The sequence below is a fragment of the Lithobates pipiens genome, unplaced genomic scaffold (assembly GCF_037356315.1).
Source record: "Lithobates pipiens isolate NorthernLeopardFrog02 unplaced genomic scaffold, aLitPip1_a1.2 Scaffold_25, whole genome shotgun sequence".
Taxonomy (NCBI): Eukaryota; Metazoa; Chordata; class Amphibia; order Anura; family Ranidae; genus Lithobates; species Lithobates pipiens.
The window spans coordinates 164,905,940-165,023,413 of NW_027507787.1; the positions used below are offsets into that span (position 1 = coordinate 164,905,940).

The following is a 117,474-nucleotide window of genomic DNA, read 5'->3' on the forward strand; positions in this document are numbered from 1 at the left end:
GTCCCTCGGCTCTCGGGTCCCAGCGCTGCCATTCCAACTAAGGGAAACAGGCAGTGGAGCCTTGCGGCTTCACTGCCCGTTTCTTACTGTGCATGCGCGAGTCGCGCGGCGCTTTGTGAATGGGATGCGCTTAGGGTTGCCACCTGTCCGGTTTTGACCCGGACAGTCCGGGTTTGGACACATGTGCCCGGGTTTCCACCCGTCGGAAACCCGGGCTCACATATCAACCATCCTGTGGCAGCCGGATCTCTGGCTCCAGCCACAACAAACATCTGGGGTGCATGATCATCCTGTCCCATGTCTGCTATCAATATTTACAACTTCACACACTGCCTAAACATCGGTGCACTCAGAGTCTGAGCCCAGCTCAGCAAAGGGCAGCGGCATGTGCTCTGTGATTGGCCGAGCAGGCTGCAGGTGACAGGTCATGTGCGGGACGGACCGGATGGTGGACATGAAGGTCAGTGAAAAATTTGCCTGAGAGCCGTAGCTGCTGGTCATATGTGCATGCAGGGCTGCACTGTGTCTGGACGATCGCGCTAGCCCTGCATGCTCCGGAGTGCTAACTCGCGCTGTGTGTCACACACCTGACGTCCATCTCTCTCTCTCTCTCATCTGCCGACCCCCCTTCTCCTCTCTGTCAGACCCCCCCTTCTCCTCCTGTGAAACGCCCCCTCTTCTCTATCAGACCCCCCTTCTCCTCCTGTGAGACGCCCCCCTCTTCTCTATCATACCTGCCCCCTTCTCTCTGTCAGACCCCCCTCTCTCTCTCTCTCTCTGTCAGACCCCCCTCTCTCTTTCTCTCTCTCTCTCTGTCAGGCCCCCCTCTCTCTCTCTCTGTCAGGCCCCCCTCTCTCTCTCTCTCTCTGTCAGACCCCCCTCTCTCTCTCTGTCAGGCCCCCCTCTCTCTCTCTCAGGCCCCCCTCTCTCTCAGGCCCCCCTCTCTCTCTCTCTGTCAGACTCCCCTCTCTCTCTCTCTCTCTCTCTCTCTATCAGACCCCCCTCTCTCTCTCTCTGTCAGACACCCCTCTCTCTCTCGCTGTCAGACCCCTCTCTCTCTCTGTCAGACCCCCCTCTCTCTTTCTCTCTCAGACCCCCTTCTCTCTCTCTATCTCTCGCTCTCTGTCAGACCCCCCTCTCGCTCTCTCTTTCTCTCTGTCAGACCCCGTTCTCTCTCTTTCTCTCTGTCAGACCCCTCTCTCTCTCTCTCTCTCAGACCCCCCTCTCCCTCTCTCAGACCCCCTCTCTCTTCCTCTCTCTCTGTCAACCCCCCCTCTCTGTCTCTCTCTTTCTCTCTGTCTCTCTCTGTCAGACCCCTCTCTCTCTGTCTCTCTCTGTCAGACCCCCCCTCTCTCTCTCTGTCAGCCCCCCCTCTCTCTCTCTCTCTGTCAGCCCCCCCTCTCTCTCTCTCTGTCAGCCCCCCCCCTCTCTCTCTCTGTTTCTCTCTCTGTTTCTCTCTCTGTCTCTCTCTCTCTCTCTCTCTCTCTCAGACCTTTCTCTCTCTCTCCCTTCCCCTCTCTCTCTGTCAGACCCCCCCTCGTCTCCTGTCTCTCTTTCACCCCCCTCCCAATCCCTCTTTCCCTACTCAGGTGATTGGGGCCCCAATCATTTCTAACAACAGCCCTGTGAGTGAATGCTCCGACTCCCACACTCCCTGGCTCAAAGCAGCTCTTGGTAAGGCAGTCTATTGGGGGTCTTTCAGGTCAGGGGACACTGATGAAGGGTCCCTGATCTAATCAAGTGGGGGGGGGGGGCAATATAAGGGAAGGGGAATGTGAACTAATGGAGTCTGTGGGGAGGGGGGTTCTCACTGCTGTTAACCACTTAGAGACCCCCATTGTATCAGCACCCCCCTACTTAGAGACCTCTATTAGATAAGGGAAACTCTCTTTATATAAGCACCCCCTTTGGAGACCCACATTATGATATAAGGATCAGTGTTTCCTTATATCACCCCTCTCTTTAGACACACCCATTATTTCACAGTCCCCTTACATCAACACCCCCCCCCCCCCCCCCCCCCAAGAGACTGGTCTCTTAAGAGAATCTGATATAGGGGACTCTGATTTAAAAGAATAAAATAAAAAAAGCCTAATTTTTTTTTTTTTTAAACACGCAGTGCAACCTCCACATAAATTATATTAATTCAAATGTGACATTTTTTTATTGTGAATAATGGTGGAAACCCCCAAGGATAATCCAAGTATTAATACACTCCAATCTTATTTAAACATACATATTGTTCAATTTCACACATACAATAGTGTATGAATAGTGGTGTAAATCCATTCCACAAGGTGCTGTGCTAATATCCAACATATCTAACTCAAAAGGTGTTTATAAATTGGATATTAGCACAACACATTTTGAAATGGATTTACACCACTATTCATACACTATTGTATGTGTGTGGAAATTGAACAATATGTATGTTTAAATAAGACTGGGGTGTATTAATACTTGGATTATCCTTGGGGGTTTCCATCATCATTCACAATTAAGGTTGTGCTGCATTTTTTCAATTTAAATTTTTGGGGATTTTTAAGGGGAGGACTGATATAAGGGGATTCTGATCTAATGGGTTCCTCTATGGGGGTCCCTGTATTATGGAGGGTGTAATACTGACCCCTATATTAAGTGGGTGACACCAACCCTGTGTTATGGGGGATGGGGGTAACATTGACCCTTATATTACAAAGGGGGGGGGGTGATACTGACCCCTGTATTATGACGCCTAGGATTGCCACCTGTGCGGGGTCCACCGGAAATAGCTCAGGTTTTGAATCATGTGTCTGGATTTCAGTCTGCTTAAAACCCAGACACATTATTCAGACCAGACTGTGGCTTCCCATTGGCCACTCCAACTGTTTGCCGTGGTTTGCTAAGTGTGACACATTATTGCTCTCCTCCAGGTCTTTAAAATCCTATAGCACAAAAAAATTTGCCATGCAGCGCTAAAGTGTTCGGGTTTGGCTTGAAGAAAAGGTGGCAACCCTAGACGTGCTGTGTTAGAGACGGTTCACACAGGGGCAACACGACTTTCAACACGACCTTTGGAGGCAACTTGGACACGACTTGAACATGACTTAGACACGACCTGAGGCGACTTACAACACAACTTTAAGTCGCCCAAGGCCAGGCGACTTTTGTCGTGGCCAATCAGAGAATGAGCTCTCAAGGGGGAACTCCACGCCAAATTTAAAAAAAAACGGCATGGGTTCCCCCTCCGAGAGCATACCAGGCCCTTAGGTCTGGTATGGATTTTAAGGGGAACCCCCTACGCCCCAGAGGATGCTGGGACTGTGACATCATAATAGGTGGCGATGTCCTTATATAAGTCGCCACACGCCGCGTGTCCTGTCATAGTGAACGGAGACAGCGATGAGGCAACATCTCCTGAAGAGAAGAACAGAAGACATTGGCAGCGGCAACAGAAGACCGGAAGAGAGGGACAAGAACCCCGAAGTCGGAAGAAGAGGTCAGCGGCGGCGAAGAAGAATGCCGGGCTCCTCCGCTAGTAAAAGAGCTAGCAGAAGATAGCGGAGGAGTCCAGCGAGAAGACCCCAGAAGACCACCGGAGCTGTGCAATAAACTATTTTAACCCTTGTGTGTTGTGTTATTTTTTTACATTTTTTTCACAGGTGAATGGGTAGGGGTACATTGTACCCCATACTCATTCACATAGGGTGGGGGGCCGGGATCCGGGGGCCCCGTTATTAAAGGGGGCTCCCGGATTCCGATAAGCTCCCCGCCCGCAGACCCCGACAACCAATGGCCAGGGTTGTCGGGAAGAGGCCCTTGTCCTCAACATGGGGACAAGGTGCTTTGGGGTGGGGGACGCTCGCTCATCCCCACCCCCTTTCCTGGCCGGCCGGGTAGCGTGCTCGGATAAGGGTCTGGTATGGATCTGGGGGGACCCCCACGCCATTGTTTCGGCGTAGGGGGTTCCCCTTAAAATCCATACCAGACCTAAGGTCTCGGAGGGGGAACCCACGCCAAATTTTTTTCATAAATTTGGCATGGAGTTCCCTCTTGAGAGCTGATAATTCTGTGAGAGTCGCCTCCGTATAGACGGAGATCCGACTTGGAGCCAACCTCCATTGAAATCAATGGGTGCCAGTCGCCTACAAGTCGGATTGAAGTAGTACAAGAACCTTTTCTGAAGTCGGAGCGACTTCAGTAGTGTGCATTAAGACGGCTCTCATTCACTTACATTGATTTTTACATGTTGTCCGACCTGAGGCGACTAGGGGCGACCTGGAGTCGGATCTGAGTCGCCCCTGTGTGAACCGGCTCTTAGGGAACACACAGTTCCCAGAACACAGCGCGCCCCATTACCCAGAAGGCAGCGTGGAGGAGGAGAAGACCGAAGATCACCGAGGAGCAGGAAGAAGGCAGATTAGGAAGACTGCCTAGCAACAGGGATTTCTGGACAGGTAAAAAAAATAAAAATTCACATTTTTTTTAAATCTTTTTTTAAGAATATTAATGCTTTTTTTTTTTAGGGTGGCCCTCCACTTTAAGGGCTTTTGCTGGCAGTGATGACAGATAACACTGGACAGTCACTGCAAGAATAGAAGAATGTAGGACAAACTCACCGCTGTGCGACCGACAGAACAATAGCCCCTTGCAGGTTGGCGGTGCTTGCTGCTGGCTCCTGGCAGCCAATCCTCCAATGAAGAAACATCAAGCAGCACTTGCACTGCAGATTGTAAATGCTCTGTATTGTGTCACTGATAAAAGTTACAGATTAGGTCCCAAATCATACGTGTTTCAGCCCTGTATGGGTCCATATTTTTATATTTATTTAGGTTACCACATTGAAGAATAGAATGATGCTGATTCAGGGCACCATTCTGGATTTTTCTTCTGACCTCTTGTCTCGAAAAAATAAAGTTTCACTGGGCTCACTCTAAGATATTTTTTTATTTAAAGGTGTTTGTCCTATGAAACTGCATGTACATTTGTTCTGTGCGAATGTTTTTCATTCCTACCGAATTCAGCGAATCAGAAAAATACTGCATTATAGTAACTGGATGAAGCTACTGATCATAGGATAATATTTAATGGACAGCTCCATCTAGTGGCCATAATGTAGTATTTTCCTGATTTACTCCATGGAAAATGTTCAACCTGTAGAGAATAACATTTGTTGTTGACTCCATTTGCACAGTTTCATAGGCTGAAAAGATCTGCACATTTTATATAAATACACCCTTGAGTCTGGTGGTGCTGATTTCCTTTGCAAAGACTAACCCAGGGATCCTCAAGGATACCCCAGTTGACATTGATGTTATACACACAAGTTAACCAAGCTTTCTGCATTCTACTACACAAGAGCACAACACATTCATTACAATCTGACTATACAATCTTTATGGTGGCTACAGGCTCTTCAATTTTTTTATCCAATTGAAACAAAATAATCAAATCCACAAACAATCGATTAGCCATAACGTCCTTTCTGAGCAATTTCATCTCAATTTTTACCCTATTTGGTCAAACCAAGTTGATCGGCCAGAGCAGAATAATATCAATTATTTTGCATTAGTCGGCAGCACTGAGATACTCTGGTTATGAATATGAATACATTTCAATCAATGAGATTATATGGTGGAAGCAATGATGTAATCTATAATTTACAATAATTTCTTGAATGTCAATTGAAATCCACTTTCCCCTGTATGGCATATCGATCAAATGGGCTGTTGACTAAAAATGAATTATTTCTCTGATGGGGGGACTCCTGATATGATGGGGGGCTTCTGATGTGAAGGAAGGACTTCTACTGTGGTGGCGGCTTCTGATATGATGGGGCTTGTGATGCAAAGGGATCACTTCTGATGTGAAGGGAGGATTTCTAATGGGAAGGGAGGACTTCTGATATGATAGGGGCTTCTGATGTGATGGAGATGATTCTGATTTGATGGGGGGCATCTGATGCAAAGACAGGACTTCTGATGTGATGGGGGCTTCACATATGATGGGGGGCTTCTGATGCAAAGGGAGGACTTCTGATGTGAAAGGAGGACTTCTGATGCAATGGGGGATTATAATATGATGGGGGCTTCGGATGCAAAGGGAGGACTTCTTATGTGATGGGTGCTTCAAACATAATGGGGGGCTTCTGATGAGAAGGGAGTATTTCTGATATGATACGGGCTGCTGATGTGATGGAGATGCTTCTAATATGATGGGGGGCTTTGGATGCAAAAGGAGGACTTCTAATGTGATGGGGAACTTCTGATGCAAAAGGAGGACTTCTGGTGTGATGGAGATGCTTCTGATATGATTGTGGGCTTCTGATGCAAAGGGAGGACCTCTGATGTGATGGGGGCTTCACATATGATGGGGGGTTTCTAATGTGATGGGGGGATTCTGATGCAATGGTGGATTCTAATATGATGGGGGCTTTGGATGCAAAGGGAGGACTTCTTATGTGATGGGGGCTTTCATTTATAATGGGGGGCTTCTGATGAGAAGGGAGTATTTCTGATATGATACAGGCTAGTGATGTGATGGAGATGCTTCTAATATGATGGGAGGCTTTGGATGCAAAAGGAGGACTACTAATGTGATGGGGGCCTCTAATATGATGGGGAACTTCTGATTCAAAAGGAGGACTTCTGGTGTGATGGAGATGCTTCTGATATGATGGTGGGCTTCTGATGCAAAGGGAGGACTTCTGATGTGATGGGGGATTCTAATTTGATGGGGACTTTTGATGTGAAGGGGGGCTTCTGATACGAACAGAGGACTTCTGATGCAAAGAGAGGACTTCTGATGCGAAAGGGGTGTCTAATGTGATGGGGGATTCTAATATGATGTAGGTTTCTGATGTGATGAGAAGTTTCTGATGCAAAGGGAAGACTTCTGATGTGATGGGGACTTCTAATATGATGGGGGGATTCTGATATGATGGTGGCTTGTGATGTGAAGGGAGGACTTCTGAGATGAAGGGAGGACTTCTGATGTGATGGGGGCTTCTGATGTGAAGGGAGGACTTCTGATGCAAAGGTAGGATTTCTGATGCAAAGTGAGGACTTTTGATGCGAAAGAAGGACTTCTGATGTGATTGGGGCTTCTTATATGATGGTGGACTTCTGATGTGATTGGGGCTTCTTATATGATGGTGGACTTCTGATGTGATGGGGGGTTTCTGATGCAAAGGGAGGACTTCTGATGTGATGGGGGGTTTCTGATGCAAAGGGAGGACTTCTGATGTGATGGGGGGTTTCTGATGCAAAGGGAGGACTTCTGATGTGATGGGGGCTTCTGATATGAAGGGAGAACTTCTGATGTGAACAGAGGACACATATCTAAATCTACCCTTATAAAACTTTTTTTTTTGGCTGACAAATATTTGCAAAATATTCAACATGGCCCACATATTGAAATGTTTGGAGATGTTTGGAGACCCCTAATGTAATGCAAGGTCCTGCCTAGTCGTATATAAATTGATTGGATGATTTAGGTAGTCCATCATATTACATTGTTGGTAAATCTAACACTGATTGCATAAAGTTTGTATGGTGAGATTGCAGTGTGTATGGTGCACTGATCTTTTATTACCTGATGTTATATAAACAGCCTTTTTCTACAAGAGCTTGTCTACAACAGCTTTTCTACACATCTGCTTTTAAAACATTATTAGTATGCAAAGGGTTACGTCACACAGTCACCTTACTTTCCAATTACGCAAATTGAGTTTTATATAATTATATATTTATACCAACTTATATAACTAACCTCAGGTTGCTTTGTATCAACATCCAAAAATACTTCTATAAAGTCTGACTTCCCCGGCTAATAAAAACAGTCTGACGCATTCAGTATATGAAGTTATATCGCTTTATCATGATGAGTGCAAGAAATCACTCGTATTGTAGGTATAGAAGCTGCTGACTTGTTTAACCACTTGCTTACTGGGCACTTAAACCCCCCTCCTGTCCAGACCAATTTTCAGCTTTCAGTGCTGTTGCACTTTGAATGACAATTGCGCGGTCGTACAACACTGTACCCAAATTACATTTTTATAATTTTTTCCCCAAATAGAGCTTTCTTTTGGTGGTATTTGATCACCTCTGCGGTTTTTATTATTTGTTAAAAATATTGAAAAAGCCCGAATTTTTTAACAATTTTTTTTATATTTTTTTATATTTTGTTATAAAATTTTGTAAACGGGTAATTTTTCTCCTTCATTGATGTATGCTGATGAGGTGGCAGTGATGGGCACCGGTAGGTGGCAGTGATGGGCACTGATGAGTGGCATTGATGGGCACCGATTGCTTACACTGATAGGCAGCAATGCTAAGTGGCACTGATTGGCACCACTGGTGGGCATTGATAGGTGGCATTTGTGGGCATTGATAGGTGTCACTCATGGGCATTGATAGGTGGCACTGGTGGGCACAATGGGCACAATGACAGGTGGCATTGGCAGGGGGTACTAAATGACACAGAGGAGGCAGATGTGCCTCCTTCCTCTTCAGGACTGATGTCCCTTTACCATAAGCCGGTAATCGGCTTCTTTTTCTCCTCACGCTGTCAGCGTGAGGAGAAAAAAAAAACGATCACCGAGCTTTTGTTTACATCATGTGATCAGCTGGCATTGGCTGACAGCTGATCATATGGTAAGGGGTCGGGACCGGCCCCTTACTAGGATCAGTGATCAGCCGAGTCTCCGTGACTCGGTGATCACAGCGTGCTCCCCGCGCGCTCTGCAGGGAGCGTGCTCCCCGCGCGCTCTGCAGGGAGCGTGCACAGGAGAGGACGTCCTATGACGGCCTACCATAAATTGAGGTCCGCGCTGTAGCCATCATTCAGCTATGGCCCAGACCTCAAGTGGTTAAAGGGAACACACAAGAACAGAGATGGTGTACAAAAGAGAAGAAACCCATAACAGCCAATCCCTAGACTCGGTTCACACTGGGGGACTTGTCAGGCGACTTAGCCACCTGACAAGTCGTGTTCCATTCTGCACAATGGAACCATTCTAATAGGAGCGACTCAAGTCACTCCGACTTAGAAAAAGGTTCCTGTACCACTTTGGGAGCTACTTAAGGCGACCTGCATTGACTTCTATTCAGAAGTCATTTTGCAAGTCACCGCTGCTGTCGTGTGCAGGTCGCCTGAGGTAGTCACGCTGAAAGTTGTGCTGCCCCAGTGTGAACCGGCTCTTACCTTCTTCCGTTTTGGAGACAGAACCAGGAAAATGATTCTAACTGATTAATACGGGTACCGGCACTCTGCACACCCACCAATAAACAATATTTTAGTTTTGTGTGGGATGAAGTCAACCTCATAAATCCAAACTCTAGAGAAGAATATGGGACTTTGAAGACGCTACACACTTTGCAGGAAAAAGAAATACAAACAAATCAAAGTTATTTAGTTAGTTCATTACTAAGGTCACGAAAATTCTCGTACAACAGAAAAATAATCGGAAGTGATGTCTTGTGTTGTAATGTATTTGTATTGTATTTTCAGACGACAACTTTACTGACTAAATTAAAATCGCACGATCTGATATCGTACCAGGAAAATTTTTGTGCTTGTCCAATCGAATAATATCAGATTAATTGTTTTGATTGGCTCTCGAAAAGCTCTGTACTAACGATCCGATTATCGCACGATCGCGTCGAAAGCGGTATTTTTCATCCGATTTTCGGCCCATAAGGCTCCGTTCACATATATGCGAATTGGAAGCATTTTGAACTGCATCCAATTCGCTTGACATGTGAACAAAATTGACCGGGGCATGCTAAGTCAGTGACATCACAGGGGGCGGGGTCATCCAGTGATTTACCCCATGCTCATTCACATGGGGGAGCGGGATCTTGTTAAAGGGGGCTTTAAGGTTCGGATAAGCCTCCTGCCCGTAGAACCCCACAACCACTGACCAGGGTTTTGGGGAGGAGGCCTTTGTCCCCATTAACATGGGGACAAGGTGCTTCGTGGTTGGGGAGGGCATGTGGCCTGGTATGGTGCAGGGGGGGCGCCCACTTGATCCCCCCTTTCCTGGCCTGCCAGGCTACATGATCTGATAAGATTTCGGTATGGATTTTTGGGGAACCCCGCGCCATTTGTTTTTAATTTTGGCATGGGAGTTCCCCTCAAAATCCATACCAGACCCAAGGGTCTAGTATGCCCCTGATGATGCACTTTGAAGTGACGAAACGTTGGGCAGAGCCTGGCTTAACGTGGGACCTGGACAGACTGCACTACAGCGACTATCACTGAAGCGCTGGACGCTTCAGTTGTTTTGCCTATTTTAATCAACTTAAATGTGAGTGGAATTGTTTTTTCTTAATAAATTGGGCATCGTTTTTTAAGATATCTGCGCAATGAGCATTGTTATTTTTCTATATCCACATGACTGCTGAACTGCATGGGAATCTTAATACCTGTTCATGATTGGAGATATTTCTGGTTCCAGTGTACTGCTTGTGAGGAGTAGTGGAGCAAAGTGGCTTTTCTATTTTGTGCATTATCGTTGCACTGATGGTAAGGATCTGTCGTGTTGGGTGATGGTGATGGGACCCCTACTATCCTTATCTCTGCTGAATGAGGTGGAGGGAGATCTGTTGTGGATTCACTGAACTTTCAGTACCTGTTTTGGACTTTTACACATGAATGCGTTACTTTAAATGCGTTTATATTTTTTTTCTTGTGTGCGCCGCATTTTCTTTGTTTATCTAGTATGCATTTGGAAGGGAAAGGACCCCACGCCGTTTAAAAAGAAAAAAATTGGAGTGGGGTTCCCCTTAAAATCTGCGCCAGACCCGGAAGGGCCTAGTATGGATTAAGGGGGGGGGGCACGCCATTTTTTTTTTACAATTTGTTTACATTTAGCTGTCATCTGTTAAGTATGCAGTGGCCGGCTTCCTGTCCCAATCTTTAACAACCAGCTAATGTTAAACTCTCTGGTGGCTTCAAAAATTTTCATCTGGGCTACTTCTAAAGCACAGCTGAACCGCTAAACAGCTGCTTTGGAAATTCACAGTGAAAACTGAGGGGAAATTAGCACTGGACACGTGTGAACCTAGTTTTATGCCCTGTACACACGGTCGCACTTTCCGATGGAAAATGTGAGATCGGATTGCGTTGTTGGAAAATCAGATCGTGTGTGGGCTCCATCTGACTTTTTCCGTTGGAATTTCCGACACACAAAGTTTGAGAGCTGGATCTAAAATTTTCCGACAACAAAATCCAATTGTTTAAATTCCGATCGTGTGTAGACAATTCCGACGGACAAAGTGCCACGCATGCTCAGAATAAATTACGAGACTAAAGCTATTGGCTACGGCCCCCTTTATAGTCCAGTTGTACGTGTTGTAACTGACCTCGTTCTGAACGATCTGATTTTCCGACAACTTTGTGCGACCGTGTTTATGCAAGACAAGTTTCGGCCAAAATCCGTCTGGAAAAAATCAGACAGATTTTTTCGTCGGAATGTGCAACCTTGTGTACAAGGCATAGGAGTGGAATCATCTTCACACAGCATTTACTTCCAAATGATAGAAATATTATATAATGATTGACTTATTGCTTCTTTAAAAAAAATTTTTTTGTAAGTTGTATTTATTATGTAGGGGTCCATATACATAAATGTACTATTCAAAGGAGTTCTATAGTCACAGCATACACTTTTTTATACTATCAGCATTGTAATAACAATACAAACAATAGTTATTACTGAGGATCCAATATAAGATTATTTAAAAAAAATCTCTGTTCATTTGTTAAGTGCTGCCTGTCTGCTGGCCGTATCTTTCCACAACTTCCTGGATTATCAGCTTGCTTTGCACCATATGCATTTCTAAGGACTACATATGCCATGGTACCTTGCTGCCTGCAGTCAGTGATTCCTATACTGACTCTGGCTCCTGAAACTCCTCCTCTCAGCAAAACTGTAGATCAAAAGGCAAGCTCTTTGAAATGTGTGACACAGCAGTGCCTCTTCACAGGACATATTGACTAGGGGTCACAGAATTCCAGGAAGTCAATGCGTGGGGATCTTCACAAAGTAAGTACAAACTTCAAGATCATTCAGAGTAATAGTAGTGGGTGAGAAATAATAGAAATACAATGTGATAATGAAGATAGATTTTATATTTTGAACATAGATACATTTTGACTAAGTAACCTCTTCAGCCCTGGAAGGTTTTACCCCTTCATGACCAGGCCATTTTTTGCAATACGGTACTGTGTTTCTTTAACTGAAGTTGCGTGGTCGTGCGATGTTGTACCCAAATAAAACTGATGTCCCTTTTTTTTCCACAAATAGAGCTTTCTTTTTACGTGCTATTTTTTGACCTCTGCGGTTTTTATTTTTTGCTCTATAAACAAAAAAAATGTAAATTTTGAGAAAAAATATTTTTTACTTTCTGCTATAAAACATATCTAATACAAAGATATAAAAAAATCAAGTTTCTTCATCAATTTAGGCCAATATGTATTCTGCTACATATTTTGGTTAAAAAAAAATACCAATAGGTGGGGGGGGGGGGGGGGGGGGCGTGTCCTGGCCGCTACTGAAGATGGCCGCTCGGCTATGAAGCTCCAGCTCTCCACAGCGGCTTGCAGCACTACAGCCATCTGCAAATGCCCAATAAGGCAGTTTGCAGTACGGGGACACGAACGGGCTATGTCCTGTAAGAATAACAATGCTCTGGGGCCACCTCACGGACATTCTTTTGCATGAAGTCAGCGGGCAGACGCACACAAGATGGCGCTGAGGAGAGTGGCCGCTCTCCTCCCCCACCTTCCTCACAGATAGAAGAAGCACTGGAAAATCTCTCTGACATGGAGGAATCCTCTCACCAGCCCTCCTTGGCCACACCAGCAGATCGTTGTAAGAGAGTTGCAGATTCCTCTGCCAAAAAGCACTACTGGGCTGTCACCTCAGGCACACATGCAGAGCTGCAGGCAGATCACACTGCAGCCCTAGCAGCTTGCCATGGTGTCCATGCCTCTGAGAACACTTTGAAAGCCATGCTTCTCTCCCTTCAAATAGTATTGCAAAATGAGCTGCACTCCTCCATATCCCACCTCACTAATAGAATTGATAATATTGATGACCGCACGGAATATCTAGAAAATCAGATAACTGAAGTGGTCAAAGCTCATGATGAGATGATCAATGTGCATGAGGAACAAGCTGAACAAATTAGTAAACTCCGATTAAAAGTAGCGGACCTCGAAGACCACTCGTGACAAAATAACCTTAAGATAAGAGGGGTCCCTGAAGCACTTAAAGTGGAGGGCCACCCTGAAAACAAAAAAATATTAAAAATTACAAAAAAATATAAAAAAAAAATGAAAAAAAATTTTTTTTTTACTTACCAGAAATGCCTGTTGCTAGGCACTTTCTCCTAATCTTCCTCTTCCTCCTCCGCGGAGATCTTCTGTCTTCTGTCTTCGTCGCGGCGTCTTCTGGGTAATGAGTCGCGCTGTGTTCTGGGAACTGTGTGTTCCAGAACACAGCGCGTCCCATTCAGAAAGCGCTGCGGGACTCGCGCATGCGCAGTAGCTGCGGGACTCGCGCATGCGCAGTAGGAAACGGGCAGTGAAGCCGTAAGACTCCACTGCCTGTTTCTCTTACATGGAATGGCAGCACCGGGACCCGAGAGCCGAGGGACGGGTCGGCCTCGGGCGGCCGACATCGCGGCCACCCTGGACAGGTGAGTGTGTTGATTAAGTCAGCAGCTGCAGTGTTTGACTTTTTTTTTTTTTTTTTGTATAACCGGCCCTCCTCTTTAAGCCAAAAGACCTGATTCCCTATCTGCAAAAACTTTTTCTGAAGTTAATACCGGAGCTGACCCCCAGAGATCTCCTCATGGATAGGGAACACGGGATCCCAAAACCTGCTCATCTCCTAGACACAGTCCCTAGAGATGTCCTGACGAGGATCTATTTGTCATCAAGGAGCTGCTCCTCTGTGCGGCTAAAACAGCTCACAATCTCCCTCATCTACAGTGTCTCACATAAGTGAGTACACCCCTCACATTTTTGTAAATGTTTTATTACATCTTTTCATGTGACAACACTGAAGAAAGGACACTTTGCTACATTGTAAAGTAGTGAGTGTATAGTTTGCATAACAGTGTAAATTTGCTGTCCCCTCAAAATAACTCAACACACAGCCATTAATGTCTAAACCACTGGCAACAAAAGTGAGTACACCCCTAAGTGAACATGTTCAAATTGGGCCCAATTAGCCATTTTCCCTCCCCGGTGTCATGTGACTCGTAAGTGTTACAAGGTCTCGGGTGTGAATGGGGAGCAGGTGTGTTACATTAAGTGTTATCGCTCTCACTCTCTCATACTGGTCACTGGATGTTCAACATGGCACCTCATGGCAAAGAACTCTCTGAGGATCTGAAAAAAAGAATTGTTGCTCTACATAACGAGGATCTAGGCTACAGGAAGATTCTCAAGATCCTGAAACAGAGCCGAAGCACTGTGGCCAAGACTATACAGCAGTTTAACAGGACAAGTTCCACTCAGAACAGGCCTTGCCATGGTCAATCAAAAAAGTTGAGTGCACATGCTCAGCGTCATATCCAGAGGTTGTCTTTGGGAAATAGATATATGAGTGGTGCCAGCATTGCTGCAGAGGTTGAAGGGGTGGAGGGGGGGTCAGCCTGTCAGTGCTCAGACCATACGCCACACACTGCATCAGATTGGTCTGCATGGCTGTCATCCCAGAAGGAAGCCTCTTCTAAAGCTGATGCACAAGAAAGCCTGCAAACAGTTTGCTGAAGACAAGCAGACTAAGGACATGGATTACTGGAACCATGTCCTGTGGTCTGATGAGAACAAGATAAACTTATTTGGTTCAGATGGTGTCAAGCGTGTGTGGCAGAAAACCAGATGAGGAGTACAAAGACAAGTGTGTCTTGCTTACAGTCAAGCATGGTGGTGGGAGTGTCATGGTCTGGGGCTGCATTAAAGCTGCCGACACTGGGGAGCTACAATTCATTGAGGGAATCATGAATGCCAACATGTACTGTGACATACTGAAGCAGAGAAAGATCTCCTCCCTTCAGAGACTGGGCCGCAGGGCAGTATTCCAACATGATAATGATCCCAAACACACCTCCAAGACGACCACTGCCTTGCTAAAGAAGCTGAGGGTAAAGTTGATGGACTGGCCAAGCATGTCTCCAGGCCTAAACCATATTGAGTATCTGTGGGGCATCTTCAAATGGAAGATGGAGGAGTGCAAGGTCTCTAACATCCACCAGCTCCATGATGTCGTCATGGAGGAGTGGAAGAGGACTCCAGTGGCAACCTGTGAAGCTCTGGGGAACTCCATGCCCAAGAAGGTTAAGGCAGTGCTGTAAAATAATGGTGGCCACAAAAAATATTGATACTTTGGGTCCAATTTGGACATTTTCACTTAGAGGTGTACTCACTTTTGTTACCAGCGGTTTAGACATTAATGGCTGTGTGAGGGGACAGCAAATTTACACTGTTATACAAGCTGTACACTCACTACTTTACATTGTAGCAAAGTGTCATTTCTTCAGTGTTGTCACAAGAAAAGATATAATAAAATATTTACAAAAATGTGAGGGGTGTACTCACTTTTGTGAGATACTGTAGGTATCTACATCGGTTGCATTAAAAAAAACAATAACTTTTGATGATGTATGTAATGTATACAGAGCTGGTGTCTTTTATATACAGTATGTCTGGAATTCAGTGTTAAAGTATATTTTGCATTATTCTTTTTTTTTTTTTTTGCTCTTGTTGACTTTTGTCAATGCATAAAATGCGTCTTTAGCGTGTGAATTCCTGTGTCATTCTTTCTGATTTGAAAAAAAGGAAAGTATGCAGAGAACTCCAGGCAGATATACAAGACACACAGCAATCTTTAAAACCACTAAATGTATTGTTTAAACACAAGCAGTGTAAGTACCTGAACTTCACCTGGTATCAGTCTCTTGCAGACCCTGTACAGCAAGGCCGGAGTGTGAGAGAATGAAGCAGCACAAGGAGCCCATGAGTTCATTTGTTGGCAAGAAGGATGCTGATAGGAGGGAAGAGCAGAGTGGCAGACAAGCTCCTCACTGTGCTGCATCTCATCTCACTGTCCAAGATGACCTAGGTTTATAGGAAGTGGGTTGAATGGTGCTGGCTATTGGACTAAGGGCATCTAGTGGTAGAAACAAGTAATGCAATCAAAATATCTACACTGAAGCTGAATAGGGCAGCAAAAGCCAGTTTTGTTATTTTATTGCATTCACTATATCTGGTCTCCCACAGTACACAGAACATGGAAATGCAATTAGTTTAGTAAATACAATCATCCTCCCCTGACTGTCCTATGAAGCTGTATGACCCATGACCCTCTGTCTGGACAGTGCTGATTGGACATGCACTCTCCAGAGAAAAGAAAACTCTCTAGCAATACACACCAAACTGAACATGTGCTGAGTGACTCCAAAGGCTCTGTCTTATCAGGAGATGGATTGGGGACAGGGAAAGAATGGTAGGATCAGAGAAGACAGGATCAAACATCCCTTTTACACAATGCAGAGGATTAACCCCTTAGGTTCCACAGTGAGTATGACAAGCATGCTTTACTGCACATATAGACTGATTTTACTGTTATGGGTTTAGTAACACTAAGAAGTTCAAGTAAGGCATTTGTAGTAGTATCTGAGCACTTGTAACAAAACAGGAGGGAAGGACAGAGGAGGATACCAAGCTACTTAAAGCGTTATTAAACCCACAATCAAAAATTTTATATTTTGCAGCTTACCAATCCTTAGATGTGGTGGCTGCAATTCTTTTCTTTTCTTTGGCTTTTCCCCCTCTGTTTTCACCTGGTGATCTAGCCAGTAACACACCTCCTGTATTAGTGAGACACAACTATGGATGAAGGAGAACAGAGGGCACAGTAGGCAGCAGCATTGTCAGTCCTGGGGGGAAGGGAGTGTTAGATGGACTTGCAGATTTAGATACACTAACAAATTAAAGCCAAACTCCAACTCGCACTTTATAATCAGTTACAGCAAACATTTTATTTTTTTTCCTTTTGGGATAAGGGGTTTACATGAAAAAATAAAAGGTAATCATTGTAAGCACTCCTCTCAGTGGTAAATGATTTGTCTCACCCCTGTAAACTGATCAATTCTACTGGAGAGCTTGAGCTTTTGAAAAACAGATTTGCTGGATGGATCACCAGAAGAAAGTAGAAGAAACAAAGCCTAAAAAAGAAAACAAATGCAGCCAACACATATAAGAATATATAAGCTGCAATATAAAAAATGTTTGCTTTTGGATTTAATGCTGTTTTAGGTACACATGCGGTAGTGGCCTTACACCACCACTAGATGTCAGCATACAAGAGAACAATAGTAACCTAATACAGTTCAATACAGCAACAGAGAAATTACATATAGATGGGACATAACTTCTGAATATGAAATCCAGCATAACCATTGTTCAGAGATGCAGACAGTGGAGGCCGGTGCTCCAAATTCTGAAAAAAAAACATCAGCTGCAGACTCACTGTACCATCAATCGCAGCCACTGTGCCCATAAATTGCCGCCACTGTGCCCCTCAATTACTCCCACTGTGCCCATCAATCGCAGCCACTGTGCCCTAAAACGCAGCCACTGTGCCATCAAATACAGCCACTGTGCCCCATAAAATGAAGCCACTGGGCCTCATAAAATGCAGCCACTGTGCCCATCAATTGCTGCCACTGTGCCATCAAACGCAGCCACTGTGCCCATCAATTGCCCCCACTGTCCCATCAAATGCAGCCACTGTGCCATCAAACACAGCCACTGTGCCCCATAAAATGTAGCCACTGTGCCCATCAATTGCGCCACTGTGCCATCAAACGCAGCTACTGTGTCTATCAATTGCCACTGTGCCATCAAATGCAGCCACTGTGCCCCATAAAATGCAGCCAGTGGGCCCATCAATTGCCGCCACTGTGCCCATCAATTGCCGCCACTGTTCCATCAAATGCAGACACTGTGCCCATCAATTGCCGCCACTGTGCCCATCAATTGCCGTCATTGTGCCCATCAATTGCAGCCACTGTGCCCATCAATTGCAGCCTCACTGTACCATCAATCGCAGCCACTGTGCCCATCAATTGCTCCTACTGTACCCTATCAAATGCTGCCAGTGTCTCCCCACCTGCCCGCCGTCTGCGCTTACCTGTCTCGGTAGGACAGCTCCTCGATGTCTTCTCCCGTCCTCTGCTATGATTGGCTGAAACGACAGGCACTGTGATTGGATGCCAATCAGGTGACAGGTAACATATCTGAGCACCTGATTGGCGCAGAGGCAGTTTAGTGTTAGAAAAGTGAATGAATAGTCGCTTTTCTAACACATCTGAGTGACCCACGAGTGCCCAGCATGGCACTCGCAGGTCACCTTTTTTTATGCCTATTAGAGCCTATGGCCCTAATCAGGTGTTTCAAAAAAAAAACCTTGCCGCTGTAATTCAGGCGCCCTGTGCCCAAAAAGGGGCCGGGCACCCGAATAGGGCATGGCAGCAGCGGCCAAAGATAGATTCATGCATTGTATGAATCTATCTATCTATTGGTGATAGAGGGGGTGGCTGGAGAGAGGGGGCGGTGCCCGTGTGCCCTTATGCATGCATCGCTACTGGATGCAGATAAAGATTCAGCTTGTACAATGTTATGAACCTAGAAGACCTCTGATGTGAAGGTCACGATAGGACTGCTTCACCCCCAAGGTGCCATCACATGCCTGCAGGAGATTTCACTCACTTTTTTCCCCTTTACTATTTACTAATTGTGGCAGCAGAGCCAGAAAAAGAGTTAATTTTTGGTTGGTAAATGGAATTAAAGAAAAGAAAAGATTAGACCTGTTTTTAGACTAAGAATAGATGTGCGGAACTTTTATAAATAGTAACTATTGTTCTACTGATTGTTCTCAAGACAAGTCTTCACCACTCCCTGCCAATGTGGAGCAGTACAAATGTCACTGAATTTGTAAATCACTTTTTTATTACATTTTATATTTACTTGTCTGGTAAAGGATTGAAGAGGGTATGTAACTGCCAATTTCCCAACAGAGCAATGTATATTTTATATATTATTTGTTTTTAGGGTCAGAATTACACACAGGGTGAAATGAGAGCCACATATTATCAGAGAGACTAGGACAGGCAAATATTTTCCATCAGGGTGCTAGAAGACCCAATTTTACTAGAGAGAGTGCTATTAGATCCAAATATTATGGGGAGAGTGCTATGTGAAGCACGTGTTATTAAAGAGAGTGCTATGAGATCCACATAATGTCAGAGAGAGTGCTATGAGAGCCACATATACAGTTGTGCTTATAAGTTTACATACCCTGGCAGAATTTATGATTTCTTGGCCATTTTTAAGAGAACATGAATGATAACACAAAAACTTTTCTTTCACTCAAGGTTAGTGTTTGGCTGAGGCCAGTTATTATCAGTCAACTGTCTTTACTCTTTTTAGATCATAATTACAACAGAAACTACCCAATGACCCTGATCAAAAGTTTACATACCCCGTGTATTGCCCCCTTTAACATCAATGATGGCTTGAAGTCTTTTGGGGTATTTGTGGATGAGGCTCTTTATCTTCTCATATGGTAAAGCTGCCCATTCCTCTTGGCAAAAAGCCTCCAGTTCCTGTATATCAGAGGGAGTGCTATGAGAGCCATATTTTAACAAAGAGACTAATAGGAGCGGCAATTCTTTTTCACCAAGGTGCTACGAGAGCCCATAGTTACTAGAGAGAGTGCTACGTGATCCAGATACTATTGGAGGAGTGTGCTATGAGAAGCATGTTATTAGACACAATGCTATGTGATAAAACATGTTATTAGAGAGAGTGCTATGAGATACACATAATGTCAGAGAGTGTGCTGAGATCCACAGAATGTCAGAGAGAGTGCTATGAGAGCCGCATATTATCAGAGAGACTACTGGGAGAGGCAGATATTTTCCAACATGGTGCTACGGGAGCCCAATGTTACTAGAGAGAGTGCTATGAGAGCTACATAGTATCAAAGAGTGTGCTTACAGAGCCACATGTTATCAGAGAGAGTGCTATGAGATTCAAATCTTATCAGAGAGAGTACTATTGATAGCCACATATTATCAGAGAGAGTGCTATAATATTCTGCATGTTATCATAAAAAGTGCTTTGAGAACCCCATGTTATCAAAGAGAGTATTATGAGAGCCATACATCATTCAAGTGAGTGCTGTAAAAGCCAAATATTATCACAGAGCGTGCCACGAGAGTCACACATTATCAGAGAGAGTGCTATGACACTGCATATTGTCAGAGAGAGTGCCCCAAGAGACATAATATTAAGCCTGGGTTCACAGACATTGCATGTGATTGGCACTGCATTGCTGTGCAGATCATATGCAATGTCTGTGCAGGAAAATTCTGCAGGAACCTTTTTTTTACCGAAACTGGAATCCGATCGCATCACATGGGTGTTCACACTGCGACCTGTGAACCAATCTGGGGTGTCAGTAACTTTGTATTGACGGGGGGGAGTGGCTTGAGGTTTATGAGAGCGGCTGCTTAGATCCACAGCTCCGGCTCTATCTTTTCATCCTGCAGGCATCCTGAGTCCAAAATTCTCCCAAGTGGCAACGAACCCTTCCTAAAGACGGCGGGCATCCGTTCCAGGTATGATGATGAATAAATATGGTTCAGGAGGCAAGAACACGCCAATCCCTCAGCCATGCGTGAAGCCACGGTGCAGCCCTCTCCTACCTCAACTCAGCCTTTTGCACAAGGGGTTAGTGAATCTCTGCCTGCAGTCTTCCACACCCAGGCTGACCACCTAACACCCCTAGACTCCCCTACAGGCTCCTTAAACCACTGTAAGGCCACCACACTGTTCAAATGGAAAGAATCCATATTGATTTTTGCCTACTGAAGCAGGACGTACAAAACCTGTGGGAAAGGGGGGGGGCGGAATATGTATCAGCTCCCTAGAAGACACAGTGCACCCTTCCTAGCTGCGCCAGTATGCACGGCTACAGATAAGATAGTGACCCTCAGAGCCAAGTTGGATGATTTAGAGAACCGTTCTCAAAGGAACAATCTCCTTTTTGCGGGGTTCCAGGAACACTCTGAAGGATCGCATTCTGAATGATTCCTCCATTCATGGCTGTGGAGTGTTTTTGGGTCAGAGGTGCTCTCCCATGCCTTTGTGATTGAACGTGCACACCATCAACCCCCCCCCCCGTGTCTCCCTCCCTCAGGGCCCCCCCCCCCCCCCAGGTCCCTGATTGCAGAAGTCCTCCTGCGCCTCCCCTATGCAATGCTCTTCCCTGCAAAACCGAGAATCATCTATGAAGGTTGTTGTGATTAAAATGGTATTTCTATATACCTGACAAAGACCAGCTAGGTGTAACTAACGCAATTACAATACTCACAAAACCCTTTACTTAATACTGCAGTATTAAGGAGACAACATCTTGACAAACACAACAAGAGACGAGTCAAGACCAAAGTTCAGGAGTTGTCTAATATATTGTGGGAGGGACTGCATTTTATATGCACCCTTATCAGCCAATCATTGCATAGAACATGGGTGTGGTTAATACATAGGCGTACATTACACATCATCATTACATATCATTACATATCATCTGCTTCTGAATCACAGTCATGGGATATGTGGCTCAGACATATTGTGACACAATCTCTTTATTTAGACAGCATAGAACGAGACTACCTATGGAAGCTATATTTCCTTATGTGCATGTCTACATAAAAACTGCTACAGTCTGCAGATACAGAATCTAAGCACAATCCCATATGAACTTACAAAGATGGAGTCACTCTGGTTCAGCCATATTACTACAATCCCCTCTAAGTCATGACAAACCACGAACATGACTTACTTCTTCTCACTGTGACATACTCATCCCGGTGGCTATAGTAAAAGTTAAGATATATTCTATTAGCTGCAGCTGGGTTGGAAGGTCAAGTACCCCGGAAACCATGCACATAATAAACCTGAAGCAGGCATATAAAAGTAATACCATAAGCAAAATCAGTACAACACAGATTGCAATATCCCCAATCCAGGATTAATCCAGGACTCAGCATTGAGACCAAACCCCCCCCCATGTTACCCAGGGGGCTCCCAATCAATTATTTTGCTTTTTCATCATGTCAATACCCCCTCAGGCTCCTGAGAGGAACCATGCCCAGGTCATGTTCTTTTCCAGAAACAATGACCTAGCATAACGGTGTTTGAGGGGGCATCCAGGACGAACACTAGCCTTGAGCAAGTGACATTCCTCACTGTCCCTGAGAATAACCACTATCAGATCCAATGAGGCTAAGTAACAGCATCCCCTGGAATCATTCGGAATCCATGGATGGCATGGTCTTCCACAACAAATGTATGTGCTGTTGCTCACTTCTGCTCCTGTCCTAAAAAAGCCATGGCCTGGCTAGACGCTCACTTTGGAATACAACTCAGAGAACACCACAATTGAGACCACTTGCTGCTGTCCTTTTAGTTCTCCCTACCTCTCTACTTATCCTACCTGACGTCTGTTGGAACACCCACAGGATTTCTTAATCCTCTGATTAATACCTACATCTCTGATGATGAGAATAATCTGTGGACTGTACTTGTACTGCCCCATTTCACTAGCTGCCCTGCACTACGCCTGTGGCAGGCCCGGCAGAGGTCTTAGCCAGTGTAAGAGTCCGCGGCTTACTACGCATGCACCCATGGCGCGTTGCTGCAAGAGGAAATTCGTGCCAACTGAGCATGCGCAAAAGACAACTCAGGGCGCCAACCCGCTTCTGCGCAGAAGACTTGATGCAAAAGGGCAGGAAAATGCCCAGGACACACACAGGAAGGGACCTCAACCTGATGGAAAAGGTGGGAAAATACCCAGGAGGCGCACAGGAAGTGACGTCAACCTGATGGAAAAAGGCGGGAAAATGCCCAGGAGGCACGCAGGAAGTGACCTCAAACTTCCCTATATAAGCCCAGCCCAGACACTGCCAAATTGCTGGATTATCTTCAGTCTAAGAGAGAGTGCTACAAGAGACATACAGTAACAAACAAATGCCCACACCCTTAACTGGCCTTCACAGTAAGGAGCACATGGAGGGGCATATACATGTAAGACAAAGACAATTGCATAGCTCAACTCACCAACCAGTCTGCTGACCAAATTAACCTGTCTAACCGTCTGTTAAAAGCAGGGATTTAGTTAGCACACATTTGCAAATGCATGTGAAAGCTGCAAGGCCTCATCACGGCAACCTGTAGTGTTGCTTGGAGTCCTAACACTACAAATTTATAAGTGTCTCCACAATGGAAGCACATGCATGGAATGGATAGATGTTGGACAGGTGAGCCTAGAGGCTGCCCAAGCCCCCTTAAAGGAACAGGAGCACGCTGAACACCCAACAAGGGCACAATGGCAGCAAAGGTGCCCAGTGTGTCCCCGGACCATATAAACGAACAGTAACAAAAAACTGGCCACTGCCCACACCCATAACTGGCCTTCACAGTAAGGAGCACATGGAGGGGCATATACATGTAAGACAAAGACAATGTTACAACCAAAAACATAACTTAATTTTATTGGGTTTTTATGTGATAGACCAACACAAAGTGGCACATAATTGTGAAGTGGAAGAACCTCCACCCCAGTCTCAAGTCTTTTGCAGACTCTTATGCCGCATACAGACGATCGGAATTTCCGACAACCAAACCGTGGATTTATTTCCAACGGATGTTGTCTCAAACTTGTCTTGCATACACACGGCCGCACGAATGTTTTCGGAAATTCTGATCGGCAAGAACACTCTGGCGTATAACACGTACGACGGGACTAGAAAAGGGAAGTTCAATAACCAGTGCGGCTCTTCTGCTTGATTCCGAGCATGCGTGGAGTTTTGTGCGTTGGAATTGTGTACACACGATCGGAATTTCCGACATCGGATTTTGTTGTTGGAAAAATTTGAGATCCAGCTCTCAAATTTTTGTTGTCGGAAATTCTGACAGAAAATGTCAGATGGAGCCTATGCACTCTCGGAATTTCCGACAATAAGCTCACATCGAACATTTGTTGTTGGAAATTCCGATCGTGTGTACAGGGCATTAGTGTTATTAAACCCACAACAGTAAAGTCTGTCTGTATATGCAGCACAGCATGCCCTGTATATGGCTCCATCCATTTTCCCATCAACTCTGACCAGCTTCCCAGTCCCTGCTGAAGAAAAGCATCCCCACAACGTGATGCTGCCACCAACATATTTCACGGTAGGGATGGTGTGTTCAGGATGATGTGCAGTGTTAGATTTCCACCACACATAGCGTTTTGCGTTCAGACCAAAAAGTAAAATTTTGGTCTCATTTGACCAGAGCACCTTCTTCCACATGTTTGCTGTGTCCCCCATATGGCTTCTCATGAACTGCAAACGGGACGTCTTATGGCTTTCTTTCAACAATGGCTTTCTTCTTGCCACTCTTCCATAAAGGCCAGATTTGTGGAGTGCACAACCAATAGTTGTCCTGTGGACAGATTCTCCCAACTGAGCTGTGGATCTTTGCAGCTCCTCCAGAGAGTTACCATGGACCGCTTGGCTGATTCTCTGATTAATGATCTCCTTGCCCGGCCTGTCAGTTTAGGTGGATGGCCATGTCTTGGTAGGTTTACAGTTGTGCCATACTCTTTCCATTTTCAGATGATAGATTTTACAGTGCTCCGTGAGATGTTCAAAGCTTGGGATATTTTTTATAACCTAACCCTGCTTTAAATTTCTCCACAACTTTATCCCTGACCTGTCTGGTGTGTTCCTTGGCCTCCATGATACTGTTTGTTTCTCTAAGGTTCTCTAACAAACCTCTGAGGACTTCATAGAACAGCTGTATTTATGATGAGATTAAATTACACATAGGTGGACTCTATTTACTAATTAGGTGACCTATGGTTGCACTTAGTTCCACTAGATTCTAGTTAGGGGTATCAGAGTAAAGGGGACTGAATACAAATGCATGTCACACTTTTCAGATATTTATTTGTAAAAAATGTTGAAAACCATTTATCACTTTCCTTCCACTTCACAATTATGTACCACTTTGTGTTGGTCTATGTCAGAAACATGAATCAGACTGAGACAGATGTACAGTTAAATCACACTTGTTTAATAATAAAAGTAAATAGAACAAACGTAGTCAAAACATAGCCCAAGTTCAGTAACCGGAACGGATAGTCAGACAAGCCAGAAAGTCAGAAAGCCAGAGATCAGCGTAGTGGAACAGCAAGCAGGGTCTGGAGCCAGAAGGAATGTCAGTCAAGCAAGTCTTTAACAGGAACGTAGGAGATAGTCTCTGTGATGTTGACCAAGGCGAAGGCAGAGGTCATCTGGGCTGGGTGGCTTACGTAGGCAGGACTCACGAGCAGGAAATCATCAACAGGTGAGTCACTATGGAGAGATAGGAGCTGACAATTAGCCACCAGCTGAGTGGCCAGCTCAGAGGAAGGAAGGGCTGAGCCCAGCCCTGACAGTCTATGACATAAAATCCCAATAAAATACATTTACTTTTTGGTGAGAACTTGACAAAATGTGAAACATTTCAAGGGGTATGAATACTTTTTCAATGCACTGTATATTAGTGGAGAGAGTGCTGCTGTGAAATCTTCAACACAGAAAGGAATACAAGAGACACATTTTCATGGCGAATGGTATTAAAGCCGCACTTCATCATGGAGACTGATATGTTGCCATGTTCCCAGGGGTGCTGAAATGTTACATATGGGTGACTGACAAGGTCAGATTGCCTGGGGCACTGCCATGGCACGGGTATTGCAATGTTGTATTGGGGAGAGTGTTGTATTGGGGGGGGGGGGGCTAGGGTTCAGTCATGTCATTCTGAAGTCGCAATAGAGCTGAGCAGGGAAATCCTTCCTAAGTCGATTGATGAATGACCTACTTTCCTGCCTCAGATTCTTATTTGGTAACAGATATGCAGCAAATGTATGTGATGGTGGGCTTCTGAAAGAGAGAATATTGGGTCCTCCAGAAGAGTCAATGAATAAGTCAGTGACTCCGGGCTCAACACAAGGTTTTGGAGCTTCTTTGGGGTTGGTTGTAGGGCAGGCCATTCAGGTGCATGGGCTGCCTTTTGTGCAACAAGCGGAAATGCTCGAAAATACGATGAGGAGGTGACATAGGCTGGCTGTTAAAGCAGAGCTCCACCCAAGAGGGGAAGCTCCGCTTGTCTGAATCTCCCCCCCCCCCCCCCCCCCATAGCCGGCTCATTCACAGAGTGCAGCACGATTTGTGCATGAGCAGTAGGAAACCGGCATTGAAGGCTTTCCTGTAACCAAGATGGTGGTGCCAGCACCTGAGAGACAATTCAAGAATTGGTTCAGGTGAGGACACTGTATACTGGACAGGTAAGTACCCTAATAGTAAACGTCAGCAGCTACAGTATTTGTAGCTGCTGACTTTTCATTTTTGCAGGGGGGGGCGGAACTCTGCTTTAATTGCTCTCTAAAAAATGATCCACAGTGGATCACTTTTTAGAAGGGAAGTGAAAACTGCAGTAAGTGTAGATGAGCCCTAAGACATGCCTCAAGTGTGGTGGCACTGTGAATTATGGTGGTGGCTCTATGAATTATGGGACATGTAATCCTAGAAAGGGAGATCAGATTATTGTGAATGAAGCTATGAGAGTTCACCCTCCCCTGCCTGAAAGTGCAGGGAAGTGTAACGGTACCCTCGTGAGGGCTGCTGAGTATTGTAGTCTACCTGTCACCTGCCCAGCCAAGCACGCGATTTCCAGTCACTCTTTAGACAGAAAACAGTCCATGCGCTTTGTTTTGTATTTTTATTTGAGGGGAATTAACTTGGATAGGGTGAGGGTATATGGGATGCCCAGTTGATTGAAGAAAATTTACATGGGGCAAACTATAGACCCTCTCTGTATATTCACTCCAGCACAACACTTGCTTGCAGACTATTACTCCTCAATACCTCCAGTACTTCACTTGCATATATTTTCAGGACCAGCTAGCACTGATTTGTAGGCCAGAACTGGCTCAACCAGGCCTAAGGTAGATGCTCTTTGCAGGTAGTGACCACTGGCCCCTTTTTAGTGTAGCAACAAAAATAAGGTAGTTCTTTAGGGCTAGCAGTACCACATCTTCAGGCCCTGTCAGCCCTCATGGCTGCAGCTGCCTCTCTCTCCACTGCCCATGATTCCAGAGTTCTTTTACCTGGTTCTGCACCCACCTCAGACTGCAATCTCCCAGTCCTCTCTGGCGTGTCTCCCCAGTCCTCTCTTCTGGTTCTACACCTATCCCAGACGGCCCTCTATCAGCCCTCTCAGGCATGTCTTCCCAGTCCTCTTAACTGTGCTTCACTCTCCAGCCCTCCTGGCTGTGACCTGTTGTTCCTCCTTGGAGACTTGCTTATCAGTGCTCTCTGCCACTATCCTCTCCTTGCTCCTCTTGGCTAGGACACCTCTGTGTGTTGTATGCCATCCGCACCTGAGCCCAGGCCCAAGGCCCTCCAGACTGAGGAGCTCCCTCAAAGGCCACCGACAGCCTAGCACTCCATCTTCAACTTCCACCCGAACAACTCTTCCCCAACTGCGCTGACCCCAGATATTTAAGGAGGCCTGCCCCCTGCCAATCCAGATTGAGGATTGGTCGGGGCTCCTCAGAAGACCCCAGGTAGCGCCACCTCCCATCTCCACCTCTCTTTCCAGAAAACACCAGAATGCTTTGGAAAGAAGAAGTAGATCCTGGTGATGCTGCCTGTGAATCACCCAGCACTACAATACCCTAGCAACCTACAGGGTGCTACAGAAGCAATGCAGATGAACCCAGGGACCGCAACTGTAATAAAACACGCACATGTCTGGAAACTGTTTGGGAACAAAAATGTTATTGCATTATTATTTGATGTATTTTTGGGCAAATAAAACAACAAGTTTACTTGGTAAGGAGAAAGATGAATTCCAACTGTAACCAGAAGGTGGTGCCATTGTCACACAAATAACTACAAAACGCAGCAATCTGTTTTCTTTGTAGCTGTCAGTAGAAAATGTCAAATATTTTATGTTCATGATAGATGTTTGTGTAAACTGTAAAGTGTGCCTAGTCAAAACTTTCTTGTTGGTGTTTTGGATAGAGAAGGGATTGGGTAAACCCCTGTTATTTTTTAAGTGTTATTTTTTTCTGCTGTTTTTCTGCTGTTTCCCATTGGGGAGATTTGCCCTCACTTCCTGTCTTGGAGACACAATAGTACAGTTGCCATTAGAACAGGTGTCCCCATTGCAGACTTCCCTTTCCTGCACTGTGCATTAGAGGGGTGATGGGCCACTCACAACCCAGAAGAGAACACTGAAAGCCTGTTAGAGCAAGGAATTACAGCCTATTCTTCTACTGCTGCTCCGTAAGAAGTGTATTTTTATTTTTTAAATCAAAAGCAGTTCATCCAGTGAAAGTGCATGTACATTTGTTCTGTGCGAATGGTGGCAAAAAATAAATGCTTTTAGACCCCTTTCACACCAGGGCGTTTTGCAGGCGCTATAGCGTTAGAAATAGCGCCTGCAAAACGCCCTAAAGAAGCTGCAGCATTGTGTGTAGTGTGAAAGCCCCGAGGGCTTTCACACTACAGCGGTGCGCTGGCAGGACGTCAGAAAAAATTACTGCCAGCAGCTTCTTTGGAGCGGTGAAGGAGCGGTGTGTTTACCGCTCCTCCACCGCTGCTCCCCATTGAAATCAATGGGGCAGCGCTGTAATACCGCCGGCAAAACCCTGGCGTATTGCCAGCGGTTTTAACCCTTTTGCGGCCGCTAGCGGGGGGTAAAAGCGCCCCGCTAGCGGCCGAAATGCGCTGCAAATCCGCCGCAAATCCAGCGGTAAAACGCTGCTAAAAATAGCGGCGTTGTACCGCCCACGCTGTCGGCGGTGTGGTGTGAAAGGGGTCTTAGGCTTTCTTGTTCATACATCACAGGACACAGAGGCTTAGTAATTACTTAGTGGGTTAGGTAGTACCTTCAGGTGATTGGACACTGGTAACCCTAATTGCAGTCCGAAGGGGGTGTTTTTGCATTGAAATAAGTGGGAAACGTTTAATTTGCAATCATTGTTTTAGGTGTCATATCCCTAAACAAAATTAACACAATTCTACGCACACAATAAAGTTTGATTGAAAAAAAAAATTATTTTCCAATAACTAAAAAAAAAATTTGGTAGAATTTCCAACCCCTCCCCGCTTTGCCCAAAAATAAAGTTTTATTTGCCTGGAGCGCCTGCATTGTGATTTTGGCAGAGAAGGCGTTCTAATCGGAATTCCCCGTGCATGGAGGATCTCAGGCACATTGTTCCACAATGACAAGCGAATGCATACAAGTTCATACAAGTCATAGAAGAAGAGATTCCTCCTTAATCAGACCAAGCCGGGGAATAAGCTGTGTGGTGACAACCATAAACACCTCCTTCCACCAAACACACCGCATCCCATCATACATCTCAACATGGTGGACATGGATCTTTCTGTTTCATCAGAATGCTATGTTTGCCAAAAAAAAGTATTTTTTTATTTAAATTTTTTTAACTTCTTGCCTACTGGGCACTTACACCCCCTTCCTGCCCAGGCCGATTATCAGCTTTTAGTGCTGTCGCACTTTGAATGACCATTGCGCGGTCATGCAACACTGTACTGATGTGGAATTTTTATCATTTTTTTCACACAAATAGAGCTTTCTTTTGGTGGTATTTAACCACCACTAGTATTTTTATTTTTGTGATAAACAAGCAAAAAAGACCAAAAATTTAATGTAATAAAATTTTGCAAACTTAATTTTTCTCCTTCACTGATGTGTGCTGAGGCTGCACTGATATACGGCACTAATGGACACTGATAAGCAGCACTGATGAGGTGGCACTGATTGATAGCACTGATGTGGTGGCACTGATGATGTGGCACTGATAGGCAGCACTGATGGGCATTCATAGAAAGCACCGATTAACAACGCTGATTGGCACTGATGGGCACTGTTGGGGCTGTGCTGATGATCAGTGACCTGATTATCAGTGTAGATGTCCCCTTTCGCAATAGACGGTTACCGGCTCTCTCCCCTCCTCATGCGCTGTATCCCACGGATGAATGGAAGGACATCATAGGACATCATATGATGGCCCCCCAGAACTAGTGTGGTCCCGCCTGGCCGTCATTCGACTATACGGCGAGCAGAAACTGGTTAAAAGAAAAACCTTTTGGGAATTCCAGGAAGGCCCAAAAAATGAAATCTGATCTCCGGCCTTCCCTTCAGTCTTGCACATCTTACTCTGATTTCACTGCACACTGTAAGCTTGTCACAACGTGCATTAGAAGATGCAGCAAGTCAGATAGAGCCCACCTCATTTCCTGCAAGGAGGGGGTCAAGCATCATCTAGCCCAGGGGTCTCCTAAACTATGGCCTGCGGGCGCCAGGAGGCACCACCTATGAGGGGCCACCCTGCAAACTGCAAGCCAGAAGCTTGGCTGACTTAATTAGTCCCATTGTAAATTGGCAAAAAAAAACTGCAAAAAAAAAGAAAACAGGCAATCCAGAGGCAGCAGGCACATTTCTTAAATGCCTGACAGTGGCTGCTTAGCTGCACTCTGAAAAGTGATGCACCATGGATCACTTTTCAGAGAATGGTCAAATGTAAATTCAGCCTTACAGAATTGGAAAATATTTAAATGTTTTTGGGAAGTATGTCACCCTTTTTTTTGTGCTGCACCGCTGCCTAGGTGAGAATTACGTTGGGGTGCCTTTCTGCCTATTTGCCATATTCCATGAGGCAGTATGTTAGGCGTGGTCCACCAAGCGCGGGTATGTATCTGCACGCTCTCTCGTTTAGGCGACGTTTTAAAAGTCTTTACTGGTTACCACTTCAGATTTACAAAGGAGGTCTAGTGCTAGAATCACTGCCCATGATCTGAGGTTCGTGGTGATAACTCACACGTGTGGTGCAATTCGCTGTTTACACACCGACATGGGTCCGATGCGTGCAATTTGCCTTTGCACATGAGCACGGGCATGCTTTAATTTTTTTACTCTTTTTGCTAATTTTTTACACTGTTGCTTTAATCTTTTTTTTAATCACTTTTATTGCTGTCACAAAGAAATATAGACATCCTTGTAAGCTCTTGTACACACAGTTGGAGATTCCGATGGAATGTTTCCTATCGGACCGTTTTGTCAGATATTCCGACTGTGTGTGGTCTGCATCGGACTGTTTCCGTCGGGAAATATCCAACGGACCAAGTTTTCCAACTTGCCGGTAAAATTTTCCGACAAAATGCTTCTATCGGACATACTCCGATCATGTGTAGCCTACTCCGACGGACAAAGTGCGAAGCATACTCAGATCAAATTCCTAGACCAAAGCTATTGGCTACTAGCCTGAACGTAGTCCCGTAGTAACGAAATAACGTCATCACGTTATGTACAATCGGATTTTCCGACAACTTAGGCCGCGTACACACGCGCGGACTGTTCGCCCAACCTTGTTCGTCAAACAGTTTGACAAACAGTCCGCTCAAAATTAGCATGAACGGACTTGACCACACACGATGAATGAACAGTCCGCTGAAACCGTGCGCGATGACGTGAACGGCACGTACGACGGGACTAGAAAACGACGTCCTATACACTGCAATGCAACCTTCGGCGTGTAAATCCTTTCTGAGTATGCGCGGAACTTAGTTTGACGAACAAGCCTACACACGAGCGGACTGTCCGCTCAAACCAAGTTTCAGCGGACAGTTTTACGGAAATTCCGAAAAACTTTGTTCGTCAGACTGTCCGCTGAAACTGTCCGCTGAAGCCCACACACGAGCGGACTGTCCACTGAAACACTGTTCAGCGGACAAAGTTGGGCGAACAGTCCGCCCGTGTGTACGCGGCCTTAGTCAGACCGTGTGTATGCAACATCACTTTCGGACCTCTTCCGGAATTAATCCGTCGGAATTACTCCGACGGATTTGGTTGTCGGAATCTCCGACCGTGTGTACAAGGGCTAACAGCAATAGGCATGTTGATATATATGTAGCCATGCTAACTTCAATATAAATCAAATCCTGTGAAATATACTGTATTTATTGGTGTATAACACGCACCCTTTCACCATGCAAATCGGGTGCAAATAGCATTTGCATGTTATACGCCAATACTTAAATTTTAGTTGGAGGAGGGGACAGGGGGGGGGATGGGACGAGGGCTGTTAGATTACATACAGTGAGAATCTCCTGTTTACTTTGTCGGTTTCTGTAATAGGAAGTCCCGTCTCCTGGGTCACTATTGGACCACTGTTCTGTCTATCATAAGAGATTCTCATTGTAAGTAATCTGTCGGCGCTTGTCCCGCCCCCTCCCTGTCCCCTCTAGGCTGCAGATGGGCATCGATCAGGCTGCATTGAAGGTACTGGTGAAGCTGCTGCATTGAAGGGAATGGTGAGGCTGCTGCATTGAATGTCAGTGTTGAGGCTGCTGCGTTGAAAGTCAATGGTGAGGCTGCAGCATTGAAGGCAATGGTGAGGCTGCAGCATTGAAGGCACTGGTGAGGCTGCTGTATTGATGGCAATGGTGAGGCTGCTGCATTGAAGGGCAATGGTGAGGCTGCTGCATTGAAGGGCAATGGTGAGGCTGCTGCATTGAAGGGCAATGGTGAGGCTACGGCATTGAAGGCAATGGTGAGGCTGCTGCATTGAAGGCAATGGGGAGGCTGCGGCATTGAAGGCAATGGTGAGGCTGTGGCATTGAAGGCACTGGTGAGGCTGCTGCATTAAAGCAATGGTGAGGCTACTGCATTGATGGCAATGGTGAGGCTGCTGCATTCATGGCAATGGTGAAGCTGCTGCATCGATATGGACTGATGAGGCTACATTGATGTGGACTGATGAGGCTACATTGATGTGGACTGATGAGGCTGCATTGATGGCACTTGCGAGGCTGCAGATGGGCATTGATCTGACTGCATTGATGGCAATGGTGAGGCTGAAGATGGGCACTTCCCCTTATTTTGCTTCAAAGTTCCTTATTTAAAATGTAATTTTTTTCCTGAAACTTCCCTCTTAACATGAATGTGCATGTTTTACGCTGATAAATACAGTAAATGTAAAAAGTACAAATAAAAAAAATATACTGTATAAAAAAAATCACATATGAACCAACACCACTGTCTGCTAGGGCCCAAGTATTTAGACATACGATATTGAAATCAAATTATCACACAATGGCCATAAAAAGTGAATGGTGATACTAATTCACTCTCCTCAAGTTATTATTAGTGTCCAAATCCAGTGGCGGCCACTCCATTGGGTGCACCGCCCCCCTAATCCATGTGCCTGGCCCCTAATCTACAGGGCACGCATGGACTTCAATGTTTTTTCTTTTTTTTTTTAAGCACATGATTAGAGCCAGAGGCTCTAATTGGCTTCAAAAAAGGGTGGGCTTGGGGCGCAGACCACTGCGCCCTGAGCCCACCCAGTTGTCTCACAATAGTGAATTGATATTTCTAATGTCTTCCTACTTTTCTTCCCGGCCAATCAGGAAGTGGGTCCTGAGATCTGATTGGACAGGGAGTCTTAGGACTCCCATATTCCAGCAGGAAGTATGTTAAGCATGATTCACCAAGTGCGGGTGTGTTTCTGCCCCACTTCAGATTTGCAAAGGTGGTCTAGTGCTAGAATCACTACCAATGATCTGATGTTTGTGGTGATAACTTACATGTGTGGTGCAATTCACTGTTTACACACCAATATGGGTCAGATGCGTGCATACGCCTTTGTACATGAGCATGGGGGCGCTTTCATTTTCTTACCCTTTTTACTTTTTTAAAAAAATGTATTTTTTACACTGTTGCTTTAATTTTTTTACAGGGCATCGGACGCATGTATTTCAGTGAGGTTTTTTTTATTTATTTTTGAAGCACATGATTAGAGCCAAAGGCTCTAATTGGCTTTAAAAAAGTGTGGGCTCGTGGCGCAGAGCACTGCGCCCTCATCCCACATGATTAGAGCCAAAGGCTCTAATTGGCTTTAATAAAGTGTGGGCTCGGGGCGCATAGCACTGCGCCCTGGTCCCACCCAGTTGTGTGACAATAGGGAATTAATATTCGCTAATGTCTTCCTGCTTCTCTTCCCAGCCAATCAGGAAGCAGCTCCTGAGACCCGATTGGCCAGGGAGTCTTAGGATTCCTGGCCAATCGGGTATCAGGACCCACTTCCTGTTTGTCCGGGATTAGAAGCAACGACCCAGAACTTCCCACAACAAGCTGGAGCGAGCTGGAGCAAGGAGCAGCCTAAGGTAAGGCCACCCGGTAGTGGTAATGCAAGTGAGGGGGCCAGGTTTGTTTGCCCCCCCCCAAATTATTGAGCACCGGCCTCCACTGTCCAGTTCTGTGCTGTGCATGTTGTTCACCACAAATCCTGTGCATAATCCTCCACCATCCAAATTTCTTACTTACCAAATTGCAATTTAATGTGAGCGTGATTATTCAATCCACCAGGGATCCTGTGTCCACTCAAATGGGTCTCCCCTCTCACTCATTTAGGAAATAAGAGAAATGCTATCATATTTATTGACTTTTGCATAAAACACCCAATATAAAATTGCCAACTCACAGAGTCTATCCAGCGATCCGGATCTATGGCATGCAAGCTGTTTCGTACATACAGTGCCTTGCGAAAGTATTCGGCCCCCTTGAACTTTTCAACCTTTTGCCACATTTCAGGCTTCAAACATAAAGATATAAAATTTTTATTTTTTGTGAAGAATCACCAACAAGTGGGACACAATTGTGAAGTGGAACGAAATCTATTGGATTTTTGAAACTTTTTTAACTAATAAAAAATGAAAAGTGGGGCGTGCAAAATTATTCGGCCCCCTTGCGTTAATACTTTGTAGAGCCACCTTTTGCTGCGATTACAGCTGCAAGTCGCTTGGGGTATGTCTCTATCAGTTTTGCACATCGAGAGACTGAAATTCTTGCCCATTCTTCCTTGCAAAACAGCTCGAGCTCAGTGAGGTTGGATGGAGAGCGTTTGTGAACAGCAGTTTTCAGCTCTTTCCACAGATTCTCGATTGGATTCAGGTCTGGACTTTGACTTGGCCATTCTAACACCTGGATACGTTTATTTGTGAACCATTCCTTTGTAGATTTTGCTGTATGTTTGGGATCATTTTCTTGTTGGAAGATAAATCTCCGTCCCAGTTTCAGGTCTTTTGCAGACTCCAACAGGTTTTCATCCAGAATGGTCCTGTATTTGGCTGCATCCATCTCCCCCTCAATTTTAACCATCTTCCCTGTCCCTGCTGAAGAAAAGCAGGCCCAAACCATGATGCTGCCACCACCATGTTTGACAGTGGGGATGGTGTGTTGAGGGTGATGAGCTGTGTTGCTTTTACGCCAAACATATCGTTTTGCATTGTGGGCCAAAAGTTGGATTTTGGTTTCATCTGACCAGAGCACCTTCTTCCACATGTTGGGTGTGTCTCCCACGTGGCTTGTGGCAAACTTTAGACGAGACTTTTTATGGATATCTTTGAGAAATGGCTTTCTTATTGCCACTCTTCCATAAAGGCCAGATTTGTGCAGTGTACGACTGATTGTTGTCCTATGGACAGACTCTCCCACCTCAGCTGTAGTTCTCTGCAGTTCATCCAGAGTGATCATGGGCCTCTTGGCTGCATCTCTGATCAGTCTTCTCCTTGTCTGAGCTGAAAGTTTAGAGGGACGGCCAGGTCTTGGTAGATTTGCAGTGGTCGGATACTCCTTCCATTTCAAAATGATCGCTTGCACAGTGCTCCTTGGGATGTTTAAAGCTTGGGAAATCTTTTTGTATCCAAATCCGGCTTTAAACTTCTCCACAACAGTATTACGGACCTGCCTGGTGTGTTCCTTGGTCTTCATGATGCTCTCTGCGCTTTCAACAGAACCCTGAGACTATCACAGAGCAGGTGCATTTATACAGAGACTTGATTACACACAGGTGGATTCTATTTATCACCATCAGTCATTTAGGACAACATTGGATCATTCAGAGATCCTCGCTGAACTTCTGGAGTGAGTTTGCTGCACTGAAAGTAAAGGGGCCGAATAATTTTGCACGCACCACTTTTCAGTTTTTTATTTGCTAAAAAAGTTTAAAATATCCAATAGATTTCGTTCCACTTCACAATTGTGTCCCACTTGTTGGTGATTCTTCACAAAAAATTTAAATGTTATATCTTTATGTTTGAAGCCTGAAATGTGGCAAAAGGTTGAAAAGTTCAAGGGGGCAGAATACTTTCGCAAGGCACTGTAGGAATGGACGTGCGTCTCAAGTCTTGCATATGATGTTAACCAAGGGCAGGAAGTGACATATGCGTCGCGCCACTATGCCTCAACACATTTCGCATGAATAATGTGTCATCAGGAAGCTTCCCTGGTGGATTGAATAATCATGCTCATATTACATGGCGATTTGGTGAGAAATTAGTATCACCATTCACTTTTGATGGATAATTTGTTTGATAATTTGATTTCAATATCGTATGTCTAAATACTTGGGCCCTAGCACACAGTGGTGATGGTCCATATATGATTTTTTATTTGTACTTTTTACTTGCATTTATATTTCACAGGATTACATTTATATTGAAGTTAGTGCGGTTGCTTATACATCATCATTATTGAGCACATTTCACTTCGTGAAGGTACTATAGCTGCAGCAGACTACACAGACTTTTGTATTTTGCGCCGGTGACAATTTTTTATTAGCAAAAGGCATGTGACAGGTCCTCTTTATGGAGAGCTATGGGGTCTATAAGAACCTCAAATCTCTCCTCTGCCCTTAAAATCATTAAAAACATCAAGATCTGTGTTTATGAATGTTTTAGATTTTTTTTTTAAATGGTGTTTTTCGGGTTATTCGTTATGATTCGTAAATTTCGAAATTCGTAAATTCAAAACAAAAATATGGAAATTCTAAAGAATAACTAACTAATAATAACTAACTATTAAATTACAGGTATTGGAATTTCATTTTAAATTTCACTGTTAGTGAACGTAACGAATATGAATTTATTCTCAACTAGCATTTAAATACCTGCAGCTCTGTCACGCACTTAGAGCCCAGTTACCAGTCTTGGATGTAAGGATGGAGCCCCCCGCGCGGAGTATAGTTTTGGGAGATGACCCTCCAAGCTTATATCATACCTGTATTACACAATTAGACAATGAGGTGCATCTGCTGTGTCACACAAGGCCAAGACGGTATGGGAACAGGACGTAGGACCCATAGATGACACTTACTGGAATGCAATGTTAGAGGGAAGCAAGACAGTATCTCCCAAGCTGTCCAATAGACTGACACGACTGTATATAGTACACAAAGCCTACCTCACGCCGATGAGATTGGCAAAGCTCCAGCACACGCCGGATCCGACGTGTCGCTTGTGCAGGGCTGACCCAATATGGAGCTGCCTCATGTTCAGACGTATTGGACGCAGGTTGTCCGGTTCCTCCATGATAATATGGGATCCCTGTGGTACTGGACCCTAAGTTATGTATTTTGGGGCTACTGCCAGACGTAGAGGTGGACAAGTATCACACAATATTCATTTTTGAAACATTATCTCTAGCACTTAAATTGATAGCTCAGAGATGGATGCAAAATGTGCCCCCCATGCTACAGTTATAGAAAAAAGCAGTTAATGACACCCTGCCATTCAACAAACTGACCTACGCACACAGGGGATCTACACAAAAATATTACAAGATCTGAGATAGATGGTTGAAGGATGGAGAAACTTGTGTATAATTGTTTCATACCCAGTGCAATGTTCCCCTGCACCTATGGCACACATGTTTATAGGTTGCATTAAATTTCCAACTGATTTACTGCACCTGCAAATATGTGTATACACACCCTGTAATAGTTATGCATATTTGATTTTGCTGTCATAATATGTAACTGACCTTCTATGGCTACATTTACCCGAATGGCTTGTAAAATGTGCTTCATATCAATAAAGTTGTTTTTTTCTAAGTAAAAAAAAGAAGAGAGAGAAGAAAGAGAGAGGAGAAAGAGAGAAGAGGGGGAAAGAGAGACAGAAGAAAGAGAGGGAGAGAGGAAAGAGAAAGCGAGAAAAGAAAGATAGAAGAAGAAAGAGAAAGAAAGAATTAAGAGAGTGAATAGAGAAAAGAGAGGAGCGAGAGAAAGAGGAGAGAAGAGAGGCAAGAGAAGAGAGAGAATAGAGAGAGAGAGAATAGAAAAGAGAGAGCGGGAGACGAAAGAGAGAAGAGGGGAAAGAGAGAGAGAGAAGAAAGAGGGAGAGAGAAGAGCGAGAGAAGAAAGAGAGAGCTAGAAGAGAGAGAGAGAGAAGAAAGAGAGAGAGAGAGAGAATATAGAGAATAGAGTGGAGAGAGAGTAGAGAATGGGAATAGAGAGGAGAGAGAGGGAATAGAGAGGAGGGAGAGAGAGAAGAAACAGAGAATAGAGAGGGGAGAGAGAGAGAATATAGAGAATAGAGAGGGGAGAGAGAGAGAGAATAGAGCGAAAAGAGAAAAGAGTGCAGAGAGAGAGAGAGAGAAGAAAGAGAGAGCGAGAATAGAAAGACTAGAGAGGAGAGAGAGAGAGAGAGAATAGAGAGGAAAGAGAGAGAGAGCAAGAATAGAGGGGAGAGAGAAGAAAGAGAGAGAATAGAGAGGGGAGAGAGAATAGAGAAGAGAGAGCGAGAGAGATAAGAGAGACTGTGAGAGAGAATAGAGAGGAGAAAAAGAGAGAAAGAAGAGAGAGAGAAAGAAGAGAGAGAGAAGAAAGAGAGAGAGAGAGAGAGAGAGAGAGAGAGAGAGAATATAAAGAATAGAGAGGAGAGGGAGAGAGAGAATAGAGAATGGAGAGGAGAGAGAGAGAATAGAAAGAGAGAGAATAGAGGGGGGAGAGAGACAGAGAGTAGAGAGGAGAGAGAGAGAAAATAGAAAGAGAGAGAATAGAGGGGAGAGAGAGGAGAGAGAATAGAGAGGGGAGAGAGAGAGAATAGAGAGAAAAGAGAAGAGAGAGAGCGAGAGAGAGAAAAGAGAAGAGAGAGAGAATAGAGAGGAGAGAGAGAAAAAGAGGGAGATAGAAGAGAGAGAGAAGAAAGAGAGAGGGAGAGCGAGAATAGAGAGTGATTCGACAAAAATACAAACAGATAAAAATGTATAATTACAATATTTTTACATATATAGACATTATATAAAATAATCTATATTAAACTTTGTTTTGCATGGCTTTGAAGTTACAAATTATTCGAAATAACAAGTGCCGGATCTAAACTAATGGAACGGAATGAATTAATAATAAATAATAATAAAATGTTTTTTATTATTATTACTTCAATTCGTTTCATTCGTTTAGATACGACATTTGGTATTTCGCATTATTCGTAAGTTCAGATAAATTTGTATTCGTTATGTTCACTAACAGCCAAATTTGAAAGGCAATTCCAATACCTATAATTTAATAAAGCTCCAATGCAAAAACACATTAAAATTACCATCAGCAACCATACAGCTTGCACCAAAAACATACCTCCCCATTGAAATTCATGGAAAATGCATCAAAACCACACTGCGGATGCATTTTTGGTGCGTTTTATGAGTCACATGTCCAAGTTTCAGAGCCTGTTCACACCACAGAAACGCAGTTCGGATGTTTTCCAGATGCATTCCTACAGATGCATTTTGCGTTTTGGTGTGTTTTTGATACATTATTAAAACATTCCAGTGCATTTCTTCCCCTCTTTCTATCTTTATCTTAAGGGCCAGTTCACACAATAGAAACACAGTCCGGATGCTTTTCTGCGTGTGTATTTTTGATGCCTTCTGATGCATTCCCCCCTTTTTTCTTCAGCTTAAAAAAGGACATGTGTTCCAGTGTGTTTAGGAGCATTATGTGTGTGTTTTTATGTGCTTTATCATGTTCCAGTACAGTTCAGTGCAGATAAAAATGCAGCATGTTCTAAGTTTTTTTGGGCATTAGAACTGCTTCCATGCGTTTTTGATGCAGAAAAAAAAACGCACTGGACTGCATGTGGTGTGAACTGGCCCTAAACAGGGATATGTGCGTTCCAGTGTGCTTCTGATGCGTTTTACCAGGTTCCAGTACAGTCCAGTGCAGAAAAAATGCAGCATGTTCTAATTCTTTTTCTGGAACTAGAACGCACTGGAATTGACCGCACTGGTGTGAACTATGCCATTGTAAACCATATAACCTACTTTCCGTGCCTCTTTGATGCAGAAAAATACGCACTGGACTACATGTGGTGTGAACTGGCCCCCATACATGCTGGGTAATAAGCACCCAGAAAATGCACTGAAACGCGACATAAACACATATGCGTTTTTACTGCGCTTTTGCAGCAGAGCACTACGAAGGCAGCCTTAGGCCTGAAATCACACTGACTTGCAATAAAATGCATAGCTTATTTTTAGCGGCGTTTTACCGCCGGATTTGCGGCACATTTCGGCCACTAGCGGGGAGCTTTTACCCCCGCTAGCAGCCGAGAAAGGGTTAAAACCTTTACTAAAAATAGCGGCGTTTTGCCTGCGGTATTACAGCGCTGTCCCATTGATTTCAATGGGGAGCAGTAAACACACCGCTCCAAAGAAGCTGCTGGCAGGACTTTTCCCTGACGTTCTGCCAGCGCACCTCGGGCTTTCACACTACAGACAATGGTGCAGCTTTTTTTAGGGCGGATTGCAGGCGCTATTTTTTTCTAACGATATAGCGCCTGCAAAACGCCCTGGTGTGAAAGGGGTCTAATTGTCCTTGCATTACCAGCATTTTACAGCTGAGCAAAAAATATGCACTAGTGCAAATTAGCCCTGAAACGCACCACACCTACAGCGCATTGGTGTGAAGCGTTCTATATGATTAATAGGCTCCATTCGCACCAATGCGTTTTTTCATGCTTTTTGCAGAAACGCCGGACATTATTTTAACATGGGTCCCTACGGAATACGTTCACATCAATGCATTTTTGTGCCTCTACATTTTTGGAACAAGTAAGGGACTTTTTTAACCTCTGTTCACATCAGCGCGATATGACAGGTCAAAATGCATGTCAAATCGCAGCCAATTTCCGGCAATGGGAACGTCCCAATCAGTGCGCCACCGACTTTGTAGCGCTGCACCGATTTCCAAAAGTAGTTCCTGCACTACTTTTGGCGACTTTAATAGACATCTGTGCATAAACCCGCACAGTTGCCCCCAAAGTTGAACTGAAATGCGGAATTGAAATTGTGTGAGTTCAGAGGAAGTCGCACAATTTGAAAGCCACGTTCAATGTCAACAAGAGCTTTAATGCAAACTGGTGCTTTTTTTTCGTGTTTTTTGGTTCAATAGACTTCAATGGAGAAGATGCAGGAAAGAATGTAGTGTGTTTTTACTAAAATTTCGCCACAATTTGCATTTTTCAATCCGCCCAAAAAAAAAAAAAACAAACAAAAAAAAAGCAGAAAACACAAATGTGGCAAAATCGCGGCCAACTCACGGTAAAAAAAAAAAAAAAAAAAAAAGCAGAAAGCACAGCAACAAGCACTGCAGAAACGCTCAAAAGCAACATGCCTTGATGTAAATCGAGCCTAAAGGGATATGTTTTTCATGCCCGTTTATTTTACTTTTTAAACACCAAAGTGCATGAAAAACTGATCAGTGTGACCGGGGGGCTAAATTGTGCGAATTATTCTCTTTTCCTGGGTCAGTTGGAAAGGGCCGTGCTTCTGTCTATGGTGTGCAGCCTCATGCATTGTGCAGGGACAGGCCTAGCTTGTTCCTGGCAACCCCCCTGTCCTGCCTGTCCCAGCCTGCCTTGTGAGTGACGTGTGAGCCGAGTAGGTGTGTCCTCACCTGCCTCCCCTCCTCCACCTGTCTCTCCCATTCTGCTCGTGTCTTCCTGAATGTACTCTGCCCCTCTCCTCTCTCACCTGGCCTGATCCACTTACAGGAAATTCCTGCCTCCCTCCTGGGGATCACACTGCGACTGTCAAATCCCATCGCTGACTTTTGTCCCCTCCACCGAAAAGGATGAGACCGGCGGACCCCCCTCTAAATCTCTGCAGCAAACAGGTAAATAAAAAAGCTGCCATGTGGCCGAATCTTACCTGAGAGCCCCTCACTCCAAAGCTGAGATCCCCTCACTCCAAAGCTGAGATCCCCTCACGCCAAAAGCTGAGATCCCCTCACGCCAAAAGCTGAGATCCCCTCACGCCAAAAGCTGAGATCCCCTCACGCCAAAAGCTGAGATCCCCTCACGCCAAAAGCTGAGATCCCCTCACGCCAAAAGCTGAGATCCCATCACGCCAAAAGCTGAGATCCCCTCACGCCAAAAGCTGAGATCCCCTCACGCCAAAAGCTGAGATCCCCTCACGCCAAAAGCTGAGATCCCCTCACGCCAAAGCTGAGACCCCCCTCACTCCAAAGCTGAGACCCCCCTCACTCCAAAGCTGAGACCCCCCTCACTCCAAAGCTGAGACCCCCCTCACTCCAAAGCTGCGTCCTCCCAACCGGCAGCCTTCTCACACGGGACACCCAACAACTTCCAAAAATCTCAGTTTGATCGGTGACATTTTTACATTTTTTATTTGCATACTTTGTAGAGCAGGTCAGCCCCGGGGGGGAGAGAGCTACGCCTTCCTGAGTCCAAACACAAACAACTCATGAGACATAAAGTTGATCGATAACTTTGCTATAATGTTTAACAACGTGTCGCGGTCTGCAGGTTGGGAATCTGCTGGGGTAGGCGCAAGGGGTGCTGGTTTATTGTCGCCACGTTAAAATGTGGGGGAGAAAAATCAGTTTTGTGCGTCCTGTTTGGAATTAGGATTCAGAGTGACTGATGGTTAGACCGGAAACCTGGATCGTAGAGTAAAGGGTTAACCTGCGCAATAGGATGCGGGAACATGGCTTTGATCTTGGCAGAGTTCAGGTGTGCCACAAAAAGTTCTTTAAGTACCTTTTTTATCATATGGCTAATCCTGCATGTCCATCCATTTTGATGTGCTAAATATATATATTTTTTTTGTTATATAATATATATATATATATATATATATATATATAATGTATGTGTATATAATAAAAACTTTTTTAGTTATAGTTAATATTTTGTTATATTTACAGTGTGTTTTATGTTTTTGTTTATGTTTTGTTTAATTGTTTTTTTTATATATATATATATTGATCTTTTGTTATTTTGGGTTATTTACAGCATGTTTTTTGTTATTTTCTTTTTTATATTTAAAGTTCTTTTATAGGTTAATCTTTGTTTATTTTTTGTTATTTATTTGGGGTACTTGTATAGCGCTGTCAATTTACGCAGCGCTTTACATATACATTTGCATCGGTTCCTAACTCACATTCATATACTAGGGCCAATTAACCTACCAGCATGTCTTTGGGGTGTAGGAGGAAACCAGAGTACCCAGAGGAAACCCACTCAGGCACAGGGAGAACATGCAAACTCCTGGGAAGTGGCAGTGTCATGGTTGGTATTGGAACCAGCGGCCCTTTTTACTGCTATGTGAAAGTGCTACAACCACTACACCACTGTGCTGCCCTGATACAGTGTTTTTTTTTATTAGTGTGTGTGTGTGTGTGTGTGTGTATGTGTATATATATATATATATATATGTGTGTCAAATTTATGTTAGATTTATATATATGTATTGGTTGATCTTTGCTATATTGAAAAAATTTAGTTATTTACAGTATGGTTTGTTATTTTTTTTGTTGCACCTTTTCTGTTTTTATATTTAATTGTTACAAAGCGTTTTGTGTCTAGCTGGCAGTGGTTCTGCTGAACGTTCATCTTGCCAAGTTGGCATGATTCAGGCCCTTGTCTGAAACTTCTAAGGGTGTGGGAGATGGTGGAACGTTACCTGTGAATTGGATGATTAACTTTGTGCTGTAATTCGTTTCCTCTGAATTCTCTAGATTGGCCTGTTCAGAGGGTTATGCCCCAGAATAGGAGATGCCCCCCATGGCTTTGATGTAGGTGTAGATCAGGTGGGCCCAGTCTTCAGGTTCCGTTTTGTCATGGGAATCCTGTTTGGCCAAGTGTTGCTGTGCTATTTTTACTTTGTTGTTTCTCTTTTATATTTTTAAGGTTATTGTTACAAAGTATTTGTGTCTAGGAGTTGTGGGAGTTTTGCTGCTTGATGATCTTGACAAGTTGGCATGATGAAAGCCTTTGTCTGTAGCTCTTCGGGCCAGTTCATAGCAGAATGGGAAACCAGAGTTCCATCAGAGTTTCCTGCATCACGTTGAAAATGCACTTCAGTTGCGCTCTGCAGCGGGTGTCAATGTTAAGTTGATGTCATAAATGGCTAGTGGTTGTTGTCGTGGGGGGGTTGAAGAAGCATTCCCCGCCGTTGTTGTCGTGGGAGAAGCATGCCCTGCTGTTGTTGTCGTGGGGGGGGGAGAAGCATGCCCTGCCGTTGTTGTCGTGGGGGGGGGGAGAAGCATGCCCTGCCGTTGTTGTCGTGGGGGGGGGGAGAAGCATGCCCTGCCGTTGTTGTCGTGGGGGGGGGGGAGAAGCATGCCCTGCCGTTGTTGTCGTGGGGGGGGGGAGAAGCATGCCCTGCCGTTGTTGTCGTGGGGGGGGGGAAAGCATGCCCTGCCGTTGTCGTGGGGGGGGAAGCATGCCCCGCCGTTGTTGTCGTGGGGGGGGGAAGCATGCCCCGCCGTTGTTGTCGTGGGGGGGGGAAGCATGCCCCGCCGTTGTTGTCATGGGGGGGGGGAGCATGCCCCGCCGTTGTTGTCGTGGGGGGGGGGAGAAGCATGCCCTGCCGTTGTTGTCGTGGGGGGGGGGAGAAGCATGCCCTGCCGTTGTTGTCGTGGGGGGGGGAGAAGCATGCCCTGCCGTTGTTGTCGTGGGGGGGGGAGAAGCATGCCCTGCCGTTGTTGTCGTGGGGGGGGGGAGAAGCATGCAGTGCTGTTGTTGTCGTGGGGGGGGGGGGGGGAGAAGCATGCCCTGCCGTTGTTGTCGTGGGGGGGGGGAGAAGCATGCCCTGCCGTTGTTGTCGTGGGGGGGGGGAGAAGCATGCCCCGCCGTTGTTGTCGTGGGGGGGGGGGGAGAAGCATGCCCCGCCGTTGTTGTCGTGGGGGGGGAGGAGAAGCATGCCCCGCCGTTGTTGTCGTGGGGGGTGGAGGAAGCATGCCCCGCCGTTGTTGTCGTGGGGGGTGGAGGAAGTATGCCCCGCCGTTGTTGTCGTGGGGGGTGGAGGAAGCATGCCTCGCCGTTGTTGTCGTGGGGGGTGGAGGAAGCATGCCCCGCCGTTGTTGTCGTGGGGGGTGGAGGAAGCATGCCCCGCCGTTGTTGTCGTGGGGGGTGGAGGAAGCATGCCCCGCCGTTGTTGACGTGGGGGGTGGAGGAAGCATGCCCCGCCGTTGTTGTCGTGGGGGGTGGAGGAAGCATGCCCCGCCGTTGTTGACGTGGGGGGTGGAGGAAGCATGCCCCGCCGTTGTTGACGTGGGGGGTGGAGGAAGCATGCCCCGCCGTTGTTGACGTGGGGGGTGGAGGAAGCATGCCCCGCCGTTGTTGTCGTGGGGGGTGGAGGAAGCATGCCCCACCGTTGTTGTCGTGGGGGGGGAGGAATCATGCCCCGCCGGTGTCGGGACTAGTCTGATCATAGGAGAACACACTGAGTTCCCAGCATGGCTAGAGAACTGACTACTAAGTACTCTCGTGCTTAGTGTGGTCAGTTTTTATGGGGAACCAGATTGACTGGCAGGAACACCAGGGATTTCACATAAAGTAAGCAATAAAAAGAGAACAAGAGACATTCACATAAAAGTACATGGTACAGCAGGCACATATCAGCAATGTGAAGTGTTAGGGTAACAAACGCTCGTTTCTGCTTGCGCTTCTACTACGCCCAAGTGTAAACAGGGCCTGAGAGCGGTTCAGACCGAAAAAAAAAAAAAAAATGTAGGCGCTCATTCACGGCATAATGTTCCCACAACACATGGAGGGTGATTTACTAAAGCTGATGCACACAGAAGCTGCAGTTAAGAGCTGATTGGCTTCCCTACACAGCTGCACCAGGTCCTTTGCACTCCAGCATTGGTAAATCACCAACTTGCCAAGATAACCTCAGACATGAAATAAGAACAAAGCATATCCCTCTATAGTGTGTACTTGTCTCAGTCCAGAGCACTAAATGTAATGTCTGTCTGCTGCCTCCTTCCTCTGCTATCAGCATGAGTCACTTCTGACAAGTTTTCCTGACACCAAGAGACAAAGGTGACAGGGGAGGGATCTCCAGCACACAACCTGTGACTGGGTATCTAGAGGAGAACAATAAATTGGTGAATTGATAGCTCTGTTCCAGGGTGCTGTGTGAAGGGGGTGTGTCCCTTCCCTCCAATCAGCTCTCGGAGCTCTCCTCACTGAGCTCTGCAGAGTGTAAATTCAGCTCTCAGCTCCTGGTTTTCTGATGGCTCAGAGAAGACTACTGATAATCGGGTACAACTTATGTAGGAGGATTGGTTTAGTCTCTGTGTATTACTGAAGCCAGTCACTTCACTGGGTATATGGAAGAATTTACAAGCACTTTAATTGCACCACAAAACACGCATTTACAGCTCCATATGCTCTGTGTGTTGCTAAAAAAAAAAAAAAAAAAGTTGTGCTGGAGTTTTTTTTTTTTGGTACATGTGCGGCTCAATGATTTTAAAGAGTCTACCCAGCGCATCACACAAAAATGCCTAGGACAGCGCACTGCGTTATGAAGTTAAAGGGCTCCTTTCCTGGGTGAACATGTACATGTCGCAGTACGGGGGGGCCGGGACACAGACCTGGAGAGAGCGTTCTGTAAATGAGTGTCAGGATTCCTTATCGCTTCCCTCGTTGTGGGTCATCAGAGCTCAGAGTACATTACAAACAAAGCAAAGACTGACAGCCGGGCAACAAACATTCTCATAGTCAACAGAACAGACGTAGAGAGTAAAGCTAGCAGGGGAGACTCGTGTTCCTGTGATAAGTGCCTAAATCTGGACATATGCTATCACTTTAAGACCAGGCCTTCTACTGGCACTTGTTGCTCACAATCGGTATTTTTTGCTAGAAAACTACAACGAACCCATAAACTATTATATATATATATATATATATATATATATATATATATATATATATATATATATATATATTATATAATTTTTTTTTTTTTATTATTATTATTTTTAGCAGAGACCCTAGGGCAGTGATGGCGAATCTTGGCACCCCAGATGTTTTGGAACTACATTTCCCATGATGCTCCAATATGCTGCAGAGTGCGTGAGCATCACTGCCCTAGGGAATAAAATGGTCATTGCAGTTTTTTTTATCTCACACGGTATGTGGGCAGCAGCTTTTCAAACTCAATTTTTGGGGGAAAAATACACTTTAATTAATTTTATTGCAAAAAAACTCAATATAATACCCGATTTTTTGGTAAAATATAACACAATATACACATTTGGGCCCCTTTCACACAGGCTGACCGATTGGGTCCGCCTGTCGATTTTTTTTTTATTTTTTTAGGCGGACCTGATCAAACCCTGCATTGTCCTTCCTATGAAGCAGTGGATGCCAGCGGTGACATGTCCACTGACATCCATCGACATCCACCTCTATACGATCCTGTTCGCCAAATCTCGATGGATGGTGACCCTGTTTTCCATTCCTCTGGCGGATCGGCTGAAAGTGGATAGGCGGTGTGTTTTCATCCGATTTTCCAAGAGAGGAGCGCGGGACCTGTCATCCGTTGGCTCAGCGGAGTCCGTCAAACAAATCTGGCCCGCGTAAAAGGGGCCTTTTTGGGGAATTATTTTTTTATTTTTAATTAAAAACATGTAGTAAAATACATTGTGGCCAAAATTTATGTAGAAATTTCGATTTTTTTTTTTTTTTTTTTTTTTAATTTAACATTTTTTTTATTGGATATGTTTTATTGCAGAGTAAAAAATATTGTATTTATTATTTTTTTTTAAATTTTGATCTTTTTTTTGTTTATATCACAAAAAATAAAAAACACGGAGGTGATCAAAAATCACCAAAGAAAGCTCTATTTGTGGGGGGAAAAAAATGATATAAATTTTATTTGGGTACAGTGTTCCATGACCACGCAATAACCAGTTATGAAGGGGGGTAAATCTTCTGGAGCTGAAGTGGTTATACAAAAACGGTACAATCAGGTTGTATATTTTAAGCTGGCCATACACTAGAAGAATTTAATGCTAATGCCGCGTACACACGACCCGAACTTTCCGGCAGAAAAGGTCCGACAGAATCCTTTCGTCGGATATTGCGATCGTGTGTGGGCTTCATCAGACTTTTTTCTTCAAAAATTCAGACGGACTTAGAAATAGATCAAATCTCTCCAACGGACTCAATTTCTATCGGGAAAACCGTTCATCTGTATGCTGGTCCGACGGACCAAATACGAGGCAAGGGCAGCTATTGGCTACTGGCTATTGAACTTCCTTTTCTAGTCCCGTCGTACCTCATCACATTAAAAACAAATGGACTTTGGTCCGTTCGTGTGTGGGAAAGTCCATTCATTCGGAAGTCCATCGTAACTCAGTTGAAAGTCCGTCGGGAAGACCGTCTGACCTTTTCTGCCGGAAAGTCCAGTCGTGTGTACGCGGCATTAATGTTTGTTTCAGGAATGTTTGTTCAGTTTTCAAACTGTTAGTTGGGTCAGATGGTCATTCACTGTTATATTGCATAGTAGTGATACAAGCGGGTTTAGCCTGCATAGTTTTCTTGGGGCGGAGAGGCTCTCGGCCCTCCAAGCCAGCCAGCTAACCAAAGCCCCCCCCACGGTGCTCGCTTGATCAATCGCTGCTTACCCCCCGTTGCTTGATCACCGCATTGTTTGCTTACCTGACCCCCTGCCAGACCTGCACTTAGCCCATCCAGGCTGTGGCTTCGGTAGCTCTGCTCGCCCGAGTTTTGGCGGTCGCTTCTCCTCTCGGCCAATCAGGACTTGGGACTTGCAACCTATCGGATATTAGGACTCCTGGTCAATCGGGTCTCAGGACCCGCTTCCTGATTGGCCGGGAGGAGAAACCTGAAGACATAGCGAATATTAATACAGAAATCACAGGACTCCCCCCTGACAATTCCTCCATCTGTTGTTCTCTCTAAAAGGATGGCACCATCATCAAATTGCCACATAAAATGTTATGTAAATGTAACACTATAGAAAGTTGTCAGAGACTGCAGACATAATACGGGAGATGGTCAGAGACTGCAGACATAGTACAGGAGATGGTCAGAGACTGCAGACATAGTACGGGAGATGGTCAGAGACTGCAGACATAGTACAGGAGATGGTCAGAGACTGCAGACATAGTACAGGAGATGGTCAGAGACTGCAGACATAGTACAGGAGATGGTCAGAGACTGCAGACATAGTACAGGAGATGGTCAGAGACTGCAGACATAGTACAGGAGATGGTCAGAGACTGCAGACATAGTACAGGAGATGGTCAGAGACTGCAGACATAGTACAGGAGATGGTCAGAGACTGCAGACATAGTACAGGAGATGGTCAGAGACTGCAGACATAGTACAGGAGATGGTCAGAGACTGCAGACATAGTACAGGAGATGGTCAGAGACTGCAGACATAGTACAGGAGATGGTCAGAGACTGCAGACATAGTACAGGAGATGGTCAGAGACTGCAGACATAGTAGAGGAGATGGTCAGAGACTGCAGACATGCTACGGGAGATGGTCAGACTCTGCAGACATGCTACGGGAGATGGTCAGACTCTGCTGACATGCTACGGGAGATGGTCAGACTCTGCAGACATGCTACGGGAGATGGTCAGACTCTGCAGACATGCTACGGGAGATGGTCAGAGACTGCAGACATGCTACGGGAGATGGTCAGAGACTGCAGACATGCTACGGGAGATGGTCAGAGACTGCAGACATGCTACGGGAGATGGTCAGAGACTGCAGACATGCTACGGGAGATGGTCAGAGACTGCAGACATGCTACGGGAGATGGTCAGAGACTGCAGACATAGTACATGATAAGGCTGCACAATAAGTGCCAAAGGCCGCATGTGTCCACAGGGACAGAGATTGGGCATCAGGGCTTTAATAAACACTGAGAGCGAGTTCCCTTCCCCCGTTTTGTACTTTTTTTGTTTGATTGATGGGTCACCTGAGGTGCCTTCCCTTTTTTTTAAAAAAATGTTCTCATCATTATCAGTTGGTTCTCCTCCAGCTTATCACAGTTATGATTGTTTGCAATGTTACCAACAACTAAATCTGATGAAGGTAAACACACCATTTTTATAACTCTTCTGCTTCCAGGGAGCACATGGCTTTCATTATTATATTGGTCCTAAAGTGGAACTTCAATCGCTCCATTTACTATATTTAATCCTTAGCTGCTAGCATCAGTATATAGATAGAAAGGTGTATTATATTTACTTGTCTTAAGCTTTTTTTTTTTTTTTTTTTTTTTACATTTCTTCAGTTACTTCCTGGTTTCAGGCCTAGACAAATTTCATACATCCCAGGAGTCTCAGCTAAGCACACCCTCCTGCCTGTATGCCTGGGATAGATTTCAGGAAGTAAATGCTACATGAATCATCTGCCCTTACTCAAGATGGCCGCAACCAGAAATGCTAGGGAGGTGTTTTTCAAATTTGATTTCTCAGAAAAATAAAGGATGGATGGGGGAGTTTGCTTTGGTTATTAAATATAATTTTTGGTTTGTAGTGCTCATTATAGTTCCAGTGTGACTTTGTGTCTCATAGTCAAAACAGGAAGTGAGAGGAACCATAGCTCCCAACTGTCCTTGATTTCGAGGGACTGTCCCTTATGTGGGAGAAAGTCCCTCTTTCCGCCTCATTTGTCCCTCATTTTGGTCGGATCTATATAGTTGTATATAAAATGCACTTCTTATCTTTCAAAAAGTGTTTCCCAGTGCTAAACCTTTCTTCCAAATTGTTGCATTTGTAAATTTCAAAAGTCAGTGTAAATCAATAGTAGTGGTAAAAAAAAAAAAAGCATTTGTGGGTTTAACTAATATTTTTATTTATTTTTTGTATAATTCTCCTTTAACCACTTCAGCCCCGGAAGATTTTACCCCCTTCATGACCAGGTCATTTTTTGCGATACGGCACTGCATTGCTTTAGCTGACAATTGGGCGGTCGTGTGGCACTGTACCCAAACAAAATGTATGTCCTTTTTTTTTCCCCCCACAAAAAGAGCTTTCTTTTGGTGGTATTTGATCACCTTTTGCAGTTTTTATTTTTTGTGCTATCAGCAAAAAAATATCGACAACTTTGAAAAAAAAAATATATATTTTTTACTTTTTGCTATAAAACATATATCCAATAAAGAAATGTAAAAAATATAATTTCTTCATCAATTTACAGTTGTTTTCATAAGTTTGTATACCCTGGCAGAATTTATGATTTCTTGGCCATTTTTTTAGAATGATGAATGATAACACAAAAACATTTCTTTCACTCGTGGTTAGTGTTTGGCTGAAGCCATTTATTATTTATATTTATATTATTATATATTTATTATTTATATTTTTAAATCTTAATGGCAACAGAAACTACCTAAATGACCCTGATAAAAAGTTTACATACCCTGGTGATTTTTGGCCTGATAACATGCATGCAAGTTGACACAAAGGGGTTTGAATGGCTATTAAAGGTAACCATCCTCACCTGTTATCTGTTTGCTTGTAATTCGTGTGTGTGCATAAAAGGTCAATGAGTTTCTGGACTCCTGACAGACCCTTGCATGTTTCATCCAGTGCTGCACTGACGTTTCTGGATTCTGAGTCATGGGGAAAGCAAAAGAATTGTCAATGGATCTGCAGGAAAAAGGTAGTTGAACTGTATAAAACAGGAAAGGGATAGAAAAAGATATCCAAGGAATTGAGAATGCCAATCAGCAGTGTTCAAACTCTAATCAAGAAGTGGAAAATGAGGGGTTCTGTTAAAACCAAACCACGGTCAGGTAGACCAACTAAAATTTCAGCCACAACTGCCAGGAAAATTGTTCAGAATGCAAAGAAAAACCCACAAATAACTTCAGGTGAAATACAGGATTCTCTGAAAATGTGGTGTGGCTGTTTCAAGGTGCACAATAAGGAGGCACTTGAAGAAAGATGGGCTGCATGGTTGAGTCGCCAGAAGAAAGCCATTACTACACAAATACCACAAAGTATCCCACTTACAATACGCCAAACAGCACAGAGACAAGCCTCAAACCTTCTGGCACAAAGTCATTTGGAGTGATAAGACCAAATTTAGCTTTTTAGCCACAACCATAAACGCTACATTTGGAGAGGAGTCAACAAGGCCTATGATGAAAGGTACACCATTCCTACTGAGAAACATGGAGGTGGATCGCTGATGTTTTGGAGATGTGTGAGCTACAAAGCCACAGGAAATTTGGTCAAAATTGTTGGCAAGATGATTGCAGTAAGTTGTCAAAAATACTGGAGGAATATTTGCATTCATCAGCCAGGAAGCTGCCCATGGGACGTACTTGGATAATCCAACATGACAATGATCCAAAACACAAGGCCAAGTCGATCTGTCATTGGCTACAGCAGAATAAAGTTTCTGGAGTGGCCATCTCAGTCTCCTGACCTCAATATCATTGAGCCACTCTGGGGAGATCTCAAAACGTGCAGTTCATGCAAGACAGCCCAAGAATTTACAGAAACTGGAGGCTTTTTGCCAAGAGGAATGGGCATTTTTACCATCTGAGAAGATAAAGAGCATCATCCACAAATACCATAAAAGACTTCAAGCTGTCATTGATGTTAAAGGGAGCAATACACAGTATTAGGAACTGGGGTATGTAAACTTTTGATCAGGGTAATTTAGGTGGTTATTGTTGCCATTATGATTTAAAAAGGGTAAACAGAGTTGATAATAAATGGCTTCAGCCAAACACTAACCACGAGAGAAAGAAAAGTTTTTCGTGTTGTCGTTCATATTCTCTGAAAAATGGCCAAGAAATCATAAATTCTGACAGGTGGTCAAAGGGTTAAGTGTTTCCCCTTGGGAGTGCTTTCTAACTGTGGGGGGGGGCTTAACTGGAGGAAGAGAGAGATCTGTGTTCCTGATTAGCAGGAAAACAAGATCTCTCTCTTCCTCTCTGCCTTGTTTACCTAGACAGACCGCTATTCTGCCTCTTCAGCGAAGGATCGTCGGGTGCCGGCGGCCATCGTGTGCGCACCTGGGACCCCAATTAGAAAACAACATACAGGTACGTTGTTTTGCACAGCCAGGCTTCCCTGCCACAGTAAATGTGCAGTGGGTGCTCTGGAAGCAATTAAGGGGGCGAGGCAGGGTGTGCGCCCTTTGCCTACGTACTTTTGCTAATAGGTGTCCTTCGTTTCCATCTCAAAAAGTTGGGGGGTATGGGAAATACCTCCAAAGTGAGCAGATTCTTTGCTGTAACCATAACTAGTGTCCCTATTGGAAAAGTTCCCCTCTATGCCTGTACTGGGGTCAACCCAAAATTTTGGATTTTCTTTCACTCTCTGTGATAATGGTAAACAGGACAAATAGCGAGGCTGAATCTCCCTAATGGGCACACACAAACCGCAATAAAATCCTGACAGGGGATCTGATCCCTTTCCATTCTATCAAAAGTAAAAAACAGGGGCGTACATAAGGAGGGAGATATGGGGGTCCAAATTCCACTCCCAGACTGTGCTGGCTGGCAGCTGCTTTAGGGAATTGCAGTGGCATAGCCTGGGTGATATCCTGTGTCTCCTTGCGGCAATGTCATGTAGCACCTGTATGCTGTTCACAGGTTTAATAAGTACCTGCATATAGCTGTATATGTTACCGGCCTCAAAATGTGAATTAAGAGAGCCGATGATTGTAGACGCGATGAGATAAGGTGATCAGCTTGGCGTGGACTGCAAAGAATCACACAAACAGCATGAGATATGACCACTGACTTTATGGCTGGAAGTAGTTTAATTTTTACATAACAATACATCTTTTACATTTTTATAGTCACATGTTTATAACCATTAACAATATATATAATACCGATTTTAACTAAAGTATTTTAAAACGTAGTTACAACAATGATCATTACTAAATTTAATAACATATATATCCCTGTTATTCAGTGTTATAGATAATTATCTTTATCTCTCTGGTACATTTTAAGTGTGCAATAATCATACTATGCATCGCTTTAATACAAATATTATCATGGTGGTACTCTTTTTTAACCACTAGATGGTGCACATTGCATGTTTGTATGATGCAATACATAAGTTTTACATACAATAGTTTTTTTCTATATTAAATAACAGAAAACATGTGCTTCTATAAATCTATGCCATTTTCAAGAAATCAGGTTTAAATATACCTATTTAGAAAGGTTTAGTGTTTATCATAGACATTTGTTCTGACTAATGCAGTATTTTCATGTTCTTATGCACTTTTCACTTGTTTCTGACACATGCTGTTCTAAACTTCTAATTACAGCAAAACTATAGCATAAAATCTGCTGAGACTTTTTCTGCATCTGCTCAAGATGTTTAGGAATCTTTCTATCACAGGTTAATACAGATTAGGAACAATTTAGAGTACATACCTGTAAAGAATCACACAAACAGCATGAGATATGACCACTGACTTTATGGCTGGAAGTAGTTTAATTTCCAGTCACATGGTGTGTGGCCTTATATAGACTCTGTTTGTGTACCTTCTCTGCCATCTACTGGTTATTAATAGAATAGAAGGGACATGTTTAGAAATATAAAAAAAAAATGAATATGTACTTTGCTTTGGGGTGTCTGTTTTGTGACCATATAAACCCCAGTCCGTCACACTTATCCATGCCCTAGGCACAGAAATATGCCTATATTTTTGTCCTACATGGCCACATACACCTGTGTGCATGAGGCCTTTGGGTGCAATGACTGTGACATATGTTACTGTGTAAGCTCAGGTTTTATGTCCCTCTCACTGTTAATACATTTTTGCCACACCTATAATTCACTACCTTTTTGTTCTCCTCTGAATACCCAATCGCAGGCTGTGTGCTGAAGCTTCCTCCCCCGTAACCATTTTTCTTTTGGTGTCAAGAAAATCTTGTCAGAAGTGACTCATGCTGATGGCAGAGGAAGAAAGTAGCAGACAGAAATGACACACGGGCTGCATTGACATTCTCACTTGGGTGCATTGAAATGCAGACAGGATTGAAATCCTCGCAATGTTCATATATCACCCAGAGGGGAATATTGTTTTCTCAACAAAAGTGGAGTTACTCTTTAAACTGCTGGCAAAGCGCTCTGTCCCCATGATAAGGGCCTCATCCCCACAACCCTTTCCCAGTGGTTGTGGGGGTCTTATCGGTATCCTTAAGCCCCCTTCTAATATAGGGGCCCCCATATTACCCCCCCAACACAAATAAGTTTGAGGTACAGTGTATTTTCTTCTCCAAAAAAAAAAAAAAGTAACCTAGCTCCCTAAGCTGTCATTGGGTATGTAAACAAAGGGTAATGGAGGATAGTGGTGACATCATTGCCCAAATCTGCATATATGGCCATATTTAGACAATGATGTAAGTCTCCATTCCTTGTCCAACTGCTTATTGTATGTAAACCGGGGATTCCCATGTAGGGGAATAAGCCGGGTGATGTCAGTGGTTGGTAAGGACTCAGAAGGAGCAAGCAGCCACTGCTTTGTTAACCCCTTCCTGCCTGCACTATAGTGAAATGACAGCTACAGCGCAGACTTACTCTGTCGGGAGGGAGTCTATTGATGTCCTCCCATTATCGCACTTCCCGCGGCATGCGGGCAGGGTGCTCTGTGATTTCAGAGTCCTCTCAATCAATCCAATCACATTAGCCCTTTACCACGTGTACAGCTGTGTCCAATGACAGCTGATCATGGATGTTATCGCAAGCCGGTTATTTGCTTTTCTTTCCTCATGCTGACAGTGTGAGGAGAGGAGAGCCGATAACCGGTTTGTGTTAAAGGGACATCTACACTGATAATCAGGGCACTAATTATATATGCCTTGACTATTAGTGCAGTCCCAACAGTGCCCACCAGCGCTGCCAATCTGCGCCAGCTCATCGGTGCGACCTATCAGTACTGCCTCATCAGTGAAAATGAAAAATTACCTGTTTTCAAAATTTTATAACAAACTATTAACATTTTTTTTGTTTGTTTGTTTCGCAAAAAATAAAAATACCACCAAAAGAAAGCTCTATTTGTGTGAAAAAAATGATAAAATATTAATTTGAGTACAGTGTTGCATGGCAACACAATTATCATTCAAAGTGTGACAGCACTGAAAGCTGAAAATTGGCCTGGGCAGGAAGGGGGTAAAAGTGCCCGGTATTTGAAGTGGTTAACAACCAGTGACATCATTGCCCAAATATGTCCACATGGGCATATTTGGGCAATGATCTAACCCATTCCATTCTCCGCCGTTTTGCCTATGTGGCTGATGATTCCTGGCCATGTAAGTGAATGGATGATGTCAGGGGTTGGCTGCAGTAGGTGCAAGCAGACCATACTTCCTTAAAGCGGAGTTCCACCCAAAAATGCAACTTCTGCTTTAAGCACTCCTCGTCCCCTTACATGGCACATTTGACATGTAATTTTTTTTTTGGGGGGGGGGGGAGTGGGGGCTTCAATAGGAGGGGGACTTCCTGTCCCACTTCCTCCTTCCGCCCAGGGACCGCCTAGGCGACTCCTCCTTTCGCCTTAGGTGGCCCCTCCCCCTAAGCGATCTCCTGGGACACGAGACAGGTCCCAGGAGATCGCCTGTCCACTCCGGGAGCGCAGCGCGACTCGCACATGCGCCGTGCGTGCCCGGCCGTTAAGGGCGAAAGCTGTCACGGCCGGGTGCCCAGAGTGGCAATGGAGGTGCCGGCGGAGAGGAAGGGGAGAGGAGTGACACCCCGTTTGGCCACATCGCTGGACCGTGGAACAGGTAAGTGTCTGTTTATTAAAAGTCAGCAACTATACTTTTTGTAGCTGCTGACTTTTAATAAACATAGCCTGGAACTCCCCTTTAACAGCTATTGACAGCTTGGATAGTGGTGACATTGTTGCTCAAATATGACCGTCGGGATATATTACGACAACGATATAACCCTTTCCATTCCCCCCATTTGCTTATTTAACCAGAGATTCCCAGCCATGTAAGTGAATGGGCCGGGTGACATCTGTGGTTGGTAAGGGCACATCGGGTGCAAGTAGCCGCTTCTTCCTTAGCAACCATTGTCAGCCAGAAGTAGTCACATTCACAGTAAACGGGCTGAACACTAATGCCCCGTACACAAGATGCACCTTTTTCTGCGGCCCACAGAGAAATCGCATGGTCAATTTGACCATATGATTTTACTGCAGTTCCTGCACTCGCACACGGACTGTGATTTTTAAACGCGTGTGGGGTGGCATTCAGAATGAATGGCAGCCCCACCCGCTTCGTAGATCAGCACGTTTTCACTGCAGGTGATTGCGGGTACAGGATTCGCTGCGATTGTGTCTACCAAGCCTAAGGCCCTGTTCACATATGAGTTCTGGGACTGCACGCAGAAATGTGCGAAAAGCACGCCTTATTTCTTTTGCCCCATACACACGGTTGGACATTCCTACGACAAAATCCGGCTGATTTTATTCCAACGGATTTTGGCCCAAACTTGTCTTGCATACACACGGTCGCACAAAGTTGGAAAATCCAATCCTTCAGAACGAGGTTATGTACAACCCGTAAGACGTGATGATAAAGAGGCCAGTAGCCAATAGCTTTTGTATTGTAATTATTCTGAGCATGTGCGTCGGAATTGTCTACACACGATCACAATTTAAAGCCCCATACACGCTATCAGATTTTCTGCTGATTTTTTTCCTTCAGATTTACCAAAACCATATAATATGAGGTCACACCTTAGGAGTTTCAATGTTTATGCAATCAGGCAGGCCCTTGCACTACATGGTTTTGGTAAATCTGAAGACAAAAATCAGCAGAAAATCTGATAGTGTGTATGGGGCTTTAGTGATCGGAAAATTTTAGAACAAGATCTCAAACTTTGTATGTCGGAAATTCCGACGGAAAAAGTCAGATGGAGCCCACACACGATCGGAATTTCCGGCAACACAGTCCGATCGCACGTTTTCCGTCGGAAAGGCCGACCGTGTGTACATGGCATTAATGGCACCCCAACCAGCGGCTAACAGATGCCCAGGGATCACCGCACAAAAAAGGTGCAAGAGCTACTTTGCCACGTTTGTAGTGTGTAGGTCAGTCGATTCAAGTGAACAAGCTGCCCTGCGCTTTTTGTGCGACAAGTGCGCAAAAAAAATATATAACGCACAGGTGTAAAGGGGGGCCTAAGCTCATCTCTAATAAAGGAGGAGACATGCAAGTGGAAATAAAATTGCAGCAGAGAAAGATCAGGTCCCCTTCGTTGCTAGACAGGTCTGTGCTGTGTGGCAGAGCTGTGTAGATCTCAGGCATGGATGGACAGCAATACAAATCCTTTGGCAGATAAAAATCTTCTGTATATTTCTTCATTGTTAGCCATTCAGCTTAATTTATGTTGCTGTATTACATGCATTGAGCTCTTTGTAATGTAAGAAGCTGAGCTTTATGCTGTGCTGCCTCTAATGAATGCAGATGTCATTCAGCCGTCCTCTCCTATCCGGCTATAGAAAGAGTCCAAACATGTCAACATGCCGAGCACAGGAACAGGGCGTGTGGTCTCAGGACGGGAGGAGGATTGCTAATCATAGCTTAACAATGCACGCCGCTACTTGGGCGGACGGAATCCCGGCTGCTCAGGTGCTGAACGAGTTAACCTTGAATTCTCGCTCCGAGACTTCCTGCGCTCCTTCAGATTATTCGCTCCGACAGATGTAACTTTGCACCGACTTTGTTTCTTCGCAGCCGAGTGTCGGAGCGAGAATCGTCGGGCCTGATATAGCGGTCGTCACTTTAAAATAATTTCCAGGGACACCCCTCCGCCGACACAGTGCTCCATAGCCATGATGTCTTAACGCACTGCAGTCCTATACTGGGTATGCTGGCTACACTGAAATTTTGCATTTTAAACATGATTTATTAAGCTTTTTTTTTTTTTTTTATTTATTTTGTATTCCTTGGTTCCTCCTTCCCTTTCTGTTAGACATGTGCAAAATGAAAAAAATAGTTTCAATTCGATTTGTTATTTACATAAATTTGTTTCGTTAAAGTCCTTTAATTCGCTTTCGGAATTCGTTTCGTATATTAGTTTTTGAATCAATTCGAATTTTTCAAATTTGAATCGAATTCTATTCAAAATTCAAATTTTGGAAGATGATTATATTTCTTCTATTCCATTCTATTCTATTTTTTTTTCTATTCTGTTCTTTTCTATTATAGTCTACTCTATTCTATATTCTGCTCCTTGCTATTCAAATATGAATTTTTTCCTTTTCCTTTTCTATTCTATTTTGTTCTGTTTTACTTTTTTTTTTTTTTATATTCGGTCCTTTTTTTATTTTCTTTTATTACATTTTTTTCTATTCTTTTATTTTTTATTCTGTTCTGTTTTATTCTTCTCTATTCTATTCCTTTATTTTCTATTCTATTTTTTTAGAATAAAATAGAATATTAAATTCGATTAGACAAGTATTTGAATTTCGTCTGAAATTTTGAATCATTATTTCAGATTTGTTTAAATTCATCACTATTGTAATTCGGATACATCTGAATTTCCTAATAGCGAAAAATTTCAATTTTGGAACGAAACAAACCACATCTACTTTCTCAGCTTCTCTATGCAATGCAGGCAGATCATGGCCGGTGGGAGGAGCCGGCAGGGTGCTGTACATAGCTCTGAAAACATCATAGCCCCCTGTCTCTGTACTCCTCTGAAGAATCCTGATGCAGGTAATGGGAGGAGTTATGCAAATATCAAAATGCCTTGATGGGTGGGTATCGGTCTACAGGATTAGGCGTTTCCTAGGTGGGCAGCTTTTGCATGTAGGACAGTTTAGGTAACGCCCACTTGTGATGCTGAGCCTCCATGATTGCAAGAACTGAAATTCAATGAATGAAAGGGGTCAGTTGGGGAGGAAAGAGCTAGTTAATGCTGGATGTTCTCCAGGTGGTCTCTGTCTGCACATTATGAGAAGCTTACAGTGTGCAGTAAAATCAGACTAATGCATTTCAGTCCAGGAGAGGAGTCGGTACAGCTGTGCAAGACTGAAGGAAAGTTGGAAATTTGTATCCATATCGGAAATTATTTTTGTGTTGGTTTTGGATAAAATGGGGAACAGTTAGAACCCCTGTCATGTTCTACCATTTCTTTTTTTGGCTTTCTGTGTCTTGTTGGGGAAGATTTACCTTCACTTCCTGTCCTGGTGACAACATTGTGACTCAATAATGTTAGGATTAAACTCCAATGGGAACACAGACTTATGAAGGGTCTATCCATCCCCATCCTAAGAATATAAAGTATATTAAATGGCCATTGTGTCCCTGTTAGATTTCTTTTCTTGTGTCCCTGTTAGATTTCTTTTCTTGTGTCCCTGTTAGATTTCTTTTCTTGTGTCCCTGTTGGATTTCTTTTCTTGTGTCCCTGTTAGATTTCTTTTCTTGTGTCCCTGTTAGATTTCTTTCCTTTTGTCCCTGTTAGATTTCTTTCCTTGTGTCCGTGTTAGATAGATTTCTTGCCCTGATAACATCAATGTGACAGGAAGACTAGAAAAACCTCCATTGGCGACACAGATGACAATTTAAAAAAACAAAAATGGTGCTTGTAGTCTTCCGCAGTCTACAACTAAGTGTTTTATTGTCAATGTGTCCTCTTAGAGGGGTCTCCACTACTTCCTGTCCTAGTGACAATGTTGTCACTAGGACAGGATTAAGGAAACATCTGCAGAATGGAGTCAAAGACTAAGAAAAAGGGGGAAAAAAAAGATTAAAAATTTGGCTAGAAATACACTTTAGTTAAGTTACAAAGTATTAGGTTAGGTTCACATCTTTGCATGTCAAAAATGCGTGCAAAATCATGTGCTTTCCAGACAACGCACAGAAATGCACTGCTGTTTAGGGATACACAGCGGTGCCATTCATTTGTTTTAAATAAAAAATAATTTAATTGTATTAAATGTTAACCTCTTCGCTCCACGCCTCCCAGCTCTTTAAGAGGTTTAAGATGTCGGGAAGCGGGGCGTGGCTTAAGATCATGTGATTGGCTGTCACAGTGGTCACATGATCCTAAAACTCCCTGCGCCAATGCGCCTGCACTCGGTTGGAGCACCTTAATGGTGCAGAGATTGGGAACTTTCAGTCAGACTCTGGTCACTGTCGGGAGCATGCTCTCGGCGCAGTGCTATTGATCGCACTTGATGCAAATATGTGGCCTTCCTGCATGCCCAAGCTAAGGGCACGCAGGCAGTAAATGCCATGTAAATCATCTGCCCTTACTCAAGATGGCCGCAGCTAGAAATGGAGGGGGGGGTCATTTTTTTTTGAAGACATGGATGGATGGGGGAGTTTGCTTTGAATATTAAAAATGAATTGTGTTTTTGGTGCTCAGATACAGTGAAGATCCACTTTAATGATGTCTTACAAGGCTGCTAATACTTCAATAGCAAACGTTTTTCCCTTATGGCACAGTGTGTTAGCGCGTCATGTTTAAGGGAAACCATGTAAACAGAATGGGCTGCCAATGCACACTAGCAAGTCCAAAATCACACAAAATCTTTTATTTTTATTTTTTTTGGGTGTGTGTATGTTATGCAACGCATGTATGGTGGTTTTGTGCATTGGGGTGCCATCCTGAATGACTAGCAAATGCAATGCAGCAAAGCATGTTACATGTATTCCCGCAACGCGTAAATGCATATGGACCCTTGGTATGTTGAACTTTTGATGAGTAGCATCTCTTGCTATGGTTTATCTTCCTGTCCAAATAAAGATTCAATTAGAACTAAAGGCAAAACTTTCTTTCATTTTGAATAGAGTGCGGAAGGGTTATATCCCCGGTCAGATTTCATTTTTATTTTTTTGCCATATGTGTCCCATTGGAGAGATTTTCCTTTCACTTCCTATCCCATAGCCAAACAGGAAGTGTGAGGAAGTCTCTGCAAATTAAGGGAGTTCCTTGGGGGCCACCCAGGTCACCAAAACTAGTGTCCCCATTGGCAGTTTCCCCCTCTATTACTTTTATTCCCTGCGTTGCGGGGGTGAGAAAATCCATTATGACCCAGCTGAAAGGACAGAGCTCTGCCTTGTTTACATAGGCCGGGCTCTGTCCTGTGTGAATTCCTGACGATCGGTGGGTGCTGGCGTTAATCCATTGGCTAGCACTCGCTGATTGACATCTGCTGTGTTTAATCGCAGTATAGTCATGTCGCAAACGCTCCTCCTACCCAGAAGTGTTGGATCACGTACCTAGTATGAGATCTGGCACAGGAGAGCCACCTTGCCACAGTATATGTATGTTATACTGTCAGCAAGCGGTTAAAGAGTACTCCATTCCCCTCTGGGTGATCTATGTACATTGCAGGAATTTTAAAAAACTTTGTTGCAGATTCCTATCTTTTGCTATGCTGAGCAAATAGCTGTTTGTCTGTGTCCATCTGCAGTGTGAATGGAAGTGACTTTAGAATTATCAGTCATCTGCTGCACCTGCAGGGCTCTAATGGGGAAAGTGGCAGAGTCTGCATCCCTTTAGACGTGATTTCCCTTTGGGAGTAGCTGACCAAAAAATGAAATTTTTGTTGCCGGGATGCCAAAAATCTGATTTGTATCTTAGTGCAGACTTCTGGGAAAACCAGTGAGCCAATCACACAAACAGGAAATTACATTTCTGGGGGGGCAGCGTTCTGTACACATTTTGTGCACAGAATTCCTCCAGGTTGCCATATTGCATTTTACAGAATAATACAGAGCTTCAGATTTGAAAAGGAAAGGTAATTTTTAATAACATTTATTAACAATATGACTTTTGTAGCATTTGCATATGCCTTGTTATTTTAATTTTATTTTTGCTATTTTTCCCATGAAAGGGGCGTTACCCTTTAAAGTAGAACTAAAGTCAAAACCTCTCTGTAAGATTTCTCCTCTGTCTCTGTTTTCTGGTAACAACTTCCTTTACCTTGGGATTTATTGTTGAATCTCGTTCCTCATCCACTGAAGTTTTTTGTCGCCAACAGTTGTCTTACTTAATCCTCATGAAATCACGTCCACTATTAGGTTCTTCTGAATGCTACATGAGATAAAGAGACTGTTCATAAAACAGCAATAGACACAAATGACGCCTGTTGACATTTCCTGGCGACATTTTATTTTTTTTATATTGTTTTATTGTTTTCTGATTGTATATCTGTTTTTTTTTTTTTTGCTTGTAGATGGAGTGACCATGGAAACGTCCAACGAGGGGGAAGGGTACAGCCTCGCAAGGTCCACAACAGTCTCCGAGCAAATAACAGAAGGGCCGCAGGCCAGAGACGGTGATAATAATGACTCACAGTTTAAGGAGGACACCTTGCAGCAAATGCTGACTTGTGAAACTGGAAATACTGGGACTGAAGCCAGCACACCGCCTTGCGATAAAGGAACAACTGGTCAAGGGTTACATGGCACGTCACCAGCCAATGATAACCTAGATAAAGTGCTGGATTCCATTCACTTGATTGGGCTAGACGAGGTGGCTAAGACAGACAAACTACAGAGACCTACAGAGCTGGAGGTCACATCTAGTGATGATGAGAGCGGGGAATGGGAGACTGCGAGCGAGGCGAGCATTGCTAATGAGGAGATCACTGATGGTAAAGGAGAAAAGAAAAATGAAAATCTGGATCCTGATGGAAGAATGGATGCTACCAGTCAAGAGGAGACTGGAGAAAATGTAAAAATAAGGACATCTAGCGGGCCTCTTGAGAAAAATGGAAGTGAAGGGACTGGGGAAACCCCAGAGGTGATAGAGCAATGTTGTGAAAGGACTTCTAGTGAGGGTCTTCAGAGTGAGCAGGCCTTCACTCATGAAACCAGACCTGATGATGCGGTTAGTGAGGAATCCTTGTGTGATGTTGGCAAGACTACAAGTAAAGAGAGACCACCTCATGCTGCTGAAGAATTAAAAGAGACAGGGAATGAAGAACCCGAATTTAATGTTGAAGAGATGGCCACTGAGGAGACCATGACTTATGTTTCTACAGAGCCTCATACTGAAAAGTTAAATGATGAGTCTGTTGGGGAGCATGACCCCCATGTTGAAGAGATGGTCATTGAGGCCATGTCTTATGTTTCTAATACAGAGTTAAATGATGAGGAGTCTGTTGAGGAGCCTGGCCCTGGAGGGTCTTTGACCCATGTTGAAAAAAGTAGGCTTCACACTGAAAAGGCAGTCAGTGAATGGATTAGATCTCCTGAGGACAGTGGTTCTCATAATGAAGAGCCAGTTATTAAGGACATTGAGACTCAAATGGAAGAGACAGCCAACGATAGCATAGAACCTCAGAAGAATGATACCGCAAGTGAAGAGGCCCTGTCTCAGTTGAGGGAGGAAGTCTATGAGGTGAGAGAACCTAATGTTGACGTGACTCTTCATCACAATGAAGAGACAGTCCAATTATGCAGAGATTCTTTGGAGGTGGCAGATAGTGGAAGCATAGTTCCTTCTAGTATTGAGCTAGTCTTGCTTGAGACTGTGCCTTATAGCGTAGAGATACTTAGTGAGCAATATAATCCTCAAATGGAAGAGGCAGTTGGTGATGGAACAGGGCATCACGTTGAAGAGGCAGTTCTTGACCATCCTAAGTCTCATGCCGAAGAGTCTGCTAATGAGGTGTTTCCTCCTACCACAAAAGAGCCTTACATTGAAGATACACCAAGTGGGGAGTCAAGGCCTTATGAAGATGAGAGAGACCGTGAGGGGACAGTAACTCATGATGGGATATCTGTCCATTGTGAAACTGGACCTTTTGTTGGTGAGACAGTCCATGATAAAACTTTACATGACACTGACTACAGGAGTAGTGGGGAAAGCGAGACTCACACTATTGACAACAATAGCGAAGAAGCAAAGTCTATGTCTGACCACACATTGAGGGTAAAGTTAGAAGAAAACGCTGACACAAAAGTTATTGAGGAAAATCAGAACTCGCACTACGTCACTGACAAAGAACAAGGTCCGCTTGATACAAACACCTCTAAAGAGGATGCAGATAGCAAAACTGAGATGCTCAATAACAAGGGAGTGGTTGATAATCAATTGGCTATTAACAAAGACTCCAGTGTTAACCAGAAAGAGATTACTGAAGACGAGATTGGGAATGACGTTTTTGAGAGTGTCAAAGAGGAGACTGCTAGTAAAGTGACAGCACGTGACCACAAAGAGGGTGTAAGTCAGCTACTCGATGGAGACACCAAGGGCACAGTCTGTAAAGAGACAGAGTATTTTAGCATAGAGACAGTCTGCCAGGAAATAAGTGGCGCAAATGAAGAGACAGTCAGCGCAGAGACTGAGTTTGTCTACCCTGAGACTGCCGATGTTCAGACTGAGGGTGGCCATAAAGAAAATGTTACCCAAGTGACTTCTACAGAGACTGTAATTACAGATACATTAGGAGCTTACACAGAAGGTGACTGCAAAAAGTTAAATGATTTCAGAAGTATAGAGATGTTTAGTGTAGAGACACCTTTTGTCCAGAAAGAGACATGCATTGAATACAGGGAGTCCATAACTGAAGATGATCATACTGATCATAGGGATACTCTTAAGTATAAGACAGATGTGGATGGTATATGGACTACTGAATATAAAGAAAGTGTAGATCAAATCCCATCTGTTGACCATAGAGAGATCCTTCATACAATGAGAGAAACACTTGAGTCTTTAGATATAGAGAAACAAAATGAGGAGGAAACTGCCAGCTTTATAGAGACAACTGAACAGGAGAGAGAGAGCGAGGACAATATCTTCATAGAGAGAATCCTGATTGAGCCTTCCAGTGAAGAAAGAGAGTTGGAAAAACTTAGAACAAATGAGGAGAGTGCTGGGCTGAACATGTTGCTTGATTTCAAAGAACTGTATGGAGAGAGTTCGGAAATCCCTTCAAATATTCAGTATATTGCAAAAGAAAGCACCACTAAGGAAAATGATTCTGATCCTAATGAAGATGAGAATAGCTGGTATGCCGAGGAGGCAGGGTTGCAAGTACCAAAAGAGGATATAGAAACTATGAGGCTGGAGGGTAAAAGTTCAAATACAACTTCTGGTGAAATAAAGGCAAAAACAAGCAATTTAAAGGCCAACAAAGCATTTTCTGAGGACCTTCTAGAGGCAATAAGCCAAACAAGATCACTTGAAATTGATGTTGACCAAGCAGTCTCCATTAATGATGGCAACTTATATATGGATGTATTCACTGATACAGAAACTAAGATTGGCACTGTGGGGCAGGTGCCTTTGGATGAAACCATGGGCAAAGAAATTGAGCAAGCTGATTTAGACAAAGTCATGAGTCTGTGTGGCACGGAGACCAACCTTAATCCTAATATGCTGATACAACCTATACCTATGAGGCCTCTGGTTTTCTCAAATGTTTCATTTCAGAATTTGAATGTAGTCCAAGTCCATCAACAAGAGGAACCAAACATGCAAAATTTTGATGTGGCATATGGCGATTTCCATCATAAGGACACTGACTCGGCATCTAGAGAACTAAATTCCTCACTGGAAGAAACGTTGAGCACTAGCTTCCAAATTGAAACAACAGAAGACCAAGAACAAATTCAGGGTGTTATACAAGCAGCAAAAATCGTGGGGCCTCAAATCGGCATACAGGTTTCACCATTTTTAGAAGACCATAAAGAACCTGCAGAGGATGAGCCAGACTGTTTTAACCAAGGAATAATTTTTGATAGGGGATTCAAAATTGGCACCTTCTCCCCCAAAACTGAACTTTTTACCAAACCAGAAACTGATACTTTCTTTGTACCGGAAGCAAATTTGACCATTGCAGCTGAACACATTTTACCAGAAAGAACTTTGTCGCCTGGAGGACCAGAGACTGATGATCCGGGTAAAGTAGATTTATGTATAAATACTGGTGCAGTAGAGGACACTGGGGGTGATAATCCACCTTTACTGTTAACAAGGCAGCGTAGTAACACTGACCCTGGCTTTGGCTATGATCAAAAGGAAATAGACCAGCAGGATGACCCACATGAGGAGAAACCTAGGCCTAGATTGCGAAGTGCGACTCCTCCACTGGACAACTTTACTGCATCTTTCACAGCTAATCGAGAAAACAAACCTCTGGAGAAAGTACAGACCTCCATAGTGTACCCATCAGTAGACTACAACATGAGTGATGAACAAAAGGCAGAAAAAGCTACACCAAAGCAGGATTCTACAACACGGATACAGATATTCAATCCACTCTTTTTCATTCAAGAAAGTACAGAAGAATCCGGATTCTACCAATCAAGTCCCCTGATATCGCATGGGAAAGAAAATTTAAATAAGAGAAGGATGCCTTCTCCACCTCGGGATACAGAGGTCCTTTTGAAAGGTAACCAGCCTCCCACCATACTCGGATCTCTTGTGTCTTCTGTGGCAAACGTGAAGACCACGACCACTGATCCACCATCTACTCGCCCAATTGCCCCTGTGTGGCTTCCTCCCCGCCCCATGCATCATTCTGAAAGTCCCTTGGTAAGACGGCCTACTGTAAGAATCAAGAAAAATACTGCTGCTGTTCCACCTTTCAAGCGCTTTAGTGCCACGAACCTGTCCACAAACCCCCATCTTTATTCAGGATATACAAGCTCATTGGAAAAGACACCACGGCCTTCTGGTACCAAGGTCCTGCCCACCATCCCACAAGAGGTTCCTTCAGGAGAAACAAGCTCTTTGGAAAAGGGCTCAAGGCCTGCTGGTATCAAGGCCCATATCTCCACCACAAGACAGAGACTTTTGCCTAGACAGCCGAAAATCAATGAACAAGACATTAGTCAAAAAATGAACAAGTCTCCAAGGGAAATATTGGCAGGTAAGAAAGAGTGAATCTCAAGATGGTCATACATCCTACTATGATTTTCTACAATCCAAAGATCCCATGTTTTGAGTGTTAGAAACAATCCAATACAAATGGAAAGAAACATGGGGGGGAGGGGGTGGTTTACTAAAACTGGAGAGTGCAAAATCTGGTACAGCTCTACATAGAATCAGCTTCCAGGTATTATTGTCAAAGCTTAACTCAACAAGCTGAAGTTAGAGGCTGATAGGCTTCCTTGAACAGCTGCACCAGATTGTGAGTGCTCCACTTTTAGTAAATTTCTCCCATAATGTACATTCTGATGATAACTGTTGGTAAAAATTGTAGCATTATCTCCCCCACACACAGATTTTAATTGCACCAGCCTACTGACAGCCATAGACAACATTATGTTCATCTAATGAACAATTTGTCAGCTCTTCTATATTTTCATCCAATTTGTATGTCTGGATCTGACTTTATGGTAACCCGTAAAACAATCTAATTAGACCCTGTTCACACCTGAGCGATTTTCTCCTTGAAACTAGAAGCTCTAAGGCCCCTTTCACACGACAGATCAGTAATGATCCGCCAAGTGATGATCCGCTTGCTCAGTGGGGATCGCTCCGTTGTCCCCGCTGAGCCGGCGGATAACAGAGCGGTGCCTGCACACTGTGCAGGGACCGCCCTATCAGCTCTCCACTCTCCTCTATGGGGGATCGGACGAACACGGACCGCTTGTCCGTGCTCATCCGATACGCTCTGCAGACTGATAGAAAAATAGGATTTTCCTCCGTGTTGCAGAATCGGACAATTGCGGAGGCGGACGATATCGGGTGTCTGCGGATGTTCATCCGCAGACACCCGCTATCCCATAGGAATGCATGTATGTCCGTATTTCATCCGCAAACGGATGTATGAAATACGGACATAATGTCCGCATGTGTGAAAGGGGCTTTAAAGATTTAACAAGCAAAATCCCATTTATTTCATGGCCCCTGTTCACATATGGGGATTCTGTCCCCTGAAGAAAAGCGCCTGTCACTCAAAAAAGTACATGACAGATTACAAGCAGTTTTGGCCTATAGACTTCAATAGAAATGCCTGAAAACTTGATTTGAGCATTTTTACAATGGTTTTGTCGCTCATTTTCTGCTCGCATAGCAGCTCTCCACCCCTAATTAGACATGCGCAGAACAGAAAAATGTGTTTTTGTTTTCATAAAATTTTGTTCTGTTTATTATTTTCTAATGAACTCGCTTTCGGATCGGTTGAAAAATGATTGACCAATTTGAATTCTGTGTGAAGAATAGCTGGTTGTTAAGCAGCGGGCCGGAAAGCCGCCCACCGGATCCTTAACCAATGAGTCATCAGCTGTCGGCAGGCGTTCCCGATGAGAGCTGAAATATAAACAAAGGAATGCCGCCAATTGAAAAGTTAGGAAATAAAACAGCGTGGGGCCCATTCCAAGCAATACCAGGTCAAATTTTTTTTTTTTTTTAAATGGTGTGGGGTCCCCCACAAAATCCATACCAGACTCTTATCCAAGCATACAGCCTGGCAGGCCAGGAAAGGGGGGAGGGGATGAGAGAGCACCCCCTTCTGAACCATACCAGGCCACATGCCCTCAACATAAGAGGTGGATGCTTTGGGGCAGGGGGGGCTCTGCCAAAGCACCTTGTCCCCATGTTGGTGGGGACAAGGGCCTCTTCCCGACAACCCTGGGAGGTCATTGTGGGAATTTGCGGGCAGGGGGCTTATCGGAATCTGGAAGCTCCCTTTAACATGCTGGCCCCCCATCCTATGTGAATGAGTATGGGGTACATTGTACCCCTACTCATTCTCTCAAAGTGTCAAAAATAAATAAACCGTAAACCGGTTTTCTTTTCTTACATCAGGGAACACAGAGCCATAGTACTTACTATGTGGGTTATAGGGCCACTGATAGGTGATGAACACTGGCATGCCATAAGGTAAGAAGTGTACTCCCCATATAACCCCTCCCACTACTGGGAGGAGTCAGTTTTTTCGCCAGTGTCTAAGGTGGTGTTCAAGAGTAAAGGTGTGGTGTGCTGAGCTCCACTGGAAGCTTCCCTGCTGGGACTAGCCATGCTGACCGGATCCGTTCTGATGTCCTTTCATGGGCTAAAGGAATGGTACCCAGGCCTTGTGTCTGAAGAAACTAGGTTTTGCTTGCAAAGGCTTCTCTTTTTAGAGAGCTAGAACCTGGGATCCAGTACTTTTTGGTAGTAAGGCCATAAAGTTTTTTTACTGGCAGGGTGCTGTTGCTGGTCTAGGATTGTGGGTAGCCTGAGGTTCCCCTGTTCCTGAAGGTTTCGGAGCCCACCGTGAAGGGTGAAGATTGGGTTTATCTCAGGTAACCCTGCTGCGAGGAAAGGATTTCTCCTTTTGTGTATAATGTTGTCATGCCTATGAGTCACCACTGGGGGCTGTATTAAGCGCTTACCACCTGATGCTGGAAACAGCGCTGTATCAGAAGCCTTCATTTCTCCTCCAGCCACAAGCAGATCTTCCGGTAAGAAGGGGGGTCTGGTTCTCCTCCTGTGCCCCCATGTTGTTTTTTTCCCCTTCAGGGGACTTATATGCCAAAAGCATTCTTTAAAAAAAAAAAAAAGACAGCCCCCGTGGCCCGCTCAGCGGTGGAATTACCCCCCCACCGTGTCAACTGTTCGCAAGGTGCCACTCACGCGGGAAGACGCATTCTTTTGAAAGAAAGGGAGGTTGTAATTAGCACAGGGGGCGTGGCTAATGGCGCTAGACGCCAGCCACACGTGGAGGAAGTTGTTAAATGTCAGAAACCATGAAACAGACTGAGACAGAAGTACAATCAAATCACACTTGTTTATTAATAAAAATAAAAAGATAAATAGGAAAAAGCATAGTCAAGCAAGCCAGAGTCCAGTAGCCAGATCGGGTAGTCAGCCAGTCCAAAGTTCATAAACCAGATCGGGTAATCGGCCAGTCCAGACGTCAGGGATCCACTGAGAGCAACTGCAAGCAGGATGGAAGCCAGGAGGGATGTTAGCAAGCCAGTCTTGAAACAACAGCAGGAGATGGTTCCTATTGATGTGACCAAACGTGAAGGCAAAGGAGAAATGAGCTGGAAGACTTTATATAGGCAGGCCAGACGAGCATCATCGGGAACAGCTGGTAACTGAAGAGAGAGAAGAGAGCTGGCAATTAGCCGACAGCTGAGTGGCCAGCCCAGATGAGGAAGGGCTAAGCCAGCCCTGACATTAAAGCACGGTATGTGTGTAGCTGCTGCTGGCTGTAGAGGAACAGAGCAGGAGGATGGCTTGTTTCAGGCTAGTGACAGAGGCATCCCCTTTGACACATTATACTTTACCAGGCTTGTTTGTAATAGCAGCTTATAGCGCTTGACTATAGCCTAACAGTATACATTCTTTTGCTGGTAGTGCCTCTGCTTCGTGCTTCAGGCTATGAGTGGTAATGGGACCAGGAACTCCTCTAAGGGTTCTAAAGTGTCAATGGTTTCACAACAAACTAAATCCATTTAAAAAAGAATGCCATCCTCCTCTGAGAGGGATGCGGCTGGTCAGATTGAGCTGTCAGGGGAAAAGGTTGTTGCAGCTGTGCTAGACACTTCAGTCCCTGTATATATCACACTAGAGGTTTTTTCTTCTACCATTTGTAATTTGGAAAGAATATTGATGCTATGATATCTCTCCTTAGTAGGGCCAAACATAGCAGATTTCCATCTAGTGCTCAGGACCCTCTTATTGAGGTGCAGGAGGCTGGGGATCAGGTAGATCTTCCCAAAGATTTGGAAGATACTTATTTATCCTCTTCGGAGGATCCTAATATAGAAGGAGTAGCAACAAGACAGTTTACTTGTGCACTCCCTTACTAAATTGGTTAGTTCAACCTTTTTGCTGCCTGCAGCTCAGGCTCTTGAGGAACACACCTCTAATTTGGGATCATTAGAACCTCCCCCATCTGGGGATGTTTTTCCTATTCGTGCATGGCTAAAAAAGCTTTTGTATTCTGAATGGGAACATGCGGATAAACAATATTATCCTCCTAGGAAAACACTTTATCCTATGGAAGAGAATTTCTATAAAAATTGATGCTGCAATCGCCTCGGTGAACAAGAATCTCACATGTCCAGTGGATAATGCGCTGATGTTAAAGGATCCAACAGATAAAAAGTTGGAACTTCTTTCTAAAAGCAATATGTCTTTAGCAAGTTCAGTAGCGCAGCTGTTTCTTGCTGCAATTGGTGTATCCCAGTCCATTAACAGTTTGTGGAGTTACTTAAAATTTTGCCTGATCTGTAGGCCCAGCAATGGGCTGGCGTATCAGACTCACTATGTTTCACAGTAGATGCTATGAAAGAGGCTATAATTTAAGCCTCAGAGCTTATGCTTGGACTAGTGCATTCTCACAGAGTTCTATGACTGAAAAATTGGTCAGCCGAAGCACCCTGTAAAAAGCTCCTAGCCAGTTTCCCCTTTTTCATGGTGAACGGCTAGTTGAAGACGATCTGGATAAAATACATCCAAAGGATCACTAATGGGAAAAGCTCTCTTTTACCAGTAAAGAAGAAGTTAAAATATTTCTCCTTTAAAGCGTGCTGCCTCTCCTGTGCCAGGGTCATCAGCCTCTAGGCAATCTCGACGGCACCAGGGTAGAGAAGAGATCTTGGGGCAGAAAGCCCACCAAGCAGAATGCTAAAGCCTCCTCATGAAGGGGCTCACTCGGGTGGGGGGAAGGCTCCTGCACTTCTCAAAGATCTGGCAGGAACAATGTCAAGACAGATGGGTGGCTTCTGCAGTTTTCTCTAGGTTACAACTTGAATTCTGAGAGAAATGTTCCTAAGGATCCAGAGAAAAAGAAGTCTCTCTTTCTGGCTCTGGATCATCTATTATCCCAGTTGATGATATCAGAGGTTCCCTTAGTGGAACAGGGAGAGGTGAGACCCATTTTAGATCTCAAAGATCTAAATCGTCACTTAAATATCTGATCCTTTTTCATGGAATCAATCCGATTGGTTGTGTCCATCCTGCAAGGAGGGGAGTTTTTGGCTTCAATCGATATCAAAGATACATATCTCCATGTGCCAATATTTCCCGCTCACCAGAAATTTCTGTGCTTTGAAATACAAAATCATCATTTTCAGTTGTGGCTCTGCCATTCGGTTTAGCCACAGCACCACGGGTGTTCTGAAAGATTCTGGCACCTCCTTTAGCCAGATTAAGGACGCAAGGCATAGCGGTCCTATTTAGACGATCTACCTTTTAATAGATCATTCAGTCTCAGGTCTAAACCAGAGTCTGATCACAGCTGTAAACTACCTGGAATCTCTGGGTTGGATACTCAACCTAGAAAAATCCTCCTTAAAACCATCAAGGAGATAACAGTACTTGGGGCTGGTTATAGATACTGTATATAAGAAGGTATTCTTACCCCAGACAAGAATCAGTTCCATTGTAATACTAATTCAACTTATCAAAACAAAGAAAAATCCTTCCATTCGGCTGTGCATGAGATTGTTAGAGGAAATGGTGGCCTCCTTCGAGGCTGTCCCTTACGCGCAGTTTTCACTCAAACACCATCCTGTCGGTCTAGAATAAAAAGATTCAGGCCTTGGATTTTTCCAATACGCTTGGCTACCGACGTAAGTCAGAGCCTAAATTGGTGGTTGTTATCCAGCAAAAGGGAAAATCTTTTCTACCTGTATTCTGGAAAGTGTTAACAACAGATGCCAGCCTTCTAGGCTGGGGAGCAGCCCTGGAAGAAGATTCTGTCCAGGGGAAATGGTCCAGGTTAGAGGACCTTGCCTATTAACATTTTGGAAGCTTCGGGCCGTACGTCTGGTCCTAAAATCTTGGACGGTCAGACTACGGGACTGTCCTCTCAGGATTCAGTCTGACAAGGCCACATCAATCACCAGGGGGGCACAAGAGGTCGTGCAGCCCAAAAAGAGGTGAATCATGTTCTAGCTTGGGCAGAACACAACATTCCTTGCCTATTGGCAATTTTCATTCCAGGAATAGAGAATTGGCAGGCGGACTACTTGAGTCACCAACAATTATTTCTGGGAGAATGGTCTCTTCACCCCGACATCTTCCTAGTGATATGTCAGAGGGGGTATTCCGGACATGGACCTAGTCGCGTCCAGATTCAACAACAAAGTCGACAACTTTGTGTCGAGAACAAGGGATCTGCTAGCAGGTGGAACAGACACATTTGTCTTCCCATGGGATCAGTTTTTTACTGATCTATGCGTTTCCTCCAGTTCTGATAGTTCCGCACCTCCTCTGCGGGACCGAAAGGAGGTGATTCTGGTGGCCCCAGCGGGGCCCAGAAGATCTTGATTTACCGAGATCATAAAGATGGCATAAAGACTCTGCCATTATAGCCAGACCTTCTTGCACAAGGTCCGGTATTCCATCCTACCCTACGGATGAAAAATTTCACAGGTTTGACTGTTTTTTTCAGGCTTTTCTTTCCTTTAATTCCACCTGGTAATCCCCAGTAACACACTTCCAATGTCCTCAAAAGCAGGATCCCAATTTAATCTAACCAGCAGTGAAGAATGAGCTTGCAAAGTTTGGTTCTCGAGAGGTTTTGTTCTAAACCTGAACCTAGTGTGAAACCCCTTTTGTTAAAAAAACCGGCATGGGTAGTTAAGTACTGCCATGGGAACATGTACCAGTACAAACATTTTTATTAAATATCGTTCCTTTTTGAGGGAGAGGATCTTTTTGTTATGTGACCTAAATGCCTACTTGGGGGGGGGACACCTGTATGTGCAACATTAAAAACACACACGTTATTTATATGATATACCTGCATGTGAAATTGCACACCAGTACAATGTACGTCTATAAAAATGGCATTAAAATTTACTAAATATGAACAATAGTGTCATCCTGGTTCCCCAGAGCTATTGTGAACATTACATTAGTTCCAGGGACCTATCACTTGCAACAGGTAAAGTGGTGAGACAGCATCGTTATAGCAGACAGTCCAAGAGCATTGCTTATACTGACTGGCATTGGACTTACTTTGCTGGACAACCTGATTGACAGTCCAAGGTCCCTCACCAGCGCCAATATCTTCTCCCTGGCTTCTTGCGGGTGCCAGTCTTTGACCACCTTGACTGGCAGGAGTGGGGAGACGCCAGTCCCATGCATGTGCAGGAGTACAGCCATCCCAGCACACAGGCACTGTGATGGAATTTAAACTGAGCTGCGCATGCACAGTTCAGTGTACATTCTGCAGATAGCTACAAACAATTAAATAATTTTATTTTATTGCAGAAGAGACATCACGTTTCTTTTTTGCAATATAAAGTCCGCCTGTTCACAGTTTTTTTTTTTTGTCCATTTAAAGCCAGCCATAGATGGATCGAATCTCAGCAAGTTCTCCTGGTTTATTTACCCTGTTGCCGACCAGTTGCCATCATACTGTGGCAGTTTGGCTGATTCTCACAAATTGCCATAAGTGTACATCGGCTCTTTGTGGTCCTGCTAAAAATTGCTGATCACTGCCATTACTAGTAAAAAAAAAAAAATGTATCCCCTATTTTGTAGATGCTATAACTTTTGCGCAATCCAATCAATATACACTTTTTTTACGTTTTTTTTTTTTACCAAATATATTGGCCAAAAATCGGTGAAGAAACTTTGGATATATATTATAGCAAAAAAATGTTGGTTTTTTTGTTTATAGCGCAAAAAAATAAAAATTGCAGAGGTGATCAATTATCACCAAAAGAAGGCTCTATTTGTGGGGAAAAAAAAGGACATCAATTTTGTTTGGGTACAGCGCCACACGACCGCAATTGTCAGTTAAAGCGACACAGTGCTGTATCGTAAAAAATGGCCTGGTCATTAAGGGGGAAAGTCTTCCGCTCCTCAAGTGGTTAAGGGGTTTAGGATGCGGGGAGGGTGGGGTTTATGATCACGTGACCACCGTGATTGGCTTTCATGGCGGTCACATAATCTGAAATTTCCAGTCACAAGTAGTCAACACTGCGCACGCGCAGATCATCAGAGGCATTATCTGATGCATTAATTGACAGAACACCGGCTGGAAGGAGACAGTTATAGTGTCTGCTGTCACCACATCACCACGCTCATTTGCATAGAGCGGAGGCTGTGCCCCCTGCACCCCCAAACTCATCACACCCATATATAACACTGCACTCCCAGCACCCCAAGACATAACAACTCTCCCATATTTAACAGTGTGCTTTCTGCACTTCCATTTATAACGATGTGTTCTTTGTATCCCCAGACTCATCACCCCTCATATATAACACTGTGCTCAATGCACCCCCAGACTCATCACTTCCATATATAACACCCCCAAACTCAACACACCCATATAAAACACTGTACTCCCTGTGCCCCAATACATAACCCAATATATTTAACAGTGTGCTTTCTGCACCCCAAGACTTATCACCCATATATTACAATGTGCTCACTGCATCCCCAGACCTGGGGGGGACACGAGCAGTCTGTAGGTGCATGAGGTCATATACGACGTATGATGAGTCTGAGTGCACAGCAAGAGCAGCGTAATATATGAGGGGTGATGAGTGTTAAGTAAAATAAAGGGGCAAACACAATGGGCTCATGTTTTTTTTTTTTTTTATAGCTCTTTTTAACGTTTGTCTGTTTCCCACACGTTTGTTTTCTTCCCCCATTGTCCAGGGAGCCAAGAGGTGGAACTGGGTATTGGTACTATGCAGGAGATTAGCTTCTAGCAAATGTTTAGACCTATGGCTGATAGAATAGCTAAATAGATTTTTCCTAAAATGGTCATGGAAACATTCTAAATCAACCTTTGTTTCTTGAATATATCACATTGCATAAAGTTTTGTTATCTAAATTATAAAGGTCACCTAAGTGCATCAAAGGAACTTTGTCCTCAACACAAACGGAGCGATTTCCTGTTTAGTATGACATTTTGCACTGAAATTCGGTTTGGTGTTATCAAACTATAGCAGCCTAAAGACACTTTCTACACTGAGAATGTGGCAAACTACTTTAAGGGCCATGTGACCCAAAATGGTTTCTTTAGTTATAAGTGGAGCCTGTTGGTCTGAGTTAGTCCATGGCATCTTATATGTCTGGGTTTTCCAACATCAAGGATTCCCGACTTTGTGACTGTCTACCTGGGAGTTTTGGGTGTTGGGAACAGCCAGGTGAGCAGTCTAAAAAACACATGAGCAGTAATCTAACCAAAATGTAAAAAAAAGAGAGTCTTTAAAGTAATTATGTTTTATTATATGGCAGAAGCTGAACAGAGTTCCAAGAAGTCTTCAAGAAGCCCAAGCCCAGAGGCTGTCCTTCGACGGTAAGAGTTCAGAACATAACTATTAAACCAAACAACAAAGAACACAAATACCATCTGATAGAATTGCTTCTAAATGTGTCATTTTTATCTGTTTCTAATCTTTCTTTATCTTTTTAATCAGAGGAAAACGTTCTCAGATCCAGCCTTCTACATCTGATACAAACAACAGTATGCACATGCAGTACACCACCCTCATCCGCTCCTGTAAGTGTTAAAAGGACCATTGAATATCAATCACAAGATAGTTGCTGGGAAAAAAAGGATTTAATGACTGAAGATGATTAGAACTTTGTAGATTAAATGTGAGAGTGGTTAAGGTCTTGTAATGGTTTTATTATATAGAGGATCCTTTGCTCATCACCTCACAATGATACTTAATAACACTCTTATTAATGTCAGGAGACAGTATACCCTTATAGGTTATGGTGTGAAGGGACTAAAGGAATGAAAACCATTTATTCCAAACTATATACAGCTGTTTTGGTCTATAGGGCCATCAGTGCAGTGTATGGAAACTATGGAGTCTTTAATGTGGATCTTAGGACCCAAAGAGACAACATAAACTATAGGTTATTGTGTAAAGGGACTAATGAAGGAATCCAAAAGCCCTACAACCAAATTGGTGCATAAAAACCATGGCTTTTATTGAATATGTCTTGGGTCCCGATGACGGAATGGAGGCTTTACTGTGCTAAACGTTGATTCAGTTTGACGTTTTGATTCCTCTTGTCCCTTCTTCCCATAGCCTGTATGGTGGTACTGTTGGGTCCCAAACCCTACTCTGTAGAATCACTTGTTCTCATCCACTGCACTGATGATGGCCAACAAGCTGTTTGAAGCTTTAGGGTCATCATCTGTGCAGTTTAGTGAAGCCATGGATTCTATGGGTTCTTAGGACCCAACATAACCATAGGCTATGGTTTAAAGCAGGGGTCTCAAGCTGGCAGCCCTCCAGCTGTTGCGGAACTACAAGTCCCATCATGCCTCTGCCTATAGAAGTCATACTTGTAACTATCAGCCTTGCAATACCTCATGGGAATTGTAGATTTGCAACAGCTGGAGGGCCACCAGTAAGAGACCTCTGGTTTAAAGGGACTAAGAAAAGAATTAAAAGGCTCACCAAACACCGGTGTATGAAAAATACTGGCTTTTATGAAGTAGGGATGCTTTGGAGAATGATAGCTTTACTGTGCTAAGCACTGCTTTGGTTTGACATTTTGATTCCTCTAGTCCTTTCACACCATAATCTGTATGGTGGTACTATCTTGCTGGGTTCCAAACCCTAGAATCTGTGTTGTTATAAACTGCGCTGTTTATGACCAACAAGCTCTTTCAAGTTTTAGGGCCCTCATCAGTGCAGTGTATGGAAATCATGGATTCTATGGAGTCTGTAGCATAGAGTCCTTTCTCACCATAACCTGCATGGTGGTACTGTCTTTTTGGATTCCAAAACTTTACGCCACATAATTTGTGGTTTCAATATGATTTTCCTGAATGCTTGCAGTACCATGTTCCAATCTGCAGAGGTTGCTGTTTTGCTGGTCCCCCTCTAAATTATCTTCTTTCTTGTTCATATTTCAGCCAGCTTGCTCTATCAGGAATACAGCGACGTTGCACTGAACCAGGAGATCCAAAGGCAAAAGCCTGGTGACTCTCCCGCGGAAGAGAAGGATCCTGGATCTCCTCGCCAACGCCGGAGGATTCTATCTTCTCAGGATTCCTATTTGCAGCGCTTGTCCATCTCCTCGGCAGACTCTTTGTGGCAGGACCTCCCTAGAATCCGTGACAGTACCACCTTTATGTTAATGTCCCGAGCAGAGCAAAAGCTGCAGGAGGTTGGTGAAGAAATAATGTAATTTTTTATTTTTTACAAATGAGGCCCAACTGGACCTCTTTGTTGCATGATGATATGGTACAAAAACACTCTGTCCATATGGGGCAACCTTTCTCAACTTTTCTAACATGGAGGAACCCTTGAAATAACTAATTTAGGTCTCAGGGAACCCTTGCTATTACTGTATTTACAGCTCGGGTTATGTTATCATGAAAAGAACATTGGAATATATAAATACATGAAAGGAATGTGTACTTAGTGTATTTGACACCCAGGCCTGCTCTAAACATCAAAGGTATTTTCAGTAATAATAATCTGTAGTACTGTAAGGGAAATGGTGAGAACCTCTATCAGTTTTTTCTCTCCTGTGTCCCACTGGAGAGCTTTACCCTTCCTTAGAAACACAACGGGTAAGAGGAAATCTCTCTAAAGTGAGGGAAAATGCTCACATTTTGGATCCCCCATCACTTTCGGTCTCTGTGACAATGGTCACCAGGATAAATATAAATGACCCCAGGGGGGCACAGACAGAAATAAAATCCAGACAGAGATTATAACCCCTACCTACTCCATCCAGAACTAGAAAACGGTTTTGGCCTGAAATACTAAAAGGATCCAACCTCTGGGAAAGGTGGGCGTCTAGTAGAAACGTGCATTTATCCTTTTAGTATGCAAATATCCAAAAAAACTGTCTTACAGGAGAGGTTAGGCAGGCAGCAATGCAGAACTCCCAGAGCAGCATTTTCTCCAGGAAAGGTAAGAATTTTAGCCTGTTGCTAAAATGTGTTGCTCTAATATTTGTAGCAGAGAGGTGAAATCTTTTCTAGGATAGATATGGTAGGTTAGTGGGGAGGCTGGTGAACAGCCGAGCTGTAGGGGAAGAATATCCTGAACTGGACAACAATTGGGCACCATATTCAAATAATCAGGCCAAATGTTTCCAAGTAAAAGGATGAACACAGTGGTATATTAGAAAGGTGTCCTGAATAGGATACCGTAGACCAAGGATCAGGTCAAATGTCTGCAGGTAAAAAGAAAGAGCGGAGGAGGAGGAATGGCCCACTCTGGACACATATTGGACACCAAGAATAAGGCCAAATGTTTCCAGATAAAAGGAAAAAGCAAAGGTATATTGGAAGGATGTCCTAAATTGAACACCATAGATCAAGAATCTGGTCAAATGTTTCCAGGCAAAGGGGAAGAGCTGAGGTATATGGGATGAGTGGCTATATTGACACCAATTGAGCACGTAAGGCAAAGAGTCAGACCAATTGTTTCCAGGTAAAAAGGAAGCACGGATATATATGGAAGAGATGGCCTAATATGGACACCTATTGGACACAATAGGCCAAGAATCAGGTCAAATATTTTGTTTTAAATAATGAGAGAGAGCAAAGGTATTTCAAAAAGATGTGCTGAGCTTGAAACCATGGACCAAGAATCAGGTGAAATGTTTCCAGGTAAAGAAGAAGAGTGGAGGTGTATGGGAAAGGAAGAGCACATCAGTATATTGGAATAATGTCCTGAAATGGACACCATATAGATAGTCAGGCCAAATGTTTCCAGGTAAAAAGGAAGATCAGAGCTACTGTATATGGGAGAGCTGGCCTCATATGGACACCTATTGGACACCATAGGCCAGGAATAGGGTCAATTTTTTTTTTTTTTTGTTTTTTTTTAGATAAAGAGAAGGAGCAAAGGTATATTGAAAGATGTCCTGAGCTGGAAACCATAGAATCTGGGCAAATGTTTCCAGCATAAGAGGAAGCGCTAAGGTATATGGGAGGGATGGGCAAATATGGACACCAACTGGACACCATAGGCAAAGAATCAGGCCAAATGTTTCCAGGTAAAAAAGAGCACAGCGGTATATTGGAAGGATGTCCTGAATTAAACATCTCAGACCAAGAGTCATGCCAAATGTTTCAATGTAATATGGAAGAGATGTCCTGAATTGGACACCATAGCCAAATATTTAAGCTAAATGTTTACAGGTAAAAGGAAGAGCACAACATAGACCAAGGATCAGGGCAAATGTTTCCAGATAAGAAGTAAGAGAGGAAAATAGAGGGATGGCCACCAATTAGACACCATAGGCCAAGAATCAGGCCAGATATCTCAAGGTAAATAGGAACCGAAGTATATTGAAAGGATGTCCCGAATTCCATTTCATAGGCCCATAGTTAGTCCAAATATTTCTAGGTAACAACGTAGCTGTATATTGGTATACTAGTAATTTCTGAACCTGAACTGATTGCTTTCAAGATTGAGAGATCTCGCTGCTATCTAAGTTGTAGTATTGTCCTGCATTTTCCATGTCTTAAGGCATATACCCCAGATACTCAAACCATTTAATTTGTCTGATATCGTCAGGCCAGGTTTGAACTCATCATGTCTGAGGCGCTCTACCTGCGCAGTCTGAACATCGCTGTGGATCATTTTCAGCGCAGTACGGAGCTGCAGGAAGTTCTAGGTGCCCAGGACCGGCAGTGGCTCTTCTCCCGTCTTTCCGAGGTTCGAGATGCCAGCAATGAGTAAGTGCTTCTTCTTCTTCTTCAATGACACTTAACTTCTACCTATTGTCTACTCTGATCTCATAATGACCGAAAACTTATGATCACCTACATTTTTATTAACTTTTTTTGTTTTGGATAGTACAAGAGTACAAATAGTTAAACTAAAGGAGACACTGCAAGAAGTGAGGGAAAAACTTTTTTTTTTTATTTTTTTTTATTTTTTTTTTTTTTAAATGTTGGGTAACCTGTCACTTTCTGTCCAGATGATAAAAGTACCAGGACAATAGGGTGAATATCTCCACAGGGTTCTATTCTTTCCACTTAACAATAAAAAGGAAAAAAAAAAGGTTTTACTTTAAGGTATAATGTTATCCACTTGCCTACTGGGCATTTATATCTCATTCCTGACCAGGCCAATTTTCAACTTTCAGTGCTGTCACACTTTGAAAATTGTGTGGTCATGTAACTGTACCCACCTGAAACAAATTACGCTTTCTTTAGGTGGTATTTAACCACCATTATTTTATGCTAAATAAACGAAAAAAGACTGAAAATTTTGAAAAAATAATTTTCTTTTGTTTCTGTTTTTGCAAATAAGTAATTTTGTTTCTTCATTGATGAGGCTGCACTGATGGGCACTGATGAGTTTGCACTTATGGGCTCTGCTGCGGCACTAATGAGGCGGCACTGAGATGCTGCACTGATGAACTCTGATTGGCACCGATGGGGCTGCACTGATAATTATTGCCCTGATAATAAGTGTAAATGCCCCCTGTGAAAGGATCGCCAGTTATCTGCTTTCCTTTCCTCAGTGACAGCGCTGAGGAAAGGCAATGCCGTTAACCGGCATTGTTTACATGTGATGAGCATTGATTGGACACAGCTGCTCACATGGTAAAGGGCCACTGTGATTGCCCTTTACCTCAATCTGTGATCAACTGTGTCTGAAGGACACAGCGATGGCTAAGATGGTGTTGAGTTTCATTATAAAAAGAGTGCATGTGTATGTGTCAGCGATGATAGATTGGTAATGGTTCCATGTACTCTGTAATATGATGCAGTATAAATTAGTGCTAGATTACACCCTTTCATTTAGAATTGCATAGGGTAGAATAAATAATAATATAATGATAGCAAATCCAAATCTTCAGTTATTATCACAATGACCCAGTATTTATATATAGCGCCAAGCCCTATTATAATTAATCTTGCTGACTCGCATGTGACCTAGTTTAGCAGTATATTATTTGCATTTTAAAGTAGTGTCACGGAATGCCAGCCTTACATGTCAGATGACAATGCACATCAAGAACCTGGTTTAATCTGCTCTTTATACATCCTAATACAGTTTCTGAAACAAAGTAGTCAGAATGATCTGAAGGGGATTCAAAAGTGACATTTGCCCTTACCGGATCATTAACCAATTGACGTCTGGAAGATTTACCCCCCTTCGTGACCAACCCATTTTTTGTGATACAGCACTGCCTTACTTTAACTGGCAATTTGCATGGTCATGCAATACTGTACATAAACAAAATGTAGGTCTCTTATTTCCCCACAAATAGAGATTTCTTTTGGTGGTTTTTGATCACCTCTGCGTTTTTTGTTTTTTGCGCTATAAACAAAATAAAGGCCAGCAATTTTGAAAAAAAAAAAGAATGATTTTACTTTCCACTATAAAACATATCCAATAAAAACATTGAAAAAAAATCGAATTTATTCCTAAATATAGGCCAAAATGTATTCTGCTAAAAAAAAAGCGTATATTGATTTGTTTGCATAAAAGTTATAGTGTCTACACACTATGGTATATTTTCATTTATTTTAATTTTACTAGTAATGGTGGCGATCAGCGACTTAAATGGGGCGGCGATAATGCTGCGGACTTGCTCACACTAACTGCCACTTTTAACAGTTTTTGGCGACCAGTGACAAAATAATCTGCACTGTCTCTGTACTAATGACACTGACTGGGAAGGGGTTAAAATTGGAGGCGATCAAAGGGTTAACTGTGTGCCTAACCAGTCTTTTACTATACTGTGTGAGGTGCTTTTACTAGGGGAAGAGATGGAATTTATTCCTTGCTTTGCAGAGACACAAATTCCATCCCTTCCCACCTGTCAGAACAGTGATCTGCCTTGTTTACTGACTCGACATGACGCTTCAATTTTGAAGCGAGGCTCAAGCTTCATGTTTTGATAATGTGAACAGCAGTGTGTGCTGTCCATTGTATCATTTGCATAGGTGTTTGAGGGGCCCCTATTAAGGAGATTCACCCTCTCTATTTGTCCTCTCTATTTGTCCTGTTTACCATTATAATTAAAGGTGAAAGTAAAAGAAAAATGCAAATGTTAGGTTGTCCCCAGAAAAGTAATAGAGGGGAAATCTTCCAATGGGAACATTGTTTCTGGTGACATGGTGGTCCCCAACGAATTCCCCTAATTTGCAGAGATTTCCTCTCACTTCCTGTTTGACTAAGGGACAGGAAGTGAAGGTAAATCTCTGCAATAGTACACAGATGGCGAAAACAAATCTGACAGGGGGTTTGCGCTATCCAAAATGAAAAAAAAAAAGTTTTACCTATAGTTTTACTTTAAGGTAGGCATATATCGGGCAGTAAGAAGAAGGCGCTGTGGCATTACCGTCATAACTTTTTATGGATAAAGAAAAAACATTTTTAATGTATTCACAAATGTGCAAGTTAAAACGCATGTAACACAATCCCATCCATTCACTGACCCTGTGGCGCGCCCATCTAGAAAAATGTGGCTTGCGTGTTTCCAGTGCTGTGCCCCCTTCATCAGAGCTTTGATGAAGTGGGCACCGCGCCCTTGAAGAACATAAGCCACACTTTTGTGGATGGAAGTGCCACAGCATCAATGATTGGATGGGATTCTTTTACATGTGTTGTACTTTTTTTAGTAGAATTTTTTTTTTTTTTTTTTTTTTTTTTTTTTTTTTAGCAATACAAAGGTATTGCAGTACTGCACTAGGCCAGTGTGCCTTTACCTTTACTTTTTGTTCCAGTTTGGTTTCCCCTGACTTGAAGTGGACAGCAGGGCCAAAGTGGTATAAGTTTGGTATGTCCGCCCTGGGCTCTTGATGACCTTGTCCCGACACTGCGCTAACTTTAACATTTAATTTGTTTATATATCTGTCAGTATTGGCTCCTAATCCAGCAATGGTTGTTAATCTATGGACATACTAGGATTAGGGATCGGGAGAGTAGAAGTCACATGGTCTTGTTGGGTTGGGCATTAAGAAGACTCCAGCAGTGCCAGGTTTATCTCAGCACATTAACCTTTACAGTCTGGTGTAACAATCATATGTAGTTGTGTCGTTGGACGTAATTGTCTAGCAGTTGTGCCATACATGCACAGTAGGAATTTCATTATACGTGTATGACCAACTATAGAGTATGTATTGATCTTTGATATTAATATCCTCCCTTCAGCTTCTTGTTTGACCTGGAAGAAGAATTTGATTTGAACATGTACAACTTTCAAGTGTGCGAAGTGGTCATCAGTCATGAGCCAAACTTCCGCAAAGTCTACCTGCCCTACGTAACTAACCAGACATACCAGGACAGAACCTTCCAGAGGCTGATGTAAGGGTGACCTCCACTCAGGTTATAATGATCACATTTGTTGTACTTAGGGCTTAAGGCTCCTTTTAAGATGCATGCATTCTAAGATGACTCGAAGGGAAAGTGAATTGAGTTGATTGACCTGTGTAGGAGACCCCAATTTGTGAAATGTCCTGCTCCTCTAAGTCTATAGTAAGGACTCAAAGTAAACCTGTCACTAACCTAAACAATTTCAGCTGAGCATATATTGAGAAAAAATACATAAGCATAGGCCATAATGTATTCATTGCACATGGCAAAATAATCAGTAGATCCAAACTACATAGACAGCTCCAGTTACTGTATATGCAAATCCCCTTCTTAAGCAAAGCTTGGCCTCATTTTACCTGTTTGGCAGCGCAGGTAAAATAGCTAACCTGTGGTGTGTAAGGAGTCGGTGCCTTTACCACATTTTATCTGAAAATGGGAAAACTCTTCCATCCTATGACCAGAAGGATTTGTTTATAGGATGTTTTGTTTCGAAGATAATGTCTTGAATTGATTTTGGCCATTTCTTTTTTAAAGAAAGTGTTGCCAGTTGTAGCCAGTGTTGTGGCACAAGCATGCCATCTTTATGTCACCCTAGAGTGTTTTTTTTTTTGTTGTTTTTTTTGCAGCACCCACCTTCAATACAGAGCTGCTCCCCACAGTTCTATCCCACAGGATGTCCTCATACTTCGAGGTTGAGTGACGTGGAGACTATAAATGATTAGCTATGTAGGTCAGGAGCTCAAAGAATTGACGCCTAAGTATCAGCATGACATCCAGTGAATTACCTCTCATGAAGAAGAGGCCAGTAATGGCCGCCCCCATACTTTTCTCATAACACAGACCTTTTAGGAAATAAGCAAGGTGATAGCACTGAGCCACCGAGACCCCTCTCTGTAGTCCTACCAAAATACTTTCCCCTTTACACCCATAACATGTATTCTCAGAGGTGGTATATTGTGCCTGAGGCACTTGCCACTGCTACCCTCTTATTGCCACCAAAAATATATTTGTTATTAACTCATGTGCTTATTTTTTTAGCCTAGCAAAAAATATTCTTTGCTTCTTCCCTTCAGGAATAATAACCCGCGGTTCCAGCAGGTTTTATCAAAGCTTGAGAGTGACCCTGTGTGCCAGAGGCTGAGCCTCAAGTCCTTTCTCATCCTCCCATTTCAGAGGATCACTCGCCTTAGACTGCTCTTACAGGTAAAGTCTTCTTCATTGGTGTTTAGCTTGTCAGTCAGATACCAATGTTTCTATAACTTTGCAACATGGTGGCAGGCCACTGCCCACCTCTATCAAGGCCCCACCAAAGCATCTATCTTATTTCTGGTTTGAGTGTCTTAATCATTGTGTATAGTGCATGTCTATAGTCCAGTGTTTCTCAAATCCAGTCCTCAGGCCCCCCCAACAGGTCATGTTTTCAGGATTTCCCTCAGATGAAACGGCTGTGGTAATTGCTAAGGCAGTGAAACTGATCAAATCACCTGTGAAAAATAATGGAAAACCTGAAAACATGACCTGTTGGGGGGGGCCTGAGGACTGGATTTGAGAAACACTGCTATAGTCCATGCATACACTGCACAATTATTGGGCAAGTGAGTATTTTGACTGTATCATAATTTTTATGCCTATTGTCCAACTACAAGCTATATAAACTTGAATGTTTATTGGATTTAAGCATATCAGGTGATATGTATTGGTGTAATGAGGAAGGGTATGGCCTGAGAAGATCAACACCCTATATCAAGGTGTGCATTATTGGACCAAAAAAGAGATTTAACTGACTCTGGAAAGTCAAAAATTGTAAAAGGTGTTCCAGAGGGATGCAGCACTTTTGAAATTGCTCAGGTTGAAACGTCAAGATTGGGCAAAGAAATTTCTGAAGACTGATTTTTCAAAGGCTTCATGGACTGATGAGATGAGCGTGACTCTTGATGGACCAGATGCATGGGCCTGTGGCTGGATCAGTAATGGGCACAGAGCTCCACTTCAACTCAGATGCCAACAAGGTGGAGGTTGGGTACTGCTATGGGCTGGTATTATTAAAGATGAGCTAGTTGGACCTTCTTCAGGTTGATGATGGACTCAAAATCAACTCCCAAACCTACTGCCAGTTTTTAGAAGACACTTTCTGCAAGCAGTGATACAGGAAAAAGTTGCATGCATCAAAGTACTCCACTGAGTGGCTAGCCAGTAAAGGCCTGAAAGATGAAAGTATAATGACATGGCCCCCTCCTCATCTAACCTAAACCCTATTGATAATGTGTGGGGATTTTTTTAGTATTTGAAATTAATACTTACCTGCAGCTGCTCTGAGAACTGAGCCACCGAACATCGCCGATGGCTTGGTTCTCACCCCTCCCCGAGCAGAGCGATGCTGACTGTCAGCATCGCTCCTGCTCTTCTCCTCCATGCTCACTGGAGCACTGAGCTGTGGAGGGGTGGGGAGAGGCAGTCTCAGCGGCTCGCTGAGACTGCCATCAATCAAGGCAGCTGGCAGGACACAGGAGTGCAAAACTAATTGCACTCCTGTGACCCAGAGGAGAAGCCCAGCCTAAAAAGCTCAGGCTGGACTTCTTTAAATATTCAGGTTTGAGGTTTATTAACATTTTGGATTGACTGAGAGTACTGCAGATGTTAAATAGGGAAATTAAGCCCTGGTTCAAACTGGAGCGTTTTGACATGCGATTTGACATGTCTAATCGGTATCAATTGCCGTCAATGGCACTGTCCTAATTGGTGCGACGCTGCATCTGCAGCGCTGCACCGATTTCAAAAAGTTATTTCTGTACTATATAATACACTACTGTGCAAAAGTTTTAAGCAGGTGTGAAAATTGTAAATGAAAGTAGAACTATAAGCAAAATCCCTGCAAATTAAGGAAATACTAGGTAACTAGTGTCCCCATTGGAAGATTTCCCCTCTATTACTTTTCTGAAGACAATCCAAAATTTGGGGTTTTCTTTTACTTTCAATGATAATATGATAATAGTAAATAGAACGGACAGCAATAAATACTGATAGTTGTTTTAATCTATCTCCACTCTATCCGAAACGGGAAAAAAGTTTTGCCTTTAAAGCGGTTCTTCACCCTAAAGTGGAAGTTCCGCTCATGTGATCACTCCCCCCCTCCGGTGCCACAATCGGTACAGTTCAGGGGGGAGGGGGGGTGCAGTTACCTGGATAATCCAGGTATTTGCACCCATTTCCGGGACAGACTGCCCCAGATACCCCCCCCCCCGTTGTGTTCTGAGAAACGCACAGTTCCCAGGACACAGCGGGGTCCAGCAGAGACGCGCAGCGCGACTCGCGCATGCGCAGTAGGGAACTGGGCAGTTAAGCCGCAGCGCTTCACTTCCCGATTCCTTGACAGAGGATGGCGGCGGGGGCAGCAGAGAGACGAGCGATTGCGCGTCATCTTCCGCCGACATCGCTGGACCCTGGGACAGGTAAGTGTGAATTTATTAAAAGTCAGCAGCTGCAATATTTGTAGCTGCTGGCTTTTAATATTTTTTTTTAAAGGTGCAGAACCACTTTAAAGGGGTTGTAAAGGTTTGTGTTTTTTTTTTTTCTTTTAAATAACTAACATGTCATACTTTCCTCCTTCTGTGCAAGGGTTTTTCACAGAGTTGCCCCGATGCTCTTCTGGGATCCCCCCATCCTCCTCTTATGGGGTCCCTTAGCGGAGCTCCTGGCTCCTCCTCTTCTTCACAGAAAGCTGCATTTCATAGCAGCACTTGTGCGGGCATATGCTCCCGGGTCATGCTGCTACGTTCATTGACACAGACAGCAGGACTCGGCCCCGACTCCTGTGTTACTGGCTCCTGTTGCTATCAATCTATCCAATGAGAATCCAAAACAGCGGCTGGAGCTGCTGTGCTAGTCCCTGTCGCTGGAACGATTGCATAGGTGAAAAACCTTGAAGGGTTACAACTCCTTAAAGAACACATTCAGATACAGAAGCATTAATAGTTTATTTTTATCAATTAACAAAATGGAAAGTAAATGAACAGAAGAGAAATCCAAATCAAATCAATATTTGGGGTGACCACCCTTTGTCTTCACAGTTTTGGAATGAACTTGGTAGGTAGGTTGTTCCAAACTTCTAAACTAATCACAGATCTTCTGTGGCTGTAGGCTACCTCAAATCCGTCTGTCTCTTCATGTAATGTAATGTAATCCCAGACAGACTCCATGATGTTGAGATCAGGGCTCTGTGGGAGCCAAGCCATTACTTCCAGGACACCTTGTTCTTCTTTAAACTGAAGATAGTTTTTAATGACATTGGCTTTATGTTTGGGGTCATTGTCCTGCTGCAGAATAAATTAATACAGTCAGTTACACACCTCCCTGATGGTATGGCATAATAAATAAGCATCTATCTATATTTCTCAGCATTGAGGACACCATTGATCTTGACCAAATCTCCAACTCCATTTGCAGAAATGCAGCCACAAACTTGCACAGAACCTCCACCATGCTTCACTGTTGGTTGCAGACACTCATTATTGTACCGCTCTCCAGCTCTTCCCCCAACAAACTATCTCTTAGTACAGCCAAATATTTAAAATGTTGACTCATTAGTCCAGAGCACCTGCTGACATTTTTCTGCACTCCAGTTCCTATGTTTTCATGCATAGTTGAGTTGCTTAGCTTTGTTTCTGCATAGGAGGTGTGGCCTTTTTGCCTGCAATTCTTCTATAAAGACTACTTCTGCTCAGACATTTCCGGACAGTAGATTGGTGTACCTGGGTCCCACTGGTTTCCACCAGTTCTGTGCTGACTGTACTGCTGGACATCTCCCGATAGCAAAGAGAAGTAAGCATGTTGTGTCTCATCTGCTGCATTATGTTTATTTGGCTGAACACTGCGTCTATAGTCTGCAGTGTTGCCAGATACTTTGTGCTTCTTCAAAAGAGCTTGAACAGCCCATCTGGAAATCTGGTCTGTTTTGAAATCTTTGCCTGGGAGAGACATTGCTGATGCAGTATAACTACTTTGTGTTTTGTTCCTGTGCTCAGGCTTGCCATGGTGTATGACCCATGACATAAAAACTGTCTTCCACACAGTGTTGCCAACCGCCCGTATATTTACGGGCAGCCCGTAAAAAAAAGCCTTTTTTTCGGTGAAAGCCCGTAGTACGGGCAAAGTGCTAGTAAAAATGGCTGCAGTTGGATCGGGTGAGAACTGTGCATGCGTGTGCAGTTCCGGAGATCCCCAAGACAATCTGATCCTGGTTCCGCACTGCCTGACCAGCCCATGCCCGCTGATGGCGATTGCTAGGAGCCGAGCGGGCTGAAGGAGGAGCCTGGAAATGGAAAGTTCAGTGGAGCCGGCGAGGGCTGGCAGCGGCACCAGTGACCAGCAGCACCGTCCGCAAGTGAGATGGACAGCGCAGACCTGGCCTGTCAGACTCGCCACCTGGCCTGGACAGACACACAAAGCCCTGACCAGTGCCACTGGCCAGAACTGAGCACACCCTACACCCTGGCTGCAGCCCCCGTAAGTAAATTATGAAAACGTGCACACAACCTGTGACCTGCTGTTCTTACCTAAAGTGCAAACAGTGCTTGCCGTTCTACCAGATAATTAATAAAGTGTCTTAATTAGTGAATAAAATATGAGAAATATTTTATTCACTAATTTAAGACACTTTTTATTGATTATTTCTTTTGTACAATCTCATCACTTTCATTTTTGTTTGGTAATGGTTGCCTGTGCCTGTCTGTGGCCATCACATAGATAACAGCCAAAGTGACCAGTGGTTTCCATATATATACATATATATATATATATGTATATATCACATAATTCATGGAAATGAAAATTATTGTAATAATATATAAGATGGTCCAAAATCCTAAGAAAACCACTGGTCACTTTGGCTGTTATCTGTGATGGCCACAGACAGGCACAGGCAACCATTACCAAACAAAAATGACAGTGATGAGATTGTACAAAATCATTGTATACACTCTGTCTTGCTATATCCTGTATCCTAACCACCTCCTGTATCCTGTCTGCAGCCTCTAACCATCTCTTATATCATGTCGGCAGTCTCTGACGGTGTCCTTTAGCATGTCCGCAGTCTCTGACGGTCTCCTTTAGCATGTCCGCAGTCTCTGACGGTCTCCTTTAGCATGTCCACAGTCTCTGACGGTCTCCTTTAGCATGTCCGCAGTCTCTGACTGTGTCCTTTAGCATGTCCGCAGTCTCTGACTGTGTCCTTTAGCATGTCCGCAGTCTCTGACTGTGTCCTTTAGCATGTCCGCAGTCTCTGACTGTGTCCTTTAGCATGTCCGCAGTCTCTGACTGTGTCCTTTAGCATGTCCGCAGTCTCTGACTGTGTCCTTTAGCATGTCCACAGTCTCTGACGGTCTCCTTTAGCATGTCGGCAGCCTCTGATCGTCTCCTGTACTATGTCTACAGCCTCTGATCGTCTCCTGTACTATGTCTACAGTCTGACCGTCCCCTGTATCATGTCCACAGTCTCTGACCATCTCCTGTATCATGTCTGCAGCCTCTGACCGTCTCCTGTAGGATAAAACCCAGAGCCTCCAAGCTGGAGCCATTTGACTGAGCCCTGCACGGTGCACCTGAGAGGGAGGTCAGTGACAGTGCCGCCAGGCCAATCTGAGGGGGAGTCACTGATGTAAGGGGACACTGATATAAAGGTTTCCCCCCCTATATTAGTAACCCCCCCTTACCTTAGTGTATTCCCTGTACGGAAGGTGGTCTCTGGTCACCAGAGTGCCCCCCACATCAGAGTTCCTGGTGTTCTTTACATCAGAGTCTGCAGAAATTCCCCCTTACAGTGCAAGGGGGAACTCAATCTGCGGACCCTGATGTAATTGAGAACTCTAATGTAAACAGAACTGGTCACCAGGGTCCCCCTCTACATTAAAGTTCCCCCTTAGATCATGATTTGCAGCATTCCCCTTTACATAAGAGTTTTGTTTCGCTGTAAGGGGGAATCTTGCAGACTTTGATGTAAGGGGGAACTCTGTGCTGGCCGGGTTATAGTAACCTTACCTTCATCTCAATGCAGAAATATGTTGTTTTTTTTACTTTTGTTAAACTTAAACACATTGCTAATGCCACTAGATATGTTTATAGTTTAAATATTGATATGTGCACTGTAAACTGTTATTTTAGGTACTTTTTTGCAGTGCCAATAAAAAATTGGTTCCGTTTGTAAATTTTGCTTCGGAGGGTTGGCAACTCTGCTTCCACAACCTCACCTTAGTAGCAGAGTTTGACTGTTCCTCACCCAGTTTTAAGTTCCCTACACAGCAGTTTGTTTTCATTAATGACTTTGTTTCAACCTACATATGAAGTTGAATATCATCAGCACCTGCTTGTTATAATTGTTTAATCATATACCTGACTCTAATTCTACAAAATCCCTGACTCTGTGCAAGTGTTAGAATTGATGCTGTTTTGAAGCCAAAGGGTATTCACATCAAATATTGATTTGCTTTGCATTTTGTAAATCAAATAATATTTTTTTTTAAAAGCATTCTTACTTTACAGTAGTCACACCTGCCTAAAACTTTTGCACAGTACTCTGTGTGTGTGTGTGTGTGTGTGTGTGTGTGTGTGTATATATATATATATATATATATGTATAATAAAATTAATATCCTGAATGATAATTAAATAAAATTAACAAGAATGTGTCTTATTTTTCCTTAATCAGAATATAGTTCTTTTTTGTTTTTTAAATCTTGATCACCATTTCTTATAATTATGTCTGCTATCTACTATTGATCTATGTATCCCCGAATATCAGTCTAAAAATTTTGAACCATACATCTGATCAATTTATACACAATTGTGTTGGGGATTTTTGAGATGCCAGACAGTGAAATTCTTTTTTTTTTTTTATTTTTTTTATTGAAGTTTAGCACAAATAATATAATAATAAAATGTATTTTGCAAAAGGAAGGGCATGCTTTCTACATCATACATATGACCTTCTCCATACAAAGAGAGACAATAAATACCCTTTGTATGTACGTCTACAATATCAGAACTCACTGACTCACCTGTTGGGGCTTTGCCTCCATAACCTAAATAACTATCTACCTTAATAGAATGGTCATACACTTTGATGTTATGTGATGGTAAATCTTCAGTATAGCTGATTTAATGTTATTGGTATAAAAAAAAAACAGAATTTTACCAATTTTACAAATTTTTACATTTTTCAAATATCAGCTATACCTCCTATGTTCTATATCATATAACCTCTGTGTATGGCCATTCTATTGGGTGAAGTACTATAGCTTGAGCACCTTCATATGAATAAGTCCCTTAGTGTATGTAGTATTTATGCATTCGATTTTTAGTTCTCCTTTCCATTGCTCCAATATCCTATTTATAGAATGAGAAGATGGGATAGTCTTTTCCTCAACATCTTTCACAATAAAGCTTCCTCTGGAATCCTCAGAATTTTGCATAGTTGCCCTTCCAACCATCAGACAGAGGATTCAGCAAGCCAGTTAGTGCCCTCCATAGGAACAATGGAAGCACCTGAGATACATTCCAGAGACCCAAAGTCAGTGAGCATAGATCTATTTAGATGTTCCATAGTGCGTGCTAGTATTGGTAGCATAGATGGTCATCTGTCTGTTCTTTTCACTATTGACAAAATAAGAGAAGCAGATCGGCTCCTGACATAGCTTCTCTCTAGTGGCAATAGACGTATATGCCTGAATAGTCCAACGATGGCAGAACCAAAAAATCTTTATGGGCCCCTACTCTTGCAGAGACATCACCCTACCGATTAAAGTGCTGTATAGTCAAAGCTATGGTATTTCCAGTAGTAACATATGGCTGTGAACGTTGGACCATAAGAAAGGCTGAATGCCTAAAACTTGATGCTTTTGATCTATGGTGTTGGAGAAGACTCTTGAAAGTCCCTTGAACAAAAAAGCCAGTCAATCTTGAAGGAAATTAACCCTGAATATTCACTGAAAGGACAGATCCTGAAGCTGAAACTTGAATACTTCAGCCACCTAATGTGAAGAGAGGGCTCATTGGAAAAGTCCTGAGGCTGGGAAACCTGAAAAGAGAAAAGGATTACAGAAAACAAGATGGATAGGTGGCATCATCGAACAAATGAACATGAATTTAAGGGAGGCAGTGGAGGACAGAAAAGCCTGGCGCACTATGGTCCATGAGGTCACGATGAGTCGGACACGACTGAACAACAACTCCTTCTCTTGCTGGTATCGCTATGTACTTTCATCCTCATCTAAATCAGCCTTTCTTAACCAGGGTTCCTCCAGAAGATTTTAGAGATTCCTTGAGCAATGAGCAATTTCTGCCTCTCAGGTTCACAAGTAGGCTGGGAGTATAGTAACAGGGAGCAGGGGTTCCCTGAGACCTGGAAGTTGTTTCAAGGGTTCTTTGATGTGAAAAAGGTTGAGTAATGCTGATCTAGATGCTCACTTGGGTGTCTAATAAAACAAATCATTTTTACTACTCTGCTAAGTTGACAGTTTGGCATCTTGAATGTCCCCTATGCATCAGAACACAATTAGAGTAATTTTCCAATAATTGATAGCTGGGACATGCTGTCATAACCCATCCATTACTCACATTTTTTTTATTATGGATTGATCAATTTATTAATTTTTATTATGGATTATTTTAAGAGAATTTAATTTCTATTACTCAGAGATGCTATAATGTTTATAGTAAGCTAATTATTTTCAGTACACATATGACTACATGACTCTGTGAAATGTATTAAGTCTATTAATCGGCCCTGAAGAATTAGGTGCAAATCCCCAAAATCCATTGGCCTCCTTCCTAAATTCTTAATTATATTCGATTACTATAGAGATCAGATTTTATTCCCTAAATGTCCTTTGGGCATAGTTATCGCCTCTCTGGAGTGGAGAACTTGTGGGTTTGTTCTTTCTCTCATCGATGATATATGTGAAAGGTATATGCACCTCTTTCTCAAGGACAAGCGGCCTCTGACCCGAACTACATTATCTTACTGCGGAAACCTTCAAGATGCCCAATTTTCTGTAATGTGTTTCAAACAGATATTTGAGCCTACTGGTTAAATATATACTTAGATTTTTTCCCTTTCTTTCTGCAGAATATATTGAAGCGTTCAGCACCGGGTTCCAATGAGGAGCTGCAAGCCACTGAAGCCCACAATGCAATAGAGAAGGTAGAGAGCTTAAAAGATAAAGTTTATTCTGCTTATATTTTCCCTTCCATGGTCTCCCCAATCCACATACTAAGGAGATTTTTCAGTTTTCGTTCCATACTTTATTCTATATCCTGTGATGTCATCACTGGGTCTCTGTGCTTCTATACATTGCAGGCAGTTAATGGCTCATGGAAGGGGTCCGCAGGGTGCTGTACATAACTACCTGAAAACATCTTATAAACATTTTTTAACCCCTCTGTGTCTGTCTTTCATGTTTCTGCCTGATAGCTGATAAGAGACTGTAATGAAGGAGTCCAGAAAATGAAGGACACAGAGGAGCTGATACTACTACACCAGAAGATTCAGTTTGAGTGCAAGGTGAGCCATCCAACATTTCATTACATCTGGGAACTGATAAATCTGATATCAGAGAGGAGGTGGAGGAAAGAGCAGAGTCATCCAGATGTCCAGAGTATTTCAGGAGAAGAGAGTTAGAGAATGGAGCCGAGTCCTCCAGAACAGCAAATCATTTTTGGAGAGTGTTAGAAAAAGGAGCAGAGTCCTCCAGCAGAGCAGAGAATTATAGGTGAGGTGAGTTAGATAAACGAAGGAGCACAGTCCTCCAGCAAAGCAGGTTGTTTCAGGAATGGAGAGAGCAAGGCAGGGTATTTCAGGAAAGGAGGGTTTGAGAAAGGAGTCAAGTCCTCCAGCAGAGCAGAGTATTCTAGGGGAGGAGAGTTGGATAGAGGAAGGAGCAGAATCATCCAGCAGAGCAGAGTGTTTCAGGAATAGAGAGATTTTTCTATAGAGGAAGGAGCCGAGCGCCCCAGGAAAGAAGTATTCAATAGTTTCCAGCTGAGCATGTTATTTCAGGAGAAGAGAATTGCATAAAGGAATGAGCAGAGTCCTCCAAAAAAGGAGCAGTGTTTGAGAAGAGGGGAGTTAGAAGAAGGAGCAGAGTCCTCCAGCAAGGCAGAGTATTTCAGGAAAGGAGAGTTAGAGAAAGGCGCAAGCTAAGTCATCCAGCTCAGCAGAGTATTTCAGCATAGGAGAGTTATATAGAGGAGTGAGGAGAGTCCTCCAGCTCAGCAGAGTATTCTAGGAGAGAAGAGTTATGCTATCCATACACCATTTGAAAAAAGTTGTTCAAACGCGTTTTCAAAAAATGAACACACGGTCGTGAGAATAAAATATTTTGGCATTATGTAATGACTGATTTTCGGGGGGAAAAAATAAATAGTTTTTTTTGTGTGATATTTTGGTCTGTGGTTTTCTTAATTAATTTTTTTCAGGGAACATTCACAGAAAGAAAAATGGGTCTATACAAATTGCCTATCTTGATGGTTGTATGTTTCTTGTGTGTACTATTGTTATGCGGGACTGTGGCCATTGGGAGTAGAAAATGTTCAGATGCACACAGAAGGTTTTTTTTTTTGCATAGAATGAATTACATTTTACATATTTAAAAACATTCTGCCTTTACAACCACTTTAAGTGTCCTGAAACCTAGATTATGAAAAATTAATTACATGCTACATAACAGAGTGTTCAAACTTACAAAGCCACTAAATCATTTGTTTTGTGTAGAGTGAAATATATTTGGTTGATTCTGCCTTCAGCTGTTCCTCTCTTCTAATCTGTGTCCCCACTGCAGGCTGAGATTGTGTAGTCTAGCTGGTGTCCTCTACGGAGCATGCTTAATTTCAATTCCCTTCTAAGCTCTTAATTTCCTCCTTTTTCATATCTGTGCAGCCCACATGACTGAAGAGGCACACGTGGGCATATACACAAATGAACAAAATAATTATATTTCTCCCTCCTCCTCCTTCCCATAACAAGCTAGTTGCTGTGGGGACAATCGACAGGAGGGAGGACAATTTACAATTTCTTTAAGAGAAGAGCCATTCAGCAGTGCAGAGAATGTCATGAGAGGTGGATTAGAGGAAGTTGGAGGATTGCTATGTAACATTTATGTGTCTAAAGCAAATTATTTTACAAGACATTTCTATAAACCCATAGGTACGTTTGTTTGAGTCATTGAACTAGTTAATGTCATTCAATGAATATAGATTCTTTATTTCTTATCACCAATATTGCACTTTCTAAAACAATTTCATAGATCAGGGTAATTAATCTTGAATTACATTTTTACTTTACAGATTTTTCCCCTTATCTCAGCTTCCCGGCGTCTTGTTAAACATGGAGAGGTCACAGCTCTCGAGTTCAACCCGATCAGCTCCAAGTGGAAGAGCACCAACCGGCAGGTCTATCTGCACCTCTTCAGTGACTGTCTCATGCTGTCCCGGATCAGAGAGTGAGTCATAGTCTCTTCTGGGGTCTCATGTGTCCCTCTGCACATTGCTGCATTTACAGAATATTAAAAGTCCAACTATAAGCTTATTAAGTGTTCATTTAAAATTCAGTCTTCATTATAAAATATTTTATTAAAGGGCTAAAACACATTGTTCCTCCTGCATAGAGTATATTGGTCATCCTAAGGAATGTACAACTGTTCCCGCAGAGACTTGCCATTATGTCCTAGATGTCCCTTATGTCCTAGACCAGGGTGGTCAAACTCTATTTCATCACAGGCTGGTTACTCTCAACGGCCTAGTTGTATCTGGGGTGAGCTACGTACAGGGTTCGGGAGTGTGTTATGTGCGTGGTTCAGGAGGGCACTATATACAGAGGGCAGAGTTCAGGAGTGCATTATGTGCATGGTTTAGGAGTGTGCTACATACAGAGTGAGGGTTCAGGGGTGCTCTAGGTAGAGTGCAGAGTTTAGGAGTGCGCTACATACAGGGTGCAGAGTTCAGGCGTGCATTATGTGCAGGCTTTAGGGGTGTGCTATGTGCAGAGTGCAGGGTTCAGGATGCCGTATGCACAAAGTCTATTAGAAAATGAGCAGCTCTGGTCTCAGCCCACTTTCGAAATTGTATACCAGCACACACCAACAATAAACCACAATATATTACACCTCACCAAACATAAACTTGCTAGTGCAGAAGGCAAAATACAAAATGTGCTCAAAACATATGATCCATGAACAATACATGAATTATAAAGTGCTGTATATGCAATCTATAAATCAACATAAAGTGCAGAGTTCATGGGTCTGCTGAGTACTGGGTTCAGGGGTGTGCCCTATGTAAACTGTGCGATATTCAGGGGTGTGCCCTATGTACAGAGTGCGGGGTTCAGGGGTGTGCCCTATGTACAGAGTGCGGGGTTCAGGGGTGTGCCCTGTGTACAGAGTGTGGGTTCAGGGGTGTGCCCTGTGTGCAGAGTGTGGGTTCAGGGGTGTGCCCTGTGTGCAGAGTGTGGGTTCAGGGGTGTGCCCTGTGTGCAGAGTGTGGGTTCAGGCGTGTGCCCTGTGTGCAGAGTGCGGGGCTCAGGGGTGTGCCCTGTGTGCAGAGTGCGGGGCTCAGGGGTGTGCCCTGTGTGCAGAGTGCGGGGCTCAGGGGTGTGCCCTGTGTGCAGAGTGCGGGGCTCAGGGGTGTGCCCTGTGTGCAGAGTGCGGGGCTCAGGGGTGTGCCCTGTGTGCAGAGTGCGGGGCTCAGGGGTGTGCCCTGTGTGCAGAGTGCGGGGCTCAGGGGTGTGCCCTGTGTGCAGAGTGCGGGGCTCAGGGGTGTGCCCTGTGTGCAGAGTGCGGGGCTCAGGGGTGTGCCTGCACTGCGCAGAGTGCGGAGCTCAGGGGTGTGCCTGCACTGCGCAGAGTGCGGAGCTCAGGGGTGTGCCTGCACTGCGCAGAGTGCGGGGCTCAGGGGTGTGCCTGCACTGCGCAGAGTGCGGGGCTCAGGGGTGTGCCTGCACTGCGCAGAGTGCGGGGCTCAGGGGTGTGCCTGCACTGCGCAGAGTGCGGGGCTCAGGGGTGTGCCTGCACTGCGCAGAGTGCGGGGCTCAGGGGTGTGCCTGCACTGCGCAGAGTGCGGGGCTCAGGGGTGTGCCTGCACTGCGCAGAGTGCGGGGCTCAGGGGTGTGCCTGCACTGCGCAGAGTGCGGGGCTCAGGGGTGTGCCTGCACTGCACAGAGTGCGGGGCTCAGGGGTGTGCCTGCTATGCGCAGAGTGCGGGGCTCAGGGGTGTGCCTGCTATGCGCAGAGTGCAAGGTTTTAGGAATGTGTTACATGTAGAGTTTAGGGGTGTGTTGTGTGCAGAGTACAAGGTTAAGGTGTGCTCTATGCACAGTGTGCAACCACAAATCCCCCCCCCCCCCCCCAAAGCTTTCTCACATCTCTCTCTACTTGTCCTGGCTCTAGTACCTCCCTGTGTAGGCGGGTCTGCCTCTCATCTTGCAGAGAGATCATTCTCTCTCTCCCTCTCTCTGATTCTGGAGATATGTCCCAGCCAGGAGTGCATGCGGGGATCTGTTAAACCTGAGAGCAAAGCTGTCACTTCTAAACAAAGAAAGCTTTGGTGTTTACAAGTGACAACAGGTAGCAGGAGTGGAGGGTGAGCTGTAGGTGGCAGAATGGAATACTGTCTGTAAAACTGGACACGAGGGCCAAATGACAAGGCCTGGCAGGCTGCATTTGGCCCCTCAGGCCTTGTGTTTGACATCTGTATGATCCTAGATGTACCTAGGCGATCTTATACACATGTTCTGGGGATGGCCAAAATTGACCTTGTACTGGAAGAGTGCTTGATATTATTAATCATGCAGGCCAACTCCATTATTCACATTTGCAAATGTAGCCCTTCTGTCTCCAATGTTCTCAGTCTTCTGTTTCTGCTTCCAGGGGTGGTCGCTTTGTGGTTTTCGACCACTCTTCAGACATCCGCGTGGAGCGATGCGAGATAAAACTGCACAGCAACCAGAAGAACATCTTCCGCGTCTTCCTGAGGGACAGTGCCGCAACTCAGGCACGGGACGGCCATCTGGAAGGCCATGAGATGCAATACATCTTCAGAACGGAGACCCAGTAAGTGCGCCAGTTGACCATAAACATGAACATATCATAAATGAAGGCCATGTTGTACCCTGATTTAAATTCTGCAACACGTCTTCGCTATACTAAAGAGGAACTTAAATAAAATAATATTATGTATTTGTTCTGTTATTAAAAATGTACTTCCCTTTTAAATTAGCGCTGTCCTTTCTGTAAAATGCAATATGGCCACCTGGAGGTGTTCTGTAAACAGAATGCCCCTCAAAAACATTTGTGTGATTGGCTCACTGATTTTCCCAGAAGTCAGATTTTGGGCATCTACTGCAACAAAAATTTCATTTTTGGTGAGCTACTCCCTAGACTTTCTCTGTAAGGCTGGGTTCACACCGCTGCGGGCGAGAGATCCGGATGTGATTCGCACCGCACTGCAGTGCAAATCACATCCGATCTCCGTAGCGATGCGAGTTCAGCCATACAGATAGTATGGCTGAATTCGCATCGCTCCCGCCGCAAACTCGCACGGGACCCTTTTTTTGGTCCGCAGCAGAATCGGATCGCATGGGTGTTCACACCATGCGATCCGATTCCTGTGCGAGTGTGCAGATCGCACTGCGATATGCGGACGGATCTGGGGGTGTCATTAACATTTCATTGACACTCCCAGCAGTCCGCATAGGGCAGTGTGAACTGCCGGCGGGAGGCATGCGATGCGGGAATCCGCGGCGTTCCCGCATCGCTATGGTGTGAACCCAGCCTTACTCTAAACAGGTAACCTGTAAATGTGTTTAAAACGTTGCCTATAGAGATTTTTCAGTACGGTAGTTTGTCCCCATTCCACGAATGTTCACAATTTTAAAGCGTGACTTGTTGGGTGTCTATTTACTCAGCGTAACCTCATTCTTCACATTTTACAAAAAAATTCAGGGTATTTATTATGTTTTTTTATTTATTTATATTTATTAAAATGTATTTTTTTCCAAGAAATTTAATTAAAAAAAACGCTGCACAAATACCGTGTGACTTAAAAAAAATCTTGCGACAATTCGCCATTTTGTTCCGTAGGGTCTCTGATAAAAAAAATAAAAGAAAGTATAATGTTTGTAGGTTCTAAGTCATTTTACAGCAAAAAATACTGATTTAAACTTGTAAAACAAAAAGTGCCAGAAAAAGCCTGGTCGGCAAGTGGTTAGAATCTCTGCAATGTACAGAGATCATCCAGAGGGGAATGTTTTTTTTCCCAACAAAAGTGACTTTAAATCGGTTTAGAAAAAATTAAGTCAGAAGCTACAAAACTATATCGACTGAAACCAACAGTAACCCATAGAGGCAGATTAGTGATACTTTCACTGTTAATTGAAGGTCCACTTTAATAGCCACCTGTCAGTAACTTTACAAATCTGCGTGAATAAATTCCCAACATGTCACAATATATGAATACAATATAAGAACACAATTTTTTTCAGAAAAGTGTGACTTTGCCTAGGCTGAGATGATGTCATCAGTCTACTGCAGGCAGGAGGAAGCATATTCTCAGTCTTCTCTCCTCCAGTGATCAGACTGTACATTGTGACTTTGTAGCAAGTCACAAGGTGAGAGGCTGCAACAGGGGGCTGATCTGTGTCAGACATTTTATTAGCACAGTCATCAGGATTTACACAATTGTATCATCTCTGAGTCAGCATCTCAGAACATCCAGAAAGAAGCTGACAACTCTGGATGATGCCTGAACAAAGATGAAGGCATTGTCTGGGGATACTGTGATCTCTGTGAGAGGTAATAAATACTCAGAATTGTTACACTGACACATTAATCAGTATGCCTGAACTTAACGGATACATAAATATATCTGATTCTAGGTCCACTTTAATAAATCTGAGCCTATCTGAATTATTTTTTATAACCACTAGTGGACCGCCCCGATATAGATATATACGGCGGTGAGGCTGCCGCTTTGCACTGGATCACGTACATGATCTGACATTTCCGGCTAGGGGGCGCACTCCCCCCACTCCATCTGTGATATGATTCGGTATAGCACAAGTCAGTCAGCAGGTCCCTGCCTGAGTGCTGGCAACGGGTCACTTTCTGGTCATAGGACAGAACACCGGTGCGACCGCTGCTGGTACTCGGACACCTGGTTTTGGAGCCTTTACCCTATGGACTTCCCCCATTGGTCTGGCTAAACTCAACACCACAGGGCTACTGGGAGAGCACGTAAGGGTACCCTTTTATTGACACGCAAATGGTTTTAGCAGTGTTTATTAACCATTAGTGGACTGCCCCATCATAAAAATACTGCAGCGGGGCAGCGGCTCTGTGCCAAGAAGTGTCCCCCCATCAGATAGTGTCCGCCCCGTACTGCGCAGGAGCAGCGCTTGTGCAGTACGGAGCACAAGGAGATGCCGAAAGTCTCCAAAGATGAACCGCGCCTGCGCATTTGATAGTACCTTCTGCCCTCAGTCCAGGTTCAAGCCCCACCATGCAAGTGGACATAAGGTAGATGATGTAAAACAGCACTTAGTAACAGGGCCCCTCGCAGACTCGCTTTGCTCGCCACGCTCCGGGCACAGCCTTGCTTTGCTCGCAAATTTTGTATTCTAACGCTATGTCCACTTGGATGGTGGGGCTTGAACCTGGAGTGCACAGACGTCGTTCATCTTCTGAGACTTTCGGGCGTCTCCTTGTCCTCCGTACTGCGCAAGCGCAGTACAGGGCAGACACTATCCGACGGGGGACAGTATTCGACACAACACCGAATCATGTCCATGTACAGTATGTGATCCGGCATTTCCTGGCAGGGGGTGTGTGCATGCCTGCCGCCCGATCTGTGCCATGATTCAGTACAGCAAAAGTCGGTCAGCAGGTCCCAGCCAATGACTTATGGCCAGAACCTGTTGCTCAGCTCAGCAAATCATAGTACAGAGCTCTGTGTTTACTAACAACACAGGGCTCTGTACACAGAGCAGCGTGTAGCTGCTTTTTTCCCCCCTGTAAAGCAGGGAGAAAAATTTGCCACATCGATTAGTAAAAGCAGCACACATTACACATTGCACACCTCCCCCAAAAAGGGGTGAAGGGAAAAAAAGTAGTTTTTTTTGTTTTTTTTCACCAACAGAAGAAAAAGTGGGTGGTCGAGGGGGAGGTGATGTGGGACCATGGAGAGCTGAGATTTAGGCAGAGTGGCCAGGTAGACCAAGGGTATCAAAACTGGCGGCCCTCCTCCAGCTGTTGCGAAACTACAAGTCCCATCATGCCTCTGCCTGTGGAAGTCGTGTTTGTAACTGTCAGCCTTGCAATGCCTCATGGGACTTGTAGTTTCACAACAGCTGGAGGGCCACCAGTTTGAGACCCCTTCCCTAGACTATAGTTGGGAAGAAGACAAAAGAGGGTATCTATGCTTGGAAGAGGGCTTCTCCCATCTCTCGTTTGTCCCTCGCCTCTTTTTTTTTTTTTTATATATATATATATATATATATATATATATATATGGAAATATGGATCTTCTTCCAGAAGATGCACTTTGTATTTTACATTTATTATAGGTTTGTATCTATATATAAATTGGGGCGTATGTGGAACCTTATTGGTTTCTTATGGTTTCTTTTTCCTTTTTGTTGATTTTAGGAACACTACATGGGTTTTTGAATGTCTTGTATGTTATGTCCTTTTTTTATTGAATAAAAAAGAATTGAAGCTCAAAAAAAAAAAAAAAAAAAAGTAGCACAGTGCCAAATAGCAAAAAAATAGTCTGGTTATGAAGGGGTAAACCTTCCGACGGTCAAGTGGTTAACCTGCCAAAAAATTGTAAAGTAAGGTATGTGCTTCTGTCCTATTGCTATGCAACAATACTGCAAAGCCCCAAGACGGGGACAATAATTATGGCTTTCTTGTTTAGTAGGCAGCTCATACATTCCTGTTTCCACTCAAACCTGTTTGATGCACCCGGCATCATCTTACACTTTAGTCTGGATACCCAGAAGGTAATTCTTCTATTGTACATTCCTTCCACATTACGCCTCTACACATACATCACATGTCCCAAAATTGCACATAGGGCAATTAATGGCCAAAATAGGCCCTATAGGACACAACTACATAGAAAAAAAGAATTGCTATGACTTCAAGGTAGACTTGTACTCAATAATAACCTAAAGCTGAAGTTTAACCACTTAACCTCCAGAAGATTTACTCCTCCCCTCATGACCAGGCAATTTTTTGCGATCCGTCACTGCGCAACTTTAACAATTGCGTAGTTGTGCGACACTGTACCCAAATAAAATTGATATCCTTCTTTTTTTTCTCACAAATAAAGCTTTCTTTTGGTGTTTTTTTTTTTTTTTTATCACCACTGTTTTTTTTTTGTTTTTTTTTGCACTATAAACAAAATAAAGACTGACAAGTTTGGGGGGAAAATAATTTTTTTTACTTTCTGCTATAAAACACAAAAATTTAGAAAAACATATTTCTTCAAAAAAGGCCATTATGTATTCTGCTACATGTTTTTGGTATAAAAGTCCCAATAAGCGTATATTCATTGGTTTACACAAACGTTATAGTGTCTACAAACTATGGGATATATTTATGGAATTTTTATTTATTTTTATTTTTTATATTAGTAATGGCGGCGATCAGCGACTTATAGCGGGACTGCGGTATTGCGGCGGACGATCTTATACTGACACTTTTGACACTCTGCCGGGAAAGCTTTCTTTTGGTGGTATTTGATGGTAAAAGAAAAAAGACCAAACATTTTTAAAAAATATTTTTTTTTTACATTCTACCATAAAACATGTCCAATCAAAAATTTTAGAAATAAAATGTCTTCAAAAATTAAGACCAATATGTATTCTGCTACATATTTTTATTAAAAAAAATCCCAATGAGTGTATATTGATTTGGTTTTATGCAAACATTGTAGTGTCCACAAACTATGGGATAAATACTTTTTTTTTTTTATATATACTTTTTTTATATACTTGTAAACGTGGCGATCAGCGACTTTTAGGGGGACTGCAATAGTATGCCGGGCAATCTGACACTAACTGACATTTTGTGGGAACCAGTGACGCTAATACAGTGATCAGTGCTAAAGATATGCACTGTCACTGTACTCATGACACTGGCTAGGAAGGGGTTAAAACATCTAGGCGACTAAAGGGTTAAACGTGTGCCTAGCCAGTGTTTACGTGTACACAATGTGGTGCTTTTACTAGGCAAAGTAATTGATTTAATTCCCTGCTTTGCAGGGAAAGTAAATGTACTTCCCCACTGACAGGACAGGCCTCTGCCTTGTTTAAATAGACAGAGCTCGGTCCTGTGTGTGTTCCCGATGATCGGCAGGTGCCAGCGGGCATCTATTGGCTGGCACCCACTGATCAGCATCTGCTGTGTAAAATTACAGCAGAGCAGTGTTGCCGGCAGTGAGCGTGTGCCCTCCTACCCAGAAGTGCATACGTGATCTGGCGAAGCATGGCTGCCTTAGTGTCTTATATCTATGTTAGACGCTGTTAACCACTTCCAGACCGCCACACGCCGATATACGTCCTAACTTTGAAGAGGGATATCTTTGTTATGGCAGCAACTACCTGCCATAACCCTGGTATCCTCTTCCTCACTGGGTGGTCCGGTTTCCGATTAATAGTGGTCTCTGCCGCTCACTTTTATTTTTAAAAGAACAGTGAAAAAAGTAAAAGTGTAGCGCCCGCATATGAAAACAGTGTAAACATTGCCTATGGAGATTTTTAAGGGTAAAAGTTTGTCGTCATTGCACAAGCGGGCGCAATTTTGAAGAGTGACATGTTGGATATCAATTTACTCGGCGTAACATTATCTTTCACAATATACAAAAAAATGGGCTAACTTTACTGCTGTCTTATTTTTTAATTCAAAAAAGTGTATTTTTCCCAAAAAAAAGTGCGCTTGTAAGGCCGCTGCACAAATACTGTGTGACAGAAAGTATTGAAACGACCGCCATTTTATTCTCTAGGGTGTTAGAAAAAAAATGCATGTTTGGGGGTTCTAAGTAATTTTCTAGCAAAAGAAAGTTTATAATTTACAACAAAAATCTCAGAAAGAGGTTTGGTCCTTAAGTGGTTAATCTGCTTATAGTTCACCTTCCTTTGTTCCTCCCTCTCCCCTCATCAACATGTCAATGGTATCCTTAAATAAAACCTTTCCCTTTAAAGAGGAAATAAAGCCTCTGAAAAAAATAAAATAAATACACCCTGTAAGACAAAGGCATAATGAGCTAGTATGCATAGCATACTAGCTCATTATGAATTACTTACCTGAGTTTGCCTGCTCCGACGTCGCCATCCATCCCGGAGTGACTTCTGGGTATTGGGGCTCCGGAGCCACAATGACGTCACTCCCACGCATGCAAGCTGGTGCCGCCACTAAGAGCATGATCGCCGTTAGAAATGGCATGCTCACTGCACCTGCGCCCAATGTCTATGGCGCATGCATCGTAGACATTGGTCTGCTATTTCTGCAAATATCTCCTAAACCTTTTAGGTTTGGGAGATATTTCTTGCAACTACAGGTAAGCCTTAAAGTGGTTGTAATGGGTTTACAACCACTTCAAGCACATACCTTATGTCATCACTGGGCCTCTGTGCTACTCCATGCAATTCAGGCAGATCATGGCTGGTGAGAGGGGCCAGTAGGATGCTGTACAAGGCTTGCTGAAAGCATCACAGCATCCTGCTTTTAGTACTCCTCTCAAGAATCCTCAGCCCTGATGCAAGCAGTGGGCTGGCTCTTAGCAGGAGCTTTGCTAATATCATAAAGCATTATTGAAGCATGTCATTCTGGAGGAGTGGGTCTTCCTAGGCAGGCTTTGGTAAAACCCACATGTGATGCTGAGCCTCCATAGAACTAAATCCAATGAAGGGAACGGGTTGGCCAAGGACAGTCAGGCTGGGGAGGAAAGAGCTAGATGATGCTGGATGTCCTCCAGCTAGGAAATTAGGTGGGCTGTATTTGACTTGCTGCGGCTTCGAATGCACCTTGTGAGAAGCTCACAGTGTGCAGTGAAATCAGAGTAAGCACTGTCAGTACAGGAGAGGCACCGGTACAAATGTGCAAGACTGAAGGGAAGGCTGGAGGTCCGAATGAGCCTCAGCTTTTTGACAGTGACCGGTTCACTTTAAAAAAACAAAATAAAAAAACATCCAGGGTTAAAATGGCTTTGTGGCTTCCAGATGCCAAATGAATGCATCTCAGGTATCTGTTACAGTATAGCAGCAGAGGATTCCGGGAGATTCCCGTCCTCCAGGTGGTGTCATTTTTTATTTATTAATAAGAAACATTGTATTTGTTAATTATACAATAAATCAATTAACCTAATAGGAACTTAACCACTTCAAGGCCAGGCCTATTTCTGACAAGTTAAAATCAGTATTTTTTGCTAGAAAATTACTTGGAACCCCCAACCATTATATATACATGTATATGTGTATATATATATAATTTCCAGGGTTTTTTTTTCTCCGAGAATAGGTGCAGGAATTCCCCTCTCCCGTGTCACCATTTATCTCTGCCCCCATACCCACCTCCAAGTCCCTTGTTTCCACCCCATACCCACCTCCTGGAACCATTTTTTTGAGAGAAAACATAACCAAGTTAAATTTTGTGGTGCGAAGTAATCTTTATGTATACACATAAATGTTTTTCAAGCACTTTATATATCAATTTATTTATATTGGTTGCACACTTATATTTTGTATATGTACTCGGGTTGAGTATTTAAGCCTTTTATGAGTAATAACAAGTAATCTTTATGAAATTTGGTAAATATAACAATAAAGGTAGTAAAATGGATCCTATGCAGCCAGCAACATTATTCCCCCCCCCCAGTAAAAGCCACCCCCAACAAAAACATATTCCCCTGGCAGCAATAGGCCTCTATAAAACAAAATACCACCTCGCAATAACAGACCCATCCCAAGAACGATAGACCCCCTCCTCAACAGTAGATCGCTTCCAGCAACAATTGACTAACAGCAACACAAGACCCCCCCCCCCCAGCAACAATAGACCCCTTCCACAACACTAGATCTCCCCTAACAACAATAGACCCTCCAGCAGCCAGCAACAGACTCCTCCCTCAACAGTAGATCTGCCCATCCACAATTGACCCACCACCAACATAATACCCCCAGCAACAATAGATCCCCCAGCAGCTGGCATCAGTGGACCCTTCAGCACACCCCACTACCACTGCATACTTTAAGTGCTGGAGGTTCCCCCATGTTCTTACCTAAAAAAAAGCCCTGTATATTTCTAGCAGAGACCCTAGAGAATAAAAATGGTGTTCATTGCAATACTTTATGTCACACTGTATTTGCGCAGCGGTCTTTCAAACGCAAAAAAAAGTAAAAAAAAGTAAAGTTAGCCAAATTTTTTTGTATAATGGGAAAGATGATGTTACGCCAAGTAAATCTATTCCTAACATGTCACGCTTTAAAATTGCACACACTCGTGGAATAGCGACAAACTACAGTACTTAAAAATCTTCATAGGCGACGCTTTAAAAAAAGTTAACCGATACCTGTTTAGCGTTACAGAGGAGGTCCAGTACTAGAATTATTGCTCTCATTCTAACGATCGTGATGATACCTCACATATGTGATGTGAACACTGTTTACATTTGTGGTCATGACTTGCATATGGGTTTTAATTTGCGCACGGAGGAGGGATGGGGCGCCTTCAATTTTCTTTTATTTTTTTTTTATTTTTTTCTGATCACTTTTATTGCTGTCACAACAAGGAATGTAAACATCCCTTGTGGCAGTAACAGGCAGCCACAGGGGTCTGGGGTCTAAAAACCCTCCTGTGCACTACAAAGTATTCATAATGCCAAAATCTGAGGATTTTTAAAATCTGGCGCCATTGGCTGCCGAGTAAACTCTACTCCATCGAAGACCCGATTCCGGCTGTGTTCGGGAGACCCAGGTGCAGTGGTGGAAGGCGGCAGGATGGAGGGACATCCCCTCTCACTGCTTGTATTAACAGCCGAGCACCTGCTGTGCCCCATCGGTTGTTATTACAAGAAAGCCGATCGTCGACTCTAAAAAAAAAAAAAATAAACAAAATGGTTCTGGGGTGTGGGTGCAGATGCAGGTATTGCTCTGGTACAGCCACTTCGGCAAAATGACGTACAGGTATGTGATTTTGCGGGAAGTGGTTAAAGTTGATACAATGTTTCTTATGAATAAATAAAACATCAACCACCTGGAGGATGGGAATCTCCAATCATTAGTACATCATTAAATATATTGTGAAATACAAGCAGTACCCGAATGTGACCTGGGATTAGCCTTTTACAGTGCCTGTACAGCAGGGCTGGGGTATGAGAAGAGGAAAGAAAATGAGCCAATCCAGTTCATGAGCTGCCCAGCATGATAGGAGGAGAGAGCAGAGTGACAGGTGAGCACTTCGCTGCACTGCTTCTCCTTTCACTGTACAGTCACAGGATGGGGGCTGGTCCGGGATGTGCTGGGCTCAGACTGAGGACATCTAGTGGCAGAACCCAAAAAATTTACTTTGGGGCAAATCTCTAAATTTGCCACAGTTGCTGTGCAACAATACTGCAAAGCCCAAAGAGCGGGTTCACACCACAGTTTCTGCATTCTGCTGTGTTTTTTATGCATTTTTGGTGCATTCTCCTAACTCCCAACTGTTCCTAATTTTGAGGGACCGTCCCTGATTTGGCACAAAGTCCCTCTGTCCCTCTTTTCTCATTAGTCCCTCATTTTGGTAATATATATATATATATATATATATATATATATATATATATATATATATATATATATATATATATGTATATGTATGTATGTGTATCTATATATATATTTATTATTATAATTTTTTTTTAAACTTTCTCTGTGCTAATCTTTTCATCCAATTTCTAAATTGCTGCATTTGTAAATTCCAAAAGCCAGTATAAAGGAATAGTATTGGTAAGCTCATTTTTTTAATTTTTTTTGTATAATTCTGCTTAAAGGAGTCATCACAGGGGGTGGGTTTTATACCTACATAATTTTACTAATAGGTGTCCCTCATTCCCATCTCAAATAGTTGGGAGGTATGCATTCTGGTGTGTTTCTCCCCTCTTTTTTTTGTGAATGATTTCTCATCACTGCGCTGCTTCTCCTATCACTGATCAGTCACAGGATTGGGGGCTGGTCCGGGATGACCTGGGCTCAGACTGAGGACATTGAGTGGCATAACAAAAAAAAGTACTGTGGGGTAAATTTCCACATTTCTGATAAAAATACATTTTTTTATTAAATCTTTTAAGGGACTGTTTTTATTTTTGTCTTATTTTTTTAATGGAGTTCTGCTTTAAATCAATTAAGTAACAATCATTTAACGTTATTAAATAGAAGAAATGTGGATTGGGACCCAAAGAACAAGTGACCAAAGTTTTTTTTTTTTTTTTCCATCATTCACTTATCACTAATGAGGAACCTGCTGGAGGATAAAGCCATTGAACTGTGGCTGTCACCTCCTGAATTCCTCCCCACAATCCCTTGTCACTGTAAACATGGAACTGGTAAGGCAATACCACAAGCCCTGAAATTCTTCTCTGAGGGCCAAAATAATCCACCTTTTGCTGCTTCCGGGTCAACTGCTTACAGTCATTTATATTGCATTGCAACTGCAGCACCTAATGCCTGTTCCCAGGGCAGTCGTGTCAGGTTCCCTTTACCTGCAGCTTACCAGGATGGCATGAATATTTCATGGGTATCCAGTTTCGAGTGGATTCCATAAATCCAGAATTTGGGACATAATAGTTAAAAAAAAAAATATATATTTTCACAAACTTTTTTTTTTCTGGTGCCTGATCCTATGCTCATCATATAATAAACAAATCACTAACTGTAGTCACAAACCATTCTAATAATTTAATTACAATATGGAATATATTTGTGAAGGTTAAAAGCTAAACTCCGGGCAAGCAGATAAATGCACATATAAAATAGATAAGGGAATGGTTTCACCTAGCTAAGGTTTGTATTTCTGTCCATCCAGGCCTGAGATTTACACAGCTCTGCCACACAGTATAGCCCTGTCTAGCAGGGGAGGGGACCTGATTTTTCACAGCTACATCTCTGTAACATTTACAAGTCTTGTCTCTCTTCCAGCCTGTGACTGGACAGTGATAGGAGACACAGCAGACTGTTCAGGACACCTTTCAGTCACTCTGCTCTCCCCTGCTATTAGCATGCTCTTGCCCTGCAGGACAACTGATTGGCTCCTTGTGCTGCTTCTTTCTCCACCTCTCTTACCACTGACACCAGGTCAAATTCAGGTGCTCAAATGTTTTCTTTTAAATGCAACGAGCTGGCATCTCAGTGCTGGAAGTAGATGGCAATCCTGAATAATACCTGAACAAAGACGGTGCCATTCTTCTGGAAAGCAAGTTAAATGAATACAAAATAAAAAAAATGCAATTTGCAGAAGTATTTATCCTGTGAAACTGTATGTGCATTCTTTCTGTGAATGCCAGCAAGAAAAGTACTACATCATGCCCACTAAATGGAGCTGACTTTCATAGTAAATAAGTATGTGATCATCAACGCCATCTAGTGGCCATAATGCAGCATTTCCTGATTAACAATTATTCTTATGACTGAAGAACATCTGACCTGGAGAGAAAATAGTCTGGGACCTTTCAGTTTTTGCTGGAATTCACACAAAATAAACATACAAGCAGTTTTGCAGGACGAATATTTCTGCAAATTTGCAGCAAATCGCTTATCAACAATATTTGGTTACATGCCATGTGTATGTATCCACATAGAGTAAATAATGATACACACATAATAAGAAATATATAATATCATTGTGTTATCTTTGCAGGAGTCAGAAGCTGAGATGGATCTACGCACTAACGCCAACTAAAGAGGAAGCTGACTACATAAAAGACGGTAAGCCACCAACCTTCTATTCATCAACTTGGTGCCATGTTGGGACATGCATAGGTCCGACTCTTTAAAGCTGCAGAAAATGAGGACAAAATTAAAGTAGCTGCCTATGGTGACCAATCAGAACTCTTGTTTAGCTTTTTCATAGCATGAAATCTGCAAATTGATTGGTCGCTAACATTTGTGCCTGTTTTGTATTACTCTGTTTAAGTAAATCAGCCCCATCCTTATTCCAGGTCAGTGACACATCAAGCGGTGAAGGGGAGGATCTGGATGACAGCCTTACAGGCTGCACTTTTTTTATATATACACGCACGATATTGTCAAAAGTATTGGGACACCTGTCTTTACACGAATCTGAACTTTGCTGGCGCTTTAGTCCGTAGGGTTCAATATTCAATTGGACCACCTTTTGCAGCTATAACAGCTTCAACTCTTCTGGGAAGGCCGTCCACAAGGTTTAGGATGAAGTAGAGTGGGATGAATTAGAGTGGAGACTGTGAGCCAGGCCTTCTCGTCCAACATCAGTGCCCGGCTTCACAAATGCGCTTCTGGGAAAATGGTCAAACATTCCCATAGACACACTGCTAAACCTTGTGGACAGCCTTTCCAGAACAGTTGAAGCTGTTATAGCTGCAAAGGGTGGGCCAACTCAATATTGAACCCTACAGACCAAGACTGGGATGCCATTAAAGTTCATGTGCGTACAAAGTCCCAATACTTTTGGTAATATAGTGTATTTATATGCTGCAATTTAAAATATATGTCTGAAATGGCACCTTTAATAGCACTCTGACTGCTTTGTGTTTTAAAATTAGAAACTGTTGAAAGGATTAAAGTGTATGTAAAGGTAATTTAAAAAAAAAAAAAAAAATTACCTGCTCTCTGCAATGGTTTTGCGCAGAGCGACCTTAAACCTCCTCTTCTGTGATCCCCTGCTGGCGCTCTCGCGTTTACCCCCTCCCCCCCCCATAGCAAGACACTTTTTTTTTTCCTAATGCCATTTTCTGTAAAGGCTCCACCTTACACATGAATCATTTCTTTTTAGGCCTTAAACAGGTGCAATGTTTAAAGTCATACAAAGCGCGGGAAAATGACGAACTATCGCTGGAGAAAGCGGACACCCTCATGGTGACACAGAGCAGCGATGATGGTAAGTGACGCTGACACACCCAGCAACTGAATGTCAACGGGGCCCGGCTTGGGTTACCTTCAGGAAAACTTTGTAGCCACGTCTTGGTCTCTTATGATAATGATCATGGATACATTTCTTTCATGTTTAGAATCGGCGCCGCTGATTTTCCTTCTCGGGGAAAATTGTCCCAACATGATCGGTTGACTTGTTGCCTGATGTTGGCTATTGGCTGACATTGATTATAGTTACAGACAATGTATAGACAGTTAGTTACCCTTTTGGCTACATACCATGTATAGTATATAACATTATAGCATCCTCTGGGGAACAGTACATAATAGAGTCTAGGGAATGTGAATGTAGAACTTCTGTCTAGTGGAGCGCCTACACTCAAGCTTAGTATGGTCAGTACGAAGTTGTTCAGTGTCACCATAAACCAAATGTTACAGTGGTAGTGGGTAGTGTACCCTTGACTAAGGACAATCAACATATACCCAAAGTACCTGTATGTGCACACAATTGCTAGTAAGAGAGTCCAATAGCCGAAGTAAACATGTCTGCTTTATTAACTACTTGAGCTATGGAAGTTTTTACCCCCTTCATGACCATGCCATTTTATCTATACTGTAACTAGTAATTGCGGGATTATGCGACACTATATAAATTTTATTTAGGTACAATTTTTTTTCCCACATATAGAGCTTTTTTTTGCTGGTATTTGATCACCACTGCGTTTTATATTTTTTTATTATGTTAACTACTTGCAGCCCACGCTGTAGCCGTCTTTTGGCTACAGCATGGGCCTTGATTGCCGGAAGGGCGTCCATAGAGGTCCTCCCGTGCATGAGCTGCTTGCGTGTCCCTGTGATCACTATGAGACTTGGCTGATCGCAGAGTGGAGTAAGGGGTCAATCCCTACCCCTTGCCACGTGATCAGCTGTCAGCCAATGACAGCTGATCACGTGATGTAAACAGAAAATCGAAAATCAGTGTTTTTTATTCCCCTCACGCTGTCAACGTGAGGGGGAAAAAAAAAGCCGATCACTGGCTTCTGTCAGAGGGACGTTGCTGCCTCATCTGTGCCCACCAGTGCCACCTATCTTTGCCCAGCAGTGCCACCAATCAGTGCCTCATCATCAGTGCCACCGATCAATACTGCCTACTAGTGCCCATCAGTGCAGCCTCATCAGCACACATCAATGAAGGAGAAAAGTAACCTGTTTTCAAAATTTTATAACAACCTATGAAACCATTTTGTTTTTCAAAATGTTAGTTTTTTTTTTGTTGTTGTTGTTTTTTTAGCGAAAAAATTTAAAATAAACAGCAGTGAATTAAATACCACCAAAAGAAAGCTCTATTTGTGTGAAAAAAAATGATAAAAATGTATTGGCACTGGAGACATTTGGGTCACTGAAGACACAGGAGGGAAAGGGGAGACTGGAGAAGCTAGGGTCACTAGAGACCCAGAAATCAGTGAAGACACAGGCGCACATGGGGTCACTGAAAACACTGGGGTCACTACTGAAGGCATAGAAGTAAATTGTGAAGGCACAGGAATGCAAGGGGACACTAGGGGCAACTGGAGACACTGGGGTCGTTGGAGAGTACTAGGAGTGGTTGGGGAGATGGGAGTAAAGCGGTAAATAGAGATGCTGGAATCACTAGAGACACAGGAGTCAGTGAAGACAAAGGAGTGCAAGGGATCCAAAGGTGTAGGAGTGACTGGAGATGCTGGGGCCACTAGAGGCACAGGAGGCGCCAAGGACACAAAAGTGCAGGAATTGCTGAAGATGGTTGGAGACCCCCAGAGTACCAGGAGTGGCTGGAGACTCGGAGGTCATGGGGGTGACTGAAGACACCAGGGTAACGGTGGGGACAAGTCACTGGAGTCAAAGGGATTGCTGAAGCCTCAGGCAAGCAAAGAAGAGTATGGGGGGGGGGGGGGGGGTCGCATTGCCTAGTCCTGTAAGACCGCACCTGTTTGTTGACTGGCCATGGTGCTGGCACATAGACCCAATGCTGGATCGAGGAGGAGGAGAGGCACGGTCTGCCAAAGAGAGGAGAATAGTTCTTCAAAATTGCAGGAAACTTTCAAATGGATTTTTTAGATGATTTACAGGGTTGGTTTAAAATGTATCTAAACTGAAGATAACTGCCTTAGTTTTCTCTTTTTCTGTTTCAATAGTTTTTATTCAGTTTTAACAAGTGGTTAATTAGCATATGTTCTGCCCTTGCAGGGGCTAGCATTGAAGTTGGAACAGGTATTGGCTATAAGAAAGGCAACAATAAAGCCACACAATTAGAAAGAATGCAACAGTAGTAAATTTATGTGTGAATGATACCGTCAGGTTCCAGGGGACCCAGAGAGGCTCCCTCGTTTTCTTCTTATTTTTTTTCACGCTTAATCCCCTTTTATTTTCATCTGATGATCCTGCCAGTAGCAAAATTTCTGTCCAAAGGTCCCATGTATCATGCTAGAACAGGACTACAGAATGTCTTCCCTTTTGCATCATCTCAAGTACATATTGGGATTGGGGTGTTCTGTAGTTGTAGCAGAACTGGGCAGGGCTGATAGGACCCTTTGGGATCTCGGTGGAGCAGAAGCTCTGTGCTGTCAGCTTAATGAAGTAATTTAGAATCTCCAATTTGTAGCAGAATCAAGTTTTTTTTTTTTTCTACACTATAACAAAACACTTTCATAGGTATATTTTATAGAACAAAGGGGCGCAAATAAGGGAACATCACCGATAGGGCCTTTCAGTTTGATATACTTTTGTCCTTATTCTTGGCTAATTCCTGATTTTCTACTCCAGGCTGGTTATGTGGAATACGTCTTTCCGATCTTAATTCCGGCTGGTTCCCGCAGTGCCACGTCCAGTTTATCAGCCGAAACGCCTGTCTACGCAACCTGCAAGAGGAGGAGCGACTACGGAATGCCCGTGCCAAGCTTCATCCCGCAAAATGATCTCCGCTAATGGGGCAAACCATTGTGACCCTGCTGCCTAATCTACCCAATCTGCTTTCTGCAGCCTGACCTACTAATTTTCCTATTGGCTAATCACCCCTGTCCTTGTCAGTCTGACCTTCCCATAGTAAAGGCTCCTCCTTACGTCTCTTAAGCAACTCCATTGTTGCCTCCAACTGTCATTTAAGGAACTGTTTAGAGTGGCCTTCATGAAACCGTGTAAATGTTCTTTTGCGCTAATATAGTGATTTGAGCGCTGGCGATTCTCTCTCTTTCTCAAAAGAAATAGATGTATTTATATTTTTAATAAAATATCAAACATTGTAGTGCTTGGCTTTGTTTTCATTTTACATGGCCCCGCCTTCTTCATTTCTTTTTCATTTTTATGTATTTTTTTTTGTCATTTTTATTTGTTGTCGTTTTGGAGAGAATCGTGAATAACACCTGTAGGTTTATATTGCTGTTTCTGTACCACTGAGAAAAATTTCTCTCCATTGTCGTGTGATCACTGAGACAGGAAGTAAACAAAATCTCTTTAACTAGATGCTGACCGCCGACCGTCAATTGACGGCCAGGCGGCGCACCTATTGTGGCGGGAGGCCGTCATATGACGGCCTCTCGTTTAAACAGGGAATGCGCGCGATCGTGCGCACGCATCCCTGTTTCTTCGGTGGCGGCGTGTCACGGAGACACTGCTCGCCACCGAAGGGGGTGAACAGCCATTCGTTATGGCTGTTTACCACGTGATCGGCCGTGATGAAGTCACGGCCGATCACAGATGGTCACACCCCGAACGTGCACGGCGCATGCGCGCGATCGCGAGCACGCTATGCGTGCACGTCGGTGGCGGTGTGTTCCCCGGGAACACTGCTCGTCACCGACGCTGGTAAACAGCCATTGGCCGGCTGTTTACCCACGTGATCGGCTGTGATCCTTTCACAGCCGATCACTAAAATGTAAACAAACCGCGGTAACGGG

General features: G+C 43.6%; 1 protein-coding gene across 1 annotated transcript; it reads left to right on the forward strand.

Annotated features, from left to right (window-relative positions):
• Positions 1-42,837: 42,837 nt before the first annotated feature.
• On the forward strand, positions 42,838-116,819 carry LOC143929789 (uncharacterized). Its single transcript, XM_077453766.1, has 15 exons — positions 42,838-42,998; positions 63,444-68,093; positions 77,372-77,432; positions 77,554-77,636; positions 79,014-79,267; positions 81,640-81,800; positions 85,237-85,389; positions 86,472-86,601; positions 95,516-95,590; positions 95,861-95,950; positions 97,732-97,886; positions 100,311-100,493; positions 112,332-112,399; positions 113,445-113,549; positions 116,345-116,819. The coding sequence occupies exons 2-15, from the start codon at positions 63,455-63,457 to the stop codon at positions 116,494-116,496; spliced, it is 6,309 nt and encodes a 2,102-aa protein (XP_077309892.1). The 5' UTR covers positions 42,838-42,998; positions 63,444-63,454; the 3' UTR covers positions 116,497-116,819.
• The last annotated feature ends 655 nt before the right edge of the window (positions 116,820-117,474 follow it).

Bases quoted from the DNA above. Each gene is read 5' to 3' on its own strand.
- LOC143929789 (XM_077453766.1), top strand. From the start codon at position 63,455: ATGGAAACGTCCAACGAGGGGGAAGGGTACAGCCTCGCAAGGTCCACA. The intron at 97,887-100,310 runs GTGAGTCATAGT...TTCTGCTTCCAG, and splicing joins ATGCTGTCCCGGATCAGAGA to GGGTGGTCGCTTTGTGGTTT. The intron at 113,550-116,344 runs GTAAGTGACGCT...TTTCTACTCCAG, and splicing joins GACACAGAGCAGCGATGATG to GCTGGTTATGTGGAATACGT.